The sequence below is a fragment of the Choloepus didactylus genome, chromosome 2 (assembly GCF_015220235.1).
Source record: "Choloepus didactylus isolate mChoDid1 chromosome 2, mChoDid1.pri, whole genome shotgun sequence".
Lineage (NCBI taxonomy): Eukaryota > Metazoa > Chordata > Mammalia > Pilosa > Megalonychidae > Choloepus > Choloepus didactylus.
The window spans coordinates 5401766-5519986 of NC_051308.1; the positions used below are offsets into that span (position 1 = coordinate 5401766).

Sequence of the window (118221 nt, forward strand, 5' to 3'; positions counted from 1 at the left end):
TTATCCAGTGTATGGATGGATAAGTGGAAAAATGGGAACAAAAACTGAATGAAGAAGTGGGGGGGATGATTTGGGTGTTTTTACTTTTATTTTTTATTCTTATTCTGATTCTTTCTGGTGTGAGGAAGATGTTCAAAGATAGATTGAGGTGATGAATGTACAACTATATGATGGTGCTGTGGACAGTTGGTTGCGCACTGTGGATGATTGTATGGTATGTGAGCATGTCTCAATAAAACTGAATTTAATTTAAAAAAAACAAAACAACAAAACAACAAAAAAAGTAAATAAAAGTAAATTTTATGAAAGTAACTAAAAGTGAAATACTTTTCTCTTGTGGTGTACACTGCAAAGGCAAGAGTTGGAGCCCTATAGGATTTTAAGACCCCACTCAGAGGGATTCAGTCTCCTAGCTTTCTCTCTATTGCCCATCTTGATTTGCCTGTCTCCTCTTACAACTGATACAGTGAAACGTTTCTTTTAAGTGATGACTGGGAGGAGCCACACCATTGCACCATGTACATGGAGTCCACAGCTTTAATTATCCCAGGCCTCAAGTTGGCAGTTGGGAAATATATTTGGCACCTCAGCTGGCACCAAGGGACTTATCGAAGGCCCTCACTTCAGGAGAATGACCTCCAAGACTGCAGTAGGAGAGGAGGCTCTGTTTTGCATTTTCCTCAAGCAAACTTTGCCATTGCAGAATCACTTGTATTCCAACAGGCACAAAGCCGCTTTCTAGAAAACCCTATTTTTGTTTCCTTCTTTTGAGGCTTGTTTAGCTCATGTTCCATAGGCTTGGGGCACACTTGATGACCCACGAGCCTGCAGAGATACCTGCACATTGTTCTTGTGTGTGATCAGCTGGCAGCTGGGAGAGCCTCTCTCCTGAAGGGATACTCCTTCCTTCGCAGCTGATCCACGTGGCTCAGGACAGCAGAGAGCTTTCCTCCATCGGGTGCAGGCTTGGGACTGTATTTCTTATTTGCTTTGTCCTACACAGTCTGCTTGTCCACAAACCAGAGAACAGTAAGTGGCTTTACTATTCAACATAGACAAAGAAGGGACTCTCCAGAGATAATGAGGAAGCCCACATTCTTTCATTGCTGCTTTAGAAGTAGTCATTATCTTCAGTAGGGGGAATATCTTAATGGCTGGTAAAAAGCACAGGCTATCGTAAGGGCTAGAATTGCTTTTTTTTTTTTTTAGAGCAAAAAAAAGAAATGATTTCTAGTCTTAAGAATTAGCGGTGCACATTACTAAGTAGACTGTGGGAGAATTACACCTCACAGGGCTATTGTGAGGGATTACATGAAATAGACATAAAATGCCTAGCACAGTATTTGTTGCATAAAAAGTACAGAGATTCCAACTCATTATAATGTGTTCATGTTCTTATCTTTGGACTTCTGGCATGTGTGGAAATGTCTGTTTCATGCTAGTTTGAAAACTAAGGGTGGTTCTACTTTTTAATTAATCTTGGTGTGTTAGTTTTCTCTGGCTGCTGTGACAAATTACCACAGAGTTGGCTACTTGAAACCACAGATATTTATTCTCTCACAGTTCTGGAGGCCAGAGTCTGAAATCAAGGTGACGGGAGGATGGTGCCCTCTCTGAAGACTCTGGAGCAGAATCTGCTCCTGCCCCGTCAGCTTCTGGTGGCTGCCAGCATTCCTTAGCTTGTGGCTGCATTCTCCAATCTCTGCTTCTGTCTTTACACTGCCTTCTCCTCTGTGTGTGTGTGTGTGTGTGTGTGTGTGTGTGAAATCTCCCCTGTCTCTATTGTAAGGATGCTTGTGATGTCTTGGAGCTCACCTGGATGGTGCAGTACAGTCTCCCCATCTCAAGATCCTTAACATAATCACATCTGCAAGACCCTTTTACAAAATAAGGTGAGATTCCAGGGATTGGGACCTGATATCTTTTGGGCTACCATTCAGCTTACTATACTTGGTAAGTAGCATTCTTAAATGATAGGAAATACGGCACTCCTGATTTTAAATATGATACATTTGAAGAAGCTGAAAAAATAAATTTAAAATGAGCCCTAAGGTAAAAAGCAGAAAAGTGGAGAAGGCCAGGGGAAAGAAATTGTGAATGAGGTTGTAAAGGATGGCAAGAGAGATAGAGAGGAGAAATAGGAGAAGCCAGGAAATTAGCCTCTGAAAGCATTCAAATAATTCCTATCACTAAGGAAACCACCTTACAAGTTCCTGTCTCTGTCTCAGATTGGGACAGCTGCTTTGCTTGTAATATGACTTCACTGAAGGACTTTAATCGCTTGGGGAAGAAAAGTCAAAGTCTCAAAGTTAAGGTGGAAGAAAAAAATTATGATGATGCAAAATAATGCAAAAAACTATTTAACATAATTGGTAAAGCTGGTGCTTTTAAAAAGTAGGTTATTGCTCCTTTCTTTCTCTCTAAAGTGCCCTAATGATGGTGGCAAAGTTTTTGAAAGGGATTGCTTAAAACAGATGCTTTTAAGTTTTCTATGGATGAAAAAATTAATTACATGATGATGTTAATTCTGTTTCTTCAACCAGAACTGCCAAATATTTTACCAAAAGAAGTCAAAATACATTTATTGCTGTGCAATCTCGGTTGCTTCTCTGAGTGAATGGAAGGAACATTGTCTTCGGAGTATGCTGGTAGCTAGAACTTCGCTAACTCTACAGGAATTTAGTTTTATTTTAGGCTATGTCTTGTAGCATCTATCAAGAGAATCTTCTCCCCCCATTCTACTTTCTCATTTTCCTTTTTGCTTGAACAGTAGAAAGATTGTCTGAGACCAGGGCCTTACCTCTTCCCTTGCTGCCCCCAGCACTGCTGGCAAAGTTTTTTTTTTTTTTCTTTTTTTTAATTAAATTCAGTTTTATTGAGATATATTCACATACCATACAGTCATCCATGGTGTACAATCAGCTGTTCACACTACCATCATATAATCATGCATTCATCAGCCCAATCTATTTTTGAACATTTTCCTTACACCAGAAAGAATCAGAATCAGAATAAAAAATAAAAGTAAAAAAGAACACCCAGATCATACACCCATCCCACCCTATTTTTCATTTAGTTTTTGTCCCCATTCTTCTACTCATCCATCCATACACTGGATAAAGGGAGTGTGATCCACAAGGTTTTCACAATCACACTGTCACCCCTTGTAAGCTACATTGTTATACAATCATCTTCAAGAGTCAAGGCTACTGGGTTGCAGTTCGATAGTTTCAGGTATTTACTTCTAGCTATTCCAGTACATTAAAACCTAAAAAGAGTTATCTGTATAGTGCATAAGAATGTCCACCAGAGTGCCCTCTCGACTCCATTTGGAATCTCTCAGCCACTGAAACTTTATTTCATTTCATTTCGCATCCCCCTTTTTGGTGAAGAAGATGTTCTCAATCCCACAATGCTGGATCCAGATTCATCCCCGGGAGTCATATCCCACTTTGCCAGGGAGATTTACACCCCTGGGAGTCAGGTCCCACGTTGGGGGGAGGACAGTGAGATCACCTGCCAAGGTGGCTTAGTTAGAGAGAGAGGACCACATGCTGGCAAAGTTTTAACTTCTCTTTACCATCCTATTTCTTCTGCCAAAAATTATTTTTTTTCTTATTTAATAGTTTTTGCTGAAGTAGGGGGTCATCATAGAAATGAGTAATTGCTTGCTATTTAATGCTGTCCTTATGCGCATGTAACAATACACAAAAATCTAGAATGACTCCATCTTTTTTTATTGAGTGGAAACAATAATGGGGTCACATTTTCGGCCCTAACATTAAAATATCTCCAAGTCAGTACTATCCGAATAACTTTCTGCAGTGATGGAAATATTCACCTACTGTACTGTCCAATATGATAGATTATTAGCCACTAGCCACTAGCCAAGTTGCTGCTAAGCACTTGAAATGTAGTCAGTATGACTGAGGAACTGAATTTGAAATTTTATTTAATTTTACCTAGTTTAAATTTAAATTTAAAGAGAGACGTATATAGCCAGTGGCTACTATGTTGGACAGAGACACCTCACTGGTATTATTTTATTCATTCTTATTTTGCAATTTGGCTGTGTTGCCACTTTTTACCTATTGAGGTTAAGATAGGTGCAAGTATCCTTTGTGATTTAAAAAATATATACATTTAAAGACTGAACACACTTAAATACATCTATAAAGGGGTCTAGAATGGTATCGTGCACATACCTGACTTTTGATAGTTATTTTGGTAATGGGTAAATGATGGAAAAGTAATTTCAACAATATAACAGAAATGATGTTACCATTGATTTAAATTAGGATCCACCTCCTCACATATAACTAATACATCCTGGTGATTAAACATGGCTTTTCAATTAAGCGTGTCCTTGTTTTTATTACCTGTGTATAACTAACCCTGAAGGGAAAGGACAAATGTAGACTAAGTACATAGCCTATGTCATGTTCTTGATTCCAAAGTATGATAGAGTAGGTGCTTGAATATTTGGTTCTTGAATCGAGAAAAACCTGTCTCTATCCCATCATTTCAAGAGCCTCTGAAATCTCACTCTCATTGTGAAATTTGACCAGATCTTTTGGAAATATAGGCAAGATATGTCCTGACTTCACTTCAGCTCATCCTCAGCCCCTCAGTCCCTCTCCATCCTCCAACTGATCTTTTTTTTGTTTGTTTGTTTGTTTTGTTTTGTTTTGTTTTTTCATTTTTATTGAGATTGTTCAGATACCATACAATTATCCAAAGATCCAAAGTGTACAATCACTTGCCCCTGGGTACCCTCATACAGCTGTGCATCCATCACACTTCATTTTTGTTCAATTTTTAGAAACTTTTCATTACTCCAGACAAGAAATAAAGTGAAAGATGAAAAAAGAAAAAAAGAAAAGGAAACTCTAATCCTCCCCTATCCCTAACCAACCCCCCTCAATTGTTGATTCGTAGTATTGATATAGTACATTTGTTACTGTTTATGAAAAAATGTTGAAATACTACTAACTGTAGTATATAGTTTGTAATAGGTATATAGTTCTTCCCTATATGCCCCTCTATTATTAATTTCTAATTGTATTGTCATACATTTGTTCTGGTTCATGGAAGTGATTTCTAGTATTTGTACAGTTGATCATGGACATTGCCCACCATAGGATTCAGTTTTATACATTCCCATCTTTTGACCTCCAACTTTCCTTCTGGTGACATATATGACTCTGAGCTTCCTCTTTCCACCTCATTCACACACCATTCGGTGCTGTTAGTTATTCTCACATCTTGCTACCAACACCCCTGTTCATTTCCAAACATTTAAGTTCATCCTAATTGAACATTCTGCTCATACTAAGCAACCACTCCCCATTCTTAAGCCTCGTCCTATATCTTGGTACCTTATATTTCATGTCTATTAGTTTACATATTGTAATTAGTTCCTATCAGTGAGACCCTGCAATAATTGTCCGAATGTGTCTGGCTTATTTCACTCAGTATATTGCCCTCGAGGTTTTGTCATCAACCCATTTTTTTTTTAATATGGTTTTGTTCACTCACCATACATTCCATCCCAAGTAAATAATCGATGGTTTTCTGCATGGTCATACATTTATGTGTTCACCACCTTCACCATTATCTATATAAGAGCATCTACATTACTTCCACAAGGCAGGAGGGAGAGTCAAAGAAGGTAGAGAGGCAAAAAAGAGGAAAACAAAAGACAGCTAGGAAGCAGCAAAAGGAAAAATAACCTTAAATCAAAGTAGAATAAAGAACCAGACAATACCACCAATGTCAAGTGTCTAACATGCCTCCCCTATCCCCCCCTCTTATCTGCATTCACCTTGGTATATCACCTTTGTTACATTAAAGGAAGCATAATACAATGATTCTATTAGTTACAGTCTCTAGTTTATGCTGATTGCATCCCTCCCCCAATGCCTCCCCATTTTTAACACCTTGCAAGGTTGACATTTGCTTGTTCTCCCTCGTAAAAGAACATATTTGTGCATTTTATCACAATTGTTGAATACTGTAGATTTCACCAAGTTACACAGTCCCAGTCTTTATCTTTCCTCCTTTCTTCTGGTGTCTCACATGCTCCCCACCTTCCTCTTTCAACCGTATTCATAGTTACCTTTGTTCAGTGTACTTACGTTGTTGTGCTACCATCTCCCAAAATTGTGTTCCAAACCACGCACTCCTGTCTTCTATCACCCTGTAGTGCTCCCTTTAGTATTTCCTGTAGGACAGGTGTCTTGTTCACAAAGTCTCTCATTGTCTGTTTGTCAGAAAATATTTTGAGCTCTCCCTCATATTCAAAGGACAGCTTTGCTGGATACAGGATTCTTGGTTGGCGGTTTTTCTCTTTCAGTATCTTAAATATATCACACCACTTCCTTCTTGCCTCCATGGTTTCTGCTGAGAGATCCGCACATAGTCTTATTAAGCTTCCTTTGTATGTAATGGATTGCTTTTCTCTTGCTGCTTTCAGGATTCTCTCTTTGTCTTTGACATTTGATAATCTGATTATTAAGTGTCTTGGCGTAGGCCTCTTCATATCTTTTCTGTTTGGAGTACGCTGCGCTTCTTGGATTTGTAATTTAATGTCTTTCATAAGAGATGGGGAATTTTCATTAATTATCTCCTCTATTATTGCTTCTGCCCCCTTTCCCTTCTCTTCTCCTTCTGGGACACCAATGATACATACATTATTGTACTTTGTTTCATCCTTGAGTTTCTGGAGACGTTGCTCATATGTTTTCATTCTTTTCTCCATCTGCTCCTTTGCGTGTAGGCTTTCAGGTGTTTTGTTCTCCAGTTCCTGAGTGTTTTCTTCTGCCTCTTGAGATCTGCTGTTGTATGTTTCCATTGTGTCTTTCATCTCTTGTGTTGTGCCTTTCATTTCCATAGATTCTACTAGTTGTTTCTTTGAACTTTTGATTTCTGCCGTATACATGTCCAGTGCTTCCTTTACAGCCTCTATCTCTTTTGCAATATCTTCTCTAAACTTTTTGATTTGATTTAGCATTAGTTGTTTAAATTCCTGTATCTCAGTTGAAGTGTACGTTTGTTCCTTTGACTGGGCCATACCTTTGTTTTTCTTAGTGTAGGTTGTAATTTTCTGTTGTCTAGGCGTGGTTTCCTTGGTTATCCAAATCAGGTTTTCCCAGACCAGAACCCCTCCAACTGATCTTGAATCCTTCCTCTTTGTGTTGCTATGAATCTTTATTCTGTTGCTCTTCTGAGGTCATGTCGTTTTATTCTATTCTTATTCTGTTCTTCATACATGGACAAGATGGTCTATCACAGATTGGGAACTTCAAGAGGGCAGGGATTATGCCTACCTAATGGTACAAGTTCAGTGTCAACTTCAGCATCACAAAAGATTAAAAAATCACTTTTCTTGGTGTTACTGTGTGAGTGGTGGAGCTACAAGCTGTAGCAGAAGGAGTGTTTTTTTTTTTTTTTTAAATTGACATCATTTAACTGATCGTGTCCACATTACTTGGAAAAAGTTTAAATATTTTGCCAATTCAGAACAAGGAAAATAAAGGAAAGGATCTGGTGTTTAGTCATGAGGCAACTGTTTTGGCAAACACACTGAGCCTGGAAAAGTGAATAGGTTAGAATATTTTACTTTTATAGATGTTGCCAAGTAGCTCTTCATCGAGAGCTTAATGGGGCTGCCTTGATGTGAGATGAGACCCTAAGACGAGGTGATTCGCTAGAGCCCAGTTCCTGAGAAGTGATCATCATCAGTCAGAGAAGAGGTACTGCCCTTAGTAAGATGACATGCCTTCAATGGGGGCATTCTGTTTCCTCATTCCAAATCCATTTAGATTCCTGTGAGCCTGCAATCCTAGCTTTACAGTCGAGTGGCAGAAACTACTAGCATTTTTTACTCCAATATCCTTTCTTACTTTCCTCTTTGCTAACATGATTCCAATTGCATTTAGAGTGAAAACTAACTTATCAGTGAAAGATCCCTTTTTTTTTCTTTTTCTTGCAGTTAGATATGACCTTTTAACTAAGTTCTAGACAAATGACAGATGATTAAAAGGGTTGTATCATGCAAATTGTGCGTATCATGGAGATTGCACAAGGATGGGATGGCTGTGTCTTCAGCCAACAAATAGAAGCCTGAGGTCATCGTTCCTGAAACCAATACCAGTCCTGAGAGAGAAATAAAATTATATCTTGTTAAAGTCAATGTTATATTTATTTTAAAAATTTTGATACATTTAGTCAAACCTAATCCTAACTCATACAAGACTCTTGGCAGACAGCACACAGCTGTCTTTCAATACACCTTTTCTAGGGCAGATCTTGACAGAAACAGCCACCTCTATGGCTTGAATACAGGGAGAACTTTTTTAGTGCAAAGATTTGTAAACTTTTATCTGATTCTAAGAATTTTCATCTACATATTGTCTCTGTGATATGATTTAATTTTGCATTGAAATCCTTCTTTTGAAACTCTGCCAATTATTTCCCATGAATGGTTCAACTTCTGGTAACAAGTAGCTTGATAAGGGTTCAAGACCATGTGCACAGGCTCTGTTGGGTATGGCAGAGCCAGACCAAACCTTTGCATTGACCTCTGGCATCTTTTTCGGCAATGTGATGTCCATTTAAGAGTCCAGTTCTTGGTCAGTTTTCTCAAGGAAGTTTAAAATATTTTTAAAATTTTGTTAACTGGCATAGCATTGCACAAATCTGGTTTTCTGCCTGGAACATTCAGTACCAAACCATGCATTCCCCCCAAATTGAAATTTCAGTCTCAGTGTGGTCTCTGCAATATCCCTTTTAGTTTCTGGTGATGGTCCAAAAACCATCCATGCTGGCTTTTCCCTTTATTCCTCCCTGCAGAATTTAGGCAGACAAAGGGAAAGTGTTCTTATGGTTCAGCTCAGGCGAGGATTTAAATCCAAAATCCAGCTGGCTAGGACACCTTGGCTTCTAAACCCACATATTACTCCCATTGTCACCATCAAATACAACACTTGTATTGTATTTAAACAAATAAAAAAATAAAAAACTTTGATCTGGTGACTCAACCTCCATGGTTGGAAGAAAAGCATCCTTGTAAGAAGAGTAATTTCAAAATAACACAATGAAAGGAACACTTAGTCCCCAATAACACTTAAAAACCCCTTCCTTTCCTTTTCTTTCCATCTTACTCATACCAAAGCTGTTCTCGTGCCCAAAAAAGTCCCATCTAAAACTGTTCTCCAACCATTACCTTTGTGCATTTCATAAAGTCTTTGTGTCTTCCTGTCTTCTTCTTCTTTTTTCTTTTTTTTTTTTTTTTTGGCTTTTATAAAGGAGGTTTATTTGGTTACAAAGTTACAGTCTTAAGGCCATAAAATGTCCAAGGTAAGGCATCAACAGTAGGGTACCTTCACTGCAGAAAGGCCATTGGCATCCAGAAAACCTGTTAGCTGAGAAGGCACGTGGCTGGCATCTGCTGATCCCAAGTTGTGTTCCAGCTCCACTCTCAACTCCTGTGCATTCCTCAAAGTGTCTGTCTTGGCTGCAGCACCTCCTTCTGTCTGTGAACACTTTTATAGGACTCCAGTTAAGACCCACCCTGGATGGGTGGGGTACACCTCCATGGAAATTATCCAATCAGAGGTCTTGCCCACAGTTGATTGAGTCACATCTCCATGCTAACACTCAATCAAAAGGTTCCAACCTAATCAACACTAATTACTTCTGCCCCCCACAAGATTGCATTAAGGAACATGGCATTTGGGGGGGCATAATACATCCAAACCAGCACACCATCTGTTCTTGAAATCTTGCAATCTACACGAACGATCACACACATTTTGTTCCTGTATAAATCAACCTGAGCTGGTTTCTGTTACTTGCAAATAAGTCCCACGATGGCCCTCCCTTCCTCTGTGTTTTCTCTCCTGTAGTTCTACATTAACATAAGTCTTATATTAGTCTTTTGACTCTGTTGCTTGAATCTTCTAGTCTTAGCTGGAAACAGGGTGAAGGGGAAGAGGCTGGGAGTCGAGGGTGTGTGACCTTACTGAGCCTGAGAGGCAGAGAAAGGCCTGCTGGAGGTCTATCCCCAATCAGGTCAGCTGATGGTCACTGCATGAGGTGCAGGCTGCCAGCCACAGGGACACCCTCCTCTTCCACTGCTGCTCCCACAACACTGGTCCAGTCACACATCACCTGGATTATGGCAATATTTCCTAGTATCTATCCACTTCTTCTGTTGTTCTCCTTTTTCTCAAAACAGTGACCCCATTCAAACATGCATCAGATTATGTTAGTTATGCCTCCCCATTCCTCTCAAAGTCTTTGAGTATTTTGTTGAGAATTTTTGCATCTATATTCATTAGGGAGATTGGCCTGTAGTCTTCCTTTCTTGTAGCATCTTTACCTGGTTTTGGTATCACATTTATGTTAACTTCATAAATGAGTTAGATAGTTTTCCTTTTTCTTCAGTTTTTTTTGGAACAGTTTGAGCAGGAATAGTGTCAGAACTTTTTGGAAAGATTGGTAAAATTCCCCTGTGAAACCATCTGGTCCTGGGCTTTTATTTATAGGAAGCTTTTTGATGACTGCTTGAATCTCTTTATTTGTGATTGGTTTGTTGAGGTCTTCTATTTCTTCTTGGACAGTCGAGGCTGCTCATGTGTTTCCAGGATATTATCCATTTTCTAAAAATTGTCAACTTTGTTGGCATACAGTCATTCATACTATTCTCTTATGATTTTTAAAATTTCTTCGGGATTCACAGTAATGTCTGCCTCTCATTTGTGATTTTGTTTGGCACAAACACACATTTGCACAACAGTGTTCATAGTGGCATTATTCACAATTGCGAAGAGATGGAAACATCCAAGTGTCCTGTGAACAGACGAGTGAATAGGCAAAATGTGGAGTATACATACAATGGAATACTATGCAGCAGAAGAAGGAATGAGGTCCAGTCCAGTCTCTGCAGTCACCCTGGTGGGGTGAGCAGCCACATGGCAGCTGGGGTCTGCAATCCCCTTATCTGGTCTCCCAGATGGTTCCTCACAACTTTGAAAGTTGAAGGCTCTTGCATACTTTGGATGCATGGCTTTTCAAGACTGTGGAGGTGTGCCACAGCATCTGCTCATCTCCATCTTCTGGTGCCCAAAGTCCTGCAGATCGGTATGCAGCACATGCCCAGCAGACAGATTTTATTGTTTGGGTCCAACCTATAGCTGTGCATCCAGCACCTACCAATCTCTGGCATCATCTTTTTGTGTTCTCTGGAGCTTGTGATCCTTGTAGTCCATGGAAGGTCTAGTGAGAACAGCCTGACCTCTTGATGTGTTTTTATCTTTCAGTCGCTGCCTCTGCTGTCCACCAAATGTGATGGGAGCATCTCTTCTCACTCTTTGCTTTCAGATTCAAAATCAGACGCTCTAGAGCCCTGGCCATGGGCTGCATTGGAATGTCTTTTTTGGATGGAGTCCAGGTGGGGATTTCCTACTTTGATTCATGCAGTTGTTGAGGTCACTGTTCCCTGAGGAAATAAGGGTGGTTGTCTTCTTCTCCATGAAAAGGAGGGGCTTTGCAGGCATGTAGCTTGTGCTCCAGGCCTGCTGACCTCATCTCTGGCCCTCCATAGGTCACTTGTTTACTGCAAGCTTCTCAGTAGTCTTAGCATATTGATTGGAGATGCCGATTGATGTGGCTTAGGCTTGGCAGAGATGCTATGCTGTCCCTTGTTGCCTGGGGAAGGACTGGCACAATTTTCATTGTTTGTTTTTTTTTTTTTTTCCCCCACATCATCTTGTTGAGTTGTTGGAGGAACTCTCCAATTGCTACTTGCTTTTTCTTCAGCACCAAAGGGTAGAGAATCGTGGTGCAAAGGTCTCTGTGTGCCACATGCACACGCACGTGAGCCAGGATTCCTTCAACGCCGGGTGTGTGTATGTGGAGGGGGTTCCCAACAACCCCCTCAGAAGTGACCTCAGGATTCCACACCCCAAGAGCCGCTGCAACATTGGCGGATGCACCCCAAGAGATGAGGCCACTGTGGGGCTCCTAATGCTCCAGAGCCCCGTTTCCTACGTAAATGAGGTAAACATCTACTCCATGCGGCTTGTGTCAGGTCTAAAGGGCATTAAGTTTGGTAAAACAGAAGGCAGTTGTCAAGCGGGAAGCTCCCGCTCGGAGGCCCCGTGTCCCCAGGGTCAAGGCCTGTTTTCCAGCCACCGAGACTCAAGCAGCTGGAGCACAGCCGGGACCAAGCCTTAGCTCACTGGCCGGCAGGAAGGAAGAAACTCTTGCCTTCTTCTTGATCCCCTCAAAAAGCCAAAATAACTGATTTGATAAGACAGGATACTTCTGAGAACAGAGGGGGCAGAATAGGACAAAGTGGTACAAAACAGAGAATTCATTTTTAGGGTAGAGGAAAAGAAATGTGAGAGCATTTATAGGTTAATAATTTTTATCCCACCACTGAGACATTCAAGTAGTCAGCTTTCTCCATTGGGAGTGAATTTATTTGCTCTGTCTTGGAGTCTGTGGATTTGAAACCAGTGGCAGAATCCTTGATCATCCAACTTTCAATGATTGCTGCTTATTTCTACGCTACAAGCACTGTGTTTTCTGTGCCAGAGCAATAAAAGCCATTTCTCCTAAACAGAAGCTATAGTCTAAGCAGGCCATAGATGTTTATTACTTTTATTCCAACATTATTACCTGTTCATTAATAGATTCTGGAACTTCCATTTCTACCAATACCAGGCATTGGTGACAGAAGTGTTTAGCATAAAGTACTTTACATCAGATATGAAATCAATGGATACAAAGGGATAGGTCTGCAAAATTCATAGAGGAGGTACATTCTAGGGTTTTTGTTTATTCAGACACACTTTTTGGAAAGAGAAATAACCAGACTATTTCTGATTTCAGGAATAAACTCCAGTTATCATAGATGACAAAATGGCAGAAATCACCAGATCTCTTCTCAGGTCTGCTGGTTCACACTCAATAAAAGATTGCAAAGGGCTGTAAGATTCTTTAGAGTTGGTGCACGTCAACAAGGCCTCCAGCCTTAAAGAGAGGGGAGGAATCTGAAAGCAACCAGGTGCCTGGTGAAGGGAACCGATTATAACATGTAGAACTTTTATTTTGTTTATATTCAAGCACTAGAACTGGATACTTGATAATTTTCTACTTACTGTAAGATAAGTCAACAGAATGCAACAAGAGCAGCCAACAAAGTGCATCTGATTCTGAAACTTAGATGATAAAGGATACCACAAAGAAAAAAGTTTTAAAAAAACTTTCTTTTGAAAAAGGTTATGATAGTACAAATTAGGTGTTTTTTTTCCCCTAGCTACTATATTCAAGAACACATGAATTGTATGACTCAAAGAATAAAAGATGACATGAGATGAAAAAGGAGCTAAGAGAAATATACGCATTTTAAAAGAAAGAGTTGAGTGAGGTGAAAAACCATTTGTTTAAATTAATATACTCACAGAATTTAAATGTGCCCCTCAAGCAGTGAGAGGCAGACCTGAACTGTAGAAATTTGTAAGCGTAATGGAGAAGAATAGCTTGTGAATCTTATTCAGAATGTGGAGGAAATAATTGTCCTATAAGAAGGAGTGGGAATGATCCAATGTATACATACAGGGTGTATTTTCTTGATAAGAAAAATATAACAAAATAATAGCTAAACAATAAATTTTTAAATATATTTTGAGCATTTATCTAAAGTGCAAATTTTGAAGATGAAAATGGTTCCTAGCAACAAAAAATGTTTAATTACCATAAACCAACACTTTCATTTGGTCTCCTAATACACAATTTCAATATTGAAGAAAGAATCACTTAAATTCAGGGTCCCCACAGCATGTGCCAAGGTGCCATCTGGCATCTCAGAAAACTCATAGGGTCACACAGGATATTTCAAATTTTTTGAGGGAAAGACAGTGAACTTTCAGACAGTGCATAAATTACTAGCCTAAGGTTATAATTTCAATTTTAGATTGCATTGCATTCCTTTTTATGATATCATAACTTTGATAAAATGGATTTTTGGTGACAGCTGGGATAAAAAACACAGACCTTATGAAAATCAATGTGGAACAGGACATGAGGTAGCTGTGTCCACTCTGCTTCCATATTTGAGAAGTTGTGCTGGGACCAGTGCACACACATCCCATTATTGTGGTTATTAAATAATTTAAAGGTAGTTACTAAATAATATTTAAATTACTTAAAGATGCCCTGAACCAGGAAAGTTTGGGAACCTCTCATTGAGCAGAAGGGCATTGGAGTAGAAAATAAACAAGAAAATTTTGAAAAAGGAGAAGAAAAATAATTTATTATAACAATAATGCAAATAGCTTGTTTGAGACTTCTGAAAAAGTAAACTTCAGATGGCTTAAAATGTTTGTATTAATAAGTAACCACATTCATCTCACAGATCTTCAAATTTTTCAGTGAGGGAGTATTTGTTCTGCAATGTCTGCTCATGTCTTTTAGCTGAAAGTAACTACTAAAAGATATAAGCAGAAATTGTGCTTAAGCTAAAAAAAGAGATAAATAAAAATTACTAAGGAGTAGGGGAGATTATGATAGAAATGTACTGAGAATCAATATCAAAAGCACAATTCTTTGTATGTATGGTTTCAAATCAATTTCAAGGACAAATGAATATTTTTTAAAAAAGATACAAGTGTAGGAGGGGCACTTCCTAAATCTGGGTTCATAGCTTGGCATGGCCAATAGAAGTCACACCAAACCAGGCTGAGGAGGAAAAGAGGGTTTATTTACGCCAGTGGGAGGACAGGGGGAAGATTTCCCAAATCAGCCTTCCCAAAGTGATTTTTCAATTGGCTTTTATGCCCATCAGAGACAAAGAGAGATAATCATCTTAGTTAACAGGTAACAGAGGTCTGGAGAATTTCAGTAGTTTATCCTACTTCCTTCAGGATTTATATCCTGTAACACTCTGGAAAGGTGCCTTCCAGTCTAGGGAGATAGAGGAAAGGCTTCTTCCTATCTGAGAGGTTTGGGGCAATAGATTAAAGCTCATTCAGGTCTGGATGCAGACTTTACATTTACATATTGCTCCTTTGTGAGACTAATTGCTCGCATTGTATTCTGCTTCCAGCTTTGAAGATTACATTTTAAGTCTACTTTATAATTTCCAGCTTGCTTGCAGTTTTAAGATTGTATTTTGAAAGTCACTGTTACACAAGATATAAAATACATTAAAAAAATAAAAATCTAGGCATACAACCCTAGTATTCCAAATGTTAATACTGCTATAATTAACACAAATGTTTTATCTTTTAAATATCGTAAAATCTTTTTTTTTAGAAAATGACTATTTAGAACTTATACAAAGTAATTTTAAGCCCAGTTAAAATCTGAATGATTATAAATTGAGAAGAAAAGAATTGCAGTGGATGTGATTTTATTTGATTTTTGAAATTCCAAAGCAAAATATTAACAGAAAAATATATGGACAGCTGACTTTCATCCTCTTTGTGCTGTACTTAGTAATAGAAATTAATATGACACTCATTTTAATAATTTTATAAAGAGCAAATTGTAATTGTTTAGGTATAGGTACTAGGTGTTTGTTTTGGTACAGAACTCACTTATCAAATTGTTTTTTGAGATCTCTAGGTTATTCTGTGTTCAAACAATTGTCCTCATTGTGTTAGGAGAATGGTGTCTGCCTTACCATGGTTGGACAGGATATTTCTCATAATAAGTGGGCCATTTGGTTTGGAGGGTCAAGTATTTTTTACAAAGTCACTTCAAATAGAAAAACAAAACAAAACAAAACAGTGGCAGTAGTAATAATGAAGACTGTGGATGTGGTCTTTGCTTTTACTTTTCAGATTCTTTTCTTTAATAATATACCAACATGGTGGTTGGAGGGTGGCCCTCTTTGTGTAGTTGCCAGCAGTACTGGAGCAGCCAACTGTAAATAGTGCCAAAGTTCCAAATAAAGCATCATTGCTGAAATTTATTTTTTCAAGTACACCATCACCCACTTCAGACACCACACACACACACACACACACACACACACACACACAAACACACACACACACACACCTGGAAAATCTGTGTTTACTTCATTGGTTGTATTTAATAAATTTCATGATTAAAGCACCAAAAACAAAAAAAATCCAAAGAAAAAACAAAGTACCATGAACTAAAACAAATTAATCTCCAAAGTACAGATTTGTTTTAAATTCAACACAAATGTCAAATGATATCACAAAATTAGTAGAGAAAGAAAATACTAAGAAGAGAATTAAAAAAAAAATGGTTTTAATATATTTTTAGAAGGAGGCAGAAATGAGATAATTCTAGGAGGTAGAAATTACTTTTTTAGGTTCCGGAATAATGCAGTCTTGTTGACAGAGCCTTTCCTGTCTACCCCCTGATTTATTTGAGATCAGTAGGGGTCTGCTTGCCTTTAATGAACTAAGCAGATCCCCAAGCACGAAATCTCTACAGCCATGAACTGGTGCCTGATGCTTTCGTTCCTGAGCTGTGCAGTGCTGCTGTGGAAAGAATGTGGCTTCAAAAGCTGAACAGGGCCATGCCCAGTTGACTCTTTTGCTGGTCTTGCCATATTTTTTCAGGCTGAGAAAGAGCTAAAAAACAAGAGCAGGAAAGAGGATGCTCTTGCACAGTGTTGCAATCAGCTGTGACAGAGCCCTGGAAGTGGCTCTTTGCACCACTGGGTGGTACTTTGACAGCTTTTTGGGAGTGCATGCACTAAATTTCTTTCTAAAATATGGTGGTTTAGGGAAGCTCAGTTTCAAGACAACTGTCTTGCTAATTTGTGATGTTTTATGGACAAAGGAAAACTTTACAGATTTATGTGTATTTTGCTGCAACAGTAAATGGATCATTGAATTGGACCCACCTTTAACAATGTGCTCCTGTGAGTATTTTATAGGTTGGAAATAGATATATGTACTTACAAGTGTTTTAAGTTTTTTTGATGGGGTGTTGTGGAAATGTTGTATTTATAAATATAAAGAAGATATGGAAGGTAAAAAAAATGCAACTTTTATAAATATTCATGTACTCATGAATGAATATATTTAAAGAAAATATATCCTGAAATGTGTTCTTCCCCATAGAGCAATAACAGATCCTTTTACTATACTGTTGGTTTTTAAATTAAGCTTCCTGATGCACATTAGGTTTGCAACAGGCAAAAAAAGAAAAAAAAAAAAAAAAAGCTTAGCCAAGGTACCCTCAGCATGGCTCCAAGAAGCCTATGCTTAGCCATTGAAAACAGTTCCTTCACATCAGGGCTGCTGAGAGTTACAGGCTCAGTGACACATCAGGCCAGAAATAACCTCCCAAGCAAGACTATGTGGGCTCAGTTCTGAGTTGAGGTCTCTAGTCCTGAAGATCACTTTCTTCATGGTGAGTTTATTATCGATTTTCTTGGTTGTGAGCCCAATTTCCAATTTTTGGATAACTTAAGCAGGATAAAATTTATTGGAAGGAAATTGGGGATTTATAAAATTGCCCAGAAGCTGGGAAACCAGGTCTGGGGATGGACTGGAAAGCAGGGAGCCAGGAACAGAACAACCTCCCAGCAGAAACCAACTGGCTACTGATTTCTCGGTAGTGCTGTGTGACTGCAAACCATTTTCCCTTGCCCTCAACTCACTATGCAAGGTTCAAAGAACAGGAAAAAGCACCCATGTGGTTAACTTGGGTAACATGCCAGAGTACACTGGGGCAGAAAGAGATGCTTTCTGAAGGCACAGGGATTCCCCTACAAAAGTGGAACACAAAGAGGAAGGGGGAAATAGGGCATCCATTTGTAGGGCTTGATGACAAGTGTTCACTGGAGTTGGCCATTGTGTTCCCTCAGTGGTCCTGCCCGTGGACCTCAATCAGTGCCATCCCAGTCCATCAGAGGGGTTGGGATAATGCTGACTCTAAAGTGATGAGGGGAATTCACTATTGCTTTCCTGGGAGATCTTAACGCATATTTATCCACAGGGAGGAGCAACCTGTTATTAGGCAAAAATAAAAACATGCTTGTCATACATTTCTTCCAGTAACCAAATTTCATGGATTGAATTGTGTCTCTCACAAAAAGAAAAGTTGAAGACCTAATTCCCAGTACGTCAAAATATGACCTTATTTGGTAACACAGTAATGACAAGTGGAATTAGACAATATAAAATGGGGTCACCTTGGAATAGTGTGAGCCTTTACTCTGCTATTACTGACACCCTTAGAAGAAGAGGAAATTTACACATGGGCAGAGACACAGAGATGATGGCCATGTGACAGAGGCAGGGATTGAGTTATGCCACAAGTCAAAGAGCTATGTGAATTACTGACAAGCCACTGCCAGAGACCTACAGAACTTCAAAGGAAGCATGGCTTTGTGGGTGTCTTGATTTTGGACTTCTAGCCTCCGGAGCAGCAAGATAATGTATTTCAGCCACCCAGTTGGTGGCACTTTGTTACAACAACCGTAGGAATTAAGACACCAACTTAAAAAAAAAAGAAACTTTTCATTTTGAAATACACTCAAACTTACAGGGCAAACCCCATATACAGAATTTCAACATACCCCTATCCCCCCTTCCTCAGAAATTTAACTGTACATTTGTCATACCATTCTATCTATCCATCTATCTATCTATTTATAAATCCATTTTCTGAACACTTGAGTATAGATTGTATATGTCATGCTCTTTGAACACTTAATACTGCCATGTGCATTTCCTAAGAAGAAGGATATTCATTTTTGTAACCACCTTAAGTCCAGTTATCAAGTTCAAGCAATTTAACATTGATATAAAACTTCCAGTCTATATTCCAATTTTTCATATGCCCCAATAATGTCACTTTGAGCCTTTTCTCCTCCATCTAGGATAATGTATTGCATTTAATTGTCATTGTCTTCTTAGTTGTTCTTTGTTTTTTAAAATTGTAGGAACAGATATACAACATGCACTTTCCCATCTCATTCACAATATTGCAGTACCCTCACCCCTTTATTGCTAAAACTTTCCCATCTTCCCAAACTGAAATCCTGCACCCCTTTTGCATTAATTCCGCATTCCTCCTGGACTCTTGTCCCTGGCAACATATACTCTCATTTCTCTCTGTATGAGCTTGTATACTCTCCATATTTTCTTTATAGTTACCATGGGGATTAAATTTAACATTCTAAATCTGTAACAATCTTGTCTGCATTGATAACAACTTAACTAAAGTAGTACACACAAACTATGTTCCTATACCTCTCCATCCCCCACATTTATATAGTTCTTGTCACATATTATATGATTACAGATTATAAGTCTAAAACCTTCTGATTTATCATTACATTTTATGCACTTGCCTTTTAGATCTTACAGGAAGTAAAAATTGAAGTCATTAATCAAAAGTACAATATATTAGTACTGGCCTTCATATTTACCCTTTCCAGAGATTTTTATTTCTTCTTGCAGTAGGTCTATTGTCTATTGCCCTTTCCTTTCAACTTGCAGAACTCTTTGACATCTCTTATAGGGCAAGTCTAGTGGTAAGGAAATCCCTCAGCTTTTGTGTGTCTGGGAATGACTTAATCTTTCCCTCAGTTTTGAAAGACAATTTTGCCAGATTTAGGATTCTTATTTCAGCACTTTAAATATGTTTTCCCATTGCATTCTTGCCTCCATGATTTCTGATGAGAAATTGGTACTTAATCTTACTGAGGTTCCCATGTCCACGACACATTGCTTCTTGTGGCTTTCAGAATTCTCTATCTTTGGCATTTGACAGCCTGAATGTAACATGCTGTGGCTTGGGTCTATTTGGGTTTATCCTGTTTGGAGTTTCTTGAACATCATGGATGAGTATATTCTTGTTTTTCATTATATTTGGGATGTTTTCAGCCCGTCTGGCTTTGAATATTCTCTCTGCCCCTTCCTCTCTTTCTTTTTCTGGCACTCCCACAATGCATATATTGGTATGCTTGATGGTGTCCCACAGGTTTCTCAGGCTATGTTCACTTTTCTTCATTCTTTCTGCTCCTCAGACGGAATGATTTCAATGGCCTTATGGTCAAGTTCACCGATTCTTTCTCCTGCCAGCTTCAGTCTGCTGCTGAACTCCTCTAGGACATTTTTAATTTCTGTTCCTGTGTTTTCCAATTCTGCTTGTTTCCTTTTCATAGTTTCCATCTCTCTATTGATAATCTCTTTGTGTTGATCTGTTGTTTTCCTGATTCCCTTTTTTTCTTTGTCCAAATTTCTCTTTAGCTCTTTGGGCATATTTAGGACCATTTTAAAAAAGTCTTTGTCTGGTGTGTCCCGAGTCTGGTTTCAAATGGTTTAATATTCTCCTTTGCCTGGGGCATTCCTTCCTGTTCTTTGTATGTTTTGTAACTTTTTGTTGAAATTTGGACATTTTGATATTTTAATATTATTGCTGAAATTTAGACTCTGTGGGATCCATTCCTTAAGCTTGTATGAAGCCAGTATTACAACCAAGGTTTCCTTAAATACCAGGAGCTAACAAACAAAAAGAAGGGAAAAAAAGAAAACACCTTGCAAATTGACCTTTGCAAGTGATCTCCTTCAGGACTTATCCATACAATGGGTTGTATAAGAATAGCTCTGGGCCGAAGCATATGGCCCTCCCTGATCCTTTCTGCTCAAGCCTCTTGTCTGGGGCATGCGTGTGTGGCCCTAGGAATTTCTCCATTTACAAGATTGGAGGTGTCCCCTCTTCCCCAGGAAACAGTTTCCTCAGGGTTCTGGCACAGCATTGTATGTTCTACATCCAGCAATCCCTAGTCCCAGGCAAATGACATGACTGCTCTCCCACAACATTCTGTAGGAGAGCTTGGTGAGCTGCCTTCTACACGTGGGTAAGTTCTGGACAGCGAGTCCCAGAGGCGCTGCCTCAGAGATTGGGCCAGAAACACTTGCTCCCACTATGTGCAGGGGGAACTGGGACCAGGGACCTGCACTGGGAGCACAGGCCAGCTTGAGCTGGTGAGGGGTGGAGGAGGGTGCCAAGAGATTATACTACTTTTTAAGTGGCCTTTTTCTGGATTCAGCACTCACTCTGTTACTGCAGTCCTTGAACTGTTTTTTGGAGCCCTGAGAAAAATGTTTCTGCCAGTTTTGCGAATTGTTCAAAGCCTCTGTGAGGGGATGGAGCCCTGATGCATCTCACTCCACCATTTTAATCAAGGTCGACAAAGTATTTTTTTACAAGAAAAAAAAATGCACCCAAGGTAAGTTAAGTTGGCTGCTTTCCCGTGGCAGCTTCTTTCATTACAATTATTTTGAACTTCCCTTTAACCAGAATCCAGGTAGAAAAGTAATTACAAGCTACGATATATAAAGATTTTAAGTATTTGGGAGAAAAAAATGTCTTTGGGAGTCAGTTTATTTCCGGTAGAATAACTGATGTCATGTAGACCAGTGCTTTTCAAACACACCTAAGAATTACTTAAGGAAGTTGTTAAAATGTAGGGTCTAATTCAGTAGACCTGGGTGATTCAGCAGTAGGTGCTGCTGTCCTGTGGACCTGGGGTAGCAAGGACATAGAGAAATGGATTCAGAGCATGGCCAAAATCAAGTCACTGGAAATGAAGAGGTGGAGAGTGAAGAGCCCTGTGAACTGATATGACGGATTTTAACTGTTTTAAAGCTATAGGAATGTGATCTGAGAGGATCAGTTTTTTATTTCAGAAAACTCACTCTGGAAGTTTGGAGTATGTATTGGATGGGAACTGGTCTAGACCCAGAGAATCCAATTAAGAGACAGAATCACTAATCCAAGCAGAGATGGGTTAAAGGTTGTTACAGAAAACCAGTCTATAAAGGACACTAAACTTGACAGAAATCCACTGAATTATGTTGCCAGGTAAGGAAGGCTTCTACCTACGACCTTTAATTGATGAGATGTAGAGTGATTCTTCTTCCTCCTAAGTAGACTACGGCTTTGAGCGGAAATAAAACAACACAGTTTCCTTCTTCTGACCTGTGTTTTGCTGAATATTGCTGAATATTGCTGTAGCATGGAGGTGGACACTATGAGGAGAAACTACAGATGGTGTCTTTGACCATGAGACAAGCCAATTCAGAGCCTCTTGAGGTTTCCAGTGTCTTGTTTCTTCCTAAACTGAAATAATGTATAGGATAGTGCTTGTAACATGGAAATGAGCAGTGCATTTTATCATCTAAATTTAGGTCTTTAAATATACCTCCAAAAAATTGTCTGTTTCATGAAATTGACATACTGAAAAGCAAGACGTTTTAGTATATCCAGGTAAATTATCTAGATCTTTTGTAAATCTGAGTGACTAATGTTAATCTGTGATGAATGCAGAAGACTTTGAAGTAAAACACAATTCCAGATAAGCAAAAATGCAGTTTTGTACCTATTGACGGTAATAAATTCTTTATTTTGAATATAGTGGATGTGCCAGTTTGGATGTATTATGTCCCCTAAAATGCCATGTTCTTTAATGCAATCTTGCAGGGGCAGACATATTAGTGTTTATTAGTTTGGAATCTTTGGATTGAGTTGTTTCTATGGAGATGTGACCCACCCAACTGTAGGTGGTAACTCTGATTGGATTATTTCTGTGGAGGTGTGGCACCACCGATTCAGGGTAAGTCTTGATTGATTTACTGGACTACTTTAAAAAAGAGCCACGCAGGCCCAGATGCTTGTTGCAAGCTTAGAGAGACATTTGGAAGATGGACATTGAAAGCTGATGCTGACATTTTGGAGAACACCATTTTAAAACAGGACCTGGGAGCAAGCAGATGCTAGCCACGTGCTTTCCCAGCTAACAGAGGTTTTCCAGATGCCAATAGCCTTTCTCCAGTGAAGGTACCCTACTGTTAATGCCTTCCCTTGGACACTTAATGCCCTTAAGACTGTAACTTTGTAAGCAAATAAACTCCCTTTATAAAAGCCAATCCATTTCTGGTGTTTTGCAAAACAGCAGCATTAGCAAACCAGGACAGTGGATGAGTTAGGCAATTAATATAAGTTAGATTCCTTATGCCAATACAAAGTGGAAGTTGAACTAATGTTTACAGAGTATTTGTTCAAAGGGGGCAAAGTAATGTACCTGTGTTGGTGCTCAAAGGAAGGACCATAGATGGTATTTTAATACATTTACAAAGAAGAATTAAATCGATAACCTATTCTTCCTTATTGCTCCCTCGGTGTCTAGGATCACACCAAACACATAGTAGTACCCCTGAGGCAACACTTCTACACTTCTATGAATAGAGGTAAGTTGAAATACCTCTGGGAGCTTTTCCCTAATTGGTAATGTGATTCATCTCCTTACGAACTTTTCTCTGTTTAGTTCTGGTGAAGGATATGGATAGGATGTGTGTGTGTGTGTGAGAAAGAGAGAGAGAAAGAGAGAGACAGAGAGAGAGAGAGAGAGGGAGAGAATGATCTTGGAGTAGCAGGAGATGTAAAGTTACTGGGGAAGAGAATGTAGACATCTTTTGCAGGAACAATGGGAGGATGGAGGAAATCCATAGGTTTTTTTTTAATTAAATTCAGTTTTATTGATATATATTCACATACCATACAATAATCCATGGTGTACAATCAACTGTTCACAGTACCATCATATAGTTATGCATTCATCACCCCAATCTATTTTTTGAACGTATTCCTTACACCAGAAAGAATCAGAATAAGAATAAAAAATAAAAGTAAAAAAGAACACCCAGATCATCCACCCATCCCACCCTATTTTTCATTTAGTTTTTGTCCCCATTTTTCTACTCATACATCCATATACTAGATAAAGGGAGTGTGATCCACAAGGTTTTCACAATCACACTGTCATCCCTTGTAATCTACATTGTTATACAATCGTCTTCAAGAGTCAGGGCTACTGGGTTGGAGTTTGATAGTTTCAGGTGTTTACTTCTAGCTATTCCAATACATTAAAACCTAAAAAGTGTTATCTATATAGTGTGTAAGAATGTCCACCAGAGTGACCTTTTGACTCCATTTGAAATCTCTCAGCCACTGAAGCTTTATTTCATTTCATTTCACATCCCCCTTTTTGGTCAAGAGGATGTTCTCAATCCCACAATTCCAGGTCCAGGTTCATCCCCAGGAGTCATATCCTGAGATATACACTTCTGGGAGTCAGGTCCCACATAGGGGGGAGGGCAGTGAAATCACCTGCCAAGTTGGGTTAGCTAGAGAGAGAGGGCCACATCTGAGCAACAAAGAAGCACTCAGCAGAGACTCTTGGGCAAAATTATAAGAAGGTTTGGCCTCTCCATAGGATTGTTTTTAAGGGACCATACTTAGTTCCACATTTGGGAATGTGGGATCAGATCACTTCACAGGATACAATAAGGTCAACCACAGTTGTTAGAAGTGGTGATAGTCTAATCAAGCAAAGAAAAGAGCAGAGAACTGGTTCCTTCATGCCCAGTCTTCCTAAACTCTCATGTGATCCCTATGGGGTCAGAAATTCTCACTGGGGTAGGGCAGGAAGCTGAGTTTGGAAGCAGCAGATCTGTTATAGGACTTCTGCAGAAAATAACTGTGATTCCAGAGCAGAAAAAGGTACACTGGGTGGCAGGATCCACACGAAGTATATGGCCCAAATCATGGTTGTCTGAGCCAGAAAAGGGGATAGCAGGCTCTAAGCTAGCTGAAAGAACAAGACCACTAGATTCACCAGCATTCTGCTTCAGCTGTGGATGCCAGCTGTGGTCAATTAATCCAATGACCAGAAGGAAAAGGATATACCTTAAAAGGGCAAATGGGAACTTAGCGTATAGAAAAAAAGATCTTGCACATAAATACAGGAACACAGCCCCTTTCTACTGTAATCATGTATAAGCATCCCCATGTAGTATATCCAGATGCCATCTGGAATTGGAACATAATTTAAGGTATAATTACATAAGTACATGATTGCACCTTATACGTAATTATGCCTTAAATTATTGTTAATGAAAAATCAGTAATACTTAATTTCTTTGAGCTCTCCTTGGTTAATAGCTAAACAAATTTGACAGTTTAGATTCCAATTCAAGAAGCTTTTGTTTTCTAAACTCTGAATTAAAAAATTCAATTTGAATTCAAACCTCTCATTGGAGAAAGCTAAGAAAGCACAGCAGTGAGTATATTATCACCATTATGCCTATTTTGTGTGGCAAAAGTTTATTGTATTTGTGGAATAGGGATATTATTCCCTATTCCTCATGTTGCTCAAATTTGTTATTGACTGGATTCCAGACACAGCCGCTGCCATTGGTTATTTTCTCTCAGTAGCACATTGGTTTGGATAATTTTTACATTATAGAGAGCTTTAAATGTTTTAAACTATCTTCAGGAGAAAATAGCTTGCTTGTAATTTGTATCTTTCTTTCTGTGTAGAACTTTGATTTTTACTTGGATGTGACCCTGATGATACACGATGGGTCAATAAATGACTCCCTTTGGGGGATTTTATAAAGCTACTCGTTAGCGTAGTGGAGAAACTCATTTGCTAAATGGACCCTTACTTTACTATGAGATGTTTACTTTGCTCTTTTATGTAAGTCCAGCCTGTTTAGATTCAGTATTAACTGGATTTGGGTCATTTCTCCAAATTTACTCCTTTTTCATTGCATAAATATACCCATTCAGGCATTTAGTTAATGCTGTGTAAAGGTAAGTTAAACTACTTTCAGATTATTTTTATATTATAATTTATTTTATTTTTAAAGTTGATTTTCTGCAAGTCTTTTTCTTAGGTATGAGATAGAAGTTACTCCATGGAAAAGCTTTAAAAATTAATGATTGATAAAAAAGCTCTGGTCACTTTAATCTCTTTATTGTTGTTGGATCATATTTTTCTAAAACAAAAACAAAAACAAAACCCTGAAATGTAAAAGAACTTTCAAATAAACTGGACACATTTACTTAATTGCTCTATTTTTAGGAGCATGTTATATGTTTTATGTCTTGTTTTTGTTCAAAATCTTCGCCCAGAGAAGTACTAACATCTGATAAAAATAAAATGTTTCAGAGTTTAAAAGACCGCTGTTGAGATGTTTATTTTTTCCCAACAATTAATAAATATGCTTTTACACTAAGGTGAACTTGTCAGCTACGGTGGAAAATTCTTTGCAAAAATTAGAAGGATCAGTAGAAGTCACACTTTAGGCGTGCTGTAAATTATGCCTTCTGCGTTTCTAGGCGCCAACGCAAGAAGGCACTAAAACACTGCGGTTATTCGTCTGCCTGCCAGGCTGGGAGGAACTCGCCGCCACCGTGCTCACAAAGCCTGTTCAACTGAGGGATTGACAATGAGGAGCGAGTTGTTACTGTATGTTACTGGGAACAGGGTATATTCTGTTTTCTTTCTCCCGGAGAGAAGGGACTCTCCCCAAGGTGAGCTCAAGAATGCATTTCCTTCCCCTTTGCCTGTTTCCTTCTTGATGGCCAAGATAAGTGGTTTAGCTGCCTGTGATGGAAAGGAAGAAATCACCCGCTGCCTCTGCTAAATTAATCATTGGTGATAGATATTCAGACAGTGACAAGAAGGAAGAATCCTCAGCCAGAGTTTAGGGATAATTTACACATAATTAGAGGTGTGCACGCCTGGGGTGCAGTAGGGAGAGGAAATCAATTTTTAAAAAACAGCAGGAAAAGATAACTATTTTTCTTACTCTCTGAAGCTATTCCCCTTGAAAACAAGAAAATGGTGAATTTTGAAATTGCATGGTAGGCTAAATACAAAAGTTTTTAAAGAAAAGTAGATGTTCTTATATCCTGCTGCTTCTTGAGTTCGAATATAAAGAGAGGATTCACTGCTGTGTTCTGCAGCCCTTCAGTTGAAAGGAAAATGTGATGGAAGGTAATTGCAACTAAACAAAGTTAGGCATAATTCCATAATTTTTTTTAACAGATCTATTTAATAGCAAGGCAACAGACAGCAGAGTGTTTCTGTTTTAAATTATGTGAAACTCTCTTTATAGTAGTGAGCGGTGTCAACATATTTATTATTCTGATATTAACTAATGCCCTATCATTGGAGATATTTAAACCAAGCAGGGCCACTGGTCATTAATGTTGACCGGGGCTCCCCACGGGCCCTGGGTAGAACTGAGCTCTCTGTCCTTTGTGGTTATTTAGAACTCTGAGATGGTCAGAGAAAGGTCTTGGTGAATATTGATTCATTTAACTGCCTTAAGATGTGGACACATGGGACTGAATTTGTTTCTCAATTACTGCATTATATTGGACCCTCTCAGAAAAGCTTTTTAAAGAATAAAGTAAATTACAAAACCCACAAAAAATTTTACTATTATAGTTTTTGGTTATTAGACAAAATAAGAGAATATACAAAAAAAAATTGTGACATCAAAACGCTAAATAAATAGGTTAAATGGAGTGATTCCTTCCTTAAGAAATATAGTTGAGAATCTCAGAAGAAATTTATATATAAGGAGTGATGTATTTTGAATTGTCCTTGAAAAAGATCCTAATGTCTATTACTTCTATATTTATTATATAATAATTTACTCACATTCATTACCAATGATCCCCCCAAAAAACACTTAAAATATTGAAGCTTCTCACTATATTTCTACTGACCATAACAGAGGGAAAAAAAAATTAATTAAGAATGGGAAAATGTTGTTGTAAGACAATACAAAAATTCCACAATTAAAAAAAATTGATCAAGCACTGCAGTTACTTTTGTTGACATTATAAAATGACACAATAGCTATTTAATAACAAAGAGATTTTCAATTTTATTTTTCAGTTTTTTCTCTGAAAATGAAAATTTTGTATAATCATTTAACAATTTGCCAGTATCTGGGAGATAATATTTAATAAAACTTTCTTTGTTTTACTATTGTACCATTGATAAGAGAAAAACAATTTTTCAATTTTATTTTTGGTTGGGTTTGTTTTTTGGCTAATTTCTTAAGACAGACTTTGAAAAGACCAAGGTTTGCAAGACGGCTTCAAGCTCATCAATTATGGTTCTTAAAAATACGAATAAAACTTGAAAATATTGATCTTTAATAAAATTAAATTAGCATAATTATAATTTTTGCTCAAATCAGTGTGTGTGTGTATATATATATTATTAGGCTTACTAGCTTTGTGAGTATAATTAGAGTGACTGTTTTATTTTCCTAAGCCAAAAGAAAACTAAAATGTGCCAAAATAATTATATATTATGTTTTGTCCCCTCATTACTGTTCTATGTAGTGATTTCAAGATTTAAAATACCTTGATATTTTATTCCTTTATCAGAACATAGATTAACATGAACTCTATACGTATTTATCCTTAGCTTTTGGTACTAAGACAAGAAAGCTGTTGACAAGTATCTGAAAGTTGTTTGGTTGCTAAAACCTCTAGAAGGTAGTGAGTTGTGACAAGATTGTGATAATAGACAAGAAAAGTTGCACATGTGGGGTTGCAAAGAGGGATACTGAAATGGTGGGAAACTCTTAAGGGTAATACAAGCTAATACTGGAGGATTTGTATATCTGTATTTCAGGACTCTTTTCTTAATTCGAGTGATTTGAGAATTGTGTTTGGACTATAAGGTTAGATGATAACTAAATAGAAAAGAGTCCAGAGATAAGATGAATAATTTAACATGCAATGAAACTTTGCAAGAAAATAAAAACATTCGTGATGGAATCCTAAGGTACTGGGTCTCCTGGTTTGGCTGGAATTGTAAGGTCTGAGATCCATTTTTGCAAGCCTACTAACAAATCTGAAACAAATACCTATATTGATGAAAAGATGACAAGAAATAAAGCTAAAATTACTACTATATTTTCAATGATCTCTTATAAGAGAGGATCAGATTGCATTCCTTTTATCCCAGTTTTAGTTAACTTGTCATTAGTGAAGATGTCCTTAGTGAATGCTTGCCACAGAATTAAAAATATTAAAACTGTAAGCAACAAACAAGGATTGAAATACTCCATGATTTTCAACACTGCTGATGTTTTAGTCACATTATTATTTGTAACATTATTTTACTTTGACGAGCCACAAAAGCACAGTCTTTAGAGCAGAATCAGAATGAAGCCTAGAGTTGAGATAGAACACTTACATTTTTAGTACTAGCTCTCTGAACCTTTTCTGTGAAAGAACCTCAAGGTTTACAACAAGGGGTCATAGTAGATACTGCATGTGGTCACCTCAGTGCATCATGGATTCTTCCAGAAATTTCCACAAGTATCTTGAAAATTATAAAATGAACGCATGCATTTTGAATTACAAAGTAACAAGTCAGATTTCCATAATTTATACATCAAGTAAATCAGTAATATGCTGATATTAAATAATATTTTGCAGGTTTACTCATTTATATGAAAATGTAGTTTTATGTGCCCCTTTATCAACTTTAAGCCATTTTATAACTTTAGCACATTTTATTCTAGTTGAAATCTGTGTAATTTAACACATTCTCCTGCTGCTTCCCTTTGGTTACCATGCAACACTTAAAACCATTAATTCTTAGGGGTCGGGTTAATCATTACTATTTTGGGTAATGAGTCTTGGGCTTTTATTTTATTATTAACAAAAGAAAAATAACATCTGTTTTAGGATATGAAGTGGGTAAAGGATTAGTTAAAAAGGCTAAATGTATAAGCTTTTTATTCTAGGGTTTATTCTGTAAGATGAGAATTGTGAATTTTCCTTCATTTGCCCTCATCTTAGGTTCTAATACCAAAATAGCTGTCATTTTTAAAACCGTCATCAGGTCTCACTGTTCCTGCGCACGAGGTCCTCAAGTGACTTCCCCTCTAGCTCGGAGTAAAATCTGACGTTCTCCCAGTCAGGTGACAAGACACTGCACGATCTCTGACCCTGCTCTGACAGCATCTCCTCTTGTCCTCACTCACTCCCTCCATCCTCCCTGCCCACCCTGCTACGCTCTGCTCACCTATTGTAACTATCAACATCTTGTGTGTGCTGCTCCAGCCTCCCTCTCACTTTGGCTAAGCCACTTGCGTCCACACTGACCTCAGTCCTAACATGCAGTTTTCCAGTGTTGGGACAAAAAAACGGCCCCAGAACCCAAATCCGCATCTTTGTCCACCACCCACACACCTCACCCCAAACCCACAATTAGTCCCAAATGACGAGCTCACCATCCCCACCACCCTTGGACCTCCAGTCCCTTTCCCTTTTCCGCATATTCTCTTCAAACTAACCAATTCTTCACGCCTGTGGGAAATCTAAGCTCCCACCTGGGCCACAATGAAGAAAGGCACCAGCCCACGGGTTCCCCTGGCTCCCCCTGTGTGCTCCCTGCCTGCTGGTGGGGCCGCTTATATAGATCCCTCACAGCTCCCCTCTCTCTGAGACCTGTAAGTAACAAATTCTCTTTTCTCATGCATTATGGCCTCAGTTTACCATTGTGTCACACCTGACTTCCGCCGGTTCAAATTTAAAATCTTGTTTAACTAATTTAAAACCTCACCACACTCCAACCTCAAACCCTTGCATTGGAAGTGCCCCCTGCCTGGGACACTCCTTCCCTGAGTGGTTGCACCATTTTACATTGCTACCAGCAATGGATGAGTGTTCCTATTTCTCCATCCTCTCCAACACTTCTAATTTTCTTTTTTTTTTTCAAGTTAGAAAATGTAAATTTATGATATAAATGAACACAATTCCATTGTCTGATTGGTTTTACAGCAAAAGAAATAATTTGCCTTTACTTTATGCACAATGAGAAATGAATTTTAAAAGACCTAAAAGATAAAGTCATTGTTTATTCTTTAACAAAATATATAGTAACAAAATTAATTTCTCTTTATTCTATACCAAAGTTACAGGCTGAAATGGTAATTTTCTTCCCTTACAGGAGTACAATTCTTTAAAAATTATGTTATTATTGAATTATTATTTAGCAATTGTCTGGTAGAAGTGATACGCTCTTTTTTTAAATGCACTTTAATTGAGATATAGTCACATACCAGATAACTATACAAAGTGTACAATCAGTGGTTCAAGTATCATCATATATTTGTGCATTCATCACCACAATTAATTTGGAACATTTTCATTGCTCCAAAACACTAAAAAATAAAAATAAGAATAAAAATAAAAATAAAGAACACCCAAAATATCCCATACCCCCTATTATTTATTTATTTTTGTCTTTGTTTTCTTACACATCTGTCTATACCCTGGATAAAGGGAGTGTCAGTCACAAGGTTTTCGCAATTACACCGTCACACCTTAAGAGCTATGTAGTTATACAATCATCTTCAAGAATTAAGGCTACTGGATTACAGTTCAACAGTTTCATCTATTTCCTTCTAGCTCTTCCAAAACACTAAGCACTACCAAGGGATATGTATATCATGCATAAGAATAACCTCTAGAATGACCTCTTGATTCTATTTGAAATCTCTCAGCTACTGAAACTCTATTTTGTTTCATTTCTTTTCCCCCTTTTGATCCAAGAAGGCTTTCTGAATCCCATTCTGCCAGGGCCAGGCTCATCCCCCAGAGTCATGTCTCACATTGCCAGGGTGATTTACACCTTTCTATTTTTTTATTGGTAGCTTTATATAGGTGTGAAAGGATATCTCATTGTGATTTTGACTTGCATTTCCCTAATAGCTAGTGAAACTGAGCATCTTTCAAGTGCTTTTTATCCATTTGTATATCCTCATCTTTTGCCCATTTTTTAATTGGGTTGTTTGTCTTTTTATTGTTCAGTTGTAGGATTTCTTTATATATTCTGTTGCTAACCCTTATCAGATAAGCAGTTTCCAAATATTTTCTCCCATTGAGTAGGTTGCCTTTTCACTTTCTTGACAAAGTCCTTTGATGCACAAAAGTTTTTCATTTTAGGAAGTTCCATTTATCTATTTTTTTTCCTTTTGTTGCTTGAGCTTTGGGTGTAAAGGCTAAGAAATCATTGCCTAACAGAAGATCCTGAAGATGCTTCCCTATATTTTTTTCTAGGAGTTGCATAGTCCTGGATCTTATATTTAGGTCTTTGTTCCATTTTGAGTTAATTATTGTATATGGTGTGAGATAGGGGTCCTCTTTCATTCCTTTGTATATGGATATCCAGGTCCCCCAGCACCATTTGTTGAAGAGACTATTCTTTCCCATTGAGTGGATTTGGCAGCTTTGTCAAATATCAATTGGCCATGGATGTGAGAGTCTGTTTGTGAACTCTCAATTTGATTCCATTGGTCAATATATCTATCCTTATGCCAGTACCATGCTGTTTTGACCCTTGTAGCTTTGTAATGAACTTTAAAGTCAGGAAGTGTGAGTCCTCCAACTTTGTGCTTCTTTTTAAAGATATGTTTGAATATTTGGAGGCTTTTCCCTTCTGAATAAATTTGATAATTGCCTTTTCAACTTCTTCAAGGTAGGCTGTTGGAATACTGATTGGGATTGCATTAAATCTGTAAATCAATTTGGATAGAATTGACATCTTAATGATAATTAGTCTTCCAATCCATGAATACGGGACCTTCCATTTATTTAGGTCTTCTTTGATATGTTTTAGCAGTATTTTGTAGTTTTCTGTGTACCAGTCCTTTACATCATTGGTTAAATTTATTCCTTGTATTTGATTCTTTTAGTTGCTATTGCAAATGGAATGTTTTTCTCAATTTCATCCTCAGATTGCGCATTACTAGTGTCTAGAAACACTACTGATGTTTGCATGCTGATCTTGTATCCTGACACTTGGCTGAACTCATTTATTAGCTCTAGTATTTTTCAGGTCTTTCTCTATATAGGATCATGTCACATGGCAAATAGTGAAAGTTTTACTTCTTCTTTCCAATTTGGATGTCTTTTATTTCTTTTTCTTGCCTAACTGCTCTGGCTAAAACTTCTAGCACAGCGTTGAATAACAGTGGTAACGGTGGGCATCCTAAACTAGTTCCAGGTCTTAGAGGGAAAGCTTTCTATCTTTCCCCATTGAGTATGATGTTAGCTATAGGTTTTTCATATGTGCCATTTATTATGTTGAGGAAGTTTCCTTCTATTCCTACTTCTTTAAGTTTTTTTATCAAGAATTTTGTAAAGTGCCTTTTCTCCATCAATCAAGATCATCATGTGGTTTTTCCTCTTATATGTGATAATGTGGGGTATTATATTAATCGATTTTCTTGTGCTGAACCACCCTTACGTATTTGCCATTAAACTCACTTAATCATGCTGTATAATTTTTTTAATGTGCTGTTGGATTCGATGTGCAATAATTTTGTTGAGGATTATTGCATCTATATTCATTAGAGAAATAGGTCTGTAATTTTCTTTTCATTTAGTATCTTTATCTGCTTTGGTATTAGGGGGATACTGGACTCATAGAATGAGTTATAGGTAGTGTTCTCTACTCTTCAATTTTTTGGAAGAGTTTGAGCATCATGGATGTTAAGTCTTCTTGGAATGTTTGGTAGAATTCACCTGTGAGGCCATCTAGTCCTGGGCTTTTTTATTGGTAGGTTTTTGATGACTGATTGAATCTCTTTACTTGTAATTGATCTGTTGAGGTCTTCTGTTTCTTCTAGACCCAGTGTAGATCATTTGTGTGTTTCTAGAAATTTGTGTATTTCATCTAGATTGTCTAATTTGTTGGCATACAGTTGTTCATAATGACCTCTTATGGCCCTTTTTATTTCTGCAAGGTTAGTAGTAATGTCCCCTATCATTTCTGATTTTATTTAATTGCAACTTCTTTCTTTTTTTCTTTGTCGGTGTAGCTAAGGGTTTGTCAATTTTACTGATCTTCTCAAAGAACCAACTTTTGGGATTGTTGATTTTCTCTTTCCTTTTTAAATTCTCAATTTTATTTATTTATGCTCTAATCTCTGTTATTTCTTTCCTCTGCTTGTTTTGGGCTTAGTTTGCTGCTCTTTTTTCTAGTTCCTCCAGGTGTGCAGTTAAGTCTTTGGTTGTAACTCTTTCTTCTTTTTTAATGTAGGCATTTTGGGCTATAAATTTTCCTCTCAGCACTACCTTTGCTGCATCCTTTAAGTTTTGATATGTTGTGTTCTTGTTTTCATTCATCTCGAGATATTTACTAATTTCTCTTGCAATTTCTTCTTTGACTCACTGATTGTTTAAGAGTATGTTGTTTAACTTCTGTATATTTGTGAATTTCCCAATTCTCCACCTGTTATTGATTTTTAGCTTCATTCCATTGTGGTCAGAGAAAGTACTTTGCATAATTTCAGTCTTCTGGAGTTTATTGAGTCTTGTTTTGTCTAGACATGTGGTCTATCCTGGAGAATGATCCATGAGCACTTGAGAAGAGTGCTTATCCTGCTGTTTGGGGGTAGAATGTTCTGTATATGCCTATTAGTTCTAGTTCATTTATCATGTTATTCAACTTCTCTATTTCCTTATTGATCCTCTGACTAGATGTTCTATCTATTGATGAGATTAATGTATTGAAGTCTCCAACTATTATTGTAGAGGTGTCCATTTCTCCTTTCAGTTTTACCATTCTTTGTCTCATGTATTTCGGGGCACCATGTTTAGGTGCATAAATATTTATTATTTTTATTACTTCTTGGTGGATTGTCCCTTTTATTAATATATAGTGTCTTTCTTTGTCTGTTATAACAGTTTTGCATTTAAAGTCTATGTTGTCCAGTATTAGTATAGCCACCTTACCTCTTTTTTTGATTACTGTTTGCATGGAATACCTTTTTTCAGCCTTTCACTTTTAATCTATTTGTGTCTTTGGGTTTAAGGCAAGTCTTTTGTAGAAAATATAAAATTGGATCATACTTTGTAATCCATTCTGCCAATCTGTGTCTTTTGATGGGTGAGTTTAATCCACTAACATTCAGTGTTGTTACTGTAAAGGCAGTACTTACTTCAACCATTTTATCCTTTGGTTTTTATACATTGTACATATTTTTTGTCTCTCTTTTCCTTTATTGCAACTTCCTTTTCTGTATATTTGCTCTTTTGTGATGTATCTGACTTATCCCTTTCTCATTTCTGTTTTTGTATATTTATACAAAACTTTCTTTATGGTTACCCTTGGGTCTATCTTATACAACCTGCATCTGTAATTTACTAATTTGGAAAGGTACCAACCTAGTTTCAATAGCGTGTTCTCTGCTCTCATATCCCTCTGTTTCTGTCTTTATGTTGTTTTCATCCCAGTTTACCACTTTATATTTTGAATGTCCATTATCAGGACATATGCCTTTTTCTTGTTCGATTGTATTCTGACTCTTTCAGGAATTAAAGAGTAGAGTTACATATTGAGGATGTGGTACTATTAGATTTTACTTTCAACCTTTTAGTTATCCTTAATGATGAACTTCATTTCTTCACAATAATCCAAGCCACTCTCTCCTGTATTTTCCTTTCAACCGATAGAACTCCCTTTAGAATTCTTGTAGGGCAGGTCTTTTGTTGATGAACTCTCTGAGTTTCTGTTTAACTGTGAATATTTTAAACTCTTCCTTATTTGTGATGGAGAGTTTTACTGGTTAAAGAATTTGGGGCTGACAGTTTTTCTCTTTCTGTACTTTAAATATATCACTGTCTTCTCACCTCCATGGTTTCTGATCAGAAATTAGTACTTAGTTTTATTGAAGATCCCTTTTCTCTTGCTGCTCTCAGAATTCTCTCTTTATCTTTAGCACTTGGCATTCTGATTAGTATGTGTCTTGGAGTAGGTTTATTAAGATTTAATCTCTTTGGAGTGTGTTGCACTTCTTGGACCTGTATATGTATGTCATTCATAAGAGCTCTGAAATTTTCAGGCATTATTTCCTCAAGTATTCCTTCTGTCCCTTTTCCTTTCTCTTCTCATTCTGGCACAACCATGACATATATTTTTACATGCCTCATGCTGTCACTCAAATCCCTGAGATAGTGCTCAATTTTTTTTCTGTTCTTTTCCCTATTTGTTCTTCTGACTGCACAATCCCTATTGGTCTGTCTTTTAGTTAGCTGATTCTTCTGCCGGTTCAAATCTGCTGTAGTATGCCTCCAGTGTATTTTTATTCCCTACTTTGTGCCTTTCATCTCAATAATTTATGTTCCTTTTTATATTTTCAAATTTTCTTTATGTTCACACATTGTCTTCTTAATATCCTTTAGCTCTTTATCCATATTTTCCTTATTTTCCTTGAATTATTTAGTTTTGTTTGAACTTCTGTGCTTTAGTTGTTCCAAACTCTGTCTCCTCTGAAGTTTTAAATTGTTCCCTTGACTGTGCCATATCTTCCTTTTTTATTAGTGTGGCTTGTAATTTGTTACTGATGCCTAGGCATCAGGTTATCTCGATGACTTAACTCTGAAGGTCAGTTTCTCCCTCTTGTCTAAGGTTTTATTGTTGATTGACTTTGCAGTAATGCTCTTCTTTGATGCTTGGTCCAACTTATTTTAGACCTTTAGAATAGACCATATTTAATTACTCAGATTTTCTCAGCTGTTCTTCATCTGATTCTTACCTCAGATATGTGGTACAATTTTTTAGATTGCACTTTTTGTGCAATTGTTTCACTTCCAGGGGAAAGCTTCCTTTCCTCTGTTCCGTCTCTGGGAATGTTGATCTGTTCTATTTGTTTTTGTGCAGAATTTTCTCCCCAGCTCCTATGATTTTTATAAAATCTCTCCTCACTCATTGCCCCCTTTTTCTTATACTTTTAAGTTCTGGGACCCATCCTGTCTTACAGCAGCTCAGTTTTCCATTTTTTTTTTTTTTTTTTCTGTGAAGCTTTCTGCCTCTGCTTTCTTCCCCAGTAAGTATCCTGCCCAGATGAACCAGATGGGGTCAATTCAAAAAGGTGGGTCACTCCAGAAAAGTCTGTTTTGCATTTAGGTGGCACAGCTGACAGAAACTGGATTGAATGAGACACCCCTTTCCAACAGTTCTATTGCAGTGTCTCTTTTTTTTTATTCTTTATCTTGAGGGTCCTTTTGAGTACAGCACTCCTCAATGACTTGTGTTCTACCCTGGGTCTCTGTGGACTTTGTTCCCTGTGCCTGGATATGAGTGGGGTTTTAACTCACTACTGTGAGTTCTTCTATAGTCTGTGTCTGCAGTGGGCAGCACCTGGGCTGCTGCCTCTTTGTGACTCCCAGGTTGTGCTGGAATGAGTAAGCGGTAGGGGAATGGACTGGCAGGTCCAGAATGGAAATTTCCTACCTGATATTTTCCTCTTTCTTCAATTCAGCATTTGTGTAGTCTTTCTCCAGTGTCTACCCTCCTCCAGAGTTCTAAGCAAGTGGGATTTGTCTTTTTATTTGCTGAATCTCTGGGAAGGCTTTTTCAGGGGATGACTTATGTTGCCATATTGATGACCTCACTGCTGTAACAGTTATTCAGGGTATATATTTTCTAAAAGAAGATCCCAAGTGTGCTGGTTGGATGTATTATGCCCCCCCAAACACCATATTATTTGCTGCAATCTTGTGGGGCAGATGTATTAGTGTTGACTAGATTGGAACTTATTGATTGAGTATTTCCATGGAAATGTGACCCACCCAACTGTGGGTAATAACTTGATTAGACTATTTCCATGGAGCTATGGAACCCACCCATTCAGGGTGGGTCTTGATTTAATCACTGGAGTTGTATACAAGAGCTCACAAACAGAAGGACCTCAAAGAAGCTGTGAGTGACATTTTGGAGAGGAACTGTAGCTGAAAGACACACTTTGAAGACAGCCATTGAAAGTTGACACTGGCATTTTGGAGAAAGCCATTTTGAAATGCAACCTGGGAGCAAGCAGATGCCAGCCACATGCTTTCCCAGCTAACAGAGGTTTTCTGGATGCCATTGGCCTTCCTTCACTGAAGGTACACTTGTGTTGAAAACTTCATTTGGACACTTTCATAGCCTTTAGACTGTAAACTTTGTAACAAAATAAATACCCTTTATAAAAGCCAATCCATTTCTGGCTTCTGGGGACCTGCAGAGCTCAAGACTCTTCTTTTTTTTTTTTTTAAATTCATTTTTATTGAGATGTATTCACATACCATGCAGTCATACAAAGCATACATTTAGTTGTTCACAGTGCCATTATATAGTTAGTTGTGCATTCATCACCAAAATTAATTTTTGAACATTTTCATTACCACACACAAAAAAATAATAAGAATAAAAATTAAAGTGAAAAAGAATGATTAAAGTAAATAAGAACACTGGATGCCTTTTTTTTTTTTTTTTTTGCCCTCGTTTTTCTACTCATCCATCCATACACTGGACAAAGGGGAGTGTTGTCCATATGGCTTTCCCAATCCCACTGTCACCCCTCATAAGCTACATTTTTATACAATTGTCAAGACCCTTCTTTAATAATCTTCATCATTTTATCTTTTAAATTCCTGTTGCAATCTTTATTATAGTATATGATATACTACTTCATATTGGCAGAGAGGTTTTTAATACTTTACAAATATTTTCCTAAGTATTTCACATTGAAACTTCATAATCACAAGTGAAGTAAGCAGAAGAGTTATTCTTCATTAGCTGAAGAATAAATAGGTCAAGTGAAAAATACAGTGGGCTGTTATGCAGACTAGCTATGGACATAGAAATAAAAATAGTTCTTAAAAACATAATGCTAAATGTATGTAAATAAAAAACTTAGCGTGAGGTATTTAATATAGTATGATTTATGTAAGGTAAACATAAATATGTCCAAAAAGACATCACATTTTAGAAAGAGACATAGATCAATTTATATACAATTGTTATCTGTAAGCGTGGGTAGCAAAATGAGAATTAGGAAAAAGGGTAAAATGGGGATAAATAGATAACACATGAGAAGGTAATAGCACAGAACAAATTAAGGTAGTTTGGCATGAACTGAGATTTCTTGTAACTCATTAGCTATATTATTGAAATAGCCAGTATTAGAAACCAGTGACCAGAATAAAATTAAAGAACTATAAACAGCTATTTTCCTTTAGCTGTACTTCTTAGTATGTACAAAGCAACATGGTAATAATTGAGGATGGACTAAAATTCCAAAACATAATTATTACCCTTGAAGATCTTACACTAAGTTTGAGATAAAAGATATAAATTATGAAATTATTCAAATATTGTAGCAGATTGGAATAATACTTTATGTCAACTATCAATTGATACCTCAGTATACTGCCTAAGTAATTGCCAAATAACTGACTTACATTGGTAAAAATTGCTATATATCATTCCTTAACAAATATGTTTTGAACATCAACTGTGTTCCAGGTTTGGGATATATCAGATAACAAACACACAGAGATCCCTTACCTCTGTCTGGGAATACAAAGACTATAAACAACAATGAATAAGTAAAGTGCCAAGTGTAAAGTATTAGATGATAGTAAATGCTATGGGAAAATAGAGCAGTATAAGGGAGATTGAGAGCATTGAATGTGAATGTTTGGGATCCAAAATTTTAAATTGGGTGGTTACAGTAGATCTTACTGAGAAAGTGACAAACAAGACGCAAAGAAGGTGAGGCAGTTAGCTTGTGGATATCTGCAAAAAGAGTATTTCAGGTTATAAAATGAGATGAAGAAAGCTCTAAGTGGAAGAGTTTGAGGGAAAATCTTAGGAGTTCAGCTTTGGAAATACTAAGTTTGAGATGTCTGCTGGATGTCCAATTGTAAATGTGGAGTAGGCAGTGAATATGTGAGTCTGGATTTTCAGGAGAGATGTCTAGGATAGATACAATTTTGGAACCATTCAGAGCTATGCTAAGAAATGAGCTCCCCAGTGGAGTGAGTATAGCCAGTATGAAACAAAAACAAAGGTAGTATCCTGGAGACCAAGAGTAGAAAGTGTTGAAAGAAAGCAGTGAATAAGGTTGTCCACTGCTGCTGATCCAGAAATGACAGAAAGAATGATGTTTTAAGACAAGGACATTTGGGAAAATGTATTATAAATATTATTCAAGGTTTTTAAAGGAAAATCTGAACATAATGATGTGAGAGATAGAAATAAATATAAATATAATAATGTAACATGTTTATATATACATATAAAATATGCCAAATAATATTTATAGAGAAGAAGTACATAGCATCATAAATGAAAAATTGACTGAATGAGATTCACAGCAGATTAGAGTCTATGCAAAATAAAAGCTCCTTGGGTTTGAGGACATAACAACAGAACTATACAAACTGAAGCAAGAAGAAATTAATAGGGACAAAATGAAAAGAGCCTCAGTGACCCACTGGACAGTCACAAATGGTCTAACATACATGTAATTGGAACCTCAGATTAGGGATTAGGAAATAAGGGAGACGCTCTCTCTGCTGCCCTGTCATAGAGAAATGTCTTGCTGAAGACCTTCCCCTGCAGTCATTTTCTGTCATGAGTAGGACATAGTCTTTTGAAGTTCAGGAGACTCCTGTTAAGCTTCCTAAATGCCACTTTGGAACCCCTCTCACCAGTTTGTGGTGGTATAAGGATGGCATGTGCACTGAGAATTCTCTCCAAAGAAATTCTCTCTATTGGCCTCTTCATCTCAACATTTTTATTTCCTCAAGGTGGCTTGAATGTTGCAGAACATTTTTTCACCACCTCCTTTTCAAGTCCAACATATGGATTCTAGCACTTCAGTTTGGAATATGGGAGTACTTGCACTGATTGTTTTCGTTCTAAGCCTTTTGAGACTCTTTCCAAAATTTCAACATTCTGTTATGCTACATTCTACTAAACCCTTGAACTATTCTTGTCCTCTGATTAGGAATCTTGGTAACATTAAACCAATCCTTCAGGTTCCTGGGTTATCCTTACTAATGCTGCAAATGTGCTTTGGGCTTCTTACAAAATGAGGTGTAATGTAAATGCTAAGTGATAATAAATGAGAATAATCTTATAGAATCTGCATAAATGTCTTTGTTGATCACTAAAAATGAACATGAACTGATCGACCTTTATGAATATAGTGCTGATGCTGTTTTGGGAATTTTTAAGAGCTAAAATTACCTGTAATCTTTATTTTCAACTTTCTTCTCAGAAAAATGCCCTGTCAGACTCTACACTGCATCATGTTCTTATTTCTTTTAACTTTAGACCTTTGCTTTTAGACTCATTCTTTGTTTGGAGTAATTTTCCTCAATTTTATTTTTCTATATGCTCAAATATTGTCTATTCTTTGAATTTAGGTTCCAGTTCCATCTGTCTCCCTATCTTTTTCCAAATTTCTCTATGTATGGTTTTCTTCTTTCTCTGAATTGCTCTACAATTTCTAGTTTGAACTATGGCTCTTATTGTGATCTCTGACATATTGGTATGTTTCTTGAGTTTAACAGTATAGAAGTTCAAATTGAGGTGAGCACACACTATCGGAGGCCAAGTGTGGTCAATTGTGGATGACGAATTAGATGGTCAGAGACCTTCCCACTGGGTGACAGCCTTACTTGGATGAATTCAACACCATTTAGCTCCCTCTCCTTAAACACAGACGCACTACACACTGCGGTCGCAGCTAGGGGCGGGCACCCACGGAACCCTCTGCGCTCAGGGTTGCTTGAGGGGTACCGGCGGCAGCTCTTCCCGGAGGCGAAGGTGAGGCGGGGGACTTGGCCGAGTCCCCGGCGGAGGCGTGCAAGGTGTGGAGGGCGGCGAGAGGGGGACGCGAGACAATCTCTCTTCAGGAGGGTTGAACCAAAAAGCCTTTATTTAGGGGTGAGTACAAGTTATATAGGGTGGCATAGAGGGCGGGGTCGGTGTCAGGGGTGTGGGGTCCTTACATGGCAATGCTGAGGGGATAAAGGCTAGGATTGGTTCTGAGAGGGCGCGGAGGTCGTTTGAAAAAGGGGCGGGAGTTGCTCTGGCAACGGTGCATGCGCACTGGCGGTGGCGGGAGTTGCTCTGGCAACGGGGGTGGCGGGCAAGATAAGGGGGGCGGTTTTCTCCGGCAAGCTTCCTCTAACGGTTGTATTTTGGGTGAGGGAGATGGGGCCTGTAGCCGGCTCCACTTTCTCAGGCCCGGGGGGCTGTGGAGGATATTACTGCCCATGCCCATCGCCTCCCCCAGGGGCTGACCAGGTTCCCTGGCCCCGGCCCGCCAAGTTGGAACTCAGCACCAGCAACCCGCAACACACACACTCACAATACCTTTCTCACCCATATCTTCCAGTCTCAAAAGCTGATTTTTAAAAAATTATGCCAAAAATAGCTAAGAATGGCACCATCTCTCAAGAGTGGGTTCAAATTAAGTAAGCTTTTAAAGGCCAGTGCAGGAACCAAAATATTTTTGTATTAATTTATTAGAATTATAAACATGAAGAAGATTGTACAATTGTTTTCTGACACATTCTTTTCCTGAAAAGACATGTGCTAAGCCAAGCGATAATTTGCAGGAAGTTTGGTGAGTGTGGAATCAGAATGAGTTTGGTGAATGACACAGTTTTAATATTTTGTGGCATTAGGCAAAAAAAAGCTTGGGGCATCCATTTATACTATTAGGAGCTGCCAATGGCCAGGCTATTTTGTCTTTGGGCCAAAACTCTCTCTCTTCTGACAGCAAAGATGGTACTATTGGATTTTGCCTTGGTGGTATTCCTTTTCATGTCATATCTGGGCTGAGAGAAACAATCTTACTTTAGATGATGCGTTCAATTAGATAGAAGCCAAGTTTGCAGGATTTGGAGATCTTCAGCGTATTAAAAGGTGAATTCACATATCACTGATTCATTATGCATTTATTTGAGAATACAATAATTTTCTTTATTCATCAAGTTTTGGGTATATATCACTCTTTCTGACTCAGTATTTTTTTTTCTTCACAGATTGTAAAAATGTAGAACCACATCCAATATATTTACTTGATCCCTCTTGAATACCAGAATAATTTGGGGCCTTTAATAAGCAATTAATACACACCTAATAATTAATTAATAGTTAAAATATTGACTGAGTATTTTTTGATTCATTATCTTCTCTTCACACTAAATATTCTCTAGACACATCCGTGATTGAGTCTTGAATCTTCCTAACTCCACAAAATCATCCTCCCAAACATCCCCAGTTGTGTTTCTTATTTAATGTAGGAAATAACTCTCTTGCTGTCACTTAACTATTTCTATAAACCAAGAATATACTTTTACCCTTCTGGCTCCAAACCACCATTCATCCTCTGTCTCCTGATAGCGCTCTCTCCTTTATGGATCCAGTTTCTTTCAATTTCCACATTATGAAGGAAATCTTCCCAGTATGTATAGAGAACAGAGAGATTCTAATTTCTCCCATCTTTGTTGGCTATATTCCTTTTGATTTCCAATGGGGAAAAAAGTAAATTAAAAAAAAGAAAGAAAAATTCAGAACTGAAAATAGCATAGTAAAATGCTTATAATGTTTGAGCACTCTCTCCCCCCTCCCCTTGCACGCAACGCAGTCTCTCTCTCTCTCTCTCTCTCTCTCTCTCTCTCTCTCTCTCTCTCTCGATCTCGTCATATAAGCACAGCTGAATCGTGTCTATATGAGCAGAATCAAAAAATTCAGTACACATCATAATTAACAATTATGCAGAACAAATGTGTGTATGTAGTATATGTGAAATGTTTGTGTGATTTGCAAATCACCATCCACCTTAACAATAACTAATAAACTATTTCCTTACAATTAATTCATTCCAGTTAATAGATTCTCTTAATGCAGAGAAGCATAAAGCAGTTAGAAAATTCAAAGTAAAAGCTGAAAGATTTTCTGCTCCCTCCCAGTCACCCCACACATATAATATCTTCTTCAAAGAAAACCACTGTTATCAACCTGTGATTCCTCCCAGAAAACTCTTTGTTGTTTTCTGGGATTCACATTAATTGCTTAATTTGTGGTGGTGTCATATGAATGTTTTCCCACTGTTAAAATGGAAGGTTTGTAATTTGCTTTTAGTTATACTAGTGTTTGTCTTTTTGTTATTATTTAATATACTGCTTCTATTGCTTCTGCTAGTTTTCATGGACAATACTGCCTTTCTGCTGAGACAAATGAGAAAATTATTGAACTATGTCTTTCTCTTAGTTTCCTTTTCTCTCTTTGGCTCAGAATTTTGACTGGTTTTACTCTTCTTAGCCTTATTATTTCATGCCATTCCATTTATACCTCCAAATTATATGTACCATCTTGCATTTCTTGACATCTAATTTTAGTACTGCCTATTGACTGATAATGGAGATGATGATATTGAAGCACATATGAATTTTTCCATTTTCCTTCCTCCTTCAGCTTAAAATTTGCATTATATTTTTATATTTTCAAGATTTATATTAACTTGTTAAACCTATTTTATGCAGTTCTTTAGATGTAGTGCTTTAAATAAAGTGCAATGCTTCCCACTGGTACTTTCAGTATGGTTTCTTCTTTCATTTTTTAGTTGGCTCACTTCCCTTATTGATTATTAAGATTTAAATCATGCTTGCTGTATTCCTGAGATCTTTCGTATTTGAGAATGTTTGCCTGTTAGCTTTTTATTAAGTGACTGTGTGTAATGTTCTTGGCACACATTCTTCACCCGACATTTAGTGGGTTTTGATTCATTTTCTCTTGACTCTGAATACTTCTGTGAAGACCTCATAAATCTGTCTGATTTTCTCCCCCTTGTAAGAAATCTGCTCCCCACAACTCCAGCAGGCCTGAAGAATTCTTTCCTTTTCCTTTAAACTCCACAACAGTCAGGAGATATCTGGGTGAAATGATCCTCCTATGTCATTATTTTCTCAAACTTGGGGTCTCTTTCAATCTGCAGATTGAATTCTTTATTTCAGGGAAATTTTCTTCTTAATATTTTGGAATATATGTTCTCTTCCATTTGTTGGGTTACTAATTGGTCTTTTATTTTTCATCTTTATCTGTCTTTCTTAGCTATATACTTCTCTATGTTTGTTTTAATTGTTCCTCTCTTGTTCATCTCCATTGTCTGTAATTACTTCATGCACTGCTGTTGTGCAGTGTTTCATTTTGAGTTTTGTTCCTCTTGTTTATTGTGGATTCTAATTTGTTCATCATTTATGTAATACTATAATTTTAGTGTTTATTTTTTAATTTACTCTGATACCTCTTTTCATAAAAATATCATTCTATTGTTTCAGGATTTCATTTACTTATTTTCAAGTTATTTTATATGATGACACACTTCTGACACTTTTTTTGTTTGTTTGTTTGTTTTTTGGGGGAGGAGGGGTGCTCTCCCAGACTAAATTTTTTTATTTGATCTATTTGTGTTTTCTCCTTCCTCTTTCCCTCCCTCCCTCACTTCCTGCCTCCTTTCCTTCCTTCCTTCCTTCCTTCCTTCCTTCCTTCCTTCCACTTCTTGCTCCCTCTCTTCCTTTCTCCCATTTTTCTATGTACTGCCAATATTCCAAATGTATTTATTTAGATGCAGTGTCATATATTTCCTTCTTCTATATGATAATGTGGCTCTGTCTAAACTCTTTTTTCTTTTTTATTGCTGTAGAGTGGATGAGTATGTTGTGACTCTTTTTTTCACCTCCTGCAAGACAACAAGAGGTTTGGGTTTTCTGTGGCTAACACAGGGAGGTGGACAGAGGTGTGGGTAAGTCTAGGCCTCTTCTGTCATGTCCTATGCCCAGCCAGACCCACTTTTCTGGTCTTGCTACACATCTGTGTGCTTTATTCAGAGATGCATGCAGCCTCTGCAGACAGGTCCTCTTTGAAGACTTTGCTTTAACATGGCAGCTTCATTGCTTTAGCTTCCATCAGAATATCATCCTGAAGATATGCCCTTAACCATTCCCCTTTCTTCCCCCAACAATGCTTCCACTCTAAGGAGCACAGTGGAAATAAAATTGAAAGGACAATTCCACTTGTGACTTTCAGTTTGTGCCACCTAAGGGCCTCTTAGAAGTTCTTGGTTTATCTTCCATTTGGCTATTTTCCTATTTATTACTGGAGAAAATTAGGTCTGGATGAATATAAGACGTCAGTGTTTCTTCCCCTGCTTTCATCTAGTAGGAAGACCAAAATGGGTGAGCCACAATGGGTGTGCACTTGAGTATGTGTATGTACAAGTCTGTCTTGGGGGCACATGGTGGGGTTAATATATCTCTATTGCCTTAGGTTTCATCCTTAGGGTTTCCAAATATAACACAGGACCCCTGGTTAAACTGGAATTTCAGATAACCAACGAAAAATGTTTTCTTATGAGTAAGTCCCAGTTATTGCATGGGATGTGCTTACACTAAAACATGATTGTTTATCTTAAATTTAAATATAACTAGGTGTCCTGTGTTCAATTGCCTGACTAAATCTGGAAGCCCGACTACAGCCTCTTCCTTCATCTGTGTATCCTTGCTGGGGGTTATTTATGAGATACTTTAGGACTTTGCTTACTCTCCTCCCAACATGATTTTGCAGAAAATAGAATTAGAAACAGCATATAATTGCACCAAAGCAAGTCATGGGGATGTTTTGAAACTTCCAGGTCATTCACAAGACCCAAATTTTGTTTTAGTTTGACTACAGCTGGACTATTTTACCTGATTTCACTTTATTACTATTTGTGATTAATGTAATTAGTTTCAGAAGAGGAGAGATTTTGATGTCTGCATTCTGTTTGCAAAAATGCATGTTTTACTACAAATGTGAGATATGTTGAAAATGACAGTTTCTTATATGTAAATTCTAGGAAATGTGTTTATATAAAAACATTTTTATATCAGGGAAGGCAATAAGGATTTTGTTTTAAATTATTTAAAAAGCAGCATTTGATAATTAATGTAGGCTAAGGATGACTGGAGAATATATTGAAAGAAAAAATATGCTTTTTGATCTAAGAGAAAACACTTTCAAAGTGGTATAATGGTGGTAATCCTCATCCAACACCTTAATTTTATTGATATATAGAAGGAGTTGGGTAAATATCAGTTCCTTTGTTTTTTCTTTCCTTCATCTCCTCCTCTGACCACCACCTCTCTCCAACATTGGAATAATTTTGCCTGGCTGTTGTTTGAAGGAGGTGATGAAGTTCTATGCAGCCTAAAATATTCCATGTCGAATTTATTTCTAAGGCAAAGAAATCACTGGTTGAAAGACTGAAACTCATAAATTGGACTGTTGATGCTAGAAAAAAGGATGGAGTGTTCAAAATGAATTCATTATTCAAAGAAGTAAATTTATCTGTTTAAATATTAAATAACTTTTGTTCATTGAAATGTGTAGATGAATAATACATATGGTTTCATATTACCCAGTGATTTTCAATACATCTGAATAACATTCTTTAACTCCTGCTAGCTCTACATGGAATACATTAACATTAGAAGAATCTTTTTTTTCCTCTCAATCTGGATAGTTATTGCAACAAAAAAACTATTCCAATAAGACTTGATGAAGGGTTGACCATTAGGGTATAATTGAAACTCTATTGTAATTAAATATTATCCGTGAGTTCCTTAATGCTCTGGATTCTGAATAATTAAATGTTACACCTAATTGATTAACGTCCATCCACAGCACATAAACAGCCTAATAATCAGTGGTAAGCTCACTTAAGATGAGTAATATTATTTTATTGTCTGTGGATAAACTGACCCTCTTAAAATGAACCATCCGTTCTTTAAATCAGATAGGACAGCCAAGACACACAGTAATAATGCTTGTTCTGGCTATTAAAATCAATGAAGTTAATTTAAAAACAAAAAAGACACCTTTGCTGAGTTGAATAAAAAGTGAATTTAAAATAATCAAATGACCGAAAACCTTTATTTATTTCACTGTGAGTTAAAAAATATCAAGATATTAAGAAATTACAAAGTAGACATCATTGTGAGACTGTTTTATTGACTTAGTGTTTTGAAATTCCTGTTTTTCTCCAATCAATATAATGGGCTTCTCAATGAATTACTTAGATTAAAGAGATAGTCTCTGCTGAATGGCAGTTGGTACTTATCCATGCTAAAAAATAAGAGTGATTATCAGCACATACTTAATTTTGAATATAAACATGGACATCTCTATTTCTATGCTTAATATACTTATGGATATGGATGTTAATACAGCTATGAATTACGAGTGTGTCAAATGAATCAAATCTATTTTAAACATATACTGCTTTAAAAATACTATAATGTCTGGTCTACTTAAATACTTGGGTTGGGGAATCATTCTCACCAAGAGGAATGAAAGGGATTCATTATTAGCACTAGAGGCAGACAGAATAACTTGAAGTGTACAGTATAAAAGGACAGTGGACTCAGTTGTCAGTATATTAACTGGTCTTTTCTAGTGAGTGGTCACCACCTGGTACTTTCTAAGGAAGTCAAGACTTTAGGTCCGTATTGTAGACTGGTTGTGAAGAGGCAGGGAAAAGGCCATCAATATGAATTCAAGACTGTGACAAAGAGTTACATGATGAAGCCAATGTGCTAACTTTCTATACAAATGTGTAAACTCTAGGATTAGAATCAAAAGAGAATTTTTCTAGAGAAAGGAATATAATTAGTCTTTGTAATTAATTTTGTTTTCTCTTCTCTCCTTGGCATATTATATTTTATTATTATATGTAATTGAGTTAATTTAACTTGTTAACTGCATGTCTTTATAATTTAGACTTTTCAGAGTGTTTGAGTGTTTAATAATGTCTTCTATGAAGTCATGCAGTTTGTGTAAAAATCTTGTTTGTGTCACAATTTAGAAATATTATCCCAAATTGGAAAAAGACAAAGGGCTGTTTGGTTAAAACTTTGATTTCTATTCTAGGATATTTTCTAACTTGCCTTTTTGAATAAAAGCAGGTTTTCTGATTTACAATCTTTATGGTTAGAGATTAATGTATAGAAATGTATAAGCTGCTATGATTTTATAGCCTGGTACAGAAAACTTACAAAGGTGTTATGGTTTTATTGCTCTGCAGAAATATATCCAGTTTTACATTTAATTTAGCTTTCTCATTTAGACATTCCTTTACTATTTGGCTGTGTTCCTGAAACATCCTTCTACCCAGATCTCTTGTCTTTCCTATTGTTTCCCATATCAATGCGCTAAAAAAAACTTTGAAATGATTGATAATATGTTTAAAAACAATTATGTCAGAAGTCTTGATAAATGGTTACAGAAAATAGTTGCCATTGATTTGTGACAAACAGAAGCTGACAGAAGAGAACTGCCACAAGATTGTACCATACATAGACCCACCTATTCACATGTGAGCTCGTGTGTTGTCTCCCCTTATCCTTGATGAACTGTGCACATTCCTACCTAGAGCCAAACTTTCTACTTATGCACTAGATACCAACCTTATGGTTTATTCAATGAAAGTTGTACATCAAGTTTCCCTTTCCTCAATCTCGTATCACCAATTTTTCTCTCTTAAAAGTATCATCACCATCAGCATATAAACATGCACAATTTCTCCCATCTTAAAAATAAGGAAAAAAAAACCCAAACAACTCCCTTTCTTTGCCTCTCATCTCAGTCTTCCTGATATTCAATTTATTTTCTGTCTTTTACAGCAAGACTTATAAATGAGTTTTCTATACATCTTGTATTGGATTCTTCTCTCTCCCTACCACCACCTCACTGAAATTGCTCTCGCCAGGCAATGACCTTTACATAGCTAAATTCAGTGGTTAATTCTGGTCCTCTTCTTATTTTAATACAGTTGATCACTGTTGCCTCCTTGAAAACCCTTCTTTTGTTTTCTCTTTTCTTCCTGACCTCACTGATTACTTCTTGGACTCCTTCTCATCTCCTCAGCCTCTAAGCACTGGAATGCCCTAGGGCATGGGCTTGGGTCTCTTGCTTTTCTAATTACTTGGATTCCGCTAGTGATCTCATCCAGTCTCATGGCAGTAAATATTTTTGTGCAGATGATTCTCATCTCCAGCCCCATCTTCTTGTGTAAGCTTTGAACTCTTACAGTCCACAGCCTACTTGACATCTTTGGTATCAATGTTTTATATATTCATATTTTTATCCTCTGTTTCATCCTGCTGAAATGCAAACCTTATGAGTGCAAGATTTTTGTCCATTGTTTTATTTACTTGAAAAGTACCTGACTGGCATATTGGATGCTACCTTTTTTATATGACTTGACAAACTGGCTGATTGAAGGAATGCTTATTTTCATTTCCCACTTATCTTACGGATAGCAGCGCATAAGCATATTTATAGAATGCAAATAAAGCAACTGAAATTGCGTAGAGATGCTGCTTTGCAGGAGGAAGCTTTTTAGTAAGTACTGTTCTTTATGTCAGAAAAACTAGGTCTTCCTTATTTCTTCTATAGAGCTCGTAGATTAACCACCAGCCCCAGTTATATTCTTTGGGAAGATTCTAGCATATTTGAAGCATTATAAAAATTTGAGAAATAATATATATGCTAATTGATAGTATAATCACTCTTAAAAATAGTGGCTGAAATAAAAAGATTTTCCTATGATAGTTTCTTGTGTAACACTAATACATGTAACAATTAAGGATGAGCAAGTTTTACAGGAATACTGCTTCTTCTTTATTTGCTTATAAAAATGTGTTACATCCTACAAATTTAAATGTGGCTCATTTTCTCTCTGTAATTTCAAAATTATCTAACAGTGCTACTTATGTATTTACACATATCATGGTATTTAGCCCCTGTATTAGTTAGGGTTCTCTAGGGAAACAGAATCAACAAGAGATATCTATGAATATAATATTTTATAAAAGTGTCTCATGCAACTGTGGGGATGCATGAGTCCAGATTCTGTAGGGCAGGCAACAAACTGACAACTCCAGTGAAGGTGTTCAATGAACTCCTCAGGCAGCAAACTGGCAACTCCGATGAAGGTGTTTGATGAACTCCTCAGGAGACGCTTTGCTGGCTAGCCAAAGAAGTGATGGTCCTCTCTCTGTCTTCTTTAAAAGTCTTCAACTGATCGGATTAAATCCAGCTGATTGCCTTCTCTCATTGTGGAAGACATGCCCTTTAGTGATGTAATCAGTCACAGCGGCAGCCAACTGACTGATGATTTAATAAACCAGCCTTCTGGGTTATTAACCAGCCACAAATGTCCTTCATTAACAGTTAGGCCAGTGCTTGCTTGACCAGACAGCTGGGTACCATCACCTGTGGCCAAGTTGACACATGAACCTAACCATCACAGCCCCTTTTGAAAATAAAATGAAATATAAGAAAATCCATTTCCTGAAAACAAAGAGAAAAAACTCCAAGTGTCCATCAACCAATGAATGGATAAATAAAAGGTGGTCTATACATACAATGGAATATTATTCAGCTGTAAAAAGGAATGGAGTCCGATACATGTGACAACATGGAAGAAAGTGGAAGAGATCGTGTTGAGCGAAATAAGCGAGACATAAAAGGACAAATATTGTATGATGTCACTGATATGAAATAATTAGAATAAGCTAACTTATAGACTCAGAATTTAGAATTTAGGTTACCAAGGGATGAGGGGGAGATAGGGAATGGGAAGTTAAGGCTTAAAGTGTGCAGGGTTCCTATTTGGAATGATAGAAATGTTCAGGTAATGAGTGGTGGTGAGGGTAGCACAACATTGCAAATGCAATTAATAGCCCTGATATGAATTTCTGAATATAATGATTAAAAGGGGAAATGTTAAATTGTATATATGGTAACAGAATAAAAATTTAACAAAAAATCCATTGAACTACACTACACAGTGAACCCTAAGTTAAACCTTGGACTTTAATTAATAGTGAAATTATAAAAATGTGCTGTCATCAATTATAACAAATTTACACACCAGTGCAAGGTGTTGGTATTGGGGTGTGTGTGGGAATCCTGTTTTTCCTGTATGATTGTTCTATAAACCCATAACTTCTCTAATAGAAACAAACATACAAACAAATAAAAATAACTCCACCATGGTAGGGAGCTACTCGTTAATGACCTACGCAGGATAAGCTACCACACTTCTTAAAACTTACTGCCCTTTCTATTCATCTTGCACTCATTATTGAATGAAAGTTATTACAATTTGTACTTTGATGCCTGTAATCAACTAGTGGGGTGATTGGCTGAGGGCAGTTATGGGTTCTTACCCCAGCATCTGGCAATGTCCTGAGGTTATTATTGAGAGTGATCGGTTTGTAAGGACGGCAAAGAGATCATACTACTAACCCTGTAATCAATTATTATTTCCCATTTTATTCATAAAATAAACTCAAGTTGTTTGGTGTTGGGGGTGGTTGATAATATGTACTTTAATATGTTTGTCACTACTGGATAGAACCTATCCAAGAAACAATTCATGATAAGAATTTGAAAAGAAATTTATTTTAACAGTCTTACTGGGTGGATTAAAATCTTTAGAAACACATGTTTTATAAAGTAAAGAAAAATTGACTTTAAAGAAACAGTGGCTATTTAAAAAATGAATCTGGGATACAATTTTTAAAACATCAGTAAGGAGTATAATAACCAGAATAAAAAAGATAAAGTGTTTGAAAATGTTTTAAATATATCTAAAACAATTTAGAAGACAGCAGTGAGTCTCCAAATGAATCACATATGGCTTTTACATTTCTTTCATGTGTCTCTCAGCCAAAGACCTGTTGCTTCAAAGTAAAGACTGAAGTTTAAACTGTAAACTCCCTCTGTTGTAATTGCCCTGAAGGAGTTGTTCTAAAGGAGGCAGAGGAAGGCAATCTCGATTTCCCAGAAGTCTGAAGCAATGCCGTTATGCTCTGGTGAAAGTCATATTGTTTTCTAAGTCTGTAGTCTCTTTAATGGAGCCTCTGGGGGCTTTATGCATCATTCTGCTTCCCATAAGGTTCAGGGACAAGATTTGCATTAAGTAATATTGAATACATATTGAGACACAGTATTCTTAGGAACTATGTAAAACTTTTAGAGGCAGTAATAGTATCCAAAATGAGTATAAAGTATACAATCTGAGAAAGGCTGAGATCAGATTTCCACAAATCTGTTACATTGATTTGTAAAAGGTGATGTTCTTTGACATAGTGCTAATTTAAAGTCTCATGGTTTCTTCCTTCTGTTCCCACATGTTTAGGACTTCTCTATTGGAAAGGGCTTAGTGAGATCTGCAAAGCTGGAGGCTTGACTCTCAGAAACTCCCTGTGTGAACCTCTGTCCTTTCACTTACACCAATATTTGGTTGGAGGTCTCTCTCCAGGACAACGTGAGCTACTTACAGGCAAGGCCATGACTTAACCTATTTCTGTGGCTTCAGCTCTTTTGCTGTGTCTCAGATGTAGTAAGCCTGCAAATATTTGAAAAATAACATTGGAGATTAAAAATGTCCACTTGGTTTAATTGTTTGTTGAAGTATGCTCTATTCCATATCATATATGAAAATATTAAATAAGATCGTAAGAGCCTGATCCCCTGCTTTTTTTTTTTTCCAAACAAATTTTGGAATGTCCTTTATTTTGAAAACCTCATTATTCTAAAAAATAAAAATTCACAGATTTCCTGGAGAATAGTATCTACAGTGCAGTATATAGGAAGGATGCTGAATTGGGGGAAAAGGTATAAGTAAATGACATTGTTTTTCCCCATCTAATTCCTACTCATTCTGCTCAAAAACATCCATTAGATATGGTCTTTGTTCTAGTTTGCTAATGCTGCCAGAATGCGAAACACCAGAAATGGATTGGCTTTTATAAAAGGGGATTTATTTGGTTACACAGTTACAGTCTTAAGGCCATAAAGTGTCCAAGGTAACACATTAGCAGTCGGGTGCCTTCACTGGAGGATGGCCAATGGTGTCCAGAAAACCTCTGTTAGCTGGGAAGGCACGTGGCTGGCGTCTGCTCCAAAGTTCTGGTTTCAAAATGGCTTTCTCCTAGGATGTTCGTCTCTAGGCTGCAGTTCCTCAAAAATGTCACTCTTAGTTGCTCTTGGGGCGTTTTTCCTCTCACAGCTTCTCTGGAGCAAAAGTCTGCTTTCAACAGCTATCTTCAAACTGTCCCATCATCTGCAGCTCCTCTCTCAGTTCCTGTGCATTCTTCAAAGTGTCCCTCTTGGCTGCAGCTCCTCTTCAAAATGTCACTCACAGCTGCACTGAGTTCCTTCTGCCAGTCAGCTCATTTATATGGCTCCACTGATCAAGGCCCACCCAATGGGCAGGCCAACACTCCATGGAAATTATCCAATCAGAGTCATCACCCACAGCTCGGTGGGGCTCATTCCAAAGAAACACTCAAAGAAATCTAATCAACACTGATATCGTCTGCCCAGACAAGACTACATCAAAGATAATGACGTTTGGGGGGCACAATGTATTCAAACTGGCACAGTATTTCTCTTTTCTTCACAAAAACAATATTTGGAAATTCGTATGTCAAGCTAATTTGCCATGAGGAATATAAAGCCCTTTAATGGGGTGTCCAAGTCCCCATGGGGAATTTTTTTTTAAACATACATCATATGGTACAATCTGTTACAGCCTACAAGTAGAGGAGGGGGGAAAAAGATCTGTAGGGAACAGGAACAAAAGTCCTCAATTGAGATTTCTGAGATATGAACTACAAATAACAAAAAATGGCACAGCCAAAGCCTGGAAATACCTTCCCTCCTGCCCTAAATCGTAATCCAGGATATAATAAATTTTATGCTTTCCTTTTTAACTGTTTAGCAAGTTAGTAAATTCAGGGAAGGAAAAAAAAAGCAACCTTTTCTGAGATGATTAAATTGCCATTCAGATTCTGTATTTTAATCCAACCTGCTGGTGATTTAATTTACAGATTTCAATGAAAATGTATGTATGTTCAAATATTTTAGGACATTAATGTATCGACCACTGTTTAATTTTGGAATGTGCCTACTTGCTTGACACAATATTTTACCATCTCAACAAATGTTTACCCTTTTTTTCACTTGACTGAAGAGAAATAAGTTTCACATTGCTTCATTCACCTTCTTATGTGCATATGCTGGAAAAAATTGGATGTTAAAAAAACACACACAAAACAACTTCCTCATGTTCCTTTCTACTACATCTAAATCTGTTTACCAATTCAAAGCTGCTAAAAAAAAAAAATCTTTCATTTTCCTGCTAAATCAATTGGATAGCTGGAAACCAAACTGTAATATAACAGGAAAAAAATATCAATTAGTCTTCATGATAGAACATACATGAGAATGTAAAAAATTGTTCTGCTCTTTATGCTGGTTTTCGTTCTTCCTTTATCTTCCTTTTTAAAAGGCTTTCCTCTTTTAAGCTGATAATTTTTATAGTTATATAACAGTTCTAATATTCTGTGACATTTTGTATTGTGACACTATACATGAAATTGTCATCGGACTGACACCCTGTGCTATTTATTCCTTAATTACAACTGTTAACACTGTAGAGAAGTGTGCTAGTCTGCCAACACATATTAACAGAAACAACATTACTGTTGCCCACACCAGCATCCACTCAACAGGATATTTCCAAGATAGTAGTTTAAAAGAACTTATTAGCACAATGTTCATTTCAACACTTTTTAAAAACCTTGCCCTATTGTCTTCTTTTAAAAACACAAACTAGTTTGAAATTTAAAACATTTAACTTTAGTACAGTACAGACTTCCTTTATTAGCAGAAACTGCTTCTATAGTTATAAAAATTATATATATATATATTTTTTTTTCTATTGCATAAGCACTGATGGACTGCAGAATCTTAAAGCTGTTTAGGGTTGTAACCCAAAGCTCTCTGTCCACTGTTTCAGAAATGATGAAAATAGAAGGGAGAGGGAAAGGCTAGTTTACAGATATAAAGATGAGAGATCGGTTTTTCTCATTCACAGGGTGGCAATCCTTAAATAACAAAGTGAAAATCGAACAACTATTTCTAGCTTTAATGGGTATCCTTGTTCAAAACCAAGTAAGCCTAAGACCTCTTGAAGCTGGCTACTTATTGAATACTTTATAATTCAGTTCTTTCCGTCTCTAGAACTTTTGGAGGTTTGATTATCTGCAAAGCATGGAATCTGATGAACCTATTTTCTGATAAACATTCTTATTATACTTAAGCAGCTAATCCCTGTCTTTTCATTTGCTAAAAGAAACTGTAATAGTGAACAACCACTTTGATCCTGTGCCTCACCCCCATAATGAAAGTAATCTTTATGGAAAGTAAAGATTCTTGAAAACTTAAAATCAGAACCAGTATTCATTGTTCACCGTTTAGATGTGAATGACTGTAAATAATTTTTAAACAACACATATGACACTCATTTAATAATTTAGTTAATAAACAACCGACTTCTCAGTATTAGTTTTTAACACTTCCATGGGTTTGGTAGAAAGCCAATTCATGAACTTGAAATCTAGCAGTGGATCACGTAGTGAATACCTGACATTTCCCAGCAGATTCTCATATTTTCATGGTCACTTAGGAGGTAACAGAACAATATGAACAATCCAGTTCCTAAAGTTCCTGCAATGACCTGATATTCTTTAATATTCTGTGTTACTAAACAAGGTTTCTGAAATAGCACGTTAACAAATTACAGCTGCGCATCATTTTGAATGACATTTTCTGCTTCATTTTGATTTTCAAAGCCAATAGGATATGGTGCTTTTCCTAAAAGAAACTGTTCCCATCTGGGAATATATTCTTCTACTGATGCCCAGTAACGAGTCTCGAGAGAAACCACCCCAGGCTGTGGACGTGGATGAATCCTGGTTTGTAGAGACTTTTCTGCTGCCTCGGTATCATTTAAAAGACCAAGATTCCTTTTATAACAGCCTCAGCTGCTTGCATCTGAGATCCTTTTCCGTGTTTTGATCTCCGACTCTATTGTCCATTTGTTAATGTAACATTAATCTTTGCAATACTGTTTCTTCCTGTCTTTTAGAAGGGCGAATTTCTTGTGCAAAAAAGGAAGTCTTTAATCAAGGCAGAGATATACAAGCTTTCTGCGAGCCTGCCCTGGGTTCTGCCTGGATGTACCGACACCAGAACCTCCGCTCCCCTTTTTTTAAATTTATACTTTTCTTCCCCAAAGAAGGTTTTCTGTTTTTTGTTTTCTTTCTCTGTATATGAAGAGTTAATGTAAATAGCAAATAAGGCTAGAGAATAATGGATATTACCACCTTGTCATGATTATCAAAATAAATTAGCCAGTCTGGAACCTTGATAAATTATTCAACTTGATCATAAAATTGCACTGGTTAATATTTTTCTCCTAAGAAAACACGTTTTTATTTTTCCTCAAGTGATCCATAAGAATTTATTGCTCCTGACATTTTAGTTCTAAAGTTTTGCCTTATTTAGAAGAGTCAAACATGTATATCTAAGGTATTTTGAGAACTCCTTTTATAGATAGATAAGTCCTAGTACCAATTTTTCAATTCTGTATTTTTATTGCTGATTGCTTTTTTTTTTTTTTAACAATTTTGCATTTATAGCATGCAATCTTTATAATTATTTGAATTTAGGTTTTCAAATACCTCACTTTGAGGACATATTGAGCAATTACTATCATTTCAAAATGTGACTACTTAAAAGACAATTTTATATTGAGAATTTTCCTGGAGTGTTCCTTCTCATTCTTTTTTGTACCATGTTAATCAAGGCCTTTTATTGATGGCCTAACTGATTCTCAGCCTCATTTATAGAAAGAAAGAAAAGCCTTTTTATATTTCACTTTGGAACCTCTTTAACATATTGAATTGCTTCTGCAATTTCTTCTTTACCCCTGATCTACCACAAATTGCTATTTTACACACTCTTTTTCATGGATATTCTCTAACATATTATAAAATAATTAATTCCTTCTCTATTCAGAAACTTCTTTGATTTTGCCAGTTTAAATTCTAGATTTAGGTTGAGTTTATGAGCTTTTAGATTGGTGCATGTAATATATATGCTTTACACTTTGTGTTGTTTTAGAACATCTTCAGTTTTCTTGATAATTGTTCATTAAAAAATTCATGCCTTGAAGTCTCTTTTGGATTCAGTTATCTTTTTTTTTTTAATTTAACAATACAGTGATACATTTTAAAAAGCTTTCATTCACTGCTGGAAATATTAATATTAGACTCTTGTGTGGCAGTCACTCCATAGCATTGCTGTGTGCTACTTAAAACCTCTCTCGGTATACTTCCTTTCCTTTCTGTTCAAAAATTATTTTTCCTACTAGTAAGTAGTAATTCATTCAACTCATGATCCCTCATCTCTGTAATAACTAGAGGCTTCATGCACTACGCTGGCATTCGAACGGTTGCCTCGTCAAATGAACCTGATCCATGAAGACCAGAGGTTTCTTGCAGTATGTACTCACATCTGAGAACCATTCTGGGCATTTAATAAGAGCATAGTAATAACTACCTTTTATTTATTGAGCATACAACAAATGCCAGATAATGTGCTACTTGTGTTGCAGACTCCAATTAAAATTTCACAATAATCTAATGGTGTTGGGACTACTATGTGGCTTTTATAATGAGGAACCCAGGATTACATGCTGCTGTGCCCCCACCCTCTGCCTGTAAACTGTGTTCCTGGCACATCTTACATTAATTTATAGCCTATTAGCCTGATGGATTGCTTGACTTCTTCAGCATTCTTTATGTAAAGGTCACTTCACTATTACTAGGCTGGCTTCCTAATCTTTTTCTGCTAAAGTTTGAGACTATTTTAAAAGTGAGGGTAGTGCCTCCCAGTGGTTTAAATCTGGAAAACTCTTTTTCTCATCCATTTTACAGACTGTCCAACATGATTGTCTTTTTTTTTAATTCATTTTCTTGAGCTATATTAACATACCATGCGGTCATACAAGACAAAGCGTACATTCAATTGTTTACAGTACCATTATATAGTTGTGCATTCATCACCAAAATTAATTTTTGACATTTTCATTACCACACACACAAAAATAATAAGAATAAAGATTAAAGTGAAAAAGAACAATTAAAGTAAAAAAGAACACTGGGTGCCTTTTTCTTTTTTTTCCTTCCCCCATTTTTCTACTCAACCATCCATAAATTAGACAAAGGGGAGTGTGGTCCATATGGTTTTCCCAGTCACATTGTCACCCCTCATAAGCTACATTTTTATACAATCGTCTTCAAGATTCATGGGTTCTGGGTTGTAGTTTGATAGTTTCAGGTATTTACTGCTACTATTCCAATTCTTTAGAACCTAAAAAGGGTTGTCTAAATTGTGCATAAGAGTGCCCACCAGAGTGACCTCTCGGCTCCTTTTGGAATCTCTCTGCCTCTGAAGATTATTTCATTTCCTTTCACATCCCCCTTTTGGTCAAAAAGATGTTCTCCATCCCACGATGCTGGGTCTAGATTCCTCCCCAGGACCAACATGATCATCTTGATACTTTAGAATAATGGTTGAATAAAGTACATGAAGAAAGAAAGCCACGGGGGAGTTGAGGGATGCCATTAAATGAATTTGCGTTTTACTTACTGTAACAGTTTCTACATGCTTTTTAACTGCAAAACTCCAGATGCACTATTATAAATGAACTTACAGATTGTTTCATTAGTAACATGACCTCCAGTTTTTAATATCAGAGTTCCATATTTGCTTGCTTCCTTATTACCTTGTCCTAAAGCTGTAGCTCTTACCTCAACATTTTATATATGCTTTATTTTCCCTTAACCTGGAAAAATATATAGATATACATGATAGGCAGGCAGCAGGTCCCTAAGATGTCTACCTTCTAAACCTTGGAACCTGTGAAAAAGTTAAGTTACATGGCAAGAGGAGAATAAGGCTGCTTATGGCATTAAGGTTGCCAATCGGCTGACTTTAAAATAAGATTATCTGGATTATCGGAGGGGGGGGGGTGGTGGTGCCAGTGCAATCACAAAGATCCTTAAAAGATAGAAGAGGGAGGCAGAAGAGAGAGACTGAGATGTGATGAGCAGAGGTCAGAGTGTTACAATTATGGCTTTGAGGATGGAGGAAGGGGCCAAGGGTTAAGGAATGCAGATGGCCTTTAGAAGCAGCGAAAGGCGAGGAAACTGATTCTTGCCCAGAGCTGCCAGAAGTTATGCCACCCTGCTGTCACCTTGTTTTTAGCTCAGTAAGACCCATTTCTTCCGTGTAACTTACAGAACTGCAAAGAGATTAGATTTGTAATGTTTAAGTCACAAAGTTTGTGGTAATTTGTTACAGCAGCAACAGGAAGCTTATATATACATATGTTTATTTTGCACATAGTTTTGCAGAATTGTGTCATATCTCTGAGCTCTTCTCAGTATGTGTAACCCTCAGCTGCAGGAAATGTATATTAAGCTAAAAACTTATCTAGAGATATACTAAAGTTTTAAACTGGTAAAAGTACTGTTTTGCTCTCTCTTAAAACTAGGACCCTTAACTTACCAGAAATGATTAATCATGTGATTCTCCCTTTATAAAACTGATTTTATATAGATGTGAAGATATTACCCACAAAACTCTGTCGCACAACCTACCCTGTCACTCACAAGTCTGTTTCCTCACTTATCTGTCCTCTCTCTTGAAGATTTATTCATTTTTGTGTCATTTACCACTGATTTAAGCTGCCCTAGAAATCTCCCATTTCTAAAGAACAAAATATCTAAAACGCATCCATAGATTTGTTGTCTCAACTAAAACAACTTAAAATCACGTGGTTCCTGGTGAGGTGATTATCTCTCCTTCCATGGAACCTGTTTGCAATGAAATTACATGGCGGCTACATAGTTCCTTTTTTGAATTCCTGCACAATTACAAAAATCAAGAACTACTTCAAATGATATAATTTTTCTCAAAAGCGAATACCTTTTTCAGAGAAAAGCATGATCTATTTCTCAATTTCAAAAATACATAAAGATTTTAATGTCAATTTGATGTGTATCAAATCCACTCCTTTGTCAAAGTTGAACCCCCAGGAAGCTGTAGGAACTCACAGCAAGCCATTACAGAATGGAAGAAGTATAGAATGGTCTAAACTGATTAATTCCTCTCTCACTAACTGGAAAACTATGTTCTTTCTAACTTTCTCATGGATGGAGTGCTTTTTCCTTTACTAGGCTGCAATTCTTCCTGAAAGGCCTTTGTGGGATAGCTGGCTAAACCACTGGCAGAATAACTTGAGCAATTCTGTTGTTTAAGCACCAAGCTGCTCCTTCCACTTTACAAAGGAAATAACTAGGTTGATTTAAAGAAGGAACATTTGTATTACCTCTGCTAGCTGCCATAAAGTGGCTCCTAGCAAAAAATACATAACAATTTTGCAAACTTTTACTGAGAAAGATTGCTTTTATATCCATTGCAAACACCATTACTTATATCCTTCTATAGGCTCAGTAAAAAGATCTCTATCTAGGGAAATTTGCAGGCTAGTGAGGAAGCTAGAGTGGGGACCTCTGTCTATAAGACCTGGGGTATGTTGAGAGCATGCAGGAACTCTGCTCTGGGAAATCGGAGTAGGCTTCAGAGCAGAGCTTCTCAATGAAGGATGAATAAGAGTTTGTGGAGGCAGGCAAGGGAAAGACTATTCCAAGTACAGCAAGCTCTTAAGTGGCAGGTATGAAAGTGCATGATGAGTATTTGAGTTAACGTTAGATCTGACAAGAATGTCACTAGGTAGATGCGAAAAGGTTGTGATGTCATGCAAGAGCCTGGATTTTACCCTGTTTTCAATGGAGCACTGTTAAAGATTTTTAGTTGGAAGAGAGCAGGATAATATATTTCTAAGCAACATATCACAGAAATTGGATAGGAGGGATACATAAAAAGATGAATAGAAGAATTATTTCAGGTAGGAGTTTTCATTTCCACTGGTACATTTCTCTGTGCTTTTTAAACAACTAAAACAGTGTCTGCATGTAGTAGGTCATCAGTAAATATATGTTAAACATTATTGAATGAACCAGTGAATCTGGGCCTGAACTGAAACGGGATACGTTTAAGAGAATTATAGGAAGCTGCAAAAAGCTAAACTACAAAGTAAATTTTATGAAGTTAGAGGCATATTATTTTTGCCATCCCATCTCCCATGCTTGTTATAGAGCCCAGGTTCAATAAGTACTTGTTTGAGTGAATGAATAAGATTGTATCATATATATATTTATTTGCCACTTCTGACAATTCAAAAATGTGTATGCACATTTTTATTCATTGCATCATGGATTGTAATTGCAAATTGTTGGAAACAACCTAAATAACCATATATAGGAGGACGGTTGAATAAACTGTAAACAAAAAATTCAGAAGAATGAAACTCTGGAAAAGAATGGAGAAGACTTCTGTGAACTGATATGGTCATGCAAAAGAATATCCTTGTTTTTAGGAAATGTTCCCCAAAATATTTAGAGGTAAGGGAGCATGATATTTGCAATTTACTCTTAAAATATCAGAAAAAAATTATATTGACATATCCATCTAACCTATCTATCATCTACTAATCAATCCATTTTTTTGAGAGAATGAATGATAAAATTAGCATATAAAAATTTGAGGAATTTGAGTCAAGTATAGAAGGGAATTCTTTACATTACTTTTGCAACTTTTGTGTGTCTGATTTTATTTCAATATGTACAGTACTTTACTTGTTAAAATATTGGGTAAAAGGATGAAAGGAGAAGGTAGTAGAATCTGCAGTGTCTGGTGTTTTGTTGGAGTCACAGGATAGATGACAAATTACCAGCAAATTCCTGACCAGTAGTTGTTCAGCAGCTGCTATGCATCCAGGAAGACGTGTGGTTTTAAGAAGCAAGATAATAAGTTATGTTTTACTTGTAAAAATTGTTCTATTCAGCAGGTTTAATGATTCTTTCCAGTTAAAGAAAGAGATAAAGGCAATGTCTTAAATACTAAAGTAGCAGGTTTTCAATACCTTCTTAGAATTTTAAAAATCGTTTTAGAACTTTCTCATTCACAAGAATTCACTGAAACTTTGTCTTACCTAAGCAAAGGAAAACACAGAACCATCACCAAGACACAATTATAAAGGGGAACAAAAATAGATAACATGATAAAGGGGAAAACATCTACTAAAATGATTATTTAGTATGAAATTAGAAGTCCAATTTGTTACTCCTAATATAGGTTGCGACCCAGGGGGTCTTAAAAATGACTGGTGATCATGTTCTTAACTAACTTCTCTCAAGTTATTGATATATATTTTGGCAAAATGAACTATATTCCAGTGGCAATGAATCACAATTTACTTTTCAAGCATCTTTAGAAAAATTTCCATTGTTGTTTCACTCTATAGGATATACCAGATAAAATTCCAAATCTTGAGGAGCGGGCATCACCAGGTTTTTACCAGTGCTTGCGGGCTGAGGGCACACCTGAAATTTGATCCAACTTCAAAGTGCCTGCATCAGCAGTTGGGCGGATGCACTTGGGAAAATGTTCTCTGATCTGATCAGAATCAATGAATCTTTAAAATCCCTACCGTGTACACAAATGCCTGGATATCCAGTCTTTCCAAATTGTTTTCCCTTTGCTCCTATTGCCCTCTATCCACATAAACTTTTATCAGGGCAGGTATTTCCTTTTGCACCAAGGGCTATTGTTACTACACTTCATTTAAATATAGCTGAGTCCATCCACCCCAACCCCACACCCCCCCAAAAAAAACTTTTGTGATATGTCATAGCAGTTATTTAATATTCTTGCTTTTATTAAATTTATAAAAATATCCATGCAAGGTCATATTTTAATTTTATGAATTTAACCATGCTATCGCTGATACACTGCCTTCCACCAAATACATTGCGAACCATGTAATTCTGCGTCTGGACTCTTGCTGTCTACCATTCCTAGGCACACTAAAACCTTCAGGAACTAAACATACTGTGAAACTGGGAAGAGGCCAAGGGAGAAAAGCCTTTATTTTTCTGCAGTTTCTTGGAAGAACTGGCCAGATGAATTTTGAAACTGTTGTTCTTCCCACTGTGTTATTTTGTCCCATAAACTACTTTCTGGGGTTTGGATCATATATCATATCATATCATATCATATCATATCATATCATATGTTATATCCATCTACCTATCTATATCATATCTATCTATGTCTCTCATCTCTCTGTATATTTTCTATTTATCTATCATTTATCATTTTAATCTATATATCTATTGATCATCTGTCTGTCTTTCTATTATCTATCTATCTATCTATCTATCTATCTATCTATTTATCTATCAGCCGCTACCTTTTATCTACCATCATCCCTCTACATAGTGAAGGGGTTTTAGAGCTCTCTCCTTCCTTCTGTTGTATTGTTTATGGAGCCCGGCTGGCAACAACTGACATAGATTTTCCTCTCCCCTGCTGCCTCCTTTATACCTACAAATAAAGTATTCTGGTATTGATCTGCTGCCTATACCACCTGGAGTGACGGTTTTGATCTATAATTCCTTTAGAGCATAGTTCTCATCTCTAATGTTTATTCTCTTTTCTTTATTTATCCTTCTGATATGTAAATATAGTCCAAGAGTGTCTTGCTGTAGCCTCATGGTTTATTTTTAAAATGAAAATACTTGGCCATAGAAAGCATTACAGAAATCACTGATTCATAGACTAGTAGCTTTTTTTGTGTACGTCTAACAATTCCTTACAGACTCTAAGTTCATGTAAGTTTTATTTGTTAAATGTATTGAAATGGGGTTATTCTGCTTAGTGTGGTTGAAAAACATCTCTAAACGTACACCGTGCTTTACTTTTTTCAAAGCCCTTGCTCATATTATTTTGTTTGATTCTTGCATTATTTTGACTTATGAGGACGAGGAAGCTCAAGAGACTGTGATGTTCCCAAAGGGAGAAAACCCACAAAGAGGGCAGTGTGGGCTTAGCGCTGACATGTCTGATCACCAGCTCTTTTGTGGTTCAGGGAGAGTCTGTTTTCAGTCTCCTCTGAATTAGCAACTCTGTGGATCAGGAGACGTGACTTCTTTTCTTGACATTACAAAACCAGTGTCGTAATCTTAGATGTTAGTTTTCTCTTCTTTCAAATGGAGAAGATATTTGTTTCTTGAGCATATACTCAGCAATGTTGATGGGAGAAAGAAAGTTTTACATTCTATAGTCCTGGTTCTCAGTGAGTTTATAATTTAACAAGCTAAAGGTGATGACATGCAATTTACCAAAATGAGGTGGCTTTTACAATGGGGATTTATTAATTTACAAGTTTACAGTTCTGAGACTGTGAAAAATGTCCAAATCAAGGCATCAATAGGTGATGCTTTCCACCCAAAAACCGGCTACCAGCAATCCTCGGGAAACTGTCATATGGCAAGACACATGGTGACATCTGCTCGTCTCTCCCTTTTCTCCTGGATTTTGTTGCTTTCAGCTTCTGGCTTCAGTGACGTCCTCTCTGTTTCTCTGTGTCCTCTCTCAGCTTTTTTTTTTTTTTTTTTTTTTTTTTTGTGGCGGCGTGGGAGACGGCTTTCTTTCTCAGCTGTAAAGAACTCCAGTAAGAGGATTAAGACCCACTCTGAATAAGGTGGGTCTCATTTTAACTGAAGATCCTACTCACCAAAAGATCCTACTTACAATGGGTCCATACCCATAGGAATGAATTAAATTTAAGAACATGATTTTTTTCTGGGGTACATACAGTTTTAAACCATCACACAAGGAAAAGGGGTGACATGAAATAATAGCAAACAAATGCAAGACGGATGGTCGTTATTAGTAGCCTCACCTTGGAGAAGTATTCCCTTTGACTTCCTGGATTATATAGAGAAGACATAGGTTATTTTAATTCACCAGATAGTAATACTGTTCTTTTTTTTTGTTAAATTTAAGTTGCTTATAAGAACTATAGGATCCAGCTGACCCTGTTTACACCTGCCAAAGAAAAGTGAATTTTATAAATTTTAGAGATGAGAACATTCCCATTTCACATCTTCTGCAATCTATTAATTAATTAATTTCCTTTTCCAGTCCCGTAACTATCCTCTTCCTTTAATACAAATGTAATTATTGATAAGAGATTTTTTCTTTCAGGATTCCTCCCCATACATTTCTTTTTACTGATATTCAGCACCAGAGTATATGAGCTATTCAAATTCCAGGCTTCCCCAACCATTCTGTGCTTCGTGGTGCACATTATGATATTTCAATGCCATGCATATTTCCCCTCAGATCTTAAGTTATGCACTTCTCAGATATGAAATTGGGAAACTAGGTCCTTATCAAAAGAGGGAATTCCAAAAAATTAGCTTGCGATTCAAAGGACTAGTTAGATTCGGGGTTCAGGGAGAAGTGATTAAACATAAAAATCTTGTCAAGATATACAAAACTTGGCAGAAAGGTGGAATAAAAACTCTTCTGTTCCTCAGCATTTGCACTCTCCCTTCCTCTTACTCTCTTGTTACAAAAGAGGAGTTAATCCTCAGCCGGGACGCTGAATCCCATCTTTTCTCAGAGGCTTCACTTTTATTAAAATCCTCTGTCTTTTTTTAAATTTACTCTCTCTATGGTCTGTGTCCTGTTAGCATTTAAACTGGTGGATTTCATTTAAACAAAATGAAACAAAAAGTAAACTTTAATAAGATGTTTTGGGAAACTATCCATGTCTCTACGTATGGGTCTGCTTCATTCCTTTTTCACTTGTTGATGGGTTTGAATCATGTCTCCCACAAAAGACATATTCCAAGTCCTATTTAACTGCTGGTCCTGTGGGTGTGAACCCATTTTAAAGCCCCAGTGCACTTTTTCATTGGTTGGGTTTCTTCTTTCTCTTTCTTGTTTTGTTTGGTCTGGTGGATCCCTGAGGGTCCAGTGCAGAGGTAGCCTTAGCTTCTCTCTCTAGAAACAGCATCTTCTGGCCTTACACCAGCATCTACAGGAACAGAAAGAACCAGTGCAGCACTTTCTTTTCCTTTTTTTTTCCATTTCCTTTTTGGTTCATTTTTCTTCTTTCTGTGTTTTATGTTTTTGGTTTTGGCATGTTCCTGAGGGTCAAGCAGAGATTCTGACCCAAGTTTTGGCCAAAAAAGCAGCAGCTTCTGGCTTCCCACTGGCACATGGCAAGAGATAATCAAAACCAAAAGGAAAGCAGAAATGGAGGAAAGGAGGGACAAAAAGATACAAGGCTTACAAAAGCCCTAGAAATAAATCAATTACCCAAATTGACTCAAGAAGAAATAGAAAACACCAACAAACCTCTAACACTACAGAGATTGAATCGATATTCAAAAACTTTCCACCAAAGAAAAGTTCAGGACCAGATGGCTTTACTGGTGATTTCCACAAAATTTTTAAAGAAGAATTAATACTAATCCTTCTCAAACTATTTCAAAGAATTCAAGAGGACAGAACACTTCCATGAGGCTGGCTTTATTCTGATACCCAAATCTGGTAAAAACATCATAAGAAAAGAAAATTACAGACAAATTTCCCTTTGAATATGGATGCAAAAATCCTTAACAACATAATATCAAACAGAATCAAAGCATATTAAAAAGATTTTGCTCCATGACCAATGGTTTCATCCCAGGAATGCATGGGTGGTTCAACATATGAAAATCAGTCAATGGTAACACATTACATAAGTAGAATGAAGGGGGAAATCCCACATTATGATCTTAACAGACGCAGAAAAGGCATTTGATAAAATCCAGCAGCCTTTCTTGATGAAAACACACAGAAAAGTAAGAATAGAAGAGAACTTTCTCAACATGATAAAGGCCACTTATGAAAAACCCACAGCTAACATCATACTCAATGGTGAAAGACTTAAAACTTTCCCCGTAAGTCAGGAACAAGACAAGGATGCCTGCTTTCACCACTGGCATTCAGTATTGTACTAGAAGTTCTTCCCAGAGCAATTAGGCAATAAGAAGATATGAAACATATCCAAATTAGAAAGGAAGAAGTAAAACTTTCTCTATTTGTGGATGACATGCTCTTACATATAGAAAACTCAAAGAAATTCAGAAGAAAATATGATAGCTAATAAATGAATTCAGTGAAGCGTCAGGGTACAGGATCAACACACAAAAAACAACTGGGTTCTTATACACTACCAATAACAATCTGAAGAGAAAATTAAGAAAAAAATTAAATTTATTAAGAAAATAAGTCTTAAACAGACTTTGTCTTTGGGAGGCCATGATTTCATTTCTTTTGGGTAAGCACCTAGGACTGAGCTTGCTGGGTCATATGGTAAGTGTATATTGAAGGTTCAGATTTCATGTTTTTTTTTCATATGGATGCCCAGTTATTCCTTCTTATCCTTTTTCTATTCAATTATCTATTTCTGGGATTTCTTTTCTGTTCTCTTTACCTATCAGACTATCCTTATACCAAGACCTTATACTCCTGATTTTTAGCTTTATAGTAAATTATGAAATTTGTAGTATAATATTCTAACATTGTTTTCCTTTCCCAAAATTGTTTTGTTTGATCAAATTCCTTGGCATTTCTATACAAATAAGAGTATCAGCTTTTCTATTTCTACAGTAAACCCTGCTGAGATTTTGATTAGCATTGCATTGCAATCAAATAGATTGCAATCTATTGTTCAATTAGGGAGGACTGACATTTTAAATCTATTGATTCTGCCAATCCATGAACATGGTATATATTTCCATTTATTTCAGCCTTTGTTAATTACTCTCAGCAATATTTTGTAGTGTTGAGTGTAGAGGTTTAGCATGTATATTTTCTAAAATTTGTACACTGTATGTCATATATTTGATGCTATTGTAAATGGCGCTGCTTTATTTATTTCAATTTTTTGTTAATCATGCTATTAGAAATTTAATTGATTTTTTAATATTGATTCATATCCTGAAAAGTTGTTAAAGTCACCTACTCATTCTAGTAACTTGCTAATAGAATTTTGGGGATTTTCTACATTCACAACCATGTTGTCTGCAAATGACAATTTTATTTCTTATTTTTCAAAGTGTATACCATTCATTTCTTTGTGTTGACTTATTGCCCTGGCTTGTAGAGCATAAAATATTAGTGGTGAGAGTGAACATCCTTGCCTTGTCCCTGGTATTAGGGAAACAAAGTCATTCAATACAATATTGAATGAAAAATACAGTATTTCATCATCATTTTATGTTATCTGTCTTTCTCCAAAAATGCCCTTTGTCATGTTGAGGAAATTCTCTTTTGTTCATAGTTTGTTGTGAACTACTAAGGCTGGGAAAGCAACTTTGCCGAAGGCATTTCCAGAGCCTACTGAGATAATCACACAGATATTTCTCCTTTCTTTTTTTATGTTGCAAAATACATTGATTTTTCAAATAAGTCAATTTTTCCCTTCCTGCAGATTAATACCAGCTGGTCCTGGTATAGTAACTTTTTAATATATTGCTGGATTAGCTATTCAGATTGTTCTCTACTTCTTTCTGTCATTTTGGAAACTTGTGCCTTTCAAGGAATTTATTTCATCTAAATTGTCAAAATTGTTGACATAAAGCTGTTCAGAATACTTGCTTAGATATGTGGGATTTATAAAATGGTGGGCTCTTTACTTAGATCTGTGGAATCCTTACTGATATTCCCTGTTCCATCTTTGATATTGGTAATTTGGGTTTTCTCTTTTTTTTAGATTAGTTGGTCTAGAGGTATGTTTATTTTATCAATCTTTTCAGTGAAATAGCTTTTGATTTCATCATTTTCCTATGGTTTATCTTCTTTTATGTTGATTTATGCACTTGTATTTATTATTTCTTTCCTTTGTTTGGGTTTAATTTGTTCTTTTTTTTTTTAAAGCTTCTTAAAGTTGAACCTTAGGACATAGATTTTATACTTATATTCCATTTTAATATAAACATTTAGATCTATAAAATTCTCCCCAAATACTACTGTGCCTATCTCCCACAAGTTTTGGTATGTTGTATTATTATTTAGTTAAAAAAATAGTTTATAATTCCCCTTCTTTGAGTCTTGGATTATTTAGATGTGTGTTTCATTTCCAAATAGTTAAGGATTTTTATTTTATTGTGGTAAAAGAGCATACTCTGTATGGTTTCAAGCTTTTCAAATATATTAAGATTTTTTTAATGGCCTGGAATATAGTCTATCTTGGTGAATGTCCCATGCGCATTAGAAAATAATGCACAGTCTGCCATTTTTGGATTTCGTGGTCTATAAATGTCATTTAGATCACATTGGCTTTACATAGTGTTTATCTCTTCTAGTTTTTTTTTTTATTTACTTGTTTTACAAATTACTTAGGATTGCTGAAATTTCTGACAATAATTATGGATTTGTCTGTTTTTCCTTTCAGTTCTATAAGTTTTAATTTCATTCACATTTAGGGTTGTTATATCTTTTATATGAATTGAAATTTTTATTATTATGAAATGTTTCTCTTTAGCTTTGGAAATATACATTGACCTTAAGTGTGCTAGATAGGAAATTATAGTTATTTCAGCAATTTTTTATATGATTGGTATTTCATGGTACATATTTTTCCCATCCTTTTAATTGTATCCTAATTTTATCTTTATATTTTAATTGAGTTTCTTTTAAATAACATATGTTTGAGTCTGTCTTTTTATACAGATTCACCTAAACACCTTTAAATTGGAGTGTGGAGAGCATTTATATTTGAGATAATTATAGATGTGATTGGTTTTAACTTTACAATCTTGCTCTTTGTTTTCTATTTGTCCCATGTGGATTTTTTTTTTGTACTTTTGGTTCTGTTTTGCTACCTGCTTTTGTATTAATAAGAGTAATTTTTTGCTCTTTCTTTATTTTCCTCCTTTATTGGCTTAATAGTTATACTTTATTTCATTGCATTAGATTTTTTAGTCATTGCTCACAGTGGGGATATTTAATTTATCACAGTCTACCTTCAAATAATATTATACTAAGTTACATATAATCTAGACACTTATAATATATCTCCATTCTGCCTTCTAGTCTTTTGTATTGTTCTAGTCAAACATTTTGCTTGTACATAAGTCACAAACCCCAAATATATTACTATTATTTTTGCTTTAAATAAAGTAAAAAACATTTGCTTTAAACTAAAAGCCAATCAAAATATCTGTTGCATTTGATCATATACATCCAATTTCTGTAAAATAATTTACAATTAACTATAAAATGAACACTTCTCTTGTGAATATAATTTTAAAAAAAGAAGAGAATCAATTTACCTATAATTTTTAAAACCATTATCATTTTGGTGCATTTTCTTTACCTTTCTCCTGCATTTTACTTATATTTTTCCATTTATTATAGGATTAGACAGTAGTCTATTTTGGCATAATGGCATATAAAATATATTTGATAGTTTTTCTTTAATAATTCCTGTGCTTTTCAGATTCTTAAAAAGAAGCTGTTCCCCTGGTAGTTTGGTTACTTAGGTTTTCTTAAACCCTTTGGAAACAGAGATTGAGAAAGGTATACTCATTATTTTTAAGAGTAATTAAAAACAATTGCATTCAATTTTATATGTTTAGACTTACTTCATCAAACGAACTGATTTCTATGGATTCCAAACACAATTTTGGCTAATTCACTTTACTGAGTCCTTGATTTTTCTCTAAGTCTGGAACAGAAGATGAATAGCATGATGTCAGTATCCTTGCGTATTTTAGAGTGTTTTTCTGCTCCCCCAGAGGCAGCCTTAGTACGATAACTGAGTAGTGTCAGGTGGTGCTTATACCCTGGAGTCTCTTTCAACCACAGCTCTACCATTTATTAAATGTGAGTGAGCAAGTTTTCCAATCACTCTGTGTTTTGGTTTCTTACCTGTGAATTGAGCATGATAATAGTTACCATTTATTTAGCACTTACCATGAGTGCAATAATACACTATTTGAAATGCTTAATACGTACAAGGTGTAGAATATTTGGTTAATAACTTTTTTTTCCTCAAAACAATTAAGTTTTACCCCCATTATTGTTGGTCATTCAGCATTGGCCAGAAAATCTGACTTTTTAATCTTTATATTCTTTTCTAAGTACCTTTTTTTTTTTCTCTTGGTACTCATGGGATTGTTTTTAACCCTTGAAGCACAAAACAAACATGTTGCCAAAACTTGATTGACTGTAGATGAATGTCTTCATTGATTTTGCCTAGAAATCATAGTACCTTTTTGTTCTGTGGACTTGTCTTTTAGGTTTTCATTTAACTTGTCAGGTTAGATTTTTTAAATATGTTTGATTATTTCCTCTTTTTCAGCTTGCTTTATTTCTTCCTGTGGACAACTATAATTCTAAGGTTCTTTTTTGTGTTTCTTATTATCACTCTCATGCTCCATTTTCTTATGTTTATCATTTCTTCATTGTTTTCATTTGTTCATTCATTCATTTGTTGCAGTTAGTGTAGCATATTGGAAAGAACACAGACTTTGGAATCAGGTAAACATGAATCTGAGTCCTGGTTTCACCATCTACCAATCTATGTGGTCTTAGACATACCACTTAACCTCTCTAATCTTATTTTCCTCCTCTGTAAAAGATAGAGAATGGTATACATTTGGAAGGGCTATCAGTTCTTTTTATCAGAGTAATTTAAGTACCCAATATGTTCTGTAAATCATTTGCTGAATGAGTATCATTGGACATTTTCACTGTAACTACCCTCATTAAAATCCTCAATACTGACTTTCACTGTTACATGTATCTTTACAACAGTGCAACTGGTATCCCTCACTCCCAACTCATGCCTTTAAAATTTATATTTCATTTACATTGTAGACTGATTTGCCCCAAAATTTTTTATAGCATGTCTTTTATACCATTAAATTGCTCCCCAGAAAATATGAACATTATTCCTTCTTTCTTCTTTTCTATCCTTCCTTCTCTTAACTCTCAAACATTAATTTCATATTCCTTCTATCTTTAATGCTTGTATACCTTCATGTTTATTTCTGACGATCTTTCTCCTTTTTCAAAATGAATTCAACTAGCTTCTCTTCAGCAAACCAACTCGTTGAACTTGTTTTATACTTCTGTAAGTGTAACAGTCACATTAGTCCTTAAAACATAATTTATAGTTATTTAAATTCATGTCATTTTCTATTATTAGGTTGAGCTCTTAGAGGGGAACAACCAAACTTAACTTATTTTTTGATTCTTCAGTCATTAAAGTAGTGCTTTGTACATTAGTTGAAATGAATTAATGAATGAGGAATCTAGCTTGATATCTTTTTACTAAAGGCACTTTTGAGCATATCATGCTAATTGTACATGTCATACCAACTCCCTCCATCTTCTCATAGATTACAGTGGTTTGGAGGGAAGGAATATACAGTGTTTTTTTCATTGCACATTTTACTAAAGAGGTCACTGGAATAAGAATCAAGATTGTAGGTTCTTGTGGCATAGTTTACCTGTAGTCTTACTTTCCCTATCAAAAAATTAGAATAATAGCATACAAGATTTCTAAGTTCTCTTGCTGCACCAAAATTTGGAGTTTTTCATTCTACATCTCCAAGAGGACCTAGTAGCATATACTGAAAGCAGGTGCCCGATAACTATGGAAATGAAATGCTAGTATGTGTACAAGTATTTTTTTAAAAGAATGATAGGTAAGAATTTAATGATTTCTGGACATTTGGTGAGCTTTTGTTCTCTTTTATGGAACTCAGTAAATAGAGGCTTTCAGGTTCTACACATTTCAAAACCCTAATTTTAGAGATGAAGGTGAAGAAACTGGGCCTGAAGTTTAAAATTATACAGGCATTATATAGATCATCATTAAGAATCATAGACCAGAAGCCAGGCCTCTAGACTTTTGGCCCAGAGCCCTATCCATTTTATAATACTTTGAGTTCAAATAGGCAAACAACAATGGATGCAAGATTTTCAGCAGATAGTTATATTTATACATAAAAACATATTTTACTTATTCTTAACTTTTTTGGTGTGCTCAAGGACATATAAGAGTGAGATTATTTTTTTCAATCCAAATATTTTCAGTGTCTCCAATTTGACTCAGCCATACATTACTGTTATGGAAGGGATAATTACTGTGTCAGTATAAAATATTAGTTGTTACAAAGGTTCTTTAATAGTCATAATGAAGGGATGACCTCAGGTTAATAACCTTGGATTGTGATTATTACAGGGCATACAGGTAGGCTTGCAAACTGAGAAGAGATGGATTTCCTCTTTCTTGCTCAGCCACTGAAAGATCCCTGAAATGCTAGGGATGCATTTCAGAGGCATTGTGAGCTGCTCCTGGCTATGTGGAAGCAGAACTGGAGGCAGGAAAGGGCTCTGATTTTTTTTTTTTTTTTTAAACCTGGATGTAGTCATTTCAATGGTAGAAGAGAAATTATATGACATCAACCAGGTGGAAGAGAAAGAAACCTACGTCCTAGCAGAAAGGAGTTCCTGCCATGCAATCTGCTCCAAACCACAACAAAACCAAACCATCAAGAATGGTGGAGATATTTGTTTGCAATAAGACTTTCTCCTGAATTTTCTAACCCCCCTCAATATTTGGCAGGGACACTGTGGGGTGCTTGGAACAGCAACATCAAGAAAAGAGACATCTGAAATAGGCAGATAAGACCTTCTAGTTTTCTCTCCAAGATCAAGAGTGAGCTCTTGGAATCACTAAGCAGAACCAGAGTCCTTGGACTAATCACAGGGAGGGACTAGACAGTCTCATGATGAGGGAGAGTGAGTATATGATTGGGATAATAAATTAAAGATGGGGATATTATTTTGTTCATCAGGCAGATAAAGATGTAGTTCTTCAGGAGTATGTGAGGAGGTGAATATTCATGCATACTATTTTAAAAGTATGCTGTGTATAACGTTAACATTTCACTGTTTTGCAATAATGTCTTATTAGAATAATGAAAGAGGTAGGCTTTATTTGCAACCTTCTCATCATGACTGAGCATGTCACTTTCCTTTATTTGTTTTGATATTTTCAAAATGGGGATGAATTACTTGCTTTGTAGCAAGTGGTATTTATAACCCACTTGAGAACTCTGAGTTCCTCTGAAACTAAGACGCTTTATATCAGCATTATTATTTATTTCCATTTTGGTGAGATCCACACAGAATTCAGGTAGTTAAATAGGGAAAAAAAAAAAAAAAAAAACACTTTTCCAAAGAATTTGTGTACATTTCCATTTTTACTTAGAAGTGATGGTTACATATATTGAATCAGACTTTGGAAATCATCTATGCTAAATGGTTCTGTGTGTTGGAGCTTTTCTTCCAGGTGAGAACTGAATCATGGAATCACTGGTGAAAACAAACACAGATTTTGGAGAGACCAGAAAGAGGGTGAATAGGAAGACAGAGATCATAAAATGAGAATTGTTGGTGAAAGAGTCATTATCAATTATGAAAAAAACATGTATGAGGGGAAAGTTTAAAAAGGAAGGGACTGTTCAGAGGAAGACAGACTTGCTAAATCAGAGATGGGGATGTTAAAAACAGAGTGACTTAAACTTGATGCTGATAAGTTGTCCAAGGGCTCAGAAAAAAAAATACTGTTGCATCCAAGAAGAAAAGTTTTAGAACTTGGTCTTTAGATTAAATATTTTGTTCTCTTTCCATGTATAGAAACAATAGAAATAATCTGGTAGCTTCCATTATTTGGGATTTCTTTTCCTTTGATTCTTTCCAAACTTACCTAAAGTTTCTTAATATAGATTTAGACAGACAATTAAAAATTGAGATATGAAGCAATGTACACAAGTTTAGAAGTTTTCTTTAAATTACTATTATTAATGAAGATTGGTCCTTTTTAAAATTCATACTTGTTATCAAACCAATAGAAATATTTTAAAAGGCATAATAGTGTCTTTTTGATGGCAGCTAAAATTCACATCTGTTATCATATAATCCTATCTGAGGTTGATATGGCAAGTCTGACATTTTTATGATGTAACTTTGTTTTATTGTTTAGAAATCTTGACAATTTAATGAGAAATGGTTACTATCGTTGGTTCCTTTAACGCTTTTCAGATTTCTTGCACACAGTGTTCCATTTCAAAGTACACTTTCAAATCTGTTTTTAATGTGAGAATATATTCTTTTAGGTTGTCACAACAAACACTGAAATGAATCTTTAGCAGAAAATAAGTTTTACCTGCAGACTGTTTCATTTGTTTACAGGAATCCACCCACTGCATTTTTTTTTTTTTTTTTTGATTGGCAAAGAAATTTTAAAAAATCTATATTTCTGAGGACTGATTATACTAGTGTGCAAAATCTTGTCAGTATCTAAGCTGTAAAATATGAATAACTAAATTCAAAATGACGTTTTCCATTTCAAGCATCATTTTTCACATGAAAAACATTTATATGAGATTCAACTGGGGATTTTAGGTGATTAGTTTTGGCTGCATATTTTTCTTGAGAAACAATAAGGTTCTCTTGGGATTAACCTAATTACATGCCCCTGTGGCCTGTGAAAAATAATTTGATTTTTTTCGGGCATATCTGAGTCTGTTTGCTGCTTGGAATAAGTGACTGGCTTTAAAATATCCATTTCCTGAGAAGATATTTGGAGAAAAGAGAAATTCCCATTGTATTGGATGGATTTGGCTCTGTCAACAGGAGAATATAGAGAAGACAGCCTAGGATTTTATATCCTTAATACCCGGAGAGGCTACCTTTTCATTTCCTATAGAGGAGCTATTCTCTAATTGAAATTCTACTGCCAAACAAATGTGTGTGTAGAAGTGTTAACAGTGGACCCTTCAAAGCTCATTTCCTAGGAGTTTAAAGACAACGCAGCAAGGAGACACTACTAGTGCCTGTCTAACCTGCAGAATTAGAAGAACTGAGTTCAGGATCAGGATATTCACCTCTGACAGGATCATCAACATGTTGGGAGATTTAAAGTAGTAGTAAGATTCTTGGACTTGGAGTCAGAAGGTGACATTTGGAAAGGCAGAACTAGGAAAAGCTACATGTTTTATTCTACAGAACTGTTCCAGCATCATTATCATCACCTGGGAACTTGTTAGAAATTCAGATTCTCAGACCCCATTTCAGATGGACTGAATCAGCATTAGTGGGATTGGAGCACAGAAATACATTTTAACAAATCCTCCAGGTTTAATTATGATGCTTTATAAAATTTGGGAACTGTTGTCCCATAGAAGGTAAATTGAAGTAGAGTCCTATCCTGCTGTTTTTCAGCCAAATTACCTTGGTTAAGACACTTCACCTGACTGTATTTCTGCAACATCTGTGCAAATGGTTGGTAAAGTGGAATTTAACACACACACCTAAGATCATGAAGACAATATGGGGATAACTGGATGGATTTACAAAGTAGATGCTGAGACAATGGTGCCTCAGAGCAAACAGTAGATGCAGTGAATAAGCAGTTCAGGGGCTTCTTATTTTAAAGGATAGAGCTTCTGGAATTATTTTCCCAAGGGCTAACAGAAGTATAGATATGCAAGATAGTCAGTATGGCAAAAAGCAACTGAAAATGAAACCTACAGATTCCTTCCCATCTAATAGCCAGTGAGATAATAGTCCAGTTATTTCCCCACCCCCAGGCACGGTATGGAGGTAATGTTTGCTTGCTTTCCTTGTTCATATATTTGCAGAAGGAGAATTAAAGAGTAATATATTGTAGATCTGTATAAGGCAGAGGCAGTAATGGACATCTAGAAGGTGATTTAGAAGGAATCAAATCTCAGAAAATCTGGGAGGGGCTGAAGCCAGTGAGAGAGGCTCTGAACTCTAATCTGGCCTTGAGATTTTTTTGTCAGGGGTATGTGGCAAGATAATGAAATAATAATCAGAATTATTTCAGCATCTACTATGTGTCAGGAACTTCACCTACTTTTATCATAATCACTTTTTTCTCTTTATGAGAAAAAAACGACCACAAATCTCAAAGAGACAACACTGCTAAGAAATCTATTTCACAAATGAGTCTGTTGGCAGACCCCTTCATACTTTTTCATTTTTCCTCAGAATTCCCATACTCTCCCATTCCCTCACTCCCCATTAACTAGTGAGCTGGTTTCAAATGCCATCTGGAAAATAGTGACTATCAGAATGGAAATTCCTTATCTTCTCACTACCTGATCTATCCACTTACTTACATGTGAACTTGCACTTTTTACATTACTCCTGTAAAAATGGATGAGACAAAATGTTCTTGCTCCCAGGAAAGGTATGTTGTTTGTTCCCATTCTTTCTCATCTCCTCAGAGACTTTACTCCAGCAATTAATTCCCCTTCTCTCTACCTCATAGCTTTCCCCTCACTGCTGGATCATTTCCATCACTGCTCAAACATGCTTCAGAATTTCCTTTCTTGGTCTTACATCTCTGGAACCCCATTTCTCTTCTCCTTTTTAGAGCAGCATTTCTGGAATGACATAACTATACTCCACTTTTTCAACTCCTAGTCAGACTTTTTAAAAAATTTGTATTAGAGATTGTGCGACTTTGAATGTATTGTGTCCCCCAAATGCCATTATCTTTGATGTAATCTTGTGTGGGCAGATGTTATCAGTTTTGATTAGATTTCCTTGAGTTTTTCTTTGGAGATGGGACCCACCAGCTGTGGGTGATGACTCTGATTGGATGTTTCCATGGAGGCGTGGCCCTGCCCATTTAGGGTGGGCCTTGATCAGTGGAGCCATATAAATGAGCTGAGGGGCAGAGGGAACTCAGTGCAGCTGTGAGTGACATTTTGAAGAGGAGCTACAGCCAAGAGGGACACTTTGAAGAAAGCACAGGAGCTGCAGATGAGAGACAGTTTGAAGATGGCTGTTGAGGGCAGACTTGCTCTGGAGAAGCTGGGAGGAGACGGATACCCCAAGGGCAACTAAGAGTGGCATTTTTGAGGAACTGCAGCCTGGAGAGGAATGTCCTGGGAGAAAGCCATTTTGAAGCCAGAACTTTGGAGCAGACACCAGCCACGTGCCTTTCCAGCTAACAGGTTTTCCGGACACCATTGGCCATCCTCCAGTGAAGGCACCCTATTGTTGATGTACTACCTTGGACCCTTTATGGCCTTGAGACTGTAACTGTGTAACCAAATAAACCCCCTTTTGTAAAAGCCAATCCGTCTCTGGTGTTTTGCATTTTGGCAGCATTACCAAACTAGAACAGAGATATTCTTTAAAATTACACAACTAAGAGAAATTAATCCTAAGAAAATCAGAATACAGTCAAGGAAAAAGAAGAAAATAAAAACTCTGAGTAATGTCATCACCCAGAGATATCAAGTTAAACATTTGGCATATGCTCTTCATGTTTTAAATTTTTAATTTATAATTTCCTCCAGCAATATACATACATGTACATATGGGATAAGAAAGCATAACCCTCTCTACTCAACCCTGATTTCTACTTTCTAGAGACAATCACTTTAAACTCTTCGGGGCAGAAACAAGCAAGCTTGTAAGGTTGGCTTCAAGGCTCTGCCCTTTGCTGGCTGGGTGACCTTGGTCAAGTTTCCTACCTACCTGTAAAGGATTGTTTTGAGGATTAAATGAATTTGCATGTATATTTTATGATTGCAACCATGCTCAGCCCATTGTTCATATTATATTAGATCACTTAAATTATTTTTGTTATTACTATTAGTTACATATTCATAAATAAAATGTTACTATTCCTATGTGTTTAATTTTTTTAATTTAAATAGTAATTAAGGACTAGCCCCTATTGATGATGATTTAGCTCTTACACACTGTGTCATAAAATACACATCACCCATCTCCCTATCCTACTACAAGAGCCAGATCACACATTCCACTTAAATCAAATAGTGTAGTATGATGACATTTTATCTTTTAAAGGTCTTTGCTACCATTTTAGTGAGGTTTGGGGAGGAAATGAAGGTAATCCACGTGTTCTAGCCACTGTGTTACATTGATGTTTTGTCCCTCTGATTCCAGCTTCTGACCCACCCCTCCATTGTATCTGTTCCTGACTAAGTCACCAACGACTTTCATGTTGTCAAATTCAAAGGCAACTTCTCTGTCTTCTTCACTTGATCTCTTAATAGCATTCAGCAGAGCTAACTACTTTCTTCCCTTGGCTTCTCTGATGCAGTCTACCCTTGGCTCTTTCTAATCCTCTGGCTTTTCTCATTCTCTTTGGCTTTTTCCTCCTCTGCTGCTAGATGTCTGTATTTTGGGATCCTCCAAAGCTTTGACTGAGGCCTACTTCTCTTCTCTACCTACATTCTCTCTTTCTATAGTCTAATTTGCTTATATAATTTTAAACACTACCTAAATGCTAATGACTCAAAATTTATTTCTTCCATGACTCCCCCCTCGAGCTCAGAAAGATGCATCAAATGACCTAATTGATGTCTCCAGGTATCTTCCCTCAGTGAAATGATGCCTTCATTTGGATATTTTCATGGCCTTCAGACTGTAAATTTGTAACCAAATAAACCCCTTTTATAAAAGCCAATCCATTTCTGGTATTTTGCATAACAGCAGCATTAGCAAACCAGATCAGATGTGAACGATTTAACTGTTAAAATCAAAGCATATTCCATTTAGAATTTTTAGTTTTTTCATTTATCACTGCATGCTATCTACTTAAACATAAGGTTTGCTTTTCAAAAATGGAGAATATGAATTGATTGAGTAAAAGTAACATTAGGAAGGTGAATATCATCTATTCAGAAAATATACATAAAGATGCAATTTTCTGGTAAGATTTAAGTCACCCTTTGATAAGAAAACACTGAAGCAATTGCATTTCAAGAACATGTAAAATATGGCAATAAAAACCTGCTTATAAGTGATGTCTTTTTTTTAAACCATTTGTTATGCTTTTATGCTTTCATAATATGTGTGTTTCCTTTGAGAACATATAATTAAATGATTGACAAATCTAATAACTCATCTATATCAGAAATATGAGCAATAGGGAACATTAGTAGAGAAGCAAATACATGTTTTGCATGTAAGATTTTTAGGTAAACTTTAATGCATTTTATCATCCCAGTGAGAACAGCCTGCACTTCTTAATGATCTTGTGGCTATGCCAAGCACTGCCATCTTCATAGATTATTTTCAGCCAAAAAAGAAAAACATTCAAGAATGAGAAAGGTGCTTCTACATCTTAGCTCTCCTCAGTCCTTTCCTACACAATTAAAAACATATTAAAATAAATGTTTAAAGGAAACAATTTAAGCACACATAAATTTTCAAAATAAGCATTTAAAAAGTCCAAAGTCATATTTATTCAAAAATCCAATATAGATAATGTCACATTAACTATGTCACTTTAAAGTCTTTGCTTTTTAAAATCCAGAATCTCATATTCATTTAGCACATAATACAGGAAAATTCTGATTTGGTGTGATAATGTTTTAACAGAAATGGGTGAAATTATTAAACAACCTGCACTACAAGTAGCAAAATATCAAATGTTATTTGTTAGTCCTTTATGTCCCATGTCCTGCCTTTGGTTTTGTGTCTCACATCATGTATGATTATGTTTATCAAAATACCCCCTTTGATAAATTATTGCCCTAAAGTATATAAAGAATAGTAAATGCTACACAGTTGTTCTTATAATATTTTCTATAAAATAGCATGGGGATAACTTTCCTTTTGGATCAAGGATGTACAAAGAGCATGAAATTGGGTAACTCAGCTAAAATGTAATATTCAGATTGGGGGAAACTGTTCCCCTCAGTGTAGCCGGAAACTGAATAAATTCATAAAATAGTTGCTCAAATTGCTCTTTTACAGGATGTTTATTTGGTCAATCTTGTTTTAGTAGTTTCCAAATAAGACATTTGATATGGAAATGGGTACGTAAATTTTTAATTCTTCTTGTGTACTTCTTTGAGCTTGTAATTTTCAATTGCTCTTTTTATTATATAAACCAAATATTTTTATGACTCTGTGACATTTCATCACTTTATATCCAAAGATTATTGTCTAAATATGTTATTATTGTATGTGTATTAAGCTGTCAATGTATTCCTTGGTGTTTTAACTTAAATCCCATCTTGTCACAAAAATAATTTAAAGTAGTTTTAATAATACATAAAACAGAGCAACATAACATATATTAGACATGTACGAGAAACATAAGATGAAAGAAAAACAGTCAAAGGCGTGAAATAAAGCCAGCCAGGAATTATTTTCATACATGAAACGAATATAAATGATGTCCTAAAAAGTTACGAACCATAACTTTCTAGTTCATAATAAAAATGACAATAGTAATAATAATAAAAATGATAGTAGCCACGAAGATTTTTGCTAACTTTATGCAAGACAATGAATTAACTTCTGTGCACATTTCACTTAATTTTTACCTCAACCCTATAATTATGCTTATTTTCTATATAATGACATTGAAATTTTGACTGCTTTGCCCAGATTATCAAGATAGTAATTATAGAACCTAGAAGTTCAAATTGGCTTATCTGAATCTAAAGCGGATCCTATTAAACTGAGGCATCACTGCCTCTCATTTAAATAGATCTTTGTTAGCTTTTTTTCATTGTATCCTAATATCTGACCCTTCTGACTTAAACTTGCAAACTCCTAATGCAGAAAATAATAGTTCTCTTTATACCCTCTTGCAACAGGGTGAAGTTCGTAAGGTACAACTTAGTGCAGAGAATTTTAGGTTTGAAGAAATATTTTTAGTAATTGATCATTTAACAACTCTCTAACTGGTTTCAATGGAGATCACATGAGTTTGCCATGGTCAAACAGTAAGTCAAATTTTTTGGAGTTCCTGGGATTTCCTATGTAGACCATCATGTCATCTGCAAATAGCAATAGTCTTATTTCTTCCTTTTCTCTTTTTTGGGCTTATTGACCTGGTTAGAAGTCATTGGCCATGGAAGAAACACAACCATGTATTGATTAGCATGTAAGGGCATATCTTGTATAAACCTTCTGAGCATATCGCCCAGTTTGTGCCGTAACTGGCACTTCAGAAGCCTTCCCACCATTCCAAAAGTCCAGTTGCTTCGTTAGTGATAAGGAACATGGTGAGAAGAGTGAATTCCTTAAGCATGAGCTGATTGCCACTGTTTATTTGATATAGAATGAGCTTCCTTTCATTCAAATATTTCCTGTTCTGTGAACTGGCACAAGTCTGGACAATGGTTGAGGTGTTACAACCCTCTTGGTTGCTGATTCAAGTCAGACTTATGCTCACTACGTCTTGACCTTTTCTATTTATACAAATCAAGTAAGGCTGTAGGGTGCTATCCATCAATTTTAGTCCCTAGGAGGCCTAATGATCTGTCAAACCATTCTGATAACTACTCTGGATCTCCTGCCCATTATGGTTCCTTGTATCTGGCAGTTGAGTCCCTGCAAATCCTGGATTCCATCATCCTCACTGGATTCAGATACTAGAAATACACTTCAGATGCTGTGCCGGTTTAAATGTATTGTGTCCCCCAAATGCCATTATCTTTGTGGTCTTGTGGGACAGACGTTTTGGTGCTGGTAATATTTGCTTGGAATGTGCCCCACCCAGCTGTGGGTGGTGACTTTGGTGGGATACTCGCATGGAGGCGTGACCGCACCCATTCAGGGTGGGCCTTGATCAGTGGAGCCATATAAAACATGCTGACTCAAAGAGACTGGAGGGAGTGCAGCTGTGAGTGACGTTTTGAAGAGAAGCAAGCTTGCTAGAGAGGAACGTCCTGGGAGAAAGCCATTTTGAAACCAGAACTTTGGAGCAGATGCCAGCCACGTGCCTTCCCAGCTAACAGAGGTTTTCCGGACGCCATTGGCCATCTCCAGTGAAGGTACCCGATTACTGATGTGTTACCTTGGACGTTTTGTGGCCTTAAGACTGTAACTGTGTAGTGAAATAAACCCTCATTTTATAAAAGCCTATCCATCTCTGGTGTTTTGCATTCTGAAGCATTAGCAAACTAGGACAGATGCTAACATATTCTCTTTATAGACATCTATTCTACCAACTGAGACCAAATAAAAAGCTAGCCAGAAGGTGAATATGTTTGATTAGATATTTTATCATTTCATCACAGATGATTTACATCAATTAAACATTAACTCTTCTTCAATGGATCTTTTGACACATTTAAGAGTCCTTAATAAGAAATATACTGAGATAGGGCCAAAGCAAATTTTTAGATCATTTGCTCTAACTTGGTAGTATTGACTTTTAAATATTAAAGTCTACTTAAATAGTTCAACATTTATCTTCCAAACCCACTTAAAATCATATGAGATTGGGGGCTTGGGCAAGATGGTGGCATAGAGAGGAGTGGAAGCTAAGTAGTCCCCCTGGAACAACTACAAAAAACCAGAAACAACTAGCAAATAATCCAGAATAACTGCAGGGGGACAAACGAGACCATCCACTCATCATACACTAACCCAAATTGGGAGAATGCCCAAGATCACAGCATAAAATCTGTAAGTAAAACCTGTGGATCCAAGTCGTGAGACCCCCTCCCCCACAGCCTGAGCTGCAAAGCCTCGTGGTGCCAGAGAGAAGCTCTCTCCCAGCAAGCAAACATAGCTCAGCTGAGCTCCAACTGGAGTTTTAAGTAGCGAGTGTGAACTGCTCACTACAGTTATGAATCCCCAAAAAACAGACAGAGGCTTTGGGTGACGACTGACCTGGGAGAGCCGGAGGGTCACCTTGGATGTGGTCTGAAGGGGACTATCTGTTTCTTTTTTGGCTCAGTGGAGAAAGCCCCAGTCATTTTCAGTTTCCAGGGCTGTGACTCAAAGAAGAGTAGAGACAACACGAGCAGAGAGCGAGCCCATTGAAATGCTAGTGACCCCCCAGGGGGTCTGTCTTCTCTAAGAGGAAAGGAGTGGGGCCCTTTCCATTCAGAACCAGACCCCAGAGCCTGGGGGAACACGGCCATACCTCCTCACACCAGTCAAGAATTATAGGCTAACAGGCATCACCTGCTGGGCAGAAAAGCACAGTGACCTGAGGCAGCACAGGGTGGAGCAATTTTCTAAGACACACCCACAGGGAAACCAGATACTGAATATTTCTTCCCTCTGGGACCTGAGCCTGTTCTGGTCTGGGAAAACCTGATGTGGATAACCAAGGAAACCATGCCTAGACAACAGAAAATTACAACCTACACTAAGAAAAACAAAGTTATGGCCCAGTCAAAGGAACAAACGTACACTTCAACTGAGATACAGGAATTTAAGCAACTAATGCTAAATCAGTTCAAAAAGTTTAGAGAAGATATTGCAAAAGAGATAGAGGCTGTAAAGAAAACACTGGGCATACATAAGAAGAAATCGAAAGTTCAAAAAACAACTAGTAGAATCTATGGAAATGAAAGGCATAACACAAGAGATGAAAGACACAATGGAAACAGACAACAGCAGTTCTCAAGAGGCAGAAGAAAACACTCAGGAACTGAAGAACAAAACACCTGAAAGCCTACACGCAAAGGAGCAGATGGAGAAAAGAATGAAAAAATATGAGCAACGTCTCCGGGAACTTAAGGATGAAACAAAGTTCAATAATGTACATATCACTGGTGTCCCAGAAGAAGAGAAGGGAAAAGGGGAAGTAGCAATAATAGAAGAAATAATTCATGAAAATTTCCCATCTCTTATGAAAGACATAAAATTACAGATCCAAGAAGCACAGCGTACTCCAAACAGAAGAGATATGAATAGGCCTACGCCAAGACACTTAATAATCAGATTATCAAATGTCAAAGACAAAGAGAGAATCCTGAAAGCAGCAAGAGAAAAGCAATCCATTACATACAAAGGAAGCTTAATAAGACTATGTGCGGATCTCTCAGCAGAAACCATGGAGGCAAGAAGGAAGTGGTGTGATATATTTAAGATGCTGAAAGAGAAAAACCACCAACCAAGAATCCTGTATCCAGCAAAGCTGTCCTTCCAATATGAGAGAGAGCTCAAAATATTTTCTGACAAACAGACAATGAGAGACTTTGTGAACAAGACACCTGCCCTACAGGAAATACTAAGGGGAGCACTACAGGGTGATAGAAGACAGGAGTGCATGGTTTGGAACACAATTTTGGGAGATGGTAGCACAACAATGTAAATAGACTGAACAAAGATAACTATGAATATGGATAAGAGAGGAAGGTTGGGAGCATGTGAGACACCAGAAGAAAGGAGGAAAGATAAAGACTGGGACTGTGTAACTTGGTGAAATCTAGAGTGTTCAACAATTGTGATAAAATGTACAAACATGTTCTTTTACAAGGGAGAACAAGCAAATGTTAACCTTGCAAGGTGTTAAAAATGAGGAGTCATTGGGGGAGGGATGCAATCAGCAAAAACTAGAGACTGTAACTAATAGAATCATTGTATTATGCTTCCTTTAATGTAACAAAGGTGATATACCAAGGTAAATGCAGATAAGAGGAGGGGATAGAGAAGGCATGTTAGACATTTGACATTGGTGGTATTGTCTGATTCTTTACTCTACTTTGATTTAAGGTTATTTTTCCTTTTGCTGCTTCCCAGCTGTCATTTTTTTTTCTTCTTTCTTTTGCCTCTCTACCTTCTTTGACTCTCCCTCCTGCCTTGTGGAAGAAATGTAGATGCCCTTGTATAGATAGTGGTGAAGGTGGTGAACACATAAATATATGACCATACAGAGAACCATCGATTATATACTTAGGATGGAATGTATGGTGAGTGAACAAAACCATATTAAAAAAAAAAATGGGTTGATGACAAAACCTTGAGGGCAATATACTGAGTGAAATAAGCCAGACACATAAGGACAATTATTGCAGGGTCTCACTGATAGGAACTAATTATAATAAGTAAACTCATAGACATGAAATATAAGGTACCAAGATATAGGACGAGGCTTAAGAATGGAGAGCAGTTGCTTAGTATGAGCAGAATGTTCAACTAGGATGAACTTAAATGTTTGGAAATGAACAGACATGTAGGTAGCAAGATGTGAGAATAACTAACAGTGCTGAATGGTGTGTGAATGAGGAGGAAAGGGGAAGCTCAGAGTCATATATGTCACCAGAAGGAAAGTTGGAGGTCAAAAGATGGGAATGTATAAAACTAAATCCTATGGTGGGTGATGTCCATGATAAACTGTACAAATACTAGAAATAGCTTCCATGAACCAGAACAAATGTATGACAATACAATTAGAAGTTAATAATAGGGGGGAATATAGGGAAGAAATACATACCTATTGTATATACTACACTTAGTAGTATTTCAACATTTTTTCATAAACAGTAACAAATGTACTATATCAATACTAGGAGTCAACAATTGAGGGGGGTTGGTTAGGGATAGGGGAGGTTTAGAGTTTCCTTTTCTTTTTTTCTTTTTTCATCTTTCACTTTATTTCTTGTCTGGGGTAATGAAAAGTTTCTAAAAATTGAACAAAAATTAAGTGTGATGGATGCACAGCTGTATGAGGGTACCCAGGGACAAGTGATTGTACACTTTGGATCTTTGGATAATTGTATGGTATCTGAACAATCCCAATAAAAATGAAAAAAAGAATCATATGAGATTTAATATCTAGGTTGATGGGAAAATTTGATATATACCTGTATGTTTACATTATAAGAATAAGCAGATACAGCAAGAACAGAGAAAAGTCATATTTAAGTAAGCACTGGAAGAGGGTTATTAGTCATTTTCAAAAGCCTAATTACTTCTGCAGATTTTAGAAAACTTTATAATTGGAAAGCACAGTTTATTAAAGCAAACTCTAATGTAAAAATAAAAAGAATAAAATAGAAATTGTTAGCTTAAAGTACTGAAAGCAACAGGTAAGCAATTCATTGAGTTCCACATAATTAACAATTTGACTGCAGTTGTGACTACAAGATACTGAAAATTTTCCACTGCCCATATATGAAAATTTCTTGATATGTCATCATTCATCCATTTTGGTGGAAAGGAAAATGCATTTTGCAGAAAATATTTTCCAATTGTAATGCAGGAGGAAAATCATATAAATATTTCTTATTTAAAAGGAAATGGGTAACTAACCACAGATCAGTAGTTTCATTTTATTATGCACTGAAATTTATTTCATTTTCCTTGCTGAGCTTAATTAAAAAAATCTTGTGTGGAGAAGTTCAACACAATTTAGTCAGCAGGAAAATGCGTTTATTATGGAGAAAGTATTAGAAAACAAAGAAAAAGGACTGCTGAGAGAATTTATTTTGGTAATTCCACCCAGAGGGCTAATTTATACTCAATAGGAATGAGGCAGTGAAGAGAAGAAGCAGAGACTTAGTGAGCAAAACATTTTGTTGTATACACAGTGCATACAAAATAGTCAAATCTGTTTGGCAATGAGATTGGAAAATACCAGCAGGAAAACACAGTGGCAAAATTAAACAGAGTGCATTTTGCATTCAGATAAAGACAAACCAAGAGATTACAGTGCAGTATTCTAACATGGATGCCAAAAGCCATGAGAACACGGAGGATTTAACTATTTTGCTGAGGGTAGATTGTGAAGCGTCTATTAAAAAATAATATTTTTTGTTTGATCTTGGAGAATCAGGAGGCCTTCCAATGCTGCTAATTAAGGAGTGCTGGGGATGAAGATCAGCTATGAAGATTCTAGCTATGAAGATCAGCTGCTTTCACATTTTGGGGTCAGAAATGTGTTGGGAAGAGCGTATAGTTAAAATTTGGAAACACTGTGTGATATACAATTAGTTGTGATGGTCTGAGGGGTAGGTTGGGGATAGTGGTGAGGAGAAGAGAGGTTATGTCAAGAGTTGATTCCATAAACATTGTTTGGAGCTATATTTTGAAAGATGTATGTACATGAAACTAAGAGGATTGGGTGGAGGGGAATCAGCAAACAGTTTAAAAGTAGCAAAATGATCAATATTTTTATTTTAGCAAGCTAAATTTCAGCAATGCAGCAAATAGTCTGGTGTTGGAAGAGAAAAACTGTTATTGCTCTAGCATGAAAGAAAAATGGAAAATTGTGAAGAAATATTAAAGTGAGTTGGGAGATAAGCATTTAGGGATATTAATGAAAGAAAGGAACAAAGCAAATGAGAACATGAAGATTTCTCAAGTTATAGGAAAGTAGGGGTTAAAGAGTGAAAAGTGGGGAATCAGCATGAAATGGAAGGAGGAGAACCACAATTACAAAAGGTGGACAAATCAGAAATTAAAGTAAAGACATATATATATATATATATATATATATATCAAACTTGGTAGTTGCATTTTGAAGATCACTAAAAATAGCAGAGCTCAAGGGAAAAGTACATTGGGACCAGACCACTCAGAACATATACAACTTTGTAAATAGGTCTATGAAAAACAGTAACAATCCTGAAAAAAATCCTAGAACAGATTAAATGACATTTTAAAATCACAAGAAAGACACACAGTAACTTTTATTAAAATTTGATAGAGTAAATGTAGAAGTGTATCTTTTTAAAAAGGAGAGAATAAACATTATTCGTCTCCTACTGCAAGTACATTAGTCAAGTTTATTCAAGACTCTAGATTTATTAGCAAAGTTTGTAAGACATACAGGAGACCAAGGAGCATGGTAACTTTTTTTTTTTTAATTCAGTTTTATTGAGATACATTCACCTACCATACAATCATCCAAAGTGTACAATCAACTATTCACAGTACTATCATAGAATTGTGCATTTGTAACCCCAATCTATTTTTTGTACGTTTTCCTTGTCAGAGGGCCAATCTGAGAGGAGAGAATGCCATTCTCTACTCTGATGTCCTGTAGGGATATGAAGACTAGACTTGAGTAGTGGGGAGACTCTGGAGCCCCAAATCAGGCTAATCTCCCAGTGACTTGCCTTCACTCCTTTAATATTTTTTTTGGGGGGGGGGCAATAGTAAGCCCATCCTCTAAACTCAATTGCTTACATTCAAATAATGAATATGAATGCCACAAGCGGTAGAGAGTCACTAATGCTTGAAATTGTCATCAATTAGGGGAATTGAAAAGTTAGGAATCTGCAATATAAAATCATTCATTCAGCTAAGGTTAGTGGAGGGCCCACAAGTTGTAAGCAATGTCAAGATACAATTAATTACAGGAGGACTCCTCACCGCTGAAGTTTAAAATGTATATAATATTAATTTATATAACAAAAATATATGTAAAATTAATTTCCCCAAATCTTTTCACAGGAAGTCCCCAAGAACCCTTCAATGTTCTTTAGAAAGAAATTTTTCTTTCATTTTCAGACAAGGGCTTGATAATAAGTCTCTTTGCAAAACAAATTGTCAAGGAGGAAAAAACTAAAACAAAAACAAAGTAACCAAAACTAAAACTCTCAGCCAAGGGCAGAAATTAAAAGTCTTATCTGAAATATATGGAGATAGTGCAATTGAAACCACGCTAAAGCCTCTGGGGTATAATTTGTTTCTTAATTCTCAGAAGAAAACTCATATTCACTTAAATTTGTGTTACCATTTTAAAATCATTTTAGGATCAAATTTATTTTTACCCAAGTATTATATAATTAAATAATCAAATTTCTAAGGCCTGTAACAAGAAAAAAATAGTTCCTTGGTCTACTTCCCCCACCTAACTCATTCCCAGAGTTAACAACTTTCAACTCTTTTAGCTGTTTTTTCCTGTATTTACTGAATAATATCCATAGTGTGTTACCTCTTGATTTAGCTATTTTGGAGATTATCCACTGACTTTCAATTATGGTAGATGACGATTTCTCTCTTATGTCCCCCCTTTCAGGGCTGATCTTCAGATGGGCACACTGTTACAACCATACCAGTTGCTTAAATACTGAAACACAAACTCCTATACTGGTTGGTAAACAGCCATGTCATTAAGCCTCCTCAGTGTCCCTGCCCCCTGCCCCCACCACTCAGCTACGCCAGCCCCTGGGACACCTTCTACTTCCCAGATCAAACAGCTAAAGGGGTCTTCCAGGCCCCCAGCCCAGCGCTGCGACCACTGTTTGTTCTAACTGTTACGGTACTGACTGTTAATTCCCCCTCCCCTCAGCCTCCCAATATAACTATCCCAATTTTTCATGGAATTCATATTTAGGGTTTTCATTATTACATATAGATAAATATTAACTATGGAGACAAGTTTAATTATGATTACATGTCTTTTCTTGTACATCTGCTTTTAGTGAATAATCACCTGATTTTCTCGATTACCTTGATTGGTTTCTTTGAACCTCTGAATAAATAATACTATAAAATATCTCCTCTATACCATTTTCCAGATAGTTAAAACTGTCACTAGTACTGCCAGTTATACTTTCCCCTTTTGCAAATATCTCATTTGGAGTCCTACATCTTCCAGCCTGATATGACAGGACTGTTCTCCAGAACTGCTGCATAGTGTCTTTGTGGACTTGAGTTTCTGGCTCTCTATCCTGGAGCCCCTATTTCCTAGATCCCATGACTTCTTTCTTTCTTGGTTTAGCATTTATCTCTTTGTAGTGGAGCACATCCTCTGGTAGTATATCCAAATAGGGCACTTTGGAGGTAAATATTTTGAGACTTTGCCTATGTGCGAATGGCTTTTGGCTACCCTTATACTTGAATGATAGCTGGATTGGGTATAGAGTTCTAGGTTGTGTATCGTTTTTGCTGAGAAGTTCAAAAGTATTGCTCCAAAAACTTCTAGATCTTAGGACTGTTGCTTAGTAGTTTGATGCCATTCCAATTCTCCTCCCTTTATTATCTTTTTCTCCTTCTGGAAGCTTTTCAAAACTTGTCTTCATTACTGGTGTTCTAACTTTATCAATGATATGCCTTGATGTGGATATTTTGGGTTTGGGGTTTTGTCTTTTACAAATTTCTTGTTTTAGATACTCAGTGGGCCTTTTCCATCTGGAGATTTGGTATCCTTAAGTTCTGGGGACATTTTAAATATTTATTTCTTTCCCTCTTTTTTTCTTTTTCCTTTCCTTTTTTTCTAATTGAGATATAATTCCCATATAATACAATTCATTCATTTAAAACATAAAATTTAATGGTTCACAGAATTATGCAACCACTACCATTATCAAATTTAGAGCATTTCATCACCCCACAAAGAAACTCTGTACTCATTAGCAGTCACTCCCCATTTCCTCCCATCACCACTCCCAGCCCCAGGCAACAGGAATCTATTTTCTGTCTCTATAGATTTGCCTATTCTGGACATTTCATATAAATGGAATAATTCAAATGACTACAGTCTTTTGTGATTGGCTTATTTCACTTAGCTTAATGTTTTCAAGGTTCATCCATGTTTTGGCATCTATCAGTACTCCATTCTCTTTTTCACCAAGTAATATTTCACTGTATGGATGTACCATATTTTATTTATCCATTCATCAGCTGATGAACATTTAGGTTGTTTCCACTTCTTGTCTATTTTAAATAATGCCACTACAAACATTCATGTACAAGTTATTGTGTGGACGTATGTTTTCAATTCTCTTGCATATATACCTAAGTGGAATAGCCAGGTCATATGGTAATTGTATTATTTCTTTGAAAATTTTGACTCCTGTGTTTTTCTGCTCTGTCTAGAATGAATACCAGTTTGATATGGGACCTTATGGATTTATTCTCTTTATTTCTTATCTTTTCTCTTCAATTTGCAATCATGTAATCTGTTTGATTTGGGGGTGGGGTGGGGTGGGGATTTGCCTGCCTAATTGAATATTTTATTTCAACTCTTATTTTTTAATTTTCAATAACTTTCTTATTTGCTAAACATTCTTCTTTAACAGCATTCTGTTCTTTTTTTAATGATGCATTATCTTGTCTCATCTCTTCGAAGACAGTAATTCTTCTGGGGTTTTGTTTTGTTTTATTCTGTGCCTTTTCAGCTCCTATTTTCTTTTTGATTGTTTTCTTTTGGTTTCACTCATTCATTTAACCAATATACATCAAGGGCCCCATCATGTGCCAGGCACTATTCTACTTGGTTGGGATACATCAGAGAATAGATCAAAGATTCTTTCTTCTCCTTATGGGAATCAAATTCTTTTGGTTTCTGTCTTTGATGCTGGAGGCTTTTGTCTGGTGGAGCCTGGTGTTTTAGATTCCTGGCTGCTAAAGCAAATATCATGCAATGGGCTGGCTTAAAAACTGGAATTTATTGACTCGTGATTTTGAGGCTAGGAGAAGTACAAAATTAAGGCTTCATCAAGGTGATGCTTTTTCCCAGAAGACTGTGTCATTCTAGGGCTGGTTGCTCTGATCCTTGAGTCCTTGGCTTGTCTGTCAAATGGCAGTGTACATGGCTGCATCTTCCTTTGCTTCCAGGTTCCATTGACTCCCAGCTTCTGACGGCTCGCCTTGTGTCTTTCTCCCTCTTTGTGGCCTTCCCTATGAGGCCTTCAATAATTGGATTGAGATCCATCCTGATTCAGTTGTGCTACACCTTAACTGCAGTAACCTCATCAAAGGGTCCTACTTATAATGAGTTTGCACCCACAGGAATGGATTAAGCTTAAGAACATGATTTTCTGGAGTGCACAGCTCCAAACCACCATACTTGTTTTGCGGGTTTTGTTTTGTTTTTTAGTGAAATTTTGTTTTAGTTTGCTACAGTTGCCAAAATGAATATTTTAGAAATGGATTGGCTTTTTAACAATGGGAATTTATTAGCTTACAAGTTTACAGTTCTGAGGCCATGAAAATGTCCAAATCAAGGCATCATCAAGACAATGCCTGGGCTCTGAAGACAGCTGCCGGTGATCCTCAGCAACTCTGCCACGTGACAAGGCACATGGTGGATCTGCTGGTCTCTCTCTTCTCTCCCAGGTTCTGTTGCTTTTGCTTCTGACTTATCTGTCTGGGGCTTTCTTTCTCAGCTTCTGTGTGTTTCTCTTTTAGCTTCTGTATGTTTCTTTCTGCGTTTCATCCTCTTTATAAGGGACTCCAGCAAGAGGGTTAAGATCCACCTGGGGCACACCCCAACTGAAATAACCTAATCAAAAGGTCCCACCCTCAGTAGATCTACACCACAGGAATAGATTAGCTTTAAAAACATGATCTTTTCTGGAGTGCATAAGAGCTTCAAACCATCACAAACTTACATAAACTAAAGTACATATATAAATCTAACAGTAAAGCACATGTGGGTCTTATGTGTATGATGCTGAAATTTTACATATGTATATGCCTATGTGAGTACCACTTAGATCAAAATCCAGAACATTTCCTTCACCCAAAAAGGTTCCCTTATGCCCATTCCCAATTAATCTGTCCTTTCGCCACCGAGGAATCTACCATAGATTAGTTTTGGCTACTCTATGATATAAATGGACTCATACAGTATGTACTCCTGTGCCTGGCTTCTTTCATTCAGTATAATGCCCTTGAGTTTCATCCATGTTGTTGTGTATAGCAATAGTTTATTTTTTATGCCTGTGTAGTATTTCACTATATGTATGTGCAAGCATTTGTTTTTTCATTTTACCATTGATGGACATTTGGATTGCTTCCAGTTTTTTATTATGTCTATTAATTTTAAAGAGTGAAGTATAAAAAATTTCTAGAAGCTTTATGCGAGTGGGGCTTAGAAACTAATGGGCTCCACAATAGGGCAATTGGATTGACCACCTGGAGACATGACTAGGGACTGCAGATATCACTACATTCTCTGTCTTTTCTCTGGGATTGTTCAGTTTCTCCAGAGAAAGATCCTCCAAAGTGTGTGAGCCAAGCTGCCAGAATTATGGAATGGGGAGTCTCATCATTGCAATGCAGAATTTCACTTTGCCCTTCTGTTTTTAGTTTTGAGTTTCATTCTTACCCTCTAGGACATTTTCATCTCGGTTTCTCCAGAAAATAAATTCCTTTGGTTGAGGCAATCACTAACAGTGGGTGAAGGGGATGGGGACACAATCCCTTGTTTCCAGGCACTTACAACACTTCTTGGTCTTTTGTGGCCATTCTTCAGGTGTCCAGAGATTTTGGAGGCACACTGGATTTCCCTTAACCATTTCTCTATCTGCAGGCGGTTAGACTTGATCTTCCTCTGATCTGTTAATTCCTCTCATCAACATTTCCTCCATGCACTTTCCTTCTTCGAGGTGATGGTTTGGGGCAATATACCTTCTAGTTTCATCAAAAGAGGAGTCTGTTTTTCTCTTTTTCTTGCTATTTTGGGGTAAATGCTACACAAGGAGGAAAATGGCTTAACTGGAATTTCAATTTCAACTTCAATTTGTTGAAGTTAATGACATCTGCCCACCAACTCTAAGTACACTTCTTAAGAGCTGACCCTGCTTATCTCTTCAGATTCACCTCTAGCAATTCACCTTTAACCATGTCACATAGAGATCTACCTGACATTCCCCCAGAACACCTGTTCTCTCACTACTACCTGCTTCAATAAATTCTATTCTCACTGTTGGGAATGTTCTTCCCTGATTGTTTGGCGAAAACATTCAAGACTAGCTACATGTCACCTCTTCTACATAGATGTCTTATTTTTTTGGAGTAATGAAAATGTTAAAAAATTATTGTGGTGATGAATGCACAAGTATGTGATGGTTCTGTGAACAACTGATTGTACACTTTGAATGATTGTATGGTATGTGACAGTATTGCAATAAAATTGAATTAAAACAAAACAAAACAGATTGCTGGCCCTATTCCCAGAATTTCTGATTCAGTGGTTCTAGGATGGGGTCCAAGAATTAGCACTTTTAACATGTTGCCAAGCAATACTGATGCTGCTGGTTTGGGGACTAAACTATAGAATCACTGTTCTCAGTTTCCAAAGACTAATGTACCGCTGCCACACAATTTACTTGGTTTCTCATTCCTGCAGCATAGCTAATGTCTCAATTCAGAAAGTCTACAGAAAGTTCTGGGCTTTAGAAAGAGAATTTTCTGTTCATCAACATTCATTCATCCCAAGAATCTATTAATCTATACCTAGTCAAGTATCCAAGGAAAGGAATACAAAAATGGAGTAAGATGTGATTCTTGAAGTCAAGTCACTTATAACTTACTCAGGTAGATAATAACCTAAAATGTAAATAACAGGGAAGAATGTGGTAGTGCCATAAAGGATGTTTACTGTGCTATGGGGCTTCCTATGAGGAACGATAACACTCAATCAGTAAATATTTATTGAGCAACCATTTATGGCTTAACATCCAGACATATATTAAATCATACAATTATAGAACCAATAAGAGGGACTTTCAAAGTCACTAGATTCATCCTCTTGACTCTAGGGAGGAAACTTTGTACTCAACTGCATCCTAGAAATGCAAATTCTAGGTTTAAGACTCACTACTATGTTTCTGTATGCTTAATGTTTTATATTCTTTAAAATGTCTATTACGAGTTCCTCTTGCTCATATGTGCTGTTCTTAGGGAAATGAAAACATGCTAACCAACAGGCTCAATTATTTACCTGGTCATCCTTTAGCTTTCGGTTTTGTTTTGTTTTCAGTCTAAAACCCAGACACTTAATTTTTTGATTATCAGAATTATTAAGTAAACATCTATGCATTCGTAGTTTCAAGAGAGTTATAAAGAAGCCCTAATTCATATAGCCACCATAATAAGCACACAGATTAGACAGTAAGAAGAAAATCTGGATGCCTTATTGCTCCAAATATAGCTCCAACAAAAAATATACTTGGCTGTCTGTCCCTCACTACCATTTTCTGATTTCTGAGTCTTCCATGTAGAGAAACAGACTAATTCAAATTATGAGTGCTTTACTGCTGAACATAAAAATGTTCTGTTCAACATAAATTGGTAGTAATTTCTCTTACATATTGCAAAGCCCATAAGGAACTAGATGGTGGGACTTCTGGAGTATTATTTAAGTGCTTACAGAAAGCCTTATTTGCTGGTTGTGAGCTATGTACCCTAGAAAAACATATTCTTAAACTTATGTCCATTCCTGGGGGTGTGAACCCATTGTCAGTAGTACCTTTTGATGATGTTACTTCACTTAAGATGTGGCCCAACTCAGTAAGGATGGGTCTTAATCTTATTACTGGAGACCATTATGAGCAGAATGGAATTCAGCCAGATAGAGAGAAAGCCACAGAGGGAGTAGCCAGAAGCTGAAATCAATGGAACCTGGAAGAGAAGGAAGAAGCCAGAAGATGCCACCATGTGCACTGTCATGTGACAAAGGACCTAAGGACCAAGGATCTCTGACAGTCAGCCTCAGAACACCACAGTCTTTAGGGATACAGCATTGCTTTGACGATGCCTTGATTTGGTCTTTTCCTAACCTTAAAACCATGAGTCAATAAATTCCCATTGCTTAAGTCAACCCATTGCATGGTAATTGCTTGAGCAGTCAAGGAAACCAAAACACCTTGCAAGAGTAGGAATTTCTTTAGAAATAAACTCTTAAGTAAGGAAAAGTTGATAAGAAATTGTGTCAACCAGGAAGGAAATCTAGCATCAGCTTTTGCAGTGAGATTCCCTCCTAAAAGATGTCCTTCATGGGCAGAACTTATTCACATGGCATGCTTTCATGTCCCAAATTAAAAACAGTGATGGTAGAGGCATGGTACTCAGTAACTACTTGGTAATGAGTTTTGGAAAACCCTCTGTGGGACATTTTAATTGTACTTATTTTTTTCCAACTTGGCTTCTACTATGTGGGTCACATTTGATACCACTTGGGCATCAAAGTTTCCATTTGGTTCTCTGGTATAATACTTAGCTCTGCTACATCATAAGCCTACAGTAAAGATAAAATCATGCAGTGCTGTGGTCATGGGACATAATGTTTATTGACTTCAGTAGCTATAAATTGCTTTCTACCTCTAAAAGAAAAGCACTACTTTTTAAAAAAATCTGTACATAAAAATACAGTTGTACTATTGGATCAAACTTCATTTATTACTAAAAAGAGAGGATAAAGGGCATTTTGACAAGTGATTAGTTGTCTTTGAAACACTGTTGGCTTCTACTTAGTATGTACATTTAAAAAATCATGATGTGATTACTTCAAGATATAACATTCAGACAAAACTTAATTATAATAGATCTTCCGTATCAAAGGAGGTTCTTGCTATGTCTTCATTTGTTTCACCCAATTTTTGCAAAATCAATTTTAGGTTATTTGAATTGTTTTATATTCCATCAAGCAAACTAGACTGAAAACTGCTCTTCAGTTAAAATGATGCAACACTGTTCTGTTTTGCTAATGCTCCCCTTTTGCAAAACACCGGAAATGGATTGGCTTTTATAAAAGGGGGTTTATTTGGTTACAAAGTTACAGTCTTAAGACCACAAAGTGTCCAAGGAAAGGCATCAACAAAGGGTATCTTCACTGAAGGATGGCTATTGGTGTCCGGAAACCCTCTGTTAGCTGGGAAGGCACGTGGCTGGCATCTGCTCCAGAGTTCCGGTTTCAAAATGGCTTTCTCCCAGGATGTTCCTCTCTAGGCTGCAGCTCCTCAAAAATGTCACTCTTATTTGCTCTTGGGTGTTTGTCCTCTCTCTTAGCTTCTCCAGAGCAAAAGTCTGCTTTCAAAGGCCATGTCCAAAATGTCTCTGTAAGCTGCAGCTCCTTTCTCAGCTCCTGTGCATTCTTCAAAGTGTCCCTCTTGGCTGTATTAAGCTCACTCCTTCTGTCTGAGCTTATATAGTGCTCTAGTAAACCAATCAATACCCATGCTGAATGGGCCAGGCCACACCTCCATGAAAATTATCCAATCAGAGTTATCACCTACAGTTGGGTGGGTCACATCTCCATGGAAACACTCAAAGGATTACAATCTAATCAACACTGATAGGTCTGCCCACACAAGACTGCATCAAAGATAATGGCATCCTGGGGGACACAATGCATTCACACTAGGACAAGCCCTAACAATCAAAAGTATTAGAAAAGAGGGGAGAATGAAAATAGAAACTAAACAGATGTAAGCAATTCTATTTATATTTGGATTCAAACCCTCCATAGGGTCATATAACATTTACCAAGTTAAGTCCATTGTTTCCCAAGGCAGTGCAGGAGATAATTTTAGATGTGATGCAAGGCATGGGATTAAATAACACTAACTCTCATGAGAAAGTTTTCTTTCAATTTTCTTTCAATCTGATTACTTGTGAGGAAAATCCTTTGGTACTAATCTTTAACTCCTCTTTAACATTGCAGAACTGTTTAACAGACAGCAGGTCCAAAACTCAAGAGCCTTCATAGGCAACAGTATCTATCTAAAGTTAAATAACATTTCCTTGTTTTAATTGAATTTAATTTTATGATTACCATCTATTTATTGCAAGTGATACTAGTTCCATTTGTGGGAACAATATAAAATTTTCTCTTATAATAAACTCAGTAAATAAATTTGTTTTAAAATTGAGAAGAACAAAGTTGATGGATTTGCTTCCTGATTTCATAACTTACTACAAAGTTAGAGTAATCAAGATAGTGTGGTTGGTACTGTCATAAGGGAAGACACAAAGATAAATGGAATAGAATTAAGATGGACCTTGAAAACATCATGCTAAGTGAAAGAAGCCAGCCACAAAGGACTGCATGATGCTATTTATAGGAAATTTCCAGAATGGCAAATCCAGAGAGACAGAAAGTAGATTAGTGATTGCCAGGGATTGAGGAGAGAGGTCAGTGGGGACTGACTGCTAGTGGGTATGAGGTTTCTTTTTGGGGGATGAAAATATTCTGGAATTAGATGGTGGCGATGGTTGTACAACCTTGTAAAAACACTAAAACCACTGGACTGTAGACTTTAAAGGGGTGAATTTTATGATTTGTGAATTATATCTCAATTTTTTATAACTATGAAAAATTAAATGAATTTAAAGAATTTGGTAAAAACTGTGAAGGTAAGTTTCTTGGCGAAAGTTTGGAAACCACAGATTTTCCTTCACTGATTTCAGAACCAGCTGCTTTGATGGTGTTCCTTCTTCCTGAGGACTGGATTTGATCTTCTCGTGTTTTTTTATTATTGTGTTTGTTTTTATTGAAAGGAATTTTAAGACCCCATCCAAATCCAGCCTTTTTTTCACCATAGGGAGGTCAAGATTTGATTTCCTATTTTTCCCTTCAATCTTTCTGACATTCCTTACAATTATAGACTCTCTAACTTTTTATTCTCCTAGCTGGCTTGTTCTTGGCTTATGTGGAAATACAATTTCTCATCTTACAGTGTTAGTCATGTTTATTTTAGTTAATAATGCTAATAAATTGTATTACTCAGTGATATTTCTATTTTAAACTCTGTTAAAATTGTGGTGCAGAACTCTGGACTTTCAGAGGGATTTCAAGTCTCAGCTCTCTGTCCAGAGACTTTAAAATAAAACAACACACTTCTTTAAAGTTTATTATAAAAATTTCCAAACAGACAAAAAAGTAGAAAGAATAGATCTGTTACCCACATTCAACATTATCAAGATTTTTGCCTCATTTGCTTAAGCATTCTTTTTCCTTTTTCTTTGCTGAAGTATTTCAGAGCAAATCCTAGACATCATGCTATTAAACTACGTATCTCAGAAAGCATTTCTCTCTTCTAAAAGAAGGCTCATTTTCTTATATAATCTCAACGCCATTATCCTGTCTAATCTAATAAAGTTAACCACAGTTCTTTTGTTTGGGCTTTTGAGGTGAAATAAATATTATAGAATTTTAATACTATAAAAAGGCTAGCACTGCATTAGAATAACAACATTCTGTAGTCTCAAAACAGCTTTGGAGTGAAATTTAGTATGCACTGAAATGAAGGGTGCTGACTTACCATCTAACTAAGGCTGAGCTCAAGAATGCCTAAAGACAACTCTTAAAAGTACATAATATCAAGATTTCAGTCTTTGTACATTATTTTAATAAAAAACACATTGTTGTGTACAAATATATAAATGTCAAATATAACATAAAAACACAGAATGCAATAAAGTAGATTTATAAGTTTTCTTCACTGAGACAGAACTGTCAAATGTAGATATTTATGATTATTAAGACATAATGAGCAAGAGAAGTACAGATTTTCCAACTCATGATTAGTAAATTCCTTTGATAATGGATGAAGCCATTACAGTCATCAAGAGGAAAAACAATTGGCAAGTTAGATGGTCCTTCCCATGTTGCATAATGTAAACGACACAATAAGAGCTACTAAGAAACCATAGTTAAATATTAGAGGCATAGCTGTCTCAGACTTTTATCAATGATTATATACTTGATCTAAACATCCTTAAATGTAAAATATTCCAGTATGATTATGTGTATATTTATTCTACAATGACAATTTGCCCATGTATTAATCTGATATATATTTCTGAACTGAAATTATCTATAAAAAATGATAAATGCTGAAAAGAAACTGTAAGTCCCAAGTCAAATTACATTTAAAAGTTAAAAGGTCTATTGAAAACAAAAGTATGGCAGGATATATTGGCTACATGTCACTTTTTATTTGTTAAAGTCACTCTCACACAAACAGTATTATTCTTCTCTAAGTCTTACCAAAGAGAAATAAAAACAAAAAATCCTAAAATTAACCTACAAATCAAAATTAGCTACCTTAGAGTAACAAAGTCAAGCCAGTCTTGTCATTTGAACATTAATTTGATAAATCAAAAGGAACCTAAAAATACAGAAAACAAACAATGCAATAAAACAAAAAAGTGCATCTGCAGCTGTGCAGAACTGATGATTACTTTTCAGCAGTTAAATAAAGACAATTGTTACATGGCTCTTTTTTTTTTTAATAGAAAGATGTATATCAGGGAAACCCAACAGAACATACCATTAATGGAATTCCATAAAACTTCAAGGCAGTCAAGAGTTGATGGCATTTAAGGCAAATGAATCACCAAAGAATTATCTGCTGTTTTAAACGAAGTCCTTTCTAGGCATTAGACTGTAATTTAAATATTGATAGCAACTATTTCCATCTCCCAAGATAAACGGGGCTTATGTAACAAGATTAATTCTTTTTGGCTGCAATGGAGACCATTTTTTCTGGGGGCAATCTTTAGTTCTCTTTCTTTTCAATACTATGACAGTGGTTTTCCTGGCAGGTGTCTCCATTGGTGTGGTTTCTATTTGTGTTATAAAGTTCTCAGGTTTAACATCCGGTTTCCTGTAACAACTGGAAAAGGCTTCTTGGTGAACCCTTTGGAGCTGGATAATAGGCTGCATCTTTAAAACTTGGGAAAATCCAGCTGCTTATTCAATTAACACAGGCAAGGACTTTAAAAAAATTAATACTTAATCTCAGATTAACACAGAAATGGACATAACACTATAGAAATTTCATTCTTCAGGTCTAGGCTTTTTCTGAGGCCTAATTTCTTGGGGACATGGATATTAAACTTTACCTTCAAAATACCAATTTTAGCTTGAGGAACATTAACTGAAGGTTAAAACTAAAGAGAGATTTTCTGTTCCTGTAATGCCTGGTTTTAAAATAAAACTTGGGCAGAGCAGGAGTTAATGGAAGTCCAGAGCTAAGAGTTTAATGTCTGAAAGACCTTTTATATACCAATTTTTCAATAATGAGTACTTTAGAAATCTCACTCATCAGGAGCAGTGATGAACAATTTTTTCCTGTAAAGGTCCAGATAGTTAATATTTTAGGCTTTGGGGGCCTGATGATTGTCACAACTTCTCAACTCTGTCACTGTACTGTGAAAGCAACCATAGGCATGGCAAATGAATGGATGTGACTGTTCCAAAAAGGCTTTATTTACAAAAATGGTGACAAGCTGGATTTGTCCTGATCCACCCCTGACCAAGAACATGCTGTGAGAGAAGCATGGCCCCCAGAAGATCATGGAACCAATACAAACCACAAAACAATGTTATAGAGAATTCATGTCAGATGAGGGGAGATTCTGAAGGAGTTTAAAAATAATTTTCATATTCCAGAAATCAAATGTTTTCCTGTTTGGGGTAAAATAAATTGCAAGAATGTATACAATTTTATTATAGTAACATAAAGATGCCCAAGTTGGGTATGTAGTAGTATATGTAATATAGTGGTTCTGGTTCTGGAGCCAGACTTGGAGGCTCAGCCACTTATTTTAGCAGTCTACTTATACTTAGCCTCTCTTTGCCTCAATTTCATCATCTGTAAAAATAGTGAAGTAGCAGCAACTATCTCATAGGGTTATTGCAAAGATTATATGAGGTAATATATGACCCATACTAAGGGCTCAACAAACGTTAGCAGGTATTATCATATGAAGTTGTATGATAGACTGCTATCACTCAGAACCCCCAAATATCACCAACCTTTAAAGAAACCAAGCATAGTGCCTGGTACATAGAAGGTGCCTGATAAATGGTGGTTATTTTGAATGTCATTGTCATTTAATAAATTCATTAAAGATCTATTTAAAAACTACTAAGAATTCAAGTTAGAGTGGTCTAAAACAGATGATTGTTGAAAGCAAATACCTAGTCATACATTTTGTTCATTTTATAATTTATTAGCATGTAGTTTTTACCCTCATGGCTTCACTGATCTCCTTAGTTATTGTTTCCCCTCTGCATTCCAAATTTTCTATATGAGAGGCTGCAAAGAAACCACCACACAGCATTTTAGATTTTTTTCCCTTAATACCAAGTCATAAAAGACATGCAGGTACTATCTAGATAAAAATCTGTTAGGATTATTTACTTTAGCTTAAGCTTTCTTAGAATGCTTTGTAATCTAGTAAAATAAGTGTCCTATTAGATTTATCTAAGTACATTAAGTATTGAAACAGTAGAGTAAAACTAAAAGTTACATGCATAAGATGGTAGAAAACAAGAGTCCTTTTATGAGTGATACTAAGACTGGGCACTCCAAAAGGAGAGGCTAATGTTCATTCTATATATTATCTACCACTGTGTTTAACATCTTCAAACACTATCATCACATTTAAAAAGAAATATTAACTAATATTTAATTTTTTATTGCTCTGAATCAATAAAAGTAAAACATATTTCACCTTAGAATATGTAATCATGTATTGCATAGAGGTCTTACATAGGTGGAATTTATGAAAAAAAAACCTGGAATAGATTATTAGTATTTTTACCTTCTCTTTCCTTACTTCCTTGATGCTTTTCTGATTCCTAATACATTTCCTTTTCTGCCAATCTTTGTTATAAATGTTCAGAGCTACTCCATAACAAAACTGTATATATGTATTAGGTATCAGAAAAGTAGCAGCATGGAAAATCAGCAGAAAAGCAGAGGCATGAAAAATCTTACTAAAACTCCCATGAAATTGGAGATAGGAAAAGTAATTTCATTATGGAATCATTTACAAACTAGGTTTTAGAAGAGTAAGCTTCTTAGAAACGTCTAAAGTCTCAAGCAAGTGAGTTATGTTAGAAGGGACATGGCTTTATTGGCTAAAAGAAATTAGCAAATAAGCCATGCAAAGAATTTCTTTTATAGCTACAGTTTTCTTTTCTGACTTATCCTTAGGTTGCTCATCTCAAAAAAGGGAGACTACATTTAGAGGAAAAGAAAATGAATAGCAAAGGCACCTTACAGAGATAAAGAGGGCACTGAGAAGAGGAGAGAGAGACAACATGATTGCCTCACAAAAAAGACTCAACTTTTTTTGGTACCAGGCAATTTGGTGAAGCCTATGGACCAATTTTCAGACTATTTTTAATGTATTTATTTTTCTTTGAGTATAATTTACATGGCATAAAACGTATAGATCTTAAGTGTAGCATTCGATCACTTTTGACAAATGCATACTAAGACACAGGACATAATTTTATCACCCCAGAAAGTTACCTTGTGCCCCTTTCCCAATCTTCCTTACCAAAAGCAACCACTTATCTGATTTTTATCACTATACATTAGTTGTACTTACTCTAGAATTTTAGAATAATGTTTTAAAATAAGTAAAATACATAAGATTACAAAGAACCAAATATATTTGAAAACACAGTCATTTAAAAAGCATGATAGATAATGTATGTGCATCTTTATTAATATTTAAATAAAATCTAGTGGCAGGTCTAATAATTAACTATTGTATATTAGAAGGAAAATAATGAGTATAAATAATGATTTGAGGTATCTGCAATAATTAATGTGGTGAAGCTTTGCTACTAGAACCACATTGCAGTTACAGGGACTGCTAATACTATCAGCTTTACCTACCTAATAGAAGGACATGCCAAATTTTCAATTTGGGATTAGTGAAAATAACAATGTAATATTTTTCCTACCCACATTCACAGGACCCCTATATCCTAAGGACCCCTGGCTTAGAATAACATGTTAATTTAATTTCTATTCTTTTGAGATTTGCAGCAATCACCCAAAAGTAGTTAGGGTCGTGGTGATTATTGAATTTTCTCCTGGGTATAGTAAGTAAATAGACTATCTTTTGGTCCTCTCACGGCAGTCTCACTTCCAGTCAGGCCCACACTTATTCTTTCCTGCTCACGTTTACACACCTGTGTGGGAGTTGTCCATTCAGTCAACAAGCATTTATTATATATCTTCCACGGACTAGGACTAAGCACAAGTTTATTCAGAGTAGGGACAAATGGTCTCTGCCCCTCAAGGAGCTTTCAGTTTACAAGAGAGAGAGACAGAAACAGGAACAAGTACTTTTTCACAATCAGCTCAGACTTTTCCCACACAGTCTCATGTATCCTCAATCCCTAACACACATTCCTCTCCTGCTTAAACCGACCATTCTCTTGGTATGGGCTCTTATTGTGTCCTGAACAGTTCTATTACAGTACTCATAAGACTTTATTGAATTAATATATTTAGAATAGTATTTCTCAATGCTTTTGGACCCAATCCCCCCTCTTTAGAATATATTTTGTAAAGCCCCCTTTACTATTCTAAAATAAACATAAAAGATGAAGATATATATTACAATAAAATATGTATTTTAATATGTAAGTGCTCAGACCCAACTAAACAGGAAGACATAATGAACTACTCAGATGTCCTACTTATAATAAGTAAGTCTGGATTTAAGAAAAGTTAGATTAGAAGCCATTCTATATAGAAAACAAAAGATCAGAGGTATGGGTAGAACTAGAACAAAAACTAGTGCTATATAAGGAGTAACAGACTGGATTTATTTGAATATGACAAGAAGGAGGAAATAATCTTAACTGAAGTAGGGATAACATTCCAAGATAAATTACAGGCTATTAAAATGGTGATGATTAGGAAGTACAATATTTCTGAAAATGAGACAAGCCTTATTAAAAGTGCAGTGTCACAGTAATTCCCTACATTATAACACAGAAGGAGTAACATTAAAATCCAGCAAAAAAACACATCTTCTACTTTGAAATTCCACCATAATTGAGACTACATTCAATAAATAATCACTTAAATAGACTATGGAGATAATTCCAACAAAAGGTGATGGAGGTTGACCAAGATGGCACAGTAAGATGCTCCAATGTACTGTCCCCCACCATAGAATCTTTTTTTTTAATTAAATTCAGTTTTATTAAACTATATTCATGTACCATACAATCATCCATGGTGTACAGTCAACTGTTCACAGCACCATCATATAGTTGTGCATCCATCAGCCCAATCTATTTTTGAATGTTTTCCTTATACCAGAAAGAATCAGGATCAGAATAAGAAATAAAAGTAAAAAGAACACCCAGATCATCCACCCATCCACCCTATTTTTCATTTAGTTTTTGTCCCCATTTTTCTACTCATCCATCCATACACTAGATAAAGGGAGTGTGATCCACAAGATTTTCACAATCACACTGTCACCCCTTGTAGGCTACATTGCTACACAATCGCCTTCAGGAGTCAAGGCTACTGGGTTGGAGTTTGGTAGTTTCAGGTATTTACTTCTAGCTATTCCAATACATTAAAACCTAAGAAGTGTTATCTATATAGTGCATAAGAATGCCCACCAGAGTGACCTCTGGACTCCATTTGAAATCGCTCAGCCACTGAAACTTTATTGCATCACTTTTGAAACTTCCACAGCAGCTTCTTACCTTGGCCTTGCCAATTTTCATACTTTAATGCAATATTGATTACCAGATTTTCAGTGGGAAAGGGGATGGGGTAGGGAATAGGGAGGGTGACACTAGAAAATAAATATATTGAATGTCTTTCCTGAAGGAACTTTAAAAATTGGGGAGGCAGGTAGAATAGGGTATCGCTGAGGACATTAGTTATGGCATTTATGCCAAGGAGGAAAAAATTGAAAAATTCTGATCATGAATGTTTTCTTCTCATAGATTATTAACCAAAATATTTTAGATAGTGTTAAGCCTGGTCTTTACTAGCGTAAAACAGTTCCCAAAAGGAAGGCAAATGGAAGATTTAAATGTGAAAAGTATTTCTTGCTTTATGAGTGATGGCATGCCTGCCTGTCCCCCCTACCAGAGGGAAGATTTAGGCCTAATTTGCTGGTGAACTGTCGGCTTATTCTTTATTTTTATTTATTCCAGCCCTAGTAACTCTGAAAAGATGGGGGCATATTATTGATGGTCACTGATATCTATAGTAATTATAAATAAGAAGCAAGGCTGTTGTTTGTCTGAAACTCGAGCTGAAGGAGCTAATTGGTTCTTGTTGGCCTTGTGATCCAAAAGGCCATAATTTTTGGAGCAAAACAAATTACACACAATTTGTTAAGCAAATTTCAATCTTATGGACAGGCACTCAAATAATCTTCACATCAAATTAAGTAAAGGATCCTATAAAATATATAAACATATACAAATAATATACCAAACACATATGACAAATAGAAAGAAAAGTGTTAAAAGATGATACATTTTTTCCCTTTCCTGATCTCAGAATTATAAAGTTCTTGTCAGTATTCCATCTTCAATTTCTATTTTAATATCAGCTGTGTTCCAAACCTAGTGTGATTCAGAACAGGAAAAAAGTCTTATGAAAAGCAAACAGTAGTAATTGAGGCAAGAAAGACAAAGACAAAAAATGTCATTTATTGCCACATGGACTTTGTACTTTAATTTAATATGTAAATCATCTTGCCAGAATTTGTTTTGCCTTTATGGTTTGGTGACACATTCAAGGATCTTTATGGGATACTGCTTACATTTCATGGCTGCATCTACTATGATATCACCAAACTGATCTTCAAGTACTTTGATTTCAGAATCTATTAAAAAAAAAAAAAAGTAATGTCTAAATAGTTCCTTAAAATGGATTGTTTATATTCTATATGGAAATGTGATACAATTAAATGAAATTTAGAAAACATATGACCCACCTTATTTTGAAAAGTCATTTTAAAATGTAGCAAATATCAATTAGTTACACATATTAAATAGCTAGATTTTCAGCTTAACAGGTCTATATCATATCTGTTCTGCTGTGTTAAAGTATATGCAAGAAATGGATCTGTTTATTTGATTGAATAACAACTTTATTAGGGAGAAGTCTGAAACATCATATATATATACTTGAGACATTCTGAGATATTGCTGATAAATATCAGAATACATGCATATATCAGTTAGAGATTAGTGAGGCCCATCAATCAGGTCTGGTTTTTCATTTGTGTAGCAAATATTTACAGAATCCAGTGATACTACTTTTTTGAGAGTATTGTAAGAAATAGTCATTTCTTACTTTGGCTACTCTTTAAATGAGTAACCTCTCCCTAAATGTTAAATTATCCATTAAAAAAGTTAACATGCACAGTACAATCACTAGCCTGAAAGAAAAAATGTACTATTTTACACTCAGTTAAAAAAAAAAAAGTCAACTAGCTAAATCTTCTATGGGGGAAGGAAAATGGTTTCTAAGTGCCATCTATTGATAAATCTACAAAACTTAAATTGATAAGCAAATTTGAGCAGGAAAGAATTTTTCATTTGACAGATATTTAGTGAGTGATTAATATGTACCAATCTAAGTGATAAGAACATAGTGATGAGAAAACAGGTATAGTCCCTGCTGTAGAGTAACTTACATTTTAGATCTTAAATGTGCCTGATCAACCTCCCAGAATCAAGTCCTTTAAGGGTAGTTACAGGAGCAGAGAGAAACAGGTTGGTTTGACTTGTATGTTCATTCATTTTTTAAATTCATTCATTCATTTATATACTAACTTTATGTGCCAGAAGCTCGGAAATCTCAGTGAACAAACAGACAAAAAGCTCTGCCCTTCTAACACTAACTTATTGCTTCTATGTGTTAGATCAGATGCCAATTCCCAGAAATTCTGTCTTCTGAATCTCTCTCGAACTTGTCTTTTCCTCTCCTTTCCCTCTGTTCTAGTCCAGATCTTTAACATCTTTTCCTGGACTATTCTAAAAACCTTCCTAAGGTCTGCCTTCCTTAAATTTCTCCCTTTTCCATTCTATCGCCCATAGAGCCAGCAGTTAGCTTTTTAAAATACACACCTTCACTGGTGACCCACTGCCTACAAGATCAAGTGCAAATTCCTTTGCACATCCTATTGGGCTCTTTATGATGTGGGCCCAACTTATCTTCCTGGCCACATCTGCCATTCATTTTCCCATTTCACTTCTGACATTTTCCAAACATATCACTCCTTTCGATCTTTGCACATTCAGTTTTCTTTGCTTCAAATGTCCTTCCTACCTCCTTTCTGCCTAATACACTCTCATTTATTAAATGCATTTGATTTAACAATAACCTATCTGTTAAGTCTTCTCTTTCTTCCCAAAGTACTCTTAGTAATTCATTGTGCATTTCTTTCCATGAATGACAAGCTCCTGAAAGATAATAATGATGTCCTTTCATCTATTTCCCATCATTTGGCATAGTGCCTGGCATTTAACAGGTGCTCTTGAAAAAAGATGAAAGTGCAGTACTCTCAACCATCTCCCCTTACAGCCAGGGAGGGGAAAATAGACAAAGGATAGCCACACTTTCCCCAACTGCCAACCTGTTGGAAAATACATTTCTTAATCTATGAATTGATGAACCATACAAAAGGTAGCCTGGGATCAAACGGTAAGGCAATTCCAAAGTGACTTCATAGAATAAGATAAAGACAGTAAAAAGCTATGTAGTTTGAGAATTCTCCTTGGTGATTCTGACACAATCTCTCTCCCCTACTAATTGGCAATCATGTTTTAAATATTTGGTAAACACAGTGTTATAGCTTTTACTGTTTTACTATGTAAATGGAAAGGAATTTTGGTGACTTTGAAGAGACAACTATAATAATCCCAAGGAGGGAACAGTGAAGTCTTCTGGGCAAAATATTATCTTAATGTTGAGAAGACAAATTCTAACTAAAGGGGTGGTTTGGTGAGCCTGGCATCAGCTCAGGGGTAATTGGGCAATCTGAAAAGCTGGCAGTGGCTTCAAGCTACGTTAGTCAGATCTATGTAACATCACCATTGAGACAAGAGATTCTGGCCCTCATGTCAGGGTAGACCTTCTCCTGGACATTGCTGGATGGACACTGAGGAATTCTGCCTCTCTTTCCACACTGCCCATTCCTTTCTACTCATTTTTTTTCCTTCTACACTGGTCATTCTCTACTAAAACTTTGATTTCTTTAGATATGTCAACATCACTAGTTAGGGTACAATCAAGTCTGCTTTAGACTAGGAACATATTCTTTTTAAAGAGCCTTCTACAAATACTTGGCCTCTTTTTTTATGTGGTACTTTTATAGTTTAACTTCACACCTCTAAGGGTACTTCACCATCGAAGGGTCACTTGTAAAAATACAACTTAATTTATAAGGTAATAATCAAAGGAATTCTCAGAATCTGTTTTTTCATCTTGGGATATGTCTACAGTATTTCCCAATAAACTACTGAGGTGACTATTTTTGAATATTGGTCGGATAAAAGCCCCATTTGAGAATAGTATAGCATATATGGGAGATCAAACAACCTACTCGGATTATGATTTCAATTGTCTTCTAGATTCTTTTTTTTTTCTCCTAGTAAAGGATTTCTTAAAGAAATGACACAAACTGGGATAAAAAAACAGCATTCAAAATAAAATTAGCTGTACAAAAAATAATTTGAATGTTTAAAATGGCAAATGATGCTATATGATTTACCAAAATATTTTTTTTAATTAAAATAAAAGTAAATAGAGGCAGGGCAAGATGGAGGCGTAGGGAGGTGTGGAATTTAGTTAGTCCTCTAGAGGAACTAGCAAATAGCCAGGAACAAGCAGTAAATAGTCTGGAACAGCTTTTTGGGGGACATTTGTGACTGGACACACAATCGTACACCAGCTTGGAATGGGTGGAATGGCCGAGATCTCAGCATAAGAACTAGAAATCCTCACTCTGCAACCCCAGTGATTATTCCCAGGCAGGGCCTTGGAGTTGTCACAGAATTGTTCCCAAAGTTTTCTTTGGGGAGGATGCAAAGACTTGCTCATGGGGTGGGGTACATATGACACAGTGGTGCTTATGACAGTAACCAGAGCCTTGAAAGACAACCCAGGGCCAGTCAGGGGCTAGTCAGAAAATTGCTCCCAAGTAAGAAAGTATCAAAACAGGATCAATTTTTAGGATCAGTGACTTTCCTTCTATTTCTTCATCATCTAAGATTATTGTACTGTTTGTACAGAAAACAGATGATTATAAAATCTACAGGAAATTTAGTTTTTGAGGGGGAGGCAGAATGTGTTTGTGATAAATCATTTTTTCTTGTAAATGCATGTATATGCATACATGAGTTTATTATAAATTTTACCAGTATAAAAGATTGGTAGCACACAATTTATAAATAATAATAATAAAATGTAGTGCTGTATTCTTTCTTATAAATTCCACAGAGGCAATTGATTCTCACAGAAGGCTTTCATTAATTTTTCTTTTTGCTGAACTCTCATTTTCTATAGTCAAACTACATTGCAACAGACAAATCAGAATAGTTCCAACATGCATGTTAGTTTATATTTTTCTTTATGTTAATGAGGAAGACAAAAGCAAAACAACAAATGTGTATGTCAGAACTTCATTTGTTAATAAATGAATGACTTGTTTGTTTAGTTGGAAAAAAATAAAAGTAAGTAAATAAACTGTTAAAAAACTAAAAACTTAATTTTTCTAGAAGGAAAAATCAAATCACATACCCATAAAACCATTATCTGAAGCTTCCTGCCATGCTTGCCCATCAATGCTGGGCAAGCTGATTCAAAAGTCTGCAATTCACAATAGTCAAAAAAGAAAAGTCACTCTATCTCACCAGCATGGTTAAAATGAAAGCAACAATATCAGTTGTTCACAACTCTGGTGCTCTCAGCTGCAGGGGCGACTGCCCCGAGGGACAGGGCTGACTGCCAGGGAATCAGCATTGGGCTAACTGTGGTGTGACAAAGGGGAAGGCTAACGGTGACTGAGCCGATACTTCCAAGCGCCACCCTGCAGTAACAGCATGTGGCCACAAGGGGCTGTACCGAACTCTGCGGAGAAGTCGACCTGGGGGCGCCGGGGCAGAGAGATGAGCGAAGATCTGCTCAAGTGCTCTCTCCTCTCAGAGCTCTCCGAGCGCTGAAGCCCCACAGCTCCCCGCAGTGGCTGCCTCATCCCGGTGTTTTACCCTTTCGCGGTCCACAACCTGCTGTTTTATGCCTAACGCTTTCCTCCTTGCTTTCACGTGAGCCTCGCTTCTTGCTTACAGACAGCAGTCACCATAGGGGAAAAACACCCCCACTTTTATTAGTTCCACCTCCTTTAGTGCTCGGCCTTCCCGTTTGTGGGATGGAATACTGTCCTGTTTCATCCCCACGTCTTCCGACCTGCCCCTCTCGTATCGCCAGGGCCGCTGCCCAGGTTCCAGGCTCACCATCTCTGGCCGGGGTTAGTGCTTCCTGGAGAATTTCCTTGCCCATCATCTTTCCACCTTGGAGCCAGAAAGATTTAACTCCCCATCAGGCGCTGCCTTTAGTGGTTCCCAGAGTCCCAGCCATTCGCACAGCACCCCAGATCCCCCAAGATCCAGCTGCCTGATGTCAGCCTCGTTTCCCTCCTCTCCCCTTGCCCTCTGAGCAGCAATACTGAAATACTCATCGTTGGTCTGAATGCACCGTGATGTTGCTAGCCTTCCTGTTTTGCAAAGCTTCTTTTCAGTGGTCTGATACGCTCTCCCCATCCTTCCCCTGTCCCCCCCTTCAAAGCTACATTCCAAGTTTCTTCACCTGGGACAGCTGGAAGAGCTGTCCGTATTTATCCTTCAAAGCCATCTGTTCCTCTGCAAAGCATCTCCTGACGGGCAACTCCTTTCCCATGCCCCAGAATCCCTCCTCTGAATGAACCCTGTTCCCTGAACATGCTCCTCTCCTTGTCCCTGTCACTCAGAGTTGTGATGATTTCTCACGCACCTGTCCTGTCTCTCCCTCTGGCTCTGTCTCCCTGTGGCACCCAGGGCTGACACACGGTAGGTGCTCCATGAAAGGTGCTGTACTGGAGATGCTCCCTCTCCCATACCTTGGCCCAGGCTCCTCCTGAGGGCTCGCTCACCAGCCCATTTCTCTCCTTCCTTGTGCCTTGGGGCCATTGCTCCTGCTTCTGCTTCATGCAGGGAAGTTCTTTCGTCAGGAAAAGCACAAGAGGGGAGGGGGGTTGAGGGGGAGGCAGGAGTACTGTCTCCAGAACCAGCAAATTCTGCGCCATCACCTCCCACCATAAGTCGTTTAAATTCTCTGAACGTCAGTTTGCTAATCTGCAAAACGGAGAGCTGTTTGAATCAGAAGAGAGCCTGTACATTTAAAAAAAAAAAAAAAAGAACTTAATATGTGGCCAAGAGCTATGCAAATGTTTTTATTGCATTTTCTTCTTCCAGACTAATGTTTACCTACAGTTGCCTCTGTGGGCAAGATAAGGTCAAAGGAATGCGATATGATATTTTTGTAATTTCTGCACCTTGAGTCAAGGGGAAAACTGGTTGAGAGAAAACCATTCATTCTGTCTCCTGGCAGGACCCCTATCTTCTCCGAAGCCAGGGTTAATGATTCTAAGGTTGTTTTCCTCCCAGAGCCAATTGGCACCTACCCTTTGGCATGTTCCCTCCTTTCTCAATAACTTGTCTCAGTCTGATAATTCTCCAGCTTAGGAGCAGGGGCCTTGTCAGAGGAGACGCTGGGTGCATATGGGTCTCAAGCTAACTTCCCTTCTCAACAGTTCCCCTCCACCCCCATGCCCACCATTCCTTCCAACACCAGTAGAGCCTCCCTTACTCCCTTGAATTACTCTGTGGCTTTCCCCAAAAGCGGCTTTAGGAATTAGCTGTCAATGTCCAAGCAACAAGCATGCTGTGTCCTAACCCAGTACCTTCTCCCTGACATGGCACTTAAGGATTGGATGGAACCTCAAAAGAAAGTTCCTGAAGATTTGGTGTGGAGAAACCATTCTAAGCTTTCAAAAGTTTAATTAGTGGCTGGGGGAGGACTGGGCTGTGTCAGGAGTGCTCCCTGCTGGGGAACAAGGAGTGGATCTGCAGTGTGGGTCACACCACCAGAGCCTGGAGACAGAAACCTGGGAGCCAGACTCAGATTTAGGGTAGTCTGGAGCTCTTTAGATAAGGCAGCCAAGGACTTTGAGCTCACTCAAGTTCAAAACCCAAGAGCAGTGGCCCACTAACAAGAGTCTCCCCATCTCCACTTCTCTCCCTCCGTTCCGTCCAGTAAATAGCTGGCATTTTGGTGTTCATCTCTGTAGATTTGTGGATTACGGTGGGGAGAACGCAAGTGTCTTGGGTTCCTGTGGTGCCCATCTCCTTAGATTGTTCGCTTTGACTACCCCCATGCCTCAGGTAGGGCTTGACATAAAGAGATGGGCTGGTGGCTCACTCTTCTGTCAGGTTCCCAATGTGTGACTTAAGCAGGTTACCTTCTCTGAGCCTCAGTGTCCTTACTTATGAAATGGGGCTATCATAATCAACCAAAGTTTCTTGTGATAATTTATCTAAAATGTTTGACATTTGCAATTTTTGATAGCTTAGATTTTTTTCTTAGATTTTTGCCATATGTCACTCTTGTGCATAGATAATCACTCTTGTGCATACATAAAAGTGAAAACATAGGGAAAACATAGGAATGTTTCAGAGTTGTCAAATATGAAAAATCTTCATCAACACCTCATACCCATCAGCTTGCTTAAGAAATGAAAGAATTCAACGCTCTTGAAGTCCTTGTGCTCCATGTCCCACCTTTCTTTCTTAGAGAGAACCACAGTCCTGAAGTTTGTGTTCACTGTTCCCTCATTTTTGCCTACGGTTTTACCAAATGCGTGTCTTGTTCAGATGGTCTATTGTTTGATCTTGTTTTTGAACTGTTCTATGAGTGAAATTGTAATGTATGCTGTGATTTGCTTTTTAAAATATCAATATTCTTAGGATTCATCTATGCTAAACGTGTGTGGCTGCTATTCATTTTTCACTGTTGTATAATATCTCCCTATTCATATCCCTCTGTTGTTGGAAATGTGGGCTTTTCCACTGTTTTGCTGACACACAATAAACATTCTTGTAGTTGTCTCCTAGAACACATGTGACAGTTTCTCCAGTGGAATTGGTCCTCTTCCCTCTTCTGATTGCAACACGTAACAAAGCTAATGTTACTGGGTGCCTTGCAGCAACTTTCACCTGTCCTGGGGTGGCAAGATCTCTTCCTCCAACCCCAAGCCTAATCTCCCTCCCACCCCACCCCCCTTCCCACCACAGTGACCACCACTGATAAGGAAAGAAGGGAGGGAGGAAAGGAAATAAAACCAACAAATAATTTCTAAATTATTTCGGGATCTAAGTAGAGTAGTGTACTCTTGCATTCAAGATGGTGCAACTTTGTCAACTGCAGGTCATAATGCTGTAATCTACATACTGGCATTGGTCAGATTCTAGTCATAGAAGAATTGGCTAGTCCTCACTTTTTAAAAAAAAAAAAAACAGAAATTTCAGAATCTCCGCTTTTGCTGTGCATAGTTAAGATTGGGTCCTAAATGAAGTGTTTTCATTTTAAATAGTCTGTCCCTATACAATGATACCTCATGGCCTGTCCTGAGAGATTTAAGGATAAAAATAAAGAGACTGTACTTATGCTCTTCCTTAGATGTTATCTTTGCTAAAAAGAGGGGGATCCTTACAGTAAAGCTTTACTAGCCAGAATCCTCAGCAAATTGGAGTTGATGCTCCACTCAATTTTATGAAAGGCTTATGGCAGCAAAATAAGTTGCTATCAGAGATGAAGTTTTGAAAATAAAAATTTAGTGTGGTGCAGTGATTACTAGTATTTCCAATGATAAATAACCTAATGCCTCTGCAAAATCCTAAATCAGCACATCCACAGTTTTACATTCACTATGTTTAATTAAGTCAAGAAAGTAGTGCGCTGTATCTGAAAGATGTTTAACAAAATTTGAAATAGGGTTTTAGAAAGTGTTTCGGCTAGATTTTCTTATACAAAGAGTTACACATTGGAAAGTACTATTCCTGAAAATAGGAGAGATGAAAGACTAGAAGGAATCCTACTTACTCATACCATCCTTCTACAAGAAATATATCTTTATGCCCCATTTCACCAGGATTTTTCTTAAAATAAGAGTCAGTAATAATAATGACCATAAATTCCATTTATTCAGCACTATATACCATGACCTGTGCTCAGTGTTTTATATAACTATTTGAATTAATCCTTGCTACAACCTTATGCTACATGGATTATTTCCATTATACAAGTGTAGATTAGGGGACTTGCTTCAGATCAAACAGATATTAAAATATGGAGACATGATTTGAACCCAGGTCTATCTGATTTTCAAAGCTCATGCCCTTAAAATTATGTCACAGTATCTCCTTCCTACTCTAGGATACACAAAGTAATTTTCACCCTGGATCTTTTCCCCCTCATTTGGTATGTCAGTCACCCCAAATCATGCCTGGGAAAGACAGCTGTTTAGCACAGGTATTTAAATGTCAGTTGCTAATTCAGATTTCTCTTCCCCAACACCACAGACTACAGAGCCATCTCTTTCCTTACAGTATCTTCCCAGATTTACAGTTATCTTCAGGCTTTCTTATTTTCTATTCACATATCCCTTTTAACTAATTCCCTCCACACTAGCAAATCTTAACTGACTTCCTTCTTCTAGTCCTCATCAACCTCTCTGAAGGACACCAAGCCCTGAAGATGTGCAGTCCATCAAGCCTATGAGGTTCTCTTCTCTCATCTTCCACCTTAGGACTAATCTTCCTTATTCCTTACTCTTGACTCTGCTGCTGACATCATTAACTGTCATTTTAGAATTCTAACCCTCTCACCCCTCCCTCCCCAACAGAAGCAACTGCCATTGCAGGGACTTCACTTGACTGAATTCAGACTTGTCAGCCCACAGCCCAGAGACTGCTTATTTAAAACTACTTATCCCTCTTTGCATTTTTTCATGAAGAGCCTCACAGAACATTTGTTCTTTGCAAGTTAATGTCCAGAACATGGTCATTCCCGACAAAGTAATGCTCTGAATATTTTGTTTTTTTCCTCCCTTTCAGATTTTTTTGTTGTTTCTCATTGCTATATTTTATAAAGAAAAAGACCATAAGGAGTGTTTCAAAAAGCACATGGACAATTCAGAGTTTATTGATACTCAAAAAATGTGGTTGAGCCTGTTTAGTTTTTATAAATGAAAAATTTTAAATGGATTTTGGAAGATGGGCTTCAGTGGGGGGGAGGACAATTGTTACAGATAGTTCATTTAAGGTATTTTTTTATTCTTCTACAGTTAATTTACCAAGCAGAATACTTGAAGGATATTTTTATTAAAGCCACAAATAAAAATACACTTCACTTCTATCACCTTACTATACCAAAGAGGTTGGAGACTAAGTAGTCCATTTCTACTTCTAGAGCACCAAGTGTAACCAACAATTTCTTTTTCACCTGTGAAGAGTACTATAAGAGGCTCTGAAAGAACAGAGAAACTAAGGATCAGAAGGTTTAAGAGTATCTAAAATTTAAATAATAAATCTTTCACATGAACTTTATCTCCTTACAAGAAATTTACTAAATAAGTTACATTTAAATGTCCTGTTTATATTTTTTTTTTAAAAATATTTCTCATTTAACAGAAAGTGGAAATTATTTAAAATATGAGGGGTAGGAGGAAAGGATGAGCTATATAGCCAATTCAAATTACATTAAACCCAAATATAAAATATAAACAGTAGTGAAATTTTCCTAAAAGAAAGTGACTATTCACTAACCCCCACCTCCTCTCCAAGTAGGTAACTCACACTAAAGAGAAAAAATCTACATGGATCAAGAAATTTACATGGACTTTCTCATTTTCAAATAAGTAAAAAAATAAAAATAAATTTCACTTTGCCAAAATAACTAAGCATTTAGGCTTATATAGTTAGAATTATATAATCCTACTTTTATAGACTAGTCATCTAGGGGAAATAAGTTAGCACAATCATTTGAATTGGTTGCCTACATACTGGACAGGGCTTATTTCATTTTTTTTAGCTTCTTTGCACATGTAAAACATGCCATAAGATGTCCTGTTTTGCCATGGACGATGCAACCATTTTTAGATTGACTTTGGCAAATCACACAAGGTTAATGGCATTAAGGGCAAAACTAGATGGCACATGTTTTTCTTTG

The 118221-nt window shown here is 36.6% G+C and overlaps 1 pseudogene; it reads right to left on the bottom strand.

Annotated features, from left to right (window-relative positions):
- Window positions 1-55400: 55400 nt before the first annotated feature.
- Window positions 55401-112153, bottom strand: LOC119528227 (annotated as a pseudogene).
- Window positions 112154-118221: the final 6068 nt, after the last annotated feature.